Raw genomic sequence first — 121,896 nt, forward strand, 5'->3', positions numbered from 1 at the left:
TGTATTGCACAGTTCAATCAATATGTCGTGTGAAGAGATGATCGGTGTTCTTTCGAACGGACATCTGCAACCGGCACGAAAACCATTCTTTCACCTGATCGCTTGATAAGTGAGAAAGAGTGAGAGAGTAGACGAGTCAAATGGAACACTACTCGATTCATTCCTTATTCCGATTTCCAACTCACAACTCACAACTCCAATTCAGATTAGTGCAGAATGACACACGAGCAAATAGATGACTAACATGACCATAACGAGCCGACAATTAAGAAAATACAATTGTGTTCAAATCTGTAAATCGGGGTGGTAAAATACAGTAGTGAAGGTTGTGTTTAAATTACTATGTATTTGGAGCTGAATCGGTTATGGCAGTGAATCATGCATCAAACGAAAGCTTATGGTGTGTAGAATAAACTAGTTGAAAAACTAAATGTCAGTGTTCTTCAAGCTTTCAATTAAGTGAAGTGAAGTCACCAAAAATAGCTTCCTTTGTTGATTATGACTCATTTGTTTCTGTTTCTGTCCACACCAAACTTCATCTCCTAGTCACTACCATATTCCCACTTCAAAATTAGGTGTGTAATGATGAAAGCATCACAATTTGAGACATGATTTGATCAACAAACGAGTAAACAGCTGATCGAATGTTCCAATATCCCTAATTACTCACCTAAAAATCTCACTTGTCGAATACGTCGAACGATAAACGAAAATTACCCACTTAAGTAAATATTGCTATCGTTCTCAGATATTGTTTAATGGAAGAAGCATTTACCAACCTTGTCTCACATCATACCTATCAACAACTGGATCAAATAGTTCAATATGATTTATGAGTGTGATCAGCATCGACTTCTGAAAGGCACAATACTCAGATATAGTGAGAGAGTGTTGAAAGTGGAAGGGAGGTCAATTTATGAATTCAGTAGCATTGATCGATTAGAAAGGAGATGTATCATGGTGGACAGTAACATTATCAGATATTACTTAGAAAATATGATGTTCGCAATCACGATCACATAGATAATGTCAAATTATATAATCGCCTCTATTAACACTACTGTCCTCACAACAACAACAACAACAACAACAAGTGCCTATTGTTTTACGATGATGGTGATGATGATGTTGATTTCTGTAATCCGTTTCGTTGCTACCACCAACAGACAGACTGACAGACTGACTGACTGACTGAATGAATGAATGAATGAATGAGTGATTGAATGAGTGAATGAATGAGTGAATGAATGAATGAATGACTGTCACATGAACCGAACCGTCTTCATACCTTTCCTACTCTCTCGCAACATGCGTATATTCATGCATCGTGATCAAGCAGCATCCTGATGATAAGCAGCAAATAAATAACTGCCCATTTCACTAACACTTCACTGATCAACACACACACACACAAATTAGACCACACCACATCACACTTGCCAACTTAGAGAAAACGGATGGAGTGTTGTAGTAATTGATTAGGTTGTTTATTTATCAGAAATATCTTAACACAATGGCGTGTGGATTTTTATCGATAGATTATGTACACACATGTATGAACGATACGAGTTGGTATTGTTCAAATATTGTTTAAGTATTGTTCAAATATTGGAGCGTACAAAATCCAACATTCTAGCCACACTGGCATACTCGACAATGATATCGGGAAGGTTTGGCAATGTGACACCATGTGATACGACACCGAGTACTGGACCTTGAGGGGATGGAAGGAGAGGTCCACCACTGTCACCTGGAGCGGGTAACTGTCCGAAATTCTGTCCTGATTTCACACAAATAGGATCGCCATTGGTCGCGTGTCGGCATTCCATTATAGTCGCTCGACCTGTGTCAAACAAACAACAGAACAGAATACGACAGAATACAACAGAATGAAAACAACAGAACAGAACAAAATAGAAGAGACAAGTGAATTTACAAAACATCAACTGACACGAATTATCCACCTTCAAACTATGCACACAACAAACACTCCACATGCAATCCCACATGTGCACCACATTCAACAATCAAGTCACTGTCCATCTCACCACCATCCCTCCATATACATGAAACTGATTGACCATCTACTTCATGTACAACAACACACATCCATCGTTTGCACAGATATCTCATGATTCTTCTCTCATCCAAGTGGTCTCACTCACTCACTTAAACAATCAATAACTCACCCACTCACACACTCAATCAATCATTCAGTCAATTAATCAATATCACACATCCCATCCCATTCCATCGCATCACACCTCCACAATGACCGAGATGCAGATGGAGTCACTCTGCTAGTGAACTGTCACAGGCACATCCGAACACAGTTATTGAGGCTCTGACCAACACAACAACCGGATCAGACAGATAGATGTTGCTTGTTCACCACCACAATGAACAACAACTCACTCACCTTTCTTTAAAATTCCACCATTTCTGCGTGACGGATCACGGTCGTTATCATCCCTTCCATAACCAACAATGAAAACCGGAGTTCCAGGTCTCGGTATATCCGTTGGCTGTGGCAGACTGAGCACTCTGATTCCAGTCTGTAAGTTGACCAATTGAGCGAGCGATACAATTGCAATGTCGAATCCACTGAGTGTCTGTTGGATTGGTCTCCTCTGTCGTGCCGACATACAAGAGGGCATGTATCCTGGTGCTACCACCACTCCAGACGGTTGATGATGGATGCCTTGTTGGTCGCCATTCCTCAGTGTGAGAAATGAAACCTGAAATACACAACGTATGTTCACATTAGATCTATGCAAACCAACTGCACACACACACACACAGATACACACACAAACACTGACACACTGACACACACTGACACAGAAACACACTGTGAAATTAATCGATCACATCGAGCAACAATGTGTTTCAGTGTGATCTCTTACCCGAACGACTGGCAGCGGTGAGCAAACACAATGACCAGCTGTGAGCACTGCCCTTGTTGACACTAATGAGCCTGTACACATTGTTCTCTCTGTGGTCAAAAATGCGATGAACGGGAATTCAGTGCGTTGTTGCACAGGTTCACCACTACGTATCAACCATGTTGACACACGTTCAACTGTTAGACAGTAGGTGAACAGTGTCACCACCAGAAATCTCCATCGGTTCAACATGGCTATGTGATCGTTGCAATCAACCACCTACCTACAATCTTGCAACACATTCACCAATTTATATGCGTCAATATTCCCTGACTGTTGAGTACATGTGAGTGATTTTGCGTGTGTGTCAGTGTCAGTGACAGTGACAGTGTACTACAATTATGCACTAATAATAAAACCGACTTGCACTCCACTTCAATCATGCATTGTTGTTGTCGTTGTCACGGTTTCACTTTGTGATCGTGGTCATGACACGCCCCAATTATTAATGAGGAAGTGCACGAATCTCGTGTGTTTTGTCGCATATTTTGCTGTATGACAATCTTGCTCAACTGTTCACGAGAGTATGTAAGCATAAGGAGGAGCACAGCACTCTTCAAAAATCACATCATCATTATCATCATCATCATCATCATCATCATCATCATCGTTATCGTCATGTAAATCATATCATCACATGAGTGTGGTGAAATGATGCATGATCACTCTCAATTGCGATTCATTCACAATCTACAACGAATCAAATATGAATTGGTGGAATTTGTGCGAGTTGCACAAGTTGGACAAACAATGGTAAAGAAGATGCAAGCGATGCTTTGAAGTAATATGTGACCACATTGACGAATCGACTGGTAGACAGAAGCAAAGCATGAGTGTATGATAAATGGAATGTGAGAATGGAAACAAAGTGGATGAGGAGATCACAGTAGTTGTATATGACATCTGCACATGGTTTAATCAGACCAGTTGTGATTGGTATTTACTCATTGACCAGTTACTCAGTTGTTGTTTAGCATTGCTACAATCGAAATAATAATATTGGTGATTGTGGCATTGAGAGTGGAGTGAGATTTTAAGGAGTGAATAATGCCACTTAAATAGTAGTGTATGATATAAACACTGTAGAGATATTGTACTACGGTGTGTGGTGTGGGGCAATTGTTTTCGGTGGGTAACTGCCTCCCACCCGACACCGTAGTGAAATATCTCCATACTGTTTCTATCATTTAGTATAATTCAAGTGGTATTATTCATTTCTATAACGTATGCCTCCTCCCACTACCACAATGATGAGTATTATTATTTTACTGTAGTGATGCTAAAACTACGCCTGCATATGTACTGGTGTGCTGCCAATCACGTGGCCGGGTAAAAGACGAGGTTTGTCAAGTAGTCCGCAACGCCATCCCTTAGGAGACAATCTCGCTATAAAGCGCTAACGAAAATAAGCAAACTAAGCAACTTAAGCTCTGAACTGCGAAATGAAGTAAGAATTATGATCCGTTATAATGAAAGTCGAGGTACTTCCGAATTCACGAGACCGATGCCCTTCTAACAATCGCAGCAACAAGTTTTATATGTACACGGAACGTTCGGAAAATGTGGGAAACCGTGAGGATCAGTCAAGTAGTAAGAGAAATGAGGAGGTACAAGTTGACAGAGATCGGTACCACTGAAATCCATTGGATGCAAGCTGGACAGCAAAGGTTCGATACGGTGCTACTGTATGCTACTGTATTCTCTTCACAAAAAGAAAATGCTTCGCCTACTCAGGGATTTGCTCTGGTTGATGTATAGTGACGAGTTCTATTCAATTGACTGTTTAACGATGACCTCTGGTGTTGTTATTTGGTATATGCGCAACGCATGCTCACGGAATCCGGTCTGTTGATGTCGGAGTTGGGCGTCTACTGAGTCTTTCATCCGGTTCAGCAACACTCTGTTGTAAACCTTTCCTGGTACTGATGCATCTGTGGTTCTCACATTTGCTCAGATCACTTTTCTTTGGTATCTTGATGAGGTGTCCTTCTTCCCAGTCTGTCAATCGCACTTGTTCTTCTCCCCAAATCTTCCTCAATAGAACATGTAGCATGCTTGCAGTTACTTTGATATCTGAGTTGAGTAACTCGACCGGTACGTTGTCAGGTCCTTCTGCATTCTCACTCTCGATTCGTCTGATGGCCATAGTGATTTCTTCGATCGTTGGTGGAATGACATCTATACGAGTGTGTGTGTGTGTGTACTGCCTCGACATCCGGTGGATTCAATGGAGCCGGTCTATTCAACAGTTCGTCAAAATGTTCCACTCATCTGTTCCTCTGTCCTTGAATTTCAGAGATTGTCTTGTCGTCTTCGTCCGTGATCGGTCTCTCTCACTCAACATATTCCCCTACCAGTTTCTTCGCTGTGCCATATAGTTGTTTGTTATTTCAATCTGTTAAAGATTATGCCACTGTCGTTGCTAGCTCTTTCACAAATTTCTGCTAGTCGGCTCCAATGCTCCTCTCCACTTGCTTGTTTGCTTCAGTGTATTCAGCTCATGCCTTGACTTTCTCTGCTCTTGTTCCATTGTTCTTGATTGCTGTCTTCTTCTTCTTCTCCCCCACTCCTTCTTGTTCAATTGTTGATACCACAACAGTGTTTCCATAGAGTTGCATTCGTTATGACGATGCTTGTTACGACACAGAACCTCCTGACATGTTGAGGTTAGTGTTTGTTTGATCTCTATCTGATTGCGCTCTAGAGTAGTTTCATCATTTTTTAGAAGTTGTATGGCCACTGAATCGTGTAGAGTTTAATAAAAAAACTATAGAGATATTCAATACGGTATCGGGTGGGAGGCAGTTACCCACCGAAAACAATTGCCCCACACCACACACCGTAGTACAATATCTCTACAGTGTTTATATCATACACTACTATTTAAGTGGCATTATTCACTCCTTAAAATCTCACTCCACTCTCAATGCCACAATCACCAATATTATTATTTCGATTGTAGCAATGCTAAACAACAACTGAGTAACTGGTCAATGAGTAAATACCAATCACAACTGGTCTGATTAAACCATGTGCAGATGTCATATACAACTACTGTGATCTCCTCATCCACTTTGTTTCCATTCTCACATTCCATTTATCATACACTCATGCTTTGCTTCTGTCTACCAGTCGATTCGTCAATGTGGTCACATATTACTTCAAAGCATCGCTTGCATCTTCTTTACCATTGTTTGTCCAACTTGTGCAACTCGCACAAATTCCACCAATTCATATTTGATTCGTTGTAGATTGTGAATGAATCGCAATTGAGAGTGATCATGCATCATTTCACCACACTCATGTGATGATATGATTTACATGACGATAACGATGATGATGATGATGATGATGATGATGATGATGATAATGATGATGTGATTTTTGAAGAGTGCTGTGCTCCTCCTTATGCTTACATACTCTCGTGAACAGTTGAGCAAGATTGTCATACAGCAAAATATGCGACAAAACACACGAGATTCGTGCACTTCTCATTAATAATTGGGGCGTGTCATGACCACGATCACAAAGTGAAACCGTGACAACGACAACAACAATGCATGATTGAAGTGGAGTGCAAGTCGGTTTTATTATTAGTGCATAATTGTAGTACACTGTCACTGTCACTGACACTGACACACACGCAAAATCACTCACATGTACTCAACAGTCAGGGAATATTGACGCATATAAATTGGTGAATGTGTTGCAAGATTGTAGGTAGGTGGTTGATTGCAACGATCACATAGCCATGTTGAACCGATGGAGATTTCTGGTGGTGACACTGTTCACCTACTGTCTAACAGTTGAACGTGTGTCAACATGGTTGATACGTAGTGGTGAACCTGTGCAACAACGCACTGAATTCCCGTTCATCGCATTTTTGACCACAGAGAGAACAATGTGTACAGGCTCATTAGTGTCAACAAGGGCAGTGCTCACAGCTGGTCATTGTGTTTGCTCACCGCTGCCAGTCGTTCGGGTAAGAGATCACACTGAAACACATTGTTGCTCAATGTGATCGATTAATTTCACAGTGTGTTTCTGTGTGAGTGTGTGTCAGTGTGTCAGTGTTTGTGTGTGTATCTGTGTGTGTGTGTGTGCAGTTGGTTTGCATAGATCTAATGTGAACATACGTTGTGTATTTCAGGTTTCATTTCTCACACTGAGGAATGGCGACCAACAAGGCATCCATCATCAACCGTCTGGAGTGGTGGTAGCACCAGGATACATGCCCTCTTGTATGTCGGCACGACAGAGGAGACCAATCCAACAGACACTCAGTGGATTCGACATTGCAATTGTATCGCTCGCTCAATTGGTCAACTTACAGACTGGAATCAGAGTGCTCAGTCTGCCACAGCCAACGGATATACCGAGACCTGGAACTCCGGTTTTCATTGTTGGTTATGGAAGGGATGATAACGACCGTGATCCGTCACGCAGAAATGGTGGAATTTTAAAGAAAGGTGAGTGAGTTGTTGTTCATTGTGGTGGTGAACAAGCAACATCTATCTGTCTGATCCGGTTGTTGTGTTGGTCAGAGCCTCAATAACTGTGTTCGGATGTGCCTGTGACAGTTCACTAGCAGAGTGACTCCATCTGCATCTCGGTCATTGTGGAGATGTGATGCGATGGAATGGGATGGGATGTGTGGCCTATTGATTAATTGACTGAATGATTGATTGAGTGTGTGAGTGGGTGAGTTATTGATTGTTTAAGTGAGTGAGTGAGACCACTTAGATGAGAGAAGAATCATGAGATATCTGTGCAAACGATGGATGTGTGTTGTTGTACATGAAGCAGATGGTCAATCATTTTCATGTATATGGAGGGATGGTGGTGAGATGGACAGTGACTTGATTGTTGAATGTGGTGCACATGTGGGATTGCATGTGGAGTGTTTGTTGTGTGCATAGTTTGAAGGTGGATAATTAGTGTCAGTTGATGTTTTGTAAATTCACTTGTCTCTTCTATTTTGTTCTGTTCTGTTGTTTTTCATTCTGTTGTATTCTGTCGTATTCTGTTCTGTTGTTTGTTTGACACAGGTCGAGCGACTATAATGGAATGCCGACACGCGACCAATGGCGATCCTATTTGTGTGAAATCAGGACAGAATTTCGGACAGTTACCCGCTCCAGGTGACAGTGGTGGACCTCTCCTTCCATCCCCTCAAGGTCCAGTACTCGGTGTCGTATCACATGGTGTCACATTGCCAAACCTTCCCGATATCATTGTCGAGTATGCCAGTGTGGCTAGAATGTTGGATTTTGTACGCTCCAATATTTGAACAATACTTAAACAATATTTGAACAATACCAACTCGTATCGTTCATACATGTGTGTACATAATCTATCGATAAAAATCCACACGCCATTGTGTTAAGATATTTCTGATAAATAAACAACCTAATCAATTACTACAACACTCCATCCGTTTTCTCTAAGTTGGCAAGTGTGATGTGGTGTGGTCTAATTTGTGTGTGTGTGTGTTGATCAGTGAAGTGTTAGTGAAATGGGCAGTTATTTATTTACTGCTTATCATCAGGATGCTGCTTGATCACGATGCATGAATATACGCATGTTGCGAGAGAGTAGGAAAGGTATGAAGACGGTTCGGTTCATGTAACAGTCAGTCATTCATTCATTCATTCACTCATTCATTCACTCATTCAATCACTCATTCATTCATTCATTCATTCAGTCAGTCAGTCAGTCTGTCAGTCTGTCTGTTAGTGGTAGCAACGAAACGGATTACAGAAATCAACATCATCATCACCATCATCGTAAAACAATAGGCACTTGTTGTTGTTGTTGTTGTTGTTGTGAGGACAGTAGTGTTAATAGAGGCGATTATATAATTTGACATTATCTATGTGATCGTGATTGCGAACATCATATTTTCTAAGTAATATCTGATAATGTTACTGTCCACCATGATACATCTCCTTTCTAATCGATCAATGCTACTGAATTCATAAATTGACCTCCCTTCCACTTTCAACACTCTCTCACTATATCTGAGTATTGTGCCTTTCAGAAGTCGATGCTGATCACACTCATAAATCATATTGAACTATTTGATCCAGTTGTTGATAGGTATGATGTGAGACAAGGTTGGTAAATGCTTCTTCCATTAAACAATATCTGAGAACGATAGCAATATTTACTTAAGTGGGTAATTTTCGTTTATCGTTCGACGTATTCGACAAGTGAGATTTTTAGGTGAGTAATTAGGGATATTGGAACATTCGATCAGCTGTTTACTCGTTTGTTGATCAAATCATGTCTCAAATTGTGATGCTTTCATCATTACACACCTAATTTTGAAGTGGGAATATGGTAGTGACTAGGAGATGAAGTTTGGTGTGGACAGAAACAGAAACAAATGAGTCATAATCAACAAAGGAAGCTATTTTTGGTGACTTCACTTCACTTAATTGAAAGCTTGAAGAACACTGACATTTAGTTTTTCAACTAGTTTATTCTACACACCATAAGCTTTCGTTTGATGCATGATTCACTGCCATAACCGATTCAGCTCCAAATACATAGTAATTTAAACACAACCTTCACTACTGTATTTTACCACCCCGATTTACAGATTTGAACACAATTGTATTTTCTTAATTGTCGGCTCGTTATGGTCATGTTAGTCATCTATTTGCTCGTGTGTCATTCTGCACTAATCTGAATTGGAGTTGTGAGTTGTGAGTTGGAAATCGGAATAAGGAATGAATCGAGTAGTGTTCCATTTGACCCGTCTACTCTCTCACTCTTTCTCACTTATCAAGCGATCAGGTGAAAGAATGGTTTTCGTGCCGGTTGCAGATGTCCGTTCGAAAGAACACCGATCATCTCTTCACACGACATATTGATTGAACTGTGCAATACAGTTGATGTTCAACATGATCTAGTGGAGAATCAAGGGTTATGATTAGACAGTTGAGATCTGTTCGACTTTTTATATCTTACAGATGATATTCATTGTTGATCAGTTTCTTCATCTAACAACACTTGTCAATGCATCGACATTTGTAGAAATATATCGATGCGACCAAAATAATCATAATCATAATAATTATTGTTACTATTATTATTGTTATTATTACTACGATCATCTGTGAAGTGATTATCAGAAACACTCAGATTCGCAGGAAGTTAGTTATATGTGAATAATGTGTCACCGTGTCTGAACATGATTAAGCATCATAGGTGTTGTGGAGTTGATTGGAAGAAGAAGTGTAACATCGATGGTTTGATATTGTAGACGATAGGGTTGAATCTGGAATGTGGTGATGTAAACACATCCATGGATTCTTTGTATCGACAACTAGTGATTTACATTTTCACAATTGAATATTCGTGTTGCATCCACCATACTTGTTGTTTCTGTTTTCAGTCTGTTAATAAAGTGCCATTTCTAAGCGATCTCATTGGACAGTTCACATAGTATTAATAAATTTCACAAAATAACCAATGAACCGATGAATCTTAAAGGACTGGAGAAAATTCTATTTAGCTGAAGGGAGACTTGATGGAGTAATTTGGTGTAATTTGTTGATTATGTTCGTTATTAGTCAGCTGACTGAGGAGTCTTCTATTAGAATTGAAAAGTTATCCAGTGTTTTCCAGCATTCAATGATTATCCCAACTCAGATCAATCTATTACGACTTCAATCCACATATGAATCAGCGAACTATGAACTCAGCTTTATTATTCTCTCCTAATCAGTTGGTTTTCACAATTCAATTATATGTTAATGATTGATTGATTGATTGATTGATAAGCAGTATCTCTACACTACTCAGTCATGCTGATATGATCCAACTATACTAAACCAATTTAGTATGAATCAGTTTTCTTAATTGTGTATTCAAAATGTGATTGCATGAAGATATGGTGATCTAATGACAACTAATTTTCCACACAGCAAAGATGGATGATAGCTAGTGGTAGAATGCGGGACGAGCATTTCGCATATTTTGTGACGATGTTCGCAATCACGATCACATAGATAATGTCAAATTATATAATCGCCTCTATTAACACTACTGTCCTCACAACAACAACAACAACAAGTGCCTATTGTTTTACGATGATGGTGATGATGATGTTGATTTCTGTAATCCGTTTCGTTGCTACCACTTATGGTGTAATATATTCATTGATTTTTGTAACAACACAAATAGAAACGACAGTTTTTCTCTTATTTGTCACACTTTATTTGTAACCACATTTTTATTCAATATCTGTTGTTTTGATGTATCACTTGTTAGAAAGACGATGATAATTGTTTCGATGAATGATTTACACTACTACTACTACTACCGCGTTGTTTAAAATATAGAACACTATCTACGCCGTTTGTTCTTCTGTTTTATTGGCCACCGTTTTGATTGAAGACTATAATATATTATAACATCATTATAGGCCTTCCGACTCAACGTTGGACTTTTGGCGCGGTTTACTATTGTATAATACTATTGGACTCCGTCTTCCTCATAACGTCATTGGTGCAGTCACTTGCAGAGGAACACCTGTTTGTGGTCGTTGTTCTCACGAGGCAGTTCACAAGTAACATTCATTGTATAGTAACTGTTAGTGTCTGTTTGTTTAATATACCTTTTGTATTGCTAACGGTATTTTGGTACCTTTGGTTTTACTAACGGACAGACATCTAGGTTTCTTTACTATTAATTTTTTTTGGTATACCACTATTAACCTAGTGTATCAATATATTTTGTGTAAGCTCCTTTTGTTTGGGAACCACCACAAATTTGGTGAGCCCGTACATTTTTTTCTCTCTCGAAACTACTTTTGAGTTCACTTACAGGCATTACGGCGTTATTTTACCCTTGGTAGTATTTAATTTTTTCGTATATTTGTAATGTTCTCATCCGAAACCAAAGGCATTAGCCAGGATAACATTTCAGCAGAGCTACACGCTCTAAATTTGATAAATGTGCCCCCATTCAGCCGATTAAATACTCGCATTTGGTTTGCGCAAGTAGGAGTACAATTTCAGCGTCGCAGCATACGCTCACAGGCATCTAAATACTCTTTTGTGCTTGGATTACTACCCACTGAAGTTGCATCTGAGGTGTCAGATTTGATAGATAATATTCCTGCATCTAATCCATATGATCAATTGAAGCAGGCAATTATTCAACGTACCTCATTATCTGATGGAAAGAGATTACAGAAATTACTGCACGAATGTGAGCTAGGCGACAAATCACCGTCTCAATTATTACGACACATGAGACAATTAGCTGGCCCTTATAAACTTGATGACGCCTTCCTCAAGGAGATTTGGCTACAACGTTTGCCAACTGTAGTTAGGCAAATTCTTTGCGCTTCTAGCCAACCATTAGATTTAGAAAGCCTTGCTTGCATGGCCGATAAAATTTTAGAAGTTACACCCTGTACTACACCTTACGCACAGACAATATTAGAAACTTCGAACGATAAGCAAACTTCCACCATAGCATCGTTGACTGCTGAACTAGGCGAACTACGAGCACATCATGAACGAACTGTCGCCAGTCTTGAAAATAAACTGGATGCATTACAATTATTAATCTCCAATTTCACATCTACAAGACCTCGCTCTAGTTCTCGAGGGGGTAAGAATCGAAATAACTCAAAAGGAAATAAAAACGACGACAACATATGTTGGTACCATAAAAAATATGGTGACAGAGCCAGGAAATGTGTTACGTCTTGTAAATTTTTCAAGTCATTTTCCTCACCAGAACGTGTCAACCAAACCATGGTAGCGACAAATGTTTCTGGTCGTGCGCCTTCTCGTTTTTTCCATGTTCTTGATAAAACTTCAGGGTACAAATTCTTAGTAGATACTGGAGCTGAAGTTAGTGTCATCCCAGTTACCTTAGCCAATAAACCTATTGCTAAGAGTGGAAAATATACCCTAAGGGCAGCTAATGAAACCGAAATAAAGACATTTGGCGAACAATTTCTAACATTAGACTTGGGAATTAGACGTAATTTAACCTGGGTGTTCATTATTGCGGATGTCCGTCACCCTATACTAGGTGCAGATTTTCTAAGTTTCTACAACCTACTAGTTGACGTTAAGAGAAGAAAACTTATTGATTCCTGCACGAACCTTCAAATCCAGGGAATTCAGTCGGACTACCACATACATAGTATTAAAATTGACACACCAGGGAACGACATATTCGCCACCATTCTATCTAAATTTCCCAAAATAACGAAACCAGACTACAGTGAAAACACGGTCCAACATTCTGTAGTACACCGGATCATCACAAAAGGTCAACCAACTTCGGCACGTCCACGCCGATTGCCACCGGACAAACTGAATGTTGCAAAAGCTGAGTTTGATCATATGATGCAGCTAGGTATAATACGTCCGTCAAGTAGCCCCTGGGCATCCCCACTCCACATGATGCCCAAGCGAGACCAGGATTGGCGACCTTGCGGTGATTATAGATCATTAAACAGCCTAACATTACCGGATCGCTACCCAATCCCTCATTTACATGATTTTTCGCTCACTTTACATGGCAAGCAAATTTTTTCTAAGATCGATCTTGTGCGAGCGTACCATCAGATACCAGTAGCATCCGAGGACATTGCAAAAACAGCCATCATTACTCCATTTGGTTTGTTTGAATTCCTAAGAATGCCTTTTGGATTAAAGAACGCCGCACAAACATTTCAACGATTTATGGATGAGGTCACTAAAGGCCTAGATTTTGTTTTCGTGTATATTGATGATGTCTTAATAGCTAGCAGTTCGCTCCATGAACACGCTGATCACCTACATCAATTATTCGAAAGATTTCAGAAATATGGCATAGTGATTAACCCATCCAAATGTATTTTCGGAGTTGAGAGTTTAGAGTTTTTAGGTCACTTGATCGACAAACGTGAAATTAAACATTTGGATACAAAAATAGAAGCCATCAAGAATTTTCCAGAACCAGACTCATGGAATAAACTTCGACGTTTCTTAGGGATGATCAATTTTTATCGTCGCTTTATTCCACATTGCTCAGCCATCCTACAACCTTTGACGGAGGTGTTAAAAGGTAAAGTCAAAAAGTTCACATTACCCTCCCAAGCGAAAGATGCCTCTTCTGCAGCTAAAACAGCAATCGCTTCTACTACCATGCTGACCTACTTAAGCCCTGACCCGGAAGCAACACTATTCCTGTGTACAGATGCATCACAGGCAGCAGTAGGTGCAGTACTACAACAGCGAGTTAATAATGAGGTCAAACCACTTGCCTTCTTTTCAAAGAAGCTAGAACCAACCCAAACTCGATATAGCACTTTCGGTAGAGAACTATTGGCTATTTATCTAGCTGTTAAACATTTTAACCATTTACTGCAAGGCAGAGACTTTGTGATACTCACTGATCACAAACCTTTAACCTATGCCTTTAACGCGAAAAGTGACCGTTATTCCCCTAGAGAAATGCGACAATCGGATTATATTTCCCAATTTTCGACCAACACACAGTTTATAAAAAGTGAGTCAAATGTTGTTGCGGATACTTTGTCACGTTTCAACGTCGATGCAATTTTCTTCACCAAAGGAATCGATTTATTAGACATGGCACGTTTGCAGACAGATGATCCTGACCTTGATGCTTGTAAACAAAGTTCGAGCTTGTCCTTAAAAAGTGTTCCTATACCGCATTCTGACTCTGCTATCATTTGTGATACTTCTACTGGAACTCACAAACCTTTTGTGCCAATAGTGTACAGAAAAAGAGTTTTTGATTGTCTTCACTCACTATCCCATCCAGGGATTCGTGCTACTGTGAAACTGATTACCGAAAGATTTGTTTGGCCAAATATGAATGCAGCTATAAAAAATGGACCAGGACTTGTGTACAATGTCAGCGCAGTAAAATACATAGACATACGATTACAACACCGTCAGCATTTAGTCTACCCGACCATCGTTTTCAACATGTTCATGTTGATTTAGTTGGTCCTCTGCCTCCATCTAATGGATTCACTTACATTTTTACTGCAGTGGACCGTTTCACTAGATGGCCAATTGCATGCCCAATAAAAGATATCTCCGCGGAAAATGTTGCTGCTGTATTCCTCGACAGATGGGTCGCTAATTTTGGTGTACCTTTTACAGTTACTTCTGACAGAGGTTCACAGTTCCAATCTCACCGCTTCAATGAATTAACCCGCATTTTAGGAATCCATCACATCACTACAACAGCATACCATCCAGCAGCGAATGGACTAGTGGAACGATTCCACAGACAACTAAAAAGCTCATTGATGGTACAACCTGATGTTTCTAGATGGAGTGAGTCTCTACCTCTTATTTTACTAAGCATACGTTCCACAATTAAAGAAGACCTACAATGTACTCCGGCACAGCTCGTCTATGGAGCTAATTTAACCCTACCGGGGCAGCTAGTGACGCATAATGGCAAACCCGTATGTACGGATCCCACTTCTTTTTGCGAAAGACTAATGAGCCATATGAATAACATTAAGCCTGTTGCACCTCGGCCAGTTGTCTTAAAAGAGCAAGTTAGCAAGCATCTAAATACGTGTAAATTTGTATTTGTTCGTGTTGACTCCGTAAGACGCCCTCTACAACATCCTTATGAAGGACCATATGAAGTAGTTGAGAGGCAAACAAAATATTTCACAATCAATAAGAACGGAAAAAAAGAAACAGTTTCAATCGACAGTATAAAACTTGCTTTTATAGAGTCTGAAACACATGACAACCGAAAGCCGTCTAAAGACAGCAGAGATCACACAACGCAGCTCCCAGTGTTTCCAAATAATTCTTCACCAACTCCGACGAAATCAATACTTCGTAAAACAGATGGTTCTAAGGTTACAGTTCCCACAAATTTAAATCCTAGTTCCGACACTTTACCATCTACGAAAACAACTCGTTCAGGAAGACATGTAAATTTTCCTAAAAGTTATGTTGAATTAATTACTTAATCTTTATTCTGTCATTACCTGTAATGTGATTGAATATCCATATTAGCAGAGTTACTAATAACATTTTTTTTTGCAAGCATTTTTTCTAAATAAAAAATTTTTTTTTTCTTGTGTACTACTAATATTGATAAATTTTATTATGTTTTTCTCCACATGTGTATGTGATTCATATGATGTTTATTACTAATTGTGCAAAGATATTCAATTTCGAAGGAATCGTTCAGATTATCACTGATTGTTTACACAATTTATACATGTAATTAAACTTTTCGGTGAACACTCAATTTAATTACCGTTATTACTAATGATATTATTAATATTATTAATATTATCATTATTATACACTCCGCCATTGCAACACGAATGGTCAATTGTGAAAATGTAAATCACTAGTTGTCGATACAAAGAATCCATGGATGTGTTTGCATCATCACATTCCAGATTCAACCCTATCGTCTACAATATCAAACCATCGATGTTACACTTCTTCCAATCAACTCCACAACACCTATGATGCTTAATCATGTTCAGACACGGTGACACATTATTCACATATAACTAACTTCCTGCGAATCTGAGTGTTTCTGATAATCACTTCACAGATGATCGTAGTAATAATAACAATAATAATAGTAACAATAATTATTATGATTATGATTATTTTGGTCGCATCGATATATTTCTACAAATGTCGATGCATTGACAAGTGTTGTTAGATGAAGAAACTGATCAACAATGAATATCATCTGTAAGATATAAAAAGTCGAACAGATCTCAACTGTCTAATCATAACCCTTGATTCTCCACTAGATCATGTTGAACATCAACTGTATTGCACAGTTCAATCAATATGTCGTGTGAAGAGATGATCGGTGTTCTTTCGAACGGACATCTGCAACCGGCACGAAAACCATTCTTTCACCTGATCGCTTGATAAGTGAGAAAGAGTGAGAGAGTAGACGAGTCAAATGGAACACTACTCGATTCATTCCTTATTCCGATTTCCAACTCACAACTCACAACTCCAATTCAGATTAGTGCAGAATGACACACGAGCAAATAGATGACTAACATGACCATAACGAGCCGACAATTAAGAAAATACAATTGTGTTCAAATCTGTAAATCGGGGTGGTAAAATACAGTAGTGAAGGTTGTGTTTAAATTACTATGTATTTGGAGCTGAATCGGTTATGGCAGTGAATCATGCATCAAACGAAAGCTTATGGTGTGTAGAATAAACTAGTTGAAAAACTAAATGTCAGTGTTCTTCAAGCTTTCAATTAAGTGAAGTGAAGTCACCAAAAATAGTTTCCTTTGTTGATTATGACTCATTTGTTGCTGTTTCTGTCCACACCAAACTTCATCTCCTAGTCACTACCATATTCCCACTTCAAAATTAGGTGTGTAATGATGAAAGCATCACAATTTGAGACATGATTTGATCAACAAACGAGTAAACAGCTGATCGAATGTTCCAATATCCCTAATTACTCACCTAAAAATCTCACTTGTCGAATACGTCGAACGATAAACGAAAATTACCCACTTAAGTAAATATTGCTATCGTTCTCAGATATTGTTTAATGGAAGAAGCATTTACCAACCTTGTCTCACATCATACCTATCAACAACTGGATCAAATAGTTCAATATGATTTATGAGTGTGATCAGCATCGACTTCTGAAAGGCACAATACTCAGATATAGTGAGAGAGTGTTGAAAGTGGAAGGGAGGTCAATTTATGAATTCAGTAGCATTGATCGATTAGAAAGGAGATGTATCATGGTGGACAGTAACAATATCAGATATTACTTAGAAAATATGATGTTCGCAATCACGATCACATAGATAATGTCAAATTATATAATCGCCTCTATTAACACTACTGTCCTCACAACAACAAGAACAAAAAGTGCCTATTGTTTTACGATGATGGTGATGATGATGTTGATTTCTGTAATCCGTTTCGTTGCTACCACTAACAGACAGACTGACAGACTGACTGACTGACTGACTGACTGAATGAATGAATGAGTGATTGAATGAGTGAATGAATGAGTGAATGAATGAATGAATGAATGAATGACTGACTGTTACATGAACCGAACCGTCTTCATACCTTTCCTACTCTCTCGCAACATGCGTATATTCATGCATCGTGATCAAGCAGCATCCTGATGATAAGCAGCAAATAAATAACTGCCCATTTCACTAACACTTCACTGATCAACACACACACACACACAAATTAGACCACACCACATCACACTTGCCAACTTAGAGAAAACGGATGGAGTGTTGTAGTAATTGATTAGGTTGTTTATTTATCAGAAATATCTTAACACAATGGCGTGTGGATTTTTATCGATAGATTATGTACACACATGTATGAACGATACGAGTTGGTATTGTTCAAATATTGTTTAAGTATTGTTCAAATATTGGAGCGTACAAAATCCAACATTCTAGCCACACTGGCATACTCGACAATGATATCGGGAAGGTTTGGCAATGTGACACCATGTGATACGACACCGAGTACTGGACCTTGAGGGGATGGAAGGAGAGGTCCACCACTGTCACCTGGAGCGGGTAACTGTCCGAAATTAAAGATGTTGGTGACTTTCTGGTTAAGGAACTAACCGAGTTGTTTAGAAACATCTGGCAATTATAGGGTGTTCCTACATCATGGAATGAATCGATTGTTGTCCCTATCTTTGAAAAGGTTTCACATCTTTTCGGTTAGAATTATCGGGGATAAGTCTACTTTCGATTACCTCCAATCTTTTGGCCTCCGTCATTTTCGTAGATTGTTCAAAACACAAGAAAGACGGACTCGTGAAAAGTTGGTTGGTTTTCGTTCTGGCTGAGGATATATTGATCATATCTTCATCCTCCGCCAAATGTTAGACCACCTTCCTACTTATCACAAGCCAACAATCGTAGTGTTTCTTGAAATTAGGACCGTTTTCGATTTGTTGGACGGGAATGTCCTCTGGGATTGTCTATTGATGAAGGATGTGCCTGAGAAGTCTATTAACATTTTAATAGCCCTATATGCAAACACCTCTGGTAGAGTGAAGGCATACAACCACTTTTCTCAATTGTTCCTTTCAAGCAGTGGTATTAGACAGGGTTGCTCAACCTCACCATTCGTCCTCAACTTTGCCATCGATGACGTGTGTGGATCTGTTGCCTGGAGAAAAATGTCTCAATCTTGAGTATGAGGATGATATCTTACTGTGCTATGATACCCAAGCCATGCAATCCGCACTTAATCAGTTGACAATCATTGTTCGTAGGTATGATATTTGCCTTGCACGTTCTAAGTGCAGAGTACTTTTACAAGACTGGCAGGAATCTGATTCTGGTATCAAAAAGAATTCTGTAATATTCATTCACCATTTTTCCCTTTTAGTATGTAGTTTAGGTTTTAATTGAAATTTCTACTCTATTTCAGTGTATATGGAAACAGGAATAGTTGTTCTTTTAAAATTAGGTAACACTGATCCATGTTATATGCTGTATTGAACACATTGTTTTCGTTTTAGGTTCCTCTCAGCCAACGTTTTCGTAATGAATTTCAAATACACAGTATACCTCCTCTACACCGACCCAAGTGGATTCGTATACGTGAGAAAAGGGATACATCTCATATTGAAAACGATTTCGGTCTTACAAATTTATTTACTAATGCAACTAACTAAATAAGAGAAATTATGATTGTGTACATTTCTTATTAATGAAGTTTTTGTTTCCATTTCTTTTACACCTCTGACATCAATAATTGCTTTTGTTATAACTGAAATTTTATACCAAAGTTGACAAAACAGTCAGTAGTTGATATCGTTTAAGTTCAGCATAATAAATCCTGGCTTAAGTGTCAATCATAATCACCACTGTAACTCCGCCCTTCTAGGTTTAATGCCTTGCTAACAATTTGAACTCTGCCTTGAGAGTTGAAGGATCTTCATTTAGAAGAATTATAACGCCTCATGTTAAATGCCGAGATTATTCGGAAGTCACGAGACCGATGCCCCTTCTAACAACCAGAGGAACAATTAATATAGGTACATGGAATGTCCGGACAACGTGGGAGACAGTGAGGACTAATCAAATAGTTACGGAATTGAGGAGATACAACTTGGAGGTGCTCGGAATAAGTAAAACCCACTGGACCCAAGCTGGGCAGAAAAGATAAGGTTCAGTAGAAACGCTGTTTTACTCTAGTCATGAAGAATAAAATGCTTCGCACACACAAAATGTGAAGGCACGGATTGGCAAAGCAAGGGTAGTATCCTACCATTGAAGAACGTATGGAACTCAAAACAACTGTCAGCCAACATCAAAGTTAGAATCTCTTATGCGAACGTCAAGATAGTTCTATCGTACGGAACTGGAACTTGGAGAACTACTGGAAGCATCATCAGGAAGATACAAGTATTTATAGACAATTGTCTACGCAAGATACTGAATGTCCGCTGACTAGATACCATCAATTACAGCCTACTGTATGAGAGAACAAACCAACTTCCAACTGAAGAGAAAATTAGGAAAAAGCGCTGAAAGTGGATAGGACATACATTATGGAAATCACCAAACTGCATCACGAGGCAAGCGCTAACTTTCGATTCTGAAGGGAAACAGAAAATCGGAAGACCAAAGAACACGTTGCGCCGGGAAATAGAAACAGACATCGAAAGGATGAATAGCAACTGGAAAGGAGGGTTCAAGGGTTGGATGGAGAATGTTGGTGGGTGGCTTATGCTCTTACACAGGGTGTGACAGGCGTCCGTATGAAAAGTGTACCTCATCCTGAGAACTGTTGCGTAAGACACTTCCTATGATGGTTAATTTTTAAATAATGTAAGTACTGCATTTATTTTTATCCTTGCAGTGGATAGACAATTCCCATTTAAACATTAAAAACACGTCGTTTAGCGACCGGATCTCTTTCAACGAATTTATTATCAAGCTGTACAATGTTGTTAAAATCTTAAGAACAAAGGGATAATAACCCCAGACTTATATGATCACATTCATCCAACGGGTTCGACCACCCCGCTTACCGGAAGTACATAGACCTGTTTTGGATATGTCGAGTTCACCATGTTAATGAATCGGACAATGATTGATGAAAAAATTGGAACTAGTTAGAAGGCAAGTATCTAAATATTCTACTCAAGATACTTTTTAATTTACTGATCGTGTTAAGGACGTTAATACTTTGGAAAACACGTGTTCTTGTGTGGCGTTAATTCTTTGTTCACTAGTGTACCTTTAACTGAAACGATATGCCATATATGTGGTTTTAACAACATAGATCTAAGTCTGCCAACTGACCACTTCGATTCGTTGGACAGAACTGTTCTCTGGGATTGTCTATTGAAGAAGGGTGTGCCTGAGAAGTTTATTAACATCCTAAAAGCCCTATATACAAACACCTCAGGCAGAGTGAGGGCATACAACCACCTTTCTCCATTGTTCCATTCGAGCAGTGGGGTTACACAGGGTTGCCCAATCTCGCCATTTCTCTTCAACTTTGCCATCGATGACATTCTGGAAACAGCTCTGATGAATGTAAGTAATGGTGGTGTAGATCTGTTGCCTGGAGGAAAGACTTCTCGACTTTGAGTATGCGGACGATATTGTCTTACTGTGCGATAATGCCCAAGGCATGCAATCCGCACTTAATCAGTTGGCAATCAGTGTCCGTAGGTATGGTATGTGCTTTGCACCTTCGAAGTGCAAGGTACTTCTACAAGACTGGCAGGATTCCAATCCTGTACTCACCCTGGATGGTGAGCAGATAGACGTAGTCGAGAAGTTCGTGTATCTGAGTAGCTGCATAAGTGCTGGTGGGGGTGTGAGTGATGAGATCAATGCACGTATAGTGAAAGCCAGAGCGGCTTATGCCAATCTGGGCCACCTTTGGCGCCTTTGTGATGTTAGTCTGGCTGTAAAGGTCGGATCTACAACGCGTCGGTGAGAGCAGTTTTGCTCTATGCTTGTGAAACCTGGTCTCTCCGAGTTGAGGATGTTAGACGACTCTCTGTGTTTGATCATCGCTGTCTCCGAAGGATTGCTGGCATCCAGTGGCAACACCATGTCAGTAATGCAGAGGTTCGGCATCGTGTGTCCGGGCACAGAGATGATAATGCAATTGGTGTCACCATCTTCAAACACCGACTTCGTTGGCTTGGACATGTTCTCCGAATGTCGTCCCAGAGAATTCCACGTCGTGCATTATTTGCCGACTCTGGGACTGGTTGGAAGAAGCGGAGAGGTGGTCAGTGCATGACATGGTGTCGTGGCATGAAAGAAAGCTGCAAAGGACTGGCTTCTGTTGGTCCTTCACGACTCCTGGTTGGGGTCCGAGAGATGGTGCAACACAGTGGCTAGGGACGTTATCAGATATGGCTCAGAATAGAAGCCAGTGGCGATCCTGCTGTAACCTTCTTTTACTTTCTTCATAAAAAGTGGTTGTATCTTCCTTAACTGAAAGATTTCTTCTGATTGTACCTTAGTTTTTTTCTATTTATCTTCGAATTCTCACTGTTTTGTGTGGCGCATATATATTGGGGCTCTCTTGTACCAATATTCATGTGTTTAAATAAATAAATTTAATGTCCGATTCAGTTTCAACAGTGAAATATATAGACAAAGAGATGGGGTCCAATTTGAGCAGACTGTTTTATGGCAAAACTGCATAATTAAGTTCGATGATTAATAGATTCCATCTATACGTAAGATACATGGACGACACATTTGTGACGATAATATTGAGTTGGGAGATATCGTACACTCGTTTGACACATGCTAGTCTTCACGTTAGAAAGCGATGAGGAAGAGTAACAGTCCCTTAAAAGATCCATATTTTGACTACAAACATGGAATGGCCAGCCGACCAAATTCTACAGCTGAATTCCTTTAAGCAGAAAAACATTTTTACCGAATACACCGGATATGTTATACAGAATGCATTGAGGAAGAACTCGCATTCCTCAGGAAGACTCCAACGGAAAATCACTATCCAGACCGCTTCATAGATAAGAATATGAAGAGTAGTTTTGACGGAATCCGGTTGCTTCGTTTATAAAAAACCATATAAATTTGGAATTTAGAGGTGATCGAACATCTGATGTAATCAAAAATCGGTTAACGACAGTGACAAAAAGAACATTATGCGGCAAAAGAGAATAACGTTCACAAGTAGTAGCTTGTTTTCTGTATCCATAAACGATAAGCTTTCCCGTCTGGTTGCCTCCATGTGCAACATCTACCAGTTTACCTGCTCTTGTGGAGTAAGGTACATTGGCTGTAGCCAGAGCTCGCTTACAACTCTGACATGGGAACATTTCCCAGTGTGGTTCTACAGAGTTGAGAGGAAAGCAGTTACAAGTTTCATATTTGAACATATAATCGACTATAATCATTCTACTGATTCATAGTTTGATTTTAAGGTTGCATATACGATTCGTCTAAATCTATCTAGATTTCGAATCCAACTCCAAAAAATAGCCGAAGCTCTTACTATCCATGACCTCAAGCCAGAACTATACGTACAAAAAAGTACATCCTATCGTTATTATTATTTTTTATTATCGCATTTCTCCCTTTACTTATGCATCACATTCTCATTATTTTAATAATAATTGCTCATATCACTTTATCTATTTCCCACCTCTATTACCTTTAATTGCCTACAATTACTGTAACAAAAACATTCTAATCATCTTACTACATTCATGTAATAATTCGTTACCAACTCATTAAGTCTAATGTTATTATTCGTATCACGTAATCTAGTATTATAATCTTTCTACTACATCATCTTTTTATTCCTTGTTCACATTTCCTCACGGAACTAGTAATTTTCATATTTATATACGATTGTACCGCTTGATAATAAATTCGTTGGAAAGAAATCCCGTCGCTGAACTTCGTGTTTTTATCCTATTGGTGGACAAGTAGTAATCGACAATCTATCACTGAAACATTATCATCAGGACGAACAAATAACTACTGTATATTTTGATCCTTGTTAATTGCTAGTAAAGCATTACTCCGATAATTTACAAGCAAACGATTGTATGTATACGCAAATGAAATAATAACAGTCAGCCATTTATACGGAAATCCCATTACTTTCAGATTGAATTAACTCATTACATGGATGGCATCTAGCATACTTCTTTTGGTTTATTGATGGTAAACCCGCGTATGTAAAAATCAGATATGCATCACAATCTGTCCCTAGATTTTCTCAGACACCAGGCTTGATGAAAGCTCCAAGAAAAGTTGTTGTCATATGACCCTTCAAATGTCACGTGATCAAAGTAGTCAGAATACCGGCCTCCATGACTTTGTTTCTGTGCTAAACTAATAATGCGCTGACTGGCACGAGCGGCCTTCAGTCAACTCTGAATGGTAGCTAATCGCCTTATCCAGCTCTTTCAGTCCAGAACACAATTCAGTCTCCGCTGTATGAATCAAATACTTCAAACATACGGGGTTTACATACAAGCAGACCAGAACGCATCATATCACAAAATGAAAAATAATAATAATAATACAAGGTCAAGCCGAAAGTGGCTGTGAATATAGGAGACTGCAACTAATAGATTGGGAATAAATTAAGAATGGTATGTCGTATGGTCAAATGATAAAGGAAATATGAATGTACATACATAATCTAGTTAATTAATAATTATCTAATAAAAATATATGATAGTCCATAAATAATTCTTGGCAGTTGTTACTATTCCTTTGTTCTCCGTTCGGATATAACAAAAGTAGAGTTGTCAACTGCGGTGAATAACTAATACACCTACTGTATATTTAAATATTTTATGTTGTGTTTAAACCTATCATGATAATACAACACAATCTCATACTGCATACCTCGAATTTGAGTTTTTGATTGTTTTGTTAAACTTCTATTTCGTTATTTCAAATTCATACCAACGCACCCAACTAAATGACTCAATATGGTCACTCTGCGGTAATACGGACCTGGCCGTCTTGCATTTAGAGTGAAAGAAATACATCCCGGAAATTTCTGCATGCTCAAAATGTTTTTAGAACTGCATCATATCAAAGTTAATGCCATCTGGATATTTAAAATCGATAAGCGAGTCTCTGGGATGATTATTCTCTGAAAAGTTAGGCAAAGCGAGTAATCCTTACGGAGATATCTATGGCGAGTAGTGTGCATCTATGAGCACCACCTAAGTAAATTTGGAGAAACTGGACATTCAAACGTTTCTCCAGGCCTTGGAAGAATTCTATAACCTGAAATTTACGAATAATCATTTTCTCCCAACTCATTGAAATCATGAACCGATCAATGTTAGACCACCTTTGAAAACATGGAAACGCTGGACGGCTGTTTCATCTCAGCATGGAACTCCACAGCGGTTCAAATCCACAATCCCGTACACAGGATTCAAACCCAGGACCTTCGGCGTCGCGCGAACGCTTAACCTCTCGTCTACTGAGCCGGCATCCAAAGGTGTCTAATTCCAGTCAAAAGGTTTATTCTCTTTAAAATGCCTATTTCCCTCTAGCGATATCCATTACCCACTTGTATTTCTTCTACTACGTCTACTTCTCCCCACATATTTGGCCGCTATTGAACAATATGAGCTCAAACTTAAAAACCCGACCCTAAAGAGTTAAATACAGACGGGCTATCAACGAGTAGTTTCAAATGTGTGAACTCTACTTTTCAAGCAGTATTACTTGAGCAGGAAATTCGTTGGGCAAGGTGATATACGCTGTTTATATGGCAAATATTTGTTAACGCTTTCATTCCGTTGTGAGGGAGGAGCGTCGTGGGGGATGTCGGCTATTTGTCGAAAACGATTTGCTGGCATCATACCCCAGCACAGGTGGTAGCACAAATTCCTTCTCAAACTCTACATTTCCTGTCTCATCTTCAGTCATCCCTGTGTCGTAGAATTACAAGGAACAAGATAATTGTTGGGTCGTCACGACAGCCAAGCCTAATTGCCTTGTCAAGGTACCAGCTATGGTCTGGCCTGTAAGCTGATGCCCCGAATAAGCTTAGTACCTGCCTACTAAGGACATGAAGACAAAATAATGATGGTTAATTATACAATCAATTATCAACATAATTATGTGAATTTTTACAATCAAGATAAGGATTGAAAAGAAAAATAACCCCTGTGATAATTACATAATTAGAAAAATAGCTCATAAAAATCAGAAAATCTGTTTAAATATTTTCATAGCATGAATATAAACTGTTTTGGAATAATTACTTAGGTGGTTTTAATCAAACAAAATTGTTTTCATGTGCCGATCCACTTAAATGAGTAATGCGAAACGATGGGCATTTTGTTAAATATTTCAAAAGTTGAGTGTTAAGATGGAGATTCAACAACAGTAAAGAGAGATTATATAAAAGATGAAAATGGTATGATTAGCCCATTCACAGACACAAAGTTTTCGTTCAGTGATATTAGTAAAATAGGGAAGTATGTGTACTTTGTTTACTATCACAACTCTTTAGAGATGTACAATTCACTAGATGGCATTAAAGTATATCTGTACAACAACTGAAGTATTATGATGACTATGTTCTAAATTAAAAATAAGCAATTTAATATACAGTCATATTGGGATCTTGAGTCAAAAAGTTATCTCAAGAGATTCAAGAAAGTGTCTAGCCACAACGAGCTATTGCCGAATGTGGTTGTTCTAATTTTTCCAAATATTCAAAGTGCTTGCGTGCATTGCGAATATTCAGCAAAGTTGCAGAAGAGGCTGAGAAAAACGAGAAAAACATCAATTTAAAACAAATTGCGCAATATCCAACATTCGTAAAAGGAAAATGGTGTAAATCATTTAGTAAGTCACTTGGAACCTAGTGAACAATACGAAACATATCTCTGATCACTCATAACAGTATTTATAATGAAATTAGGAACGCTTGTAGAAATAAAAAACGACACAAGTTTTTCGCAATACCAACTGACAAAAGTGGTTACTGGATTTTATACACTCTAAAAGTACATCTGCATTTAGATACTTGAGTTTAATAAAGATAGCAATAATCAATATAATTCTGAGAAGTAAAGGACTGGCATCATTCCACAAAGATCCTAACCTTAGTATCCAGATTAATAACTATCTATATCTATACGAGACATCGCTGCTAAAATTCTGTTAGCCGGTGGATGTCGAACGAGTGGTCATCATCCCTGAGAGAAAGGCGAATAAATTTCAAAACTCGTTTTTACTACTTATTTTCCATCCAATTTTTCTGATGGCTGATTAGATAAACATTATTCACAGAATTGTGGTTTGTGAAAGTCAACTCTCTAAAGAGAAGAGTGAGATGTTTCACTTTTACAAATAATAAACTGGTTTATATGGTAAATGTTTTAGGTGTGAAACTTAGAAATAATGTCGCATACGATCCCAATTTTAACTAGCAACAATACGTGCTTACTTACACCTGTCACACCCTGTGTAAGAGCATAAGCCACCCACCAGCATTCTCCATCCAACCCTTGAACCCTCCTTTCCAGTTGCTATTCATCCTTTCGATGTCTGTTTCTATTTCCCGGCGCAACGTGTTCTTTGGTCTTCCGATTTTCTGTTTCCCTTCAGAATCGAAAGTTAGCGCTTGCCTCGTGATGCAGTTTGGTGATTTCCATAATGTATGTCCTATCCACTTTCAGCGCTTTTTCCTAATTTTCTCTTCAGTTGGAAGTTGGTTTGTTCTCTCATACAGTAGGCTGTAATTGATGGTATCTAGTCAGCGGACATTCAGTATCTTGCGTAGACAATTGTCTATAAATACTTGTATCTTCCTGATGATGCTTCCAGTAGTTCTCAAGTTCCAGTTCCGTACGATAGAACTATCTTGACGTTCGCATAAGAGATTCTAACTTTGATGTTGGCTGACAGTTGTTTTGAGTTCCATACGTTCTTCAATGGTAGGAATACTACCCTTGCTTTGCCAATCCGTGCCTTCACAACTGTATCACATCCTCTTTGCTCATCGATGATGCTGTCCAGGCACGTTCACGTTTCCACATCTACTAGAGCTTCTCCATCAAGTGTGATCAGGTTGGTGCTCCAAGTGTTGTGTTTCAGAACCTTGCTTCATCAGTATCGATTACCTCAAGTGGTGTTCGTCAGGGCTGCCCACTCTCTCCATTCTTGTCCAACTTTGTCGTCGACGTACTTTTAGAGATAACACTTTCCTCGTCTAAATTTCCAGGGTTGAACTTCTACCGGGAGATTCACTTTCTGACCTAGAATATGCCAACGACATAGTTCTATTTGGTGAAAACGCTGACAAAATGCAGTCTTCTGACCACTCTAAGCAACAATACAAGCATGTTCGGGATGCGATTCTCCCCCTACAAATGCAAAATGTTGCTTCAGGATTGGGTTGCATCGACACCCGAACTAATGATAGGGTGAAGTAGTTGAGCGTGTCGACCGCTTGACATATCTTGGAAGTCTCATCAGCCCTTGTGGTCTGGTGTGTGACGAAATCTCAGCACGGATACAGAGGGCTCGACTAGCTTTTGCCAACTTGCGTCATTTATGGCGTAGGCGAGATACCCGTCTACCAACTAAAGGACGGGTTTCCTGTGCAGCAGTTCGTTCCGTCCTTCTTTATGGCAGTGAAACATTGCGGTAAGAGTAAAGGATATTCGTAGGTTACTAGTATTCGATCATAGGTGTCTTCGAAACATAGCTCGTACATCCTGGGACCATCGAGTAAGTAATGCAGTTGTTAGGAAACGGGTACTAGGTAAGGATGGCAAATCAATTGATGAAGTGGTGTAACTTCATCAGTTGAGATGGCTGGGACATGTGCTACGTATGCCCAACCACCGACTGCCTCGACGTGCTATGTTTTACGGTGTAGGAGTAGGTTGGAAGAAAGCTAGGGGCGGTCAGACCAGAACATGGCACAAACCCATGAAGTCACTGACAAGTAGACTGAGTCATGTTGGTAGGTGAAGACTACCTGGATGGGGACCGCGAGATGATAGTGACCGATGGTTAGAGACCCTGAATGACATGGCTCAAAATCGTTTGCAATGGCGCAGGTGCATCCTCTCTGTGTTCTTCCAAATTCTAATCTTCTGAATTCTTCATGTTTTTCTTTCCTTCCAAATTTATTTCACTGAATTATACTCCTTGAATAACATCTTCAAACCTTAATCTTTCCGAGTACGGCTTATACTCTTACTACCTTTACCACTACGGGATTTGAATCGACAACTGCATCTCTGTGCTAATGTGGTATGGCAACTCGAACTGATGTAAGTACGTACGAAGTTCTAAGTTGTTACTGACTGACTGATCTCGCTTCTTCCATTGTGTATGTTTAGGCCCAACTGATGCAGAGACTGCTGCTACCCTGACTGTCTTAATCCGCATTTGTTGTTGTCTATGGGATGGAAGAGCTAGGTCGTCTGTAAGGTTTAAATCGTCTAGCTGCACCCAAGCTATCCATTGTATCCCATGTTCCCCTTCAGATATCTAGGTCTTTGTAATCCAGTCGATCACCAGAAAAAGGAGAAACTAAGTAGTCTTGGGGTTGGTGACTCTATGCCCAACCGTCCTCCTTTGGTCGGGCTTGAGATCGGTTTCGCGATTGAGCCTGTGATTGGACAGTTGAATATACATTTTAATTGTGAAATCCTCGACGTTTAGATGGAAAAGTTTGAAATCTTGAGCATTGCTAAAAAAGATGCTAAGGATAATGAAATTGTGACTCATTTTTTCTTAAATTCATCGGAAATGAGGTCTGCAACTTTGGAGATTTGGAATTTTCAGATATATCTCTTTCACTTCCCTGTATAACTCAAATAACAAGTACTAAATTATGTAAACTATACAAACTTTCAAGGCTGTGAAATGGCAAAGTTCCATGAAATTATTCTCTAGAATAACAAAAGTGTTAGAGTTTTTATGCTCGAATTGCAGAAATAAGCAGTCGAGTGGAACTTTAGTAGACAACTTCATGTCCAGCTGCGTGAGGGAATAATTGAAGAGATTGACACACCAAATGTGGAAAGAAAGCTTATACAAGTTCTGTAGTGTTACTTTAAATATGCTAGATTTGTATGCATTAACTATGAGGATTCGCATGAAACCTAATTCCAGGATATTAAGAATACTACTACAACAGTTAGTTGTTCTTATTCGATTCGATCTCAAGGTCATATGAACAGGCGTTTGACTAGCGACGATCCTCGGTCTCGCGAAAACATGAGAAACAACTTAGGATCTGCAAGGTATAAACGAGACCGAAGAATGTTTGTCATGTGGCGAAGTCCGCTCGTGTAACTCATATGACTTTCGTCGCAATATATAATTCAATTATGGTATTTAACAACACGGTAACTCTGAAGAATTACACTCAACATTTAACACATAGGAAAAATGGTAATAACACCAACCAAGGTCATTACCTAGGAAATGACCCATTTTATTTCACTCATTTTTATTTCCTGAGATCAACCGATATGATTTTCAAACAGAACCATATGATGATGGGACTGATGTTATACAACTTGATGGAATAACTAGATGGTATCTTAGTTTTAATCATTGGATTTAACTTTCTTCTCTGATAGTGTCTTTGAAATGAAAAGAAAAGTAATATTTTCCGTTAAGTAAACGATTTAATGTATAACTACATAGTTTCTGGGGCGATGGTGCATTACTGTTTGACCTTTTGGTTTCAAAGTTCAGATTTTCGGTAGTATTATTTTCTGATGTGTCACTACAAACGGCAGATATGACGTTCGTACCTGAGCATGATCAATCTCCACACAAAAGATTATCCACAAATAATTCTACCCCAATTGCCGCGCCAAGAACATCACGCGATTAACGATTAATTGTTTTAGGGAACGGGTAGGAGTTGGATTTTGCTTCTTGAACGTGCATGGACACTCACTTAAAATACTAAGATTTGTAGAGGTTTCGTTTACATGGATTACTATGGGATACTGTCACTTGACTCGGAATCCTAAAGTTCATTTTCCTTAATCAACAAACTCTAAGTGCATTTTTCAAACAAACTATTTGGGAGGACCAAAAAATAAATAACACGGAATATAAACTGAGTAAATCACTGAAGCTGCTCATATTTATCGCTGCACACTCATTAAGGAAAACTATTGGTTTGTTCTGACTAATAACAGTAGCTGTGAATGGGTGATTCTAACCCTTTCAAACAATGGTAGAAATAACTTCGATAGTTTGCTTCAAAATTTGAAAAAACCGAGCATAGATATTCATGTTAACTTAGATGTCCTATAACCCGGGCTTTTCAACAACATATGCATTAAAGGCTTTAAAAATAAAGTCCACACATGCATGCAGGGCGTATTTTTCGATAGGTCGCAGATGAGAAAATACGAGACGTATTTCTTTGCAGGATAGGAACTCACATGGGTAGCAGTGACACACTATCCGACAAACTATTTATTATGACATTATTGATTATAACAGTGAAAAGACATGGTCAATCATTGATCTCAAATTCAGTGAATTTTTTGCCGTATTCAGGCGAAATAATTGAGTTACTGCTTGCGAGCCTGTAGAATGCATTCCAAGACAGTATTAAAGTCTGAGGGGAATACTTGAGGTATCTTAATGACGTTTAGAGTAACAAATGCATCAAAAACATTAGCCCTGAATTAAAATGCATTGCACAATTTGATTTGTTTCGGCACCGCTGTGAATAATGAAAAACTATGCGCTAACCATAATGTAGACTTGTGTAGAGGAAGTAATACACTGACACATTCAGTCGTGGGCCATTTCAAAGCACTCTCCGGGGAACAATACAGTTTCATCTGCGGTCTATTATCGTACTGACTTTATTCTCAAAATCAATTGCATTGTTTATCATAATATTATATGTATATAGACTTAAGTTGGATATTAGACGCCTTTCTTTTCTGGGAAACTTGGATAGGACTAATCATTTACTGTTAGAGATTTGGTTCCTCGCATCTGTACACAAATAATGCTACCGATGAGAGGTACTGGCACAAGGACATCGTGCCACTTGTATTAATCTAGCCGTAGAAAAAGTCTGTCATATTATTGTTTGTGGTGAATCGTTTGCTACTTTTCATCGAAATTCCTAGACCAATGAAAATGAGGTATTGTTGGAATTCTTTTCGAAGATGTTGGCAACCCGACCAACTGATAAGTTTTCTCTACCTAATTGCTTGGCCGTTAGTGATGAGATTTTTCGTCATCATACCTTACCTCTGAGAAGGGTATTGTCCTCTCACTTCAATTTGAAAAGACATACACTGATAAGTCACTGGAACTACGTTTAAAGTTTGTAATTCTCTAAAATTACTGCGGTGAAAAGGATTGACCAGCCGCCTTGATAATTAAATGTGTTTCGGATCCTTTTCATTCATTAAAAGGATTGACTGGAAGAAGTAATTCAATGTACACTATTTTTCTAAATTTAGATTGCATATCGTATTGCATAGCGGAGTTTCAAACAGGTGATGTTCGGAGCTTTTAGGATCGTCTTGGCTTGTAGTTGGTTTTAAGTAGCCTATGTTGTTTAGTAGGTCGTTGAAACACTGTAATTGCATCACAAATTTTGTGGTCATTAATATTTTCATGTTTTACCTGAGATATAGAGCAACTAATGGTTCCTTCGCATGTGACAAACATTATGAAGTTAGTTGTATTGTTGCATACATACATTGCAAACATTATCTATATGAAACAACATAGGAGACTGTTCAATTTATACAGCACTTTATTTGCTATATAGTCAACGATTGCCATAATTTTGTATATATATATATATATATATATATATATATATATATATATATATATATATATATATATATATATATATATAGCCCTTACTCTAAAGGAAGTGTTTATGGTGATATCTGTAGTGACTGTGTACGCATGGCGATGTTGGAGCATTTTCAGAGGGAGAGCTGACTCACCACCCACGATCTTACCAGGGCATTTCGAGGACTCGTCTAAGTAAATCTGCATTTTGTCTACTGTTTTTATAGCAACATCACTGTTATGAATCTTTTTCCATGTTCAGATTCTTCAGTCAGTTTGCGTTATCAGGTTGTCTTAAAGAGTTATTTCGTTGGCACCACACTTGTAGGTGCGTATCATGTTATCCATTTTCCATGAACGAAATGGTTTGTGGTACAAATTAAACCAACAACTCATTAATTCGCTGTAGTCATCAGGGAAGTTTATGTGACTACTGTAGCGATAAAAAGTATTTCCTGGGATAAGGCAACATCCTCTTAAATCTAAATAAGGTGTGGAAGCGTTGACTTGTAATTATATGCCGTGAAAATAATTCATAAACCTTAGTTGATTCTCAGAATCATGTAACTTGCCTCTAGAAGTCGAAATCACTGCTACGGTTGCTTTCTACACTTAGCTTACTCTCTGTTAGTGAGGCAAATTACTTCTATAGACGGTCACTAAAGTCCTTCGCTAAAGCTTTTAAGCCAACATGCAATTCAAACACTCGCTTCTTTTTATCGATAATGGGAACTCGAATTTGCTTATACCAAAAAGGGGATTTATTTCATCTTGAGAAAATGCTATTCTGTTTACTGTATGTTAATTAGTAAATGTTGGGGAAATCTCATTCAATTAAGTGTGAGATTATTTAAATCTGTCTAAACATCTCCGTTCCGTCTCAATGCTTTGAGTATGACGTCTTAATTCCCTTATTATCTAACCTCTGTTACTTTGATATCAATGAAGGTTTAAATGTCAGATCCGAAGTTTTGAGATTTTGTGTTAAATTGAAACTTTCTATATATGGACTACAGGATTGGTAGAAAATTGTTTCCAAGTCTTCCCTTGTGTTAAACGTTTTGTAGTATGGGCTTTTGACTGTTACCCATATAATGTTTACCTCTTGATAAAACATCAAGTACTTTGCTCAGTTCATAATTATATACTGTGGCAGTGTAATTCGTAGCAACCTATTGCCAACAAATCGGGAGGTAAGACTATTTAGTTGGGCTTTCCTACTCGCTTTCAAACAACAGTATGTGTGACTGCTCTTTGTTTTCACAGTAACTAAAGCCACTATTTTGATGAATACAACTGTAGAAATATTGTGTATACATATTTTCTTGAAAGTCATTTCTAGTGAAATATGTATTATGCTTTCACATAAACCTGCCTTTGCATATTCATTATATTGAAGGTCTCTTAATGTTCATGTAGTAATAGTAGGATTCAAATCTTTCAAATATTCACAGCCAAGTAAAATTATAAACTTACATGCTAGATTATGAGCCGCCTGGTTGAGGTTTTATAAGAGTCAGGTTTGTTCGAGCTAGTATTTTAATTATTTTTCGTCTCCTTTAACAAGTAAATATTCGTGTATTTGACTTTGAACCACATTTTAGGTGTGAGGGGTAGTATTGTAACCAGGCCACCTAAACCGCAGTAGATATAGTGATGGAATGACTCAGTTATTTAGTCAAATACTTGAGAGCATGTAGAAAAAGCCAGTAATTTTTAGGTAAAACGTACGCATTCAAACCCGATTGACGGATTGTGAAATATTTAACGAAGAGACAGTTAATAAATCGAATGGTGACATTTTTGGGAGGATTATATTTTCAGGGTTAATTTACAGAAAGTATTACTGTAACATTTAGTACTAAATGTGAATGAATTTTAAAAGGTATGATTTATGTTCCACCCTTAAATTTTATATCACTATATTCTCGCTTAAAAACTGCAATGTGTTGGCTATCATAAATGATCAGATTTTATTTATTTAAACAATTACCTAGCATTTGAAATAAAATATTCTTTCTAACAGTGTGTAAAAATGTTACGACTGGCACTATTGCAAATGTTCGTGGGTGCAGATAAGACTGCCAATATAAAACGTGCTTCTGAATTAATTAGTCGAGCTGTATCTGAGCATTCACCTCACCTTGTATGCCTTCCGGAATGCTTTACCTCCCCTATTGGTGCAAAATATTTTGGACCCTATGCAGAAACTGTTCCAAACGGTCCGTCATGCCAAATGCTATCAGACGCTGCTAAGTAAGTTTAACTATGATTGCATTCTTCCACAATGAAGATTTCAGTTAAAGTTATTTCATTTTTTTTGGTTGGTTTTCAATGGCATGTGCGTTCTTTCACTGTTGTGCTTGCCATGTAGACTGCATAATTCTGTGCATTAACAGTGTTTCTGTAAGATCGAAATTATTTCAGTACTTAACTTTATATTTGTAAAAAACCATAAAATCGTAATTCATTTGTATGTGTTGTAAAGGTGTAAGTTAATCATACATTTGAATATCGTTGTCAAAAATGTCTGTAAGCTGGAGGCTACAAAACGTGACACCGTAAATAACACAGAGATACAATGACAGTTTACTGTTTGTCCTTAACATTTAATAACAAATAGGTTTTGAAATAAATACTTGTTCAATCATTTACAGATCTCATAAAATATGGCTTGTCGGTGGTTCTATCCCTGAACGTGGACCTGATGGCAAGTTATATAACTGTTGTGCAACATATAATCCAGATGGTGAACTAGTTGGCTTATATCGTAAATTACACTTGTTCGATATTGATATACCAGGTAATCTAAAGAAACTGTCGAGTTTTTTCCGATAAAATATAATTGTTCTCTAGTATTAAGTTTCCATTTTCTCTTCTAAACTAACAGTCGATACAAATCTAATAAATGACAAGTTTATCCAATGGTAAAATCACTAACTTATAGGTAAACGTAGTCATGTCAACCATGTAACAGTATGATTTGTAATAAGGTTAGACGCATAGTATTAGGCAATGATGGTAAATCATTTGATGGGGTTGTGAATCTTCATCGACTGAGATGCTTGAGCCACGTCCTACGTATAACTGAACACCAATTACAATGACGTGCAACGCTGTCTAGTGTTGGGGATGGTTGGAAGAAAGTTGGAGGCGGCCAAACCAAAATGTGGCATCAGTCCTTGAAGTCACTAACATCTAGTCTTAGCCATGTTGGTAGATGCAGATTACTTGGTTGGGGTCCATGCGACCATCATAACCAATAGTTGGAGACTCTGTGTGACATAGTTCAGAATCGATCACAATGGCTTAGGTGTATACACTCTCTGTCTTCCTTTAAACTATGAGATTAAAATCGCTTCATATTTTTCTTTCTACGAACTAATTCTTTCTTCCTGTACTATATTTTTATATGCAATCCTTATTTTATATATTACCACCATTGAAGTAATTACTTCTATAAATTTGGTGTTCACTTTATTGTGCTAATGAGGTGTGACAATTTGAACCGATGCATATATGTGCCTGGTCCTACGTCGTAGCTGACTGACTGTCTGATTGAGTCAATCAAAACTACAGACGTTATCCTAATGGTTTTAAATTATTATCTCATATTCAAATGATGAAATTATTTATTATCTGGGATTGCAGTCAGCATGACTTTCAAAATGTAATCAGTTTCATGTCACACTAACTTTCAGTTTTCAATGCTAGCATCTAGTATGAATTTAATGAGAATATGTGTTGTGTGTAATCTCGTGTTATGGTCACATAATTTTTATGTCATAATCTGTTAGATGTTGTATTTTAAGCTTTTGGATATAAGACTATGTGAAACCTGGAAGCACTGGACGGCTGTTTTGTCCTGTCATGGGACTTTTCAGCAGTGAGAAACAGCTATCCAGTACTTCCAGGTTTTCCATGGTGGTCTAGCTTCAATTGACTCATGATCTCAACTATTAAAATCACTATAATATCCACAACTCCCCTTCTGATAAAACTATGTATTTGACAAAAAGTCAGCAGAACTATTTTGTGTATGATCGTAAATGTGTTGCAGCAAATTGACTCTGTAGTTTATAGATCAAACTTTCAATCACTTTGTTCTATTTTAACTCTCGCATCCATTTGAAACCAGTATGTCTGTCGGAGGAGTGATTTCTTTGCCAATCACATAATAAATCCGGTCTAAAATAATAATTTATTGTTAGTAAGAGCCTATTTCTATTTTTTCAGCTTAGTTTAAATGACAACAGAGAAATATATTTTGTAAATTTTTATTGCGTTTACACATTGCTTTCAACCAGCTATGTTGTGAATTCGAATCCGCTTTGGACATGATTAAGTTTTTATTAGGAAAGAGATCTCATATATATGGGGGATCAGTAATCAGGATTTTGTTAGTTGTGATAAATCTTTTAATTTTACATACTAACTAATGAATTTTGCCTAGTTGAAAACTTCAGAATTTAAATCACGAACTTATCTTAGCTTGACCAACATTTGAAAAATCCTAGAAGCATTAAACGGCCGTTTTATCCTAGCATGGGACTCCCAAGCAATGCACATCCACGACCTGACCGAGGATTAAATACTTTGTTCTTGTACGTGAACTCTAAACCTCTAGACCACTGAGCCTGCATCCAATAGTGTAGTGGTCTAGTTTAGATTAATTCATGATTTAAACTATGAAAATCCTACAATCTCCACAATTCTACACCCATACTAATTGAAATTTATTAAAAGTTGGATTAGTCGATGTCAATGAATCAATGTGAAAAACTTGACTTGAAATATTGTTTTCGATAGTAAGTGAATTAACATCTCCCTTCTCACTTACATCAAGTTGTATCTAGTTACATATAGTCTGTTTATTGATAAATTGTTATAGTTAGATTTCATTACCGAGGTTTAATTGGGTAATCTAAATAAATTAAGCATTGGGTAGATTGTTACTAATAAAAAATAATATATTTGTAATATCCCAATAGGTAGAAAAGTTGGATTTTTAGATTTTCCGACGTTTCGTAACTCGTTGTAGGCCACTTCTTCAGAGGATAATTAAACACATCAAATTAACCCAAGTTTAAATAATACAAAAGAATTAAGCAAGAATATTTAGTGCGATGGATCAAAAAACAAGTTTGACCAAGTCAATGTCATGTCATTTCGGTTAATATGTTTTATGTGAAACATGTTTGTATGTGCGTGTGTTGATGGATGAAAAATGTGAAATGATGAGACAAGATTTGTATGAGAATAGAATCAGACGTGGTAGCTCAGATAAATGGTCCATGTCAGATGCATACTGATACCTTTTCTATTGAGGGCAGTTAAGCAATATATGGAGAGCTTTAGCTATCCATCTTTCTTTGTAGGTTGAAAAGACGTTTTGTATTATTTCGATATTTTTAATATCAACTTGATGACTCTAATGGTCTAAGAATTGTTCATTATTTCACAGACAGGAATCTAAGCAACCATGAAATCACAGAACACCACTTAGTACTCTTGAAATTGCTCCAATTATAAAACCAACTATCGGGAAATAGAGTCTCATTTAATACGTCAAAAAACATCTCATATTTTGACTAAAAAAAAACACTTTACACCTAACAGTCGAAAAGAAGAACTGAGAGCTCTACACTTTAACACAACAGTAGTCATGAATAAAAAGTATTATGATACTGAAGCTTTTGAACATCTTTCCACAGAACCATATCAAAAGATTGATCTAAAATATCTTCAAACGGTTAAAAATAAAGTCAAATCAGGGACAAGTCAACTTTTGAATGAACTAAAATCAATCTGTTTATGGTTTAATTTATACCCCAAATCATGCACTGTACCACGTTTTTATGGTTTACTTAAAATTCATAAATCAGACATCTCATTAAAATCTACAGTAGACTTTACAAACACGCCAACATATTCATTATCTAAGTAGTATGTTAAAGCCACTTCAACACAACTTACATAATTCTCGAAAAGAATGAAATTATGGTAAGCTATAAGGTGGATCATCATACACTAGTATTCCTATTCATAGATGCTTAGATTTTATTATTGGTTTCCTAGAGAGAGAGAGAGATAGAGAGTGATGATACTTTTTCTGACAGATATCCTTTAAGCATCAGTCCGATCATGAAATCCCTAAAACTGTGCTTAAATTCAACCTTGCTTACTGTTAAGGGGACATTACCCAACAAAAAAATGGAATAGCAATTGGGTCACCAGTTTCCTTGACTGTAGCCAAACTGTTTATGTCACATTTAGAATCAAATATTTTTGTTGATGACATTTATTCCTATTTATTTATTTATTTCAACACATAAATATTGGTACAAAAGGGCATTGAATAGATATGCGCCACACAAATCACTTGATTTGTGTGTAGGCTTTGATACCGCCCGGTTGCCCAGACCGAATCTAAACTACGAATTTGTCTCAGATATGTCGTCAGTCAGTCAGTCAGTAACAACGTAGAACTTCGTACGTACATACATCAGTTCGAGTTGCCACACCACATTAGCACAGAGATGCAGTGGTCGATTCAAATCCCGTAGTGCTAGATGTAGTAAAATTATAAGCTGTAATCAGAAACATTAGGGTTTGAAGATGTTATTCAAGGAGTATAATACAGTGAAATAAATTTGGAAAGAGAAAAAAGAAAGGGACATGAAGAAATCAGAAGATTAGAATTTGGGAGAACACAAAGAGTGGATGCACCTGCGTCATTGCAAACGATTTTGAGCCATGTCATTCAGGGTCTCTAACCATCGGTTGCTATCATCTTGCGGTCCCCAACCAGGTAGTCTACACCTACCAACATGACTCAATCCACTTGTCAGTGATTTCATGGACTTGTGCCATGTTTTGGTCTGGCCACCCCTAGCGTTCTTCCAACCTATTCCTATACCACTGAACATCGCACGTCGAGGCAGTCGGTCGTTGGGCATACGTAACACGTGTCCCAGTCATCTCAACTGATGAAGTTTCACTACTTCATCAATTGACTTGCCATCCTTACCTAGTACCCGTTTCCTAAGAACTGCATTACTTACTCGATGGTCCCAGGATATACGAGCAATATTTTGAAGACACCTATGATCAAATACTAGTAACCTACGAATATCTTCTACTCTTACCGGCCATGTTTCACTGCCATAAAGTAGGGCGGAACAAACTGCTGCGCAGTAAACACGTCCTTTGGTTGATAGACGGATATCTCGCCTACGCCATAAATGACGCAAGTTGGTAAAAGCTAGTCGAGCCTTCTGTATCTGTGCTGAGATTTCGTCACACACAAGACCACAAGGCTGATGAGACTTCCAAGATAAGTGAAGCGATCGACACGCTCAATTACTTCACTCCCTATCATTAGTTCGGGTGTCAATGCAACCCAATCCTGAAGCAACATTTTGCATTTCGAGGGGGAGAATCGCATGCCGAACATGTTTGCATTATTTTTTAGAGTGGTCAGAAGACTCTGCATTTTGTCAGCGTCTTCGCCAAATAAAACTATGTCATCAGCATATTCTAAGTCAACAAGTAAACCTCCTGTTAGGAGTTCAACCCCTGTAAATTTAGGTGAGGAGAGTGGTATCTCTAAAAGTACGTCAATGACAAAGTTGAACAAGAATGGAGAGAGTGGACAGCCCTGACGAACACCACTTGAGGTAATCAATTCTCATGACAGTTCGCCATAAGCTCTCACTCGACCAGTTGTGTTCGAGTAGAGAGCCTGTATAAAGTTAATGTACTTCTTTGGTACTCCTTTCAGTGACAAACACTGCCATAGAACCTTACGATCAACAGAGTCGAATGCTGCTTTAGTTCGAGAAATACTACCATTGTGGGGCGTCTGAATGTGTGTCTGTGTTCTAGAACCTGACGTAGTGTGAATATCTGATCTATACAACCACGTCCAGGTCGAAAACCAGCCTGATTTTCTCTAGTCTGCTGTTCATGAGCTTTCGTTAGGCGTCGAAGTATTATTGAGGCTAATATTTTAGACACTATATTAGTCAGATATGTAGTTGATACCTTTGTTGTCATGAAATAGACTCATATAAGATCTTTTTCAAAACTGATCAATACACAGCCACAAAACATCAAAAAAATTAAAAATCCAATTTTTCTACCCATTTGTTGATCAACATTGTTATAATTAGATTCAAGATAGCAATTCATATATACGTCATTCTAGAGATCTATGTTCCTCTTTACACGTTACTTCGTAGTTCGTTACCAGGCTATGAAACAAGATCCATTCAAAATCAAACATTAACCTACAGTCAAATCAGTTGGTGCCGTTAACGGAATTATCTGTAGTCTTCTTACATTATATTATGGCTAATAACCGAGTAAACCCATTTAGTCTCATTTGTAGATTAGTTTCGCTAACTTTACGTCACTATTTTCATCGATTCAATATGTATTTTATTCTCAGTTAACAGTTTTAACCGATTCAGAAATATCAGTATTTTCTTCATTATATTTTATCAACAATTCGCTTTTTAAAAGGCGCTCTTTTTATACATAAAAAAACTTTATAGTAAATTTACTTTCTTTTTCTTCTTGTACTATGGCTCTGTGGTTAGATTGTTGGAATTTTTTGCCAACAGCTCGTAGGTTCGAACTCTCGTCCATCTATTCCTTTTTAGGTAACAGCGTAATATCATTTACCCTGATACACGTAGAATCGGGCTCAAATCTGTACTTTACAGATGAATTAATAATGATATCAAGTCTAATAACACCGAATTTTCATTTTGTTCTGGCTGGTTACACCTGTTACTCCACGTGGAGGAACATAGGCCGCTCACCAGCACTCTCCATTCAGCTCTGTCCTGGGCAATCCTTTCCAGTTGTTATTCATCCTTTTCATATCTGCTTCTATTTCCCAATGTATTATGTTCTCTGGTCTTCCTCTTTTCCGCTTCCCTTGAGGATTCCAAGTTAGGGCGTACCTCGTGATGCAGTTTGGTGATTTCCGTAATGTATGTCCAATCCACTTCCAACGTCTTTTCCTGATTTCCTTCTCGGCTGGAAGCTGATTTGTTCTCTCTCACAGTAGGCTGTTACTGATGGTATCCGGCCAATGGATGTTGAGTATCTTGCGTAGACAACTATTTATAAATACTTGTACCTTCTTGATGATAGTACATTTTGTTCACTCATCTATTTTGTTTTATCTTCTCAGTTTCGATATCATTAAATTAAATTTCATTTATCCTTATTGCTTTTTTTGTTTAGGTCAGTTTACATTTAAAGAATCAGCTTCACTTAGTTCTGGTAAAGAGACATTCTCTTTTGAGATACCTTTAAAAAATGCCGAGAATAAAATTTCAGTAATACGAGTTGGAATTGGTATATGTTATGATATTCGTTTTCCGGAACTATCACTTCTTTATGCTAATCAATTAGGATGTCAATTACTTTTATTCCCTGCTGCATTCAATCCTAAAACTGGTAAGGTTATGATATATCTTTCTTTTTTTTGTGTTCTGTAGTAATATATATATATATATATATATATATATATATATATAATGGATCCAAGTGACTGACCGTCTTCAAGTGTCTAATTGTTTTCTAATCATATGTGTTTTTCTGCCCTGGTACGTCCGAGAGAGAGTCCAATCTCCCTCTCGAAATGCTCTCGCATGGCCACGCGTATATAACCTCTGTCAGGGAAGTCCTACTCACTTCCTTCTCGTGGCATTACTACTGTTTACGAAATTGAGAGGACGGAAAGCGAATGTCCCGTGCTTTAACCGGGTTGGTGGATAAAGTGGATCCACCTAGAGGGGTCGGAAAACCCCTGATCCTAAATCAGTGGTGCACATGAGCTCTAGGATTCCGAGGGAAAAACGACGTATGAACCAATTGTTGGTCACCGGCTACCATGGGACTGCTCCTTACGATGCTCCACTGCCTTGTGGATTAGACCTTTAGATCGAAGGCTCGGGGAGTGGCCCCCTAAGAAAACCACCTGCTTCGGTTTGGACACCCGGGCAGTATCACAGCCCTCACACATATCGAATGAGATTTGTGTGGCGCATATGTATCTGGTGCCCCCTTGTACCAGTATTTATCTGTTCAAATAAATAAATGTGGGCTGACAACTTACTTGTCAGATGAATTCCAGTCGATATTTTCTATTGGTACTCGAATGTGAAATACGAAATTCATTGTACGAATATTTAACAAGCATAAATATACATATCTACAATTATCTTGCCTTGTGTAGATACTACTACTACTACTACTACTAGAACAATTAGAAGATAGAAATTTATCTTTATAGCGTTTAGCTAAAATGAATTCTGTTCGAAAATGTAAATGAATGCAATAATATCATGCGATGTAATATAGAATAGATGGAGTGTGGATAGCCATACAATCAAGAATGTGCGTTTAGTCTTATTCAGGGCACATCAATCGAACTTACCTGTGTCCTAGAGTTTATATTCACTCTGGAACTCAAACCAAGTACCGTCCGCATCAAATATAATCGCTTTATCCATTTAACTTCTAATCTCACATAATCATGTACTTGTTCAACTTTTATATGGTTAATTCAACTTGAAATTTTCTAAATTATCATGTTGTTGAAATATCTTAACAGAAATTTGATCAATCTTGCGTATTGCATTGATATAACAACTATATCAAAACAATCTACACAGGATGCTGCTTATATACTAACCAAGATTTATCAAATTTCAGGCAAAAAAAAACTATCAACAATTGGATAAATCAAACTATTTCAAACTAAATTTATACTCTAGATGTTTGCTAGTTTAACATCTTACAATGTTCTACAAAAGTGATGATAACTAAGACTAACTAAAAAAGAAAAATAAGTTTTGAAGTTTTCAGATTATTATTATTATAAACAAATGAAATTTCTGTCAGGTTAACAATGTTTTTCTCTTGGTCTTTGTGTGCTATGTGCTACTAATATCGACATGAGTAGTATCTAATGATAGTCAAGATTAGAATGTCTGGCCGTAGTAGGTCAAGAAAGAAAGAATGGGAACAGAAAGTAATTGATATGAAAATGCAGGAATAGTCAAGTTTGAGATAATCGATTGACATTTTACAAATTAAGTACTCACTGTATGGTTCTCAGATTTTACTTTGATGTTTTATAATTTTGTCTTCAAATACATTCGATTAGTTGCTATGGCATTATCCACTTAGCTACTGAGTCCTGATAGCCACATTTGATTAGTCGCTATTTGTGTTCTCATTTAGTACATTGATAGTTCTAAACTTTAGTCAGACAATGTAGTTATTCAATATTATATGCGAAAGTAAAGAGTAATTCTATTCCATTTTTTTCTCATATAGTTGTTACCCTTGATTATCTTTTATCGTAAAGTAAAAACAAACACCATTATTGAATAAAATGGATTTATTTAATTTGGTGTATTGTAAATTTTACTCATTAATATAAGTATAATCTCTTTATTTATTATTTATTTATTTTAACACATAGATATTGGCACAAGGAGGCACCAAATACATATGCGCCACACAAATCTCATTCGATATGTGTGAGGGCTGTGATACTGCCCGGGTGCCGAAACCGAAGCAGGTGGTTTTCTTAGGGGGCCACTCCCCGAGCCTTCGATCTAAAGGTCTAATCCACAAGGCAGTGGAGCATCGTAAGGAGCAGTCCCATGGTAGCCGGTGACCAACAATTGGTTCATACGTCATTTTTTCCCTCGGAATCCTAGAGCCCATGTGCACCATTGATTTGGTTTGGAATCCGGTTAAATCGCCGGACATTCGCTTTTCGTCCTCTTATTTTCGTAAACAACACCCGTGGTGCGAGAAGGCATTGAGTAGGACTTCCCTGACAGAGGTTATATACGCGTGGTCATGTGAGAGCATTTGGAGAGGGAGAGCTGAACTCTCCCGACTCTCGGCCGTAACAGGGCATTTGGGGGCAAGTATAATCTCATCTATGAAATAAACTGTCTCAGCTTCATGAAACATGAATTTGAACAAAGTCTACACCCTCTTCATCCTCATCTGCCATGAATATCAGCTTAACTGTTAAATGCTATGACGGTGTAGCTTCGTTTATATCGATGGACACGTTCGATTGTAAAAACGTTGACATTTTTGAATAAGGGGTGTATAAATAGGTCAGAGAATTTTTTTGTTTTTAAGAAGCTTAGTATTCAAGTAAAACAATAAAAAAGAAAATCGTAATCGACTCAATTTATCAATCGATTAGCAAAATCACATACACAAATATAGAATCAAGAATCAGATCAATAAGAGAATTAATCAAAATAGATGTACCGACAATGATAGAAATAATGGTTAAGAATAACCAATTAAGATCATAGTTGACAGGACAGGTTGTCAGTTATATGTAGAGCAATTTTAATACCTCACTTCTAGCTGAAATTTGTGCTGATGATGTTGTTCAGAAGGAGAAGAACAAAAGCTTCACGGCCAAACTATTCAGTTCAGAGGACGAAACTTTACTCAAATTGGGTTCATTGATTATTAGTGACTAGGTAGCGTGACGTTAGTATGCTTACACAAATTAAACATTAAGGATTAATCAATCCCACTGGATTTCATTTCTCGATCCGAATAGTTCTGAATACACTACTAAGGAAACATCATCTCCCTAGATATTATATAGAAATATCTTGTTTAATGTCGATCAGAACAACTCTAACCATTTTAACGTTGAACAAATATGAATCGAGTTGTCCATGCACTAAATTATGACCATATATTACTTGATCGATAAAATCCGATCATCGCTAAGAAATAGATAGTACGATATTGATTACTACTTTAATCTAATTACCCAGTTTTATGATTGGTTATTATTATTATTACTATTATTTATTGTACCAATTTTCAGGATTGTAGATGCGCACTGCTGAGGAGTCCCGTACTAGGACGAAACAGCCTTCCAGTGCTTTCAGATTTTTAGTGGTAGTCTTACGTTGATCCATTCATGATATCAACCTAAACTCAACATTCTCCACAACTATATAGTGATAATTTTCATATTGATATTTACATTAATAGTGTCAAATTGACTTGGTATGATTTTTTAATACCTTAACTTAGACAAGGAAGTACAGTTTTTATTTGTGTTTATTTATCTACTACGTTTAGTAATAGTTTTGTGTGGAACTTGTGGTCTTTTTTCTGGGGAAAAAATGTTCTTGTAACTATGTATATTTTTCACTTCAATAATTAGAGAGTATACTTTATGTGTGATATCTCTTTTCTTTTTCAATTGTCACTTCTCTTTCCCCCTCCCTCTCCAAAAAAAACCCAGGATCTTTACATTGGGAATTATTGGGTAGAGCACGTGCTTTAGACACACAATGTTATGTTGGAATGTGTAGTCCAGCTTGTAATCTAGAATTAGATTACATAAGTCATGCTGAATCATTGATCACTTCACCATGGGGTATAGTTATAGCTAAAGGCGGTAAAGAGGTAAGTATTTGTCGAATAATACTGATAATAATTCATTGTATTTCACTATTCACTCGAATATTTCAGATCAATTTTATGGAGGTAAACTATTGATAGATTTATGTAACCTGGTGTTAGCATCAAGTTTTGTGGAGTCAGCCACACATAATCAACGTAGAACTTGTGCATCGATTCAAGTTGTCATATCATATTGTATTATCCCAACAAGATGAGATAATCGGGGAGAAAAATGTCAGATTCATTAAAAATATTCAGCGTAGACGTTATGATTCAGAAATAAAAGAGTATAAGATAGTTTTAAAACTCAAAATTCAAGATGGAAGACAGAGACTGAATTCATTTGTGTGATTGCGATCTATTCTCAGTCATATTATTCGACGTCTCTAACTACTGGTCACAATTATCGTATGGGACTCAACTAGGTGGTCTACATCAATCAACAAGATTTTAGTTAGTGTTCTTCTAGTCTTCTTCCAACCTAATCATACACAGGCAAATATTGCATGTCATAGTTGGCGGTGGTGGTTGGAAGAAAGAACAAAGCCATTATCAGGCAGGAAAAAAAACGGATGAATGTTATATATCTGTAATTAAATACACAACCTGAGTAATTATCAGTTTAGTTGATACAGTTTTTTTCCAATAAAGGTAAACAATTGTATACGCTAAACATTTCTTTACTTACCATTACTGTGTAGTACACTAAAGTTGTTGTTAAATATAAGCACATAAAATACACGGTATTAATAGAGATGATCTAATTATAAAGTTATTTAAGTTTTAATGGTTGAGATCATAAATCAATTGAAGCTAGACCACCATTGATAACCTGGAAACACTAGACAGCCGTTTCATCCCTTTGTGGGACTCCTCAGCAGTACGCATCTACGATCCCGCCTCGCGAGATTCTAACCCAGGACATACAACATTCAACTGGCTATGATTCTCTAGAGTCTTGCAGAGCATAATCTTACATGTAATTGTTAGAGACTAGATATTTCAATCATCAATACACTTGAAATTCTAAGCAGTTTAACTATTTGAAATCTAGTTCCCCTGATGAATTCAATTTGAAATGTAGAAGTGTTTAAATGATAATGTAGTAAGAAGACGCAAATATATTAGCTCAATACATTTTGAATAATCTAATCACTCGTATACTTGTCATTGAATAGTTATGTGTGGAAAACAAAAGGAAATAATGACAATAAAGAAAATAATATGAAAAACAGTCAGTAACTCACTATTCTAGGTTATAAATCAATATTATCAGGGTAGGTTTGCAATGTTGAAAACATACTGTTTCTGTATATATAAGGGGGGAGGGTGAATGTTAGTATGACCAAGGCCTCGATGAACTCTAGACAACTTTTGTACAAAACTACAAAGTCTAAGTTAACACATTAGTCTGATGACCTGTTACTCCTTTATGTTTGAATTTATTTATTTCTGTAACCATTTTGATACATATCCAGAGACCCTAACTCACAAGTCACGGTTGCTCCTCATGTATGTGTGTGGTCGCACACATGTAAATTATTTTTAAAAAAACCGTTTGATGTGATGTAATCGTTTACATGCCGTTTAGGTTTCCGATGAAACATGGACCTTGTTTTTCCAATGATAATAACCTTTTCTGCACAGTACATTTTATTAACAACTGACTTGAGCCTATTTAACTCATCTTCGTATGGTGGGATGACGTAAAAAAGCTTTTGTGTGTTACTTTCTCATAATTTACTTTATATAAATATACAAAGATGAATAGTGGCTGGCAGTGGGATCCAGTTTGACGCGAGTTTCGTCCTATTCGGAACTCGTCAGCTGGATGTACCTGTATCTCACAGTTGGTGTTCACTCTGGGACTCGAACTCAGTATCATTCGCTTCAAACGCTATCGCGTTATCTACGTAGGTTCTGAGTTCTGATAGTTACTTACTTGTAGCTATCACAGTCCTAAACATCAATGGGACGATTCAAACAAACAATGCCAAGTGAATTTATCATTTTAAAAAAGTTTAATTTTTATCGCTCAGTAATCTCACATCATGTTCTTCGTTTTTATACTGCCTTCCATGGCACAGTCTCCTTATCTCGGTTCACTTAATTTCAGAGTAACTGTTTGTCATCCTTTAATAGATCTGGTAAAATTCTCAGTCAATAATTTGTTTTTTATCTCTAATAATTTTGGTCTGAGATTAGAGAGTAAAAATTTCTCTTGTTTATTCCCCGTAGAGTAGTTGATACTCTGTAAGTATTCACAATTTGTTATTACTGTATTTTACTAGATCAACTGGATCCCGCTAGTTTACTTAAACGGTATAATATACTGTAAATGAACCCAATAATTCACTAAAGATGGTGTTGTTTTGCCTAGGAAAACCTATAGATTGTGTTGTCTGGTACCTAAATCTTGTTCATTTTTATTCACCAGTGTGTTTGTTTCGTAGCTCATGACACTTTTGGCATCATAGATCACAACTTGTAACTCTAATTGGACAATTGAAATGTATTGGTCATTTGTCAGATACAAGCCAAATTCAAATTCACTCCATCGCACAAGCAAGTGGCTATCAGGACTCAGTAGCTGAGTGAATAACGCGATGGCTTTTGAAGCGAATGACACTGGGTTCGAGTCTCAGAGTGAACATCAACTCAGATGCAGTTACATCCAGTTGACGAGTCCCAAATAAGACGAAACGCGCGTCTTGGATTCCACTGTTAGCCACTATCCAATATTGTTCGTTTGTTTCTAAGGTATCCTGTAATTTTGTTATTATCATTAAATTTGTAAAAGTGTTTGTAATCATTGAAAATCTTCAATTTTTTCTTATTGTAGGAGGAAATCATAACAGCTGATTTAGACTTTTCTGAATTGAAATGTGTTCGTGAAAGTATTCCAATTGGTCGACAACGGCGTTTAGATATTTATACTACACCGAAATTAGTTAAAAAACAATCATAAACATATTTGTCTCTTATTTATCGATTACATTCTTTGTGATATATTATTTGACTGTTGATCATTATACACTTTATAAACTTGATTAAATTCTGTATTACACATTACTTTTGTCTATTAACAAAGAATATTCTCGAGTGATATTTTGACTTCAGTTGTTTATCCTATTCTGTATAATCCATTGATCAGTCATGATAACCTGATAATGATATAGTCGATTATGAGTCACCGGGTCTTTTATTATTTAAACATGAGGTTTTTGATAAGACTCTGTAAGATCAATGACAATCTAAGGAAGTAAGTGTAATCTGAATCTATTAGTGATGGCTGTTTCCAGTGGGTTTGATTGTAATCCCGTTGTGATGTGAATGTTTCACACTAACAAACAGTCGGATAGATGATGTTTTGGGTATGCAATAATAATTGTGGAACATAAAGAAAAACAGTACGAAATAAAATGTATTTTGTTAACGAAGGTTGGTATGGCTAAAGTGAAACTGACCTAGTTTAAGGTTACGTGAAACGCTGGGGGTGTGCAGCTTAGTCCGGAAAGCTACCAACGAGAAGATGGTTATGGTCTAAATCTTCCTACTCCATTGAAATATGCCTATCCAATTTTCTGACCCACACAGTTGAATCGATCAAATAAGCCTGTTACTGGGGTACAAAATTCTGATCTCGATAGTAAGTGGAAGCCCTGGATTCTGATAGGACGAACAACTATGATAAGTAGTTGTTGAATTGAATGTAATGTCAAACATATTTGTCCGATAAGCACTCGAGTGACCAGGGATTTCCCAGAACACAAGTCAGAGAAGAAAGTGACAGATTACAAAGGTATTATTTGGTAATTCAAATAATATGTACAATATGGCGGAAGAAACCAGTTTTACATCGACAGTTTAATAGCATACCACGACGTGAAAAGTCCAATACATTAATATGACTCAAGCCAGTTGACCACTTAGAGCCGAATGTTCATATTGCCGAAATTGAAAGCAAGCGAAAAGTAATTGATCCAACCAACGACTTTCGAAGTCTCGAAATATTATGACTACCAATATTCTGATCAGAAAGGTTGACCAAAAAATCAACCGTACCAAGGATGTTGACGACCCCGAAATAATACTTCTCTAAATTATGCCATTTAAATCAAAAGGAATTTCCCAATGAGAGATAGTTGTGCGAGATATCTGATGTTAAGGACAGTTTACAGTACCTTCCCCTCTCTATACGTACATGTTATGTCAGAACCAAGATTAGTTTGGACGACTCAGCCCTCTACAATCTCAAACTATATTATGACTGTCACAAATTAGTAATCAGAGCTCAAGTTTTGCTCTGTTTGATGCTGAAACTAAAGATGACATAGGTATTCGGATTTTGACAATGCCTTCACATACAACACCTTTATAACCGGAGTATCCTAACCTAGTCAAATCAGAAGTCAAACACTAAGTGGTTCAAGGATACATCTGAAAGTCTATATATCACGAGGCATCTGATATAAGCTGATTAGGTGTTGCAAACGATGTTTAGCACAACATGTCCATTCGTGACCAGTTGCAGATGTGTGACCGAGCACCTTCGGATGGACGTGTCCAGTAAAACTAATGAGGTTACAATCACGGAACTTATTATTCAAGGATTTTTTCCTCGTCACCACAAGACTTTTCGCGAATTTTTCATCTATTTTATTCAAAACATCTCATAAGACGAAAATATAATATTTTCCTCTTGGATTCGTTTTACATAAAACGGATGAGAAAATCGGTTTAAAGTCTTAAGTTATAATCCTCATTCTCTAGTATAAAACATTCGGTGACGACCATACGACACGCAACAACATAAAGTATTTTGGTGATCCTTTTGACCAGTTGAAAAAGTTAATTACATACAGAACTTAAGGAGATAACATTCGTAAACTAGCAATGTTATGTGGCCACTCAATGCATATTTATATCAACTGGGAACGTAAGAAGACTGCCTGATATACGGTATTCTGAGCACACTTTCATCCAGAACATCTTAAAGAATCGCGCGATATGTTTTTCCGCGGAAGAAATATCATATTGCAAGATGAACCACAGAACACGTACCCTGACCACATTAGCAATATTCGGGAATGTAAATTCATCAAGCAGTCCATGAAGCTCAAAAACATGTTGACCCAAAAAGTGATGAGACTTGTAGTGGCATTGGACAATAGCCACACAATCCACAAAGCTGTGAACACGAGACTACTCAGAAAATAGATATTCAACATTTAACGCGGAGAAATACCCAACAATGGAGAAGGCGCGAACAATGAATTGAATGGACTGGGTTTGATCGGATGGCATGGCTCGTCCATGCAGGCGTGGTCCATCTCAATGTTACTTTATATCTTCTATTCATATTAAATATATTGTTCTTTCTCTAGCCTAACCTTGTTCTACATAATGTATTGGTAATTGATACGATACAGTGAGTTGGTGTAGTCGATGGTGTGACTTCCACGTAAGATCTTATAGATTAGGCAGTTATATCATGACAAATCTACAAATTTAGGATTAGGTCTATTATTAGAGCAGTACTAATATCATAGTAGACCGTAATTCTACATTGGTGAGCCCAACTAAAGAAACGCGACCTATTATTGTTAATCCTTATTTTACATTAACTTTCTCAATCGGTTTTTATTTTTGTACATCCAGTATTCTAATAATCCTTTGAATAATGGTCACATATATTATCGTAATGTTATATCTATTAGTTCACATAACTTACTAGCTCAATCGATAATAAAAGTTGATCATCTATATCAACTAATTAGCTTTGATGGTTCGTTAACAAGCTTTAATAGCATTAACTGCTTCAGCGACATAGACTTGTTTAAACATCAAGCTCTAGCAAATATGACCTGTAAATAGCGTAAATATGCATTGACTAACAATGCAATCAAGGATTGAATAGTTATCTGGATCTAATTCTTAGTGTTCCTTCGCCTAACACCTCATCCTGTTTTAAACTATGCACTATCCTGTAATATCTTTTCTTCCGACCACTGCCTGCCTAATTTCATATTCTCGAGTTCCATTGCCAAACAACAAGGATGACACTTCTCCAAAAAAATACGGTGAGTTCCAGCTATAAGTTTTCTGCAATCATAAGTTCATTTTAGATGGCTCATTCAGTGGCACACACAATTATCTGGATTCATTCAGTTGTTCTGATCAGAGCGAGTCCCAAAAACCTCAACAACATCAAGCACCCTGGAAGTGATTGCCATACTGCATGTTTTATTCTGGATACTTTTGGATCATTACTACTCCTCACGAATGGCGTTATATATGTCGTCCACTGAATAATCTAATTTTCAAAAACAACCCAGGCGAGTTCAACTATTTTACTTGATGATTTTTTTTTACTTAACATGTATATGTTTTCCGGTTCCTTTCGCTATATATTTGTAAGTGTCCCTAGGCTAAATGCAGTAACTTCTTATGGAATGTCTATAACGCATATTCCTGCTTGAAGTTTCATAAGCAGTCTTGACTTTAAAGTTACTTTCCCTGGTCATGTTCATTATTTTTAAATTGTCATATACGTCAACAACCTGCATGTTAACCTGGCCCATACATACGTTACACTATATCTCCATGTCTTGTAAATTTAGAAATCATCTGGATCGCCTTTAACATTTATCAATAAACCCATCATAGTAGCAGCCTAAAATGCGGACATAGTTTAGATAATTAGATTACAAATTTAGGTACTATCAACGGCACTAGTCAAATAACTAAATCCCCAGATAGCTGTTGACTAAACAAACGTTTAAAACCAAAACTGCGTAGCCTACTTAAATTACCACTAAACGAATATTTCTGAATTGAAAATTATAATATAATTAGGCGTCTCGGATTCTTTAACGTTACAAATTTCTGATAATTTCGAATCACCTAAAGCAACAATACCTATTTTTCCACTGACTAATCCTCAATCAACACTATAACTAGTTAAATTTAATAGTTTCAGGATATCGTCATAAAGCATTGTCATGACTTGACAATCACGTAATATGACTGATAAAATTAATGAAACTATTAACGAAATCGGTCAACAAATTGACTTATAATTACCGTTAAATGGTGTTGTTTTCTTGGTATCTTCATCCATCACAGATGATTACAGTATGTTTCTCTCTCAGTTGCTCATTCAGTAAATATCTCAAAACCTTGTCAGTTTAATTAATGGTTTAGCGACACAATCATGCATGCAAATAATCAGTATAAGCAGTCGAGCAAATCTCCTGCAAACTGAAAACATCAATGTCGAATTTACCCCAACACTGACTAAGGTTCAAGCCATTATCATAGACATGAGTTGGGAGTGTACTCCCCCTGGTTACAACTTATGTTCTCCCTGATAATCACATGAGCATCACTCACTATTAATCATCTTGTAAAAACTTAGCTAAATACATCTTGCAGCACCACATCACTTCGTCATATGACACAGGCCTAACTGATTTTAATAACTTATAACCACTATATCTCAATTAAATCGTGTTCCGCCTTATGATAAACTGCATACTTGCAACTGACTTGTATGCCCAATCAGCCGGCAAGTATAAATATAAATAAATAGTCTGCCACAGATCAGAACATTGAGTCTAGAGCATGTCTCTTACGAATACACTCATGTTTAACGATTTGTTCCCAGCTATCTGTCCAAAATTCATATAATTATCACTCATGTATTTAAATTTTGTTTTGATAACCATTCATGTGTATTAGTAGTATTACTAAATTTTATCACGGTCAAGTAAAAATGAGGTTGAGAAAATCTCCACGTAACTAAATAAACCGTATCAAACTAACTGGAACACTAGTTGGAATTCTTCTCCACGTTAATACTTTTGTTCTTTCAGTTAGCCTACTAATACAGATGCAATTGGAATTCAACACATGGACAACTTACCGGCATAATCGTTATCTGACTTCATAATTTAAACCAAAACTAATACCAATATTAACATTTCTAAAAATATTGATTATTTTAATATTTCTAAACACAAAATAATTACTACCTATAAGTTAAGTTATTAACACGCATCGTTTTATTATAATTATTGTAACCCCATTTTTTTTATAGCTCAAATAATCACCCAAATTTTCATTTCAAGCGTTTTAAGCATGAAGGCAGATATTTTAAAATTATTACATGTATTTCCCGACCAGGTGCTGCCGCCTTCTTTTTGATTTATCTTTCAGCTTACCAATACCCGGAGGATTCTTATTATGCTTGGTAACCTCCGGCGCGCGACGATCCCATCCAATTTGGTATCGAACCAACATCATGTTGATTCTGGTGGGAGAGTAGTGTAGTGGCATTGGACAATAGCCACACAATCCACAAAGCTGTGAACACGAGACTACTCAGAAAATAGATATTCAACATTTAACGCGGAGAAATACCCAACAATGGAGAAGGCGCGAACAATGAATTGAATGGACTGGGTTTGATCGGATGGCATGGCTCGTCCATGCAGGCGTGGTCCATCTCAATGTTACTTTATATCTTCTATTCATATTAAATATATTGTTCTTTCTCTAGCCTAACCTTGTTCTACATAATGTATTGGTAATTGATACGATACAGTGAGTTGGTGTAGTCGATGGTGTGACTTCCACGTAAGATCTTATAGATTAGGCAGTTATATCATGACAAATCTACAAATTTAGGATTAGGTCTATTATTAGAGCAGTACTAATATAATAGTATACCATAATTCTACAGACTAACCAAGAAAAACAGATCCTAAACTTCGGCTGATGAAGAAAATCTTCCCATCCTCCTATATGGCGGCTGCAACTATGGAAACATTTCATTTTCACAGACGCCGGTTGCCAACTGGAATCCATGTGCATCGGGATAGGCCACATGACGCTGGGATCGAGAACAAAGGCAAGTTGGAGCTGACAATTCCATCTGTGAACTGTCTAGGTTATTAAATAACACGTGGAAATGACAGGGGCTACTAGCTTGAAAAACCTTGTAAAGTTAGGCTACCTGTCTATCCACGTAAGGCTCATACAGGCAAACAGAAAGAAGCTTACGCTTTTCAAATTGAAAGCATAGACTCCTTATACATGAACGCCGCGTGTTTACTGAATAAAATGGTTGAGTTACGTGAACTCAGCAATGCTAACAAAGCTCATCTGATAGGAATATCTGAAATTTGGATGTCTTCCCAGTTTATGGACCTGGAGCTGGCAATACCCGGGATGTATTTGTTTCGCAACGACAGGAAATCAGGAATTGTGGTTGGAGTAGCCTTATACTTACGATCCTGCCTGGAGGTACATCAAGTGCACAAACAGGAGTTCATCTTGGTGAATCTGTTTGGTGGTGTCTAGTAGGAGTCATCTACAGGAAGCCCATTGATGACAATGTGCACGACAATTGTATCCTGGAAGGATTATACCGCTCCATGCGTCTCGGATTCTGTCATATCCTGATTCATGTGGACTTCAATCTCCCTAAAGTCAGTTTCGCGGAACACACGTACATTCGAGGCGAAAACTCCATTGAAGCTCGGTTCTTCGAACTCATTGCGGATCTGGGATTAGTTGAAGATGTGAAGTCGGTAACTCCCTGAAGCAAGTCAGACGCCGTCGCTCTTAGACTGTGTACTTACAAATGAAGAATTTCCGATTGACAGTCTCTTGATCCTGGCTCCCCTGGGGAAAAGCGATAACGTCGTCCTAGCCTTCAGTCTTATTAGCAAAACAGAACAAAGTTATCCTACAAGCAACAGGCACTGAGATTTCAAACGGTTGAGTGCATCAGCTCTACAGGACTATCTACAACAGGTGGAATGAGATGTTTACCCTCAACTTGATTTGGATGGTCACTGGGTTTTAATACTGAACACGCTCATATGTGCTACAAAGCACTCAGTTCTTCAAACGGTCCCCAAAAGCTACAAGCAACCTACAGTCATTAGGAACCGCACTCTTTGTTTGCTAAGCTGCAAAAGACACTGTTGTGTAGAATACAAACGAACCAATATCAACGACGCGTGCAGGCAATACAAACATATAAGGAACATATACACGAAGGCAATAAGTGAAGACAGGCTTCAGTACCCGATAAAGTGTATGGATATGTTTGTCTCCAATCCGTAAAGTTTATTCGACTATACATCCTCTCTTCGACGCCGCTGACCTTCCGGCTGAACAATACTCTTGCACATTTCAACCGACTTACATTAACTATATTGATGGAAGCTTCATCCGCAACTGCACAGGACTTCTCTAGGTGAACTTGAGCGCCGATTTGGTGTATCGGAAACTGCAAAATCCAAGAAAAGACACTTCTCCTGGTCCGGTTATGGTTTATTCTGTTATACTGATGGAAACACCTTCAATCCTAGCGACACCGCTTAGCGTGATGTTCTCACACTCACTAAGCCAAGGCAAACTACCGGAGATTTAAAAGCTGGCTCACATCACACCAATTTTCAAAGGAGATCGACGCAGCGAACCTTCAAGTTATCGATTGGTGGCCCTGTTCTCTATGCCATATAAAATTATGGGGTACTTGATATACGGCGGTATACACGACTATTCATTATCCGTAAACTTCTTTCCACCCCAACAGCACGGTTTAGGAAGGGACATTCTTGAAAAACCGACCTGCTGACTGCGGTGAGCAGATGGACAACTACCTTTGATCGCAAGGAGGAGGGTTGACGTCGTTTACTTTGAGTTCACAAAAGCCAATGATAGGGTCAACCATATATGTCTTATCAGTAAGCTCAAACGAATAGGTGTCACCTTTAATCGATCGGCTTGCTTCGTATCTAAAAAATCGACGTTTTGAGGTTAGTATTGACTTCAAATTCTCTCAGACTATGGAATATCGTAGAGGGGTCCCCCAGGCTTCAGTACTAGGACCTCTTCTTTTCTTGGTCTTTATAAACGATCTTCTAAAACAGGTATCGTTGGACTTTCTACTTTTGACCAATTTGACGGAAGAACTTTCCACATAATCTTCAACAGTTTTATTCGTTCCCAATTTATAGTACCGAAACATGGTATTTCCTCCCTCACTCCAAAGGGATAAGGACACTCTGGAACTCTATCATTTCGGTGACTCAAATTCAAGCATTATGAGGAGCGTCTTCAATCACTGAACCTTTACCCAACAGAGCATAGGCGTCTGAGAGGTGACCTTCTAATGGCTTACAGTATCCTTAACACTTCTGAACATTCCCTTAAACACCTACTTAAGTTTAGCTCCAACACAAATCTAAGGGGTAACACCAAGAAACTACAGACACAACACAGCAGAACGGACTGTGGAATCAATTACTACTCCTTAAGAGTTGCCAAGTGCTTGCATTTGCTACCGGCTGAGCTAGTCTAAACGACTTCCCAGGAGTCCTGTATTCGTTACTGTTCTTTTGTTGTTGCGTAAGCAACTTGTTGAAATAACCTGTGCTGAGAATTCTATATTGTACCAAACTATAATATTGAATAAAGCCATTAATAATAATAATAATTATTATTATAAAACTCGACATATTCTTAAGGACTAATGATGACACAGGTATTCAGTGTTTGACAACGGTTTTACCAGCAAAACCTTCTAATATAATTTGTACCCATCAAGAGAAATCAAAAGACAGAGTCGAGGAGATCGGAAGAGTGTATTTGGCGATTACCAATATATCGGAATTCTCTGATCTAATCTGGGTAGCGATTGCGGTAGATGTTGAGCACAGCGTTACCACACGTGATCTGGTGCGGATGCATGACCGAGCGCCTTCAGCTAGATGAATCCACTAAAACACATGGTCAGCATCCAATGTTGAAAACTTACAGAGCTATTTATTTTGGGGATTTATTTACCGCTACAGGACTAAAGACAGTATGTTACTATAATTTGCCGGTTTCCTTTTCCATTTTTATCGTTAATATACCTAGGTTCCTACCTGAGGGTATTGGCCCACCGCTGCTACTAGCCACGGAATCCTGTTAAACGAAAGCTTCTATCCTGTTCACAAACATTTGAACCATTTGAACTTTTAGAATTCAATATCAATTTATGGCTGTTTAAAACTTTTCTGGAATTCTTCTACTGGATCATGAAGCAACAGGATTATATTTAAAATGGTTCATAATTATCCAAAAGCACTCAAAATTCTGGGACACCTAAACTAACACTTTCCTAAAGATTGAGAATTGAAGATTTCGTCGTGTTTTCAAGATATTTCGGTACCGAGTAGTAAAAGGTGTGGTGTAAGTGAATAGATTCACCATAAATAAAAATCAATTTCCATTTGAATAGGTGTAAATTCTTTCACTTTTTTGTGGCTAAGTGGATTTAAAATCTTGGTTATTTGGCACGATCATTTAGTCTAGCACTCCGCAACATGTCGCAGTATACTTATAAGTAAAATCGCAAGAGTTGAAGCCACGCCTGGGAGTTTACTTCAGGTCAGTCTAGGAAAAAGACATACAACGACTTCAGGACAATCATCTTCAGCGTAATCAGCGGCGAATCGCACATCATTGAGAAAATGCCGAGCTAAAGCCATTGTTAATATAGGTCGACCTTACTTGCAGTCCTCTATCAGATGGCGTGACGATAATCACTCTACTAGATAGTTCTTTTAGAGGGCTTGATAGCAACGTCTGGATCGTGTGTACTTGATACTTGTCTCGTGCCTTAATCCTATCCTGTTTTCGCGCCATGTTGCCCCTTGTCATTCTTGCTAGTTTTTCTCACAGTTCTTTATGTTGATCACCCAGTCGGTTCATTTGTTTCTGCTGACCGTTGTTTTCCCACACGTCTGCATTTTAACTCCATAACTTTTTATGATGTGATCAACCGTTTTCCTTCCTCAGTATGAGAATATAATCTATGGACGACTTGTGAGCGACGCCAGGGTGAGCTTAAGAATGTCCATCTACTTACTAAGGCTAAATGAGGTTCATAAACCAATGTGAGAATTAGGATTATAATTTTCTGTTGATGGTTAGCGTTAGGAATTAGATTTTGGTTTTTTATCACAAACTGACATCAGCTGAAATAGAAAGAACGATATTTAGCCGAATGGATGGGTGATTTTCGCGCCGAAATCCGAGACCTGTTATCTTATACCTAATCGGTTCGTCCACAAATTATAATTTTGATACCGCCAACTTTACCATATCGGACGATACCGAAAACGTGGAACTGTACAGTAACATCAAGAAGAGACTACTAAAAAGTCAGTAACTTCACACTGACTCATCACAGGGATACTGAATACAAATGGAAATTAAAACTCAATTGTTATTATCATACGGCCTCCCAAGAAAACCACCTGTTTTGATGAGGGCATCAGGACAGTATCTCAGCACAAACAAATAAAATGGTTTTTACTTCATGTGACTTATATGTTTTCAGTCAGTCAGTCAGTCAGCTACAACGTAGGACCAGGCACATATGTGCATCGGTCCAGGTTGCCATACCGCATCAGCACAACAAGATGAACACCGGATTCACAGCAGTGGTTAGGTCAAAGGTGGTAATATATAAGAGAAAGATTGCATATTTGTTTAAATAATTCTACATTAAAACTGCCCCTACTTTTCAAGTGTTACCATTATCAACATGAGTTAATGTTCGTTTGCAACTGGATATGATGTTAAGTAACGTTGGAAAAAAATCACTTTGTTATTTACCTAACAAGTTTCAGTTTAGCTTTTCAATCTTTACTTATCTGGGTGCCGAACTCAAGGTAGTTTTCCCGTCTTTCTTCTTTCATGGGAATAAGTAAAAGGGTTGTAAGCATGTACTTCCAATGAGTTTCGAGGTTTCTAAAATCCCGTTCTGTTGGTAATAATACTAATATAGTGAGTTTCGGGTCTACCACCAAACCGATAGTATTTCTTTTATAACATGATCGCTTTTTTAATTTCTCTATTCTATGTAGTCATAAAAACAAATGTTATTAAAGCAGTTCTGCAGTTAGTAACCACCAATTCAAAATCTAAAACTGGCTGTTTGTTCCAGTTTAAATAATCTGTTTGTTACCCATTTATATGAATCTTAACACTTTCAAATACCTGATGTTTCTGTTTGATAATCAATTATTCTTGTTTATTAATTTTCAGATTTTATGCACTCATATAGTACAAACTTTCATACCTGCTAATGGATATTGAAGATTTATCTGCCGAACACGATAGACCAGAGGCAGAATCTTCTGTACTAGTAAAGACAAGATTTAGAAATAAAAAGCAAAATATTTCTGAAGATTTGTGTCTTAGTAGTAACTTACCTGGTTAGTAGTTTTCTTTGTATCTTTAAAAAAAATTTCTTTGCCATGTATGATTTTTATTTACGTAGTAATTTCTTAAACCTTCACCTTTTTGAGCTGATTCACTGACGTATAGTTGAAGATTCATATAACTCCACTTAGTTTGGTGTAGTGAGCCATATTATGTAAAGTTTGAAAATATATGTGCATCTTTACCCTGTTAGATGCGAGTTAAAACACAAACCACATTGATTGAAGGATGGCTTAGTCAGTGAGCTTCAACTTCTCGGACGCTTCGAAATTTAGTGACACTACTCTGTGAACTGAAAATGTTGACTGTTATCAGATGATTACAGGCAACCTACAGAAAATCTTCGTCATAGTTTTTTTCTGCTTGTTGACATCGTTTCAGTTCCATCAAAATTGTAGTTAGATATTGGTAATGATTGTTGGCTAGGTTGAAATCACTACCAAGAGTTTATTCTCGAGCATTCCAACCGTCTTTGATCAAATACATCACTTTGTCGAATTAAAATCCAGTCATTTAAACAGTTGTCTGCTTTCTTTTCGCCTTTCCTTAAATCTTCACCTTGACTGTACATTTTATTCTCGTTTTACTTGTTTATAGTGAACTTTTCTTTCTTTTGGTATTTTCTCACTCGCCATTATAAATCGAGATGCTTTTGTATTCCGTCCTATATTCCTTATAAGTTTCTGATTCAGTCACGAGCTATCAGCTCATTACAACGATATTCTTAATAATGTAGTGTGTTATAATAACAATACCTAAGGAACAAATACATATTTCGACGTTAGTATTTGAGAGAATTACAAACTAGTTTGTATTTCAATTGTTCGTGCTATATTCAAGTGTTTTTAACATTTTCTAGAAAAGTTTCATGTTTTTGTACAAACATGGGGTTGTGCACATAATACTAGTGACAGTGAATATATGACCGGACTACTAGCCAAATATGGTTATCAAGTTACACTGGATGGTTCACAGTTTACAAATGGTTGTGAGTCGGCGGGAGATATCACTTCTACATCAGATTTAGCTTGTGGATGCCAAGACAACGGTGATCAATGCTGTTCAAAAGAAAAAAGCTCGGATAAAAGCAAAACTGTACTTTCAAATTGCGATGCGAAAAAGAATGCAGATGTTTGGGTTTTGAACAGCTGTACAGTTAAAGGTCCAGCCGAAGATCATTTTCGAAATGCTGTTTTAGAGGGAATAAAACTTGGCAAACGTGTTGTTGCCTCTGGTTGTGTACCACAAAGTCGACCAGGTGCAGATTACTTAAAGGTTCGTAGCACTGTGTGATGTTTTAGTTATATGTTCCATGTTTGTTCTCTTCTCAGTCATCCATATTTTCCAGATTTAGTAATATTTACGGTTTTCCACTATCTTTATATGAGAATATTTTAGATCATTTTACTTAATGTTTTCTGGCTCCTGCTTTCCATCTGTCTTCTTTGTGAGGATGTATCTCATTGTATACAGTAGCCCCCTCATTGTTTTCAACTGCTATGCCAAACTAATGATATGGATTTAATGAAAACGGAACAATATGTCAAGAGCAATCTGTAAGCTTTAGGGAACATGGGTCAAAAGATCGGTACTGTAGTATGGATCCTACCAATAGTTTCATTGTTTTTGCTTTGGAGTTATTAATCATTTTATGAATTCACGGACTAACATTAAAATGATGAATATTGGTTAGGGCTATTATAAATTATGTCGGTACGTTAAACAGAAACATCAGCTGGGAAAAAAGCTAGTTAAATAAAGTTAAAAACGACCTAAATGAGTTACTCTTTTACTTCTGTTTTAGGAATATTGACGATTGTTGCTCTCTAAAATGGTTCATCTACCTCTGTCGGCACCTTCTATGTATCTCTAGTTCTTACACCATAAATGTGACTCAGAGTCGGGTACACAATTCTATATTCGTTAAATGACTTATGAGAAATTTGTGATGGATCAAATATATATCGGTTCCAAAACAATGATAAAGTTATGACCGAAAAACGTTGGAGATAATTGACAATAGACCTGTTTACTGCATTTTAAATTTCTCACTTAACAATTATTTACCCAACATCATCCATTTCACTCTAGAAATGCTCTCACATGGCCACGTGCATACAACCACTATCAGGGAAGTTCTACTCACTGCTTTTTCGCGGCGGTGTTGTTTATGAAATTGAGAGAACGAAAAGCGAATGCCAGGCGCTTTAATCAGGTTGGTGGATATGAAACATCCATGTAGGGGAGTTGGAAAACCCTGATTTCAAACCAATGGTGCACATGGGTTCCAGTATGTTGATGGAACAAATGGTGTATGAACCAATTGTTGTTCACCGGCTGCAATGGGACTGCATGTGCTTACATTGCTCCACTGCCTTGTGGATTAGACCTTTAGGTCAAGGGCTTCGGGTGTGGCCTCCTAAGAAAACCACCTGCTTCGGTCTGGGCACACGGTCAGTATCCTCGCCCTCGCACAAATCAAATGAGATTCGTGTGGCGCATATGTATTTGGTGCTTCCTTGTACCAATATCTATGTGTTAAAATAAATAATAAAGTCAATAACTAGTAGTAGTTAGAGTATTTAGTGTGTTAACTGATGTTGTTATTTGTTGTCAAATATTTTTGTAGATGTACAAAGCACTTTTCAATTTACAGTTGAGATTCTAGTAATAAGTCAGTATCTTATATTTGGTTTTAAAAGACTTTGCTTTCGAACAATTGTGTCATGGGCTTTGTATTATATTTCACATTTGTTTAAATCTTGTGTCGAATCAAACAGCATATTTTACTACCTTAAGCTTTATCTGTTAAACCCATATACTGGACCCAGGTATGTTCATTTACTCGATCTCATCGAGCCAATATGAAAGAGCTAGCCTAGTTCACCTATTGATATTCAGTGACCCGGCTATAATTCTTCTTAGTCTAGTGGATTCAGATATAACATCATGCTCAAAGTAGATCAAATATTTGCCGATTGGGTTGATTCTGTGAGATTGGATGAAATTGTAAGAACTCAGTGGAATAAAGGTACACACCATTGCTTGTTCCCATTCTCTTTTCAAATTGACTGTGCTAATGTAAATCGGGATAAGTTAAATCTATGCCCATTTTTTTTTTATGTCCCGACCGTTGTTGCTACCTTGACGTGGTGGTCGGGCTTGCCTATCGTGATGAAGCAACCGAGCTATATTGGCTGGAACATATGTTCCCGTAGGTTCTACCATGCCAGGCAGGTCGATTGGAGAACAGTAAGACTAAAAGCAGCAACTCAAGGTCTGAGGGCGAAGTCGTACTGCTGACTGTAGAGAGGTGTGACAGCAGTAAGGTGTTTCCTTTAGACAACCAGCATGACAGCGATGCTGCCTTCCCACAAGGGGGGGTGGGGTAAGAAAAGGTCGACCCTAAAAATGCGCACCTCACCTTACCTCACGGATTTCCGTCTCCGGCGGTAAAGCCCTTTGAAGAACGGAGCTAACACGTCAAAAACCTCCCACGAAAAGGCCGTGCGCGACCGGCCTCAAGCAGTTGTCCCTTGGGCACTGCGGTCACGCTCTCAGGTCACTGAGACCGCCTCTAATCCAATTTCCTTTTCAGGTACCTCCAGAAGAACCCTTCCACGGTGTGGGCAACCGGGAAGTGATAACCGCCCTCATACCTCTAACAGCACCCAAGACCACTGTATTCATAATCAACCTTCCTCTCCAATTCCTATTATTCCTCCTACATCGACTTTCAACCCTAAACTTCCTCCTTCGGATTCCTCCTCACGTGTCACCATAGCCAACGATTCTAGTGCTCAAAACTCTGTCCCAGGTCTACTGAAACCTCGCTCCAAACTACACATTGGAGCTTTCAACGTATGCACTCTATGTCAAATCGGTCAACAGGCTTCCTTGGCTAAAACCCTAGAGTCTCTTTCCATTGATGTATGCTGTGTCTCCGAAACACGCATACAGGATTCCAGTGTGGTCATTCACTTGACCTCACCTCGGCAAAACGGAGAGCCAACGAGATACACCCTACGTGTATCTGGTGACCCGATAGCCAGTTCTCGTGGACTGGCAGGTGTAGGCATAGCACTAAGCATGAGGGCGGAACAAGCACTGCTAGAGTGGGTCCCCGTCAACAGTCGTCTATGTGCTGTTCGGCTAAACGGCTCCGTAAGAACTCGGAAGGATAGGGACACACGTTGTTGCCTTTTCGTCGTTTCTGCCTACGCTCCCACTGACTGCAGCTCAGATGATGTGAAAGATGAATTTTACAGAAAGCTATCTGAACTTCTTCAGAAAGCTAAACATTCAGACATAGTACTCGTAGCAGGTGACTTTAATGCCCAGATAGGCAGTTTAAACCGAACAGAAAGGCATTTAGGTGGATATTTTAGCATTCCGGCACAGCGAACAGATAATGGTGACCGTCTGCTGCAACTGTGCTCAGACAATCGCTTATTTTTAGCAAACACAAATTTTAAGCATAAGGAGAGACATCGTCTAACGTGGCGACCGCCTGCACCAAACCAACGATGGACTCAAATAGACCATATTGCCATCAGTCATCGTTGGAGAGGGTCGGTACAAGATTGTCGCTCATTCTGGAGTACCTGCTTGGACTCCGACCACGCCCTAATACGGGCACGCATCTGCTTGCGCCTCACTGGACGCAAAAAAGCCACATTAAAAAGACCCATTAGAACCGAACTGAGTAGTGAGGAAACCAAAAGTAGGTTCCAGGAACAACTGAGGTCACGATTAGGTAGTTCTGAAGACGAGGCTGACCCAGATGTTGCTTGGAATGAAATACAGGCAGCTGTGGAAACAGCAGCGACATCTATTAGCGACTTAAACCACAGAGTTTCAAAGAACCAGTGGATTTCTTCAAAGTCTATCACACTGATGGATTCTCGCAAACTCGTCCCATCAGGTTCTGAACATGATGAAGAGCGACAACAAATCAGATCTAGGTTAAGAAAAAGTCTAAGAAACGACCGTGAGCAGTGGTGGGCAACGAAAGCAAAAGAGACGGAAAAGGCGGCGACTATAGGGAACACAAGACAGCTTTACAGACTAATAAAAGAAACTGGAATTAGTAAGTCAAGTGTAAGTGAGATTATTTCGGAAAAAGACGACACCCTCATCTGCTCCCAGTCCAGGCGTTTAGAACGATGGGCGTAACATTTCAGAGAACAGTTCAGCTGGCCTTCAGCTACTCTACAACTACCCTCCATTCCCAGACAGTGTGAATGGAACATTGAAGTAGGTCCCCCAACTCTTGTTGAAGTTCAAAAGGCTATAGTTAATCTGAAACGAGGAAGGGCAGCTGGTCCAGATGGATTGACTCCAGAGGTCTTTAAGGATGGTGGTCCAATTTTAGCGATTAGGTTGACTAATATTTTAGCTAAAATCTGGAAGTTAGACGTTATTCCATCTAACTGGTCACAATCACTTATCGTCCCAATATATAAGAAAGGGTCAAAATCATCCTGTGACAACCACAGAGGGATTAGTTTAACTAATATAATATCTAAAATACTAGCCTCGATAATTATCAGACGCCTAACTAAGACTCGTGAACTGCAAACACGAGAGAACCAAGCTGGCTTTAGACCTGGTCGTGACTGCATCGACCACATATTCACCATTCGTCAGATTCTAGAACACAGGCATACTTATCGGCGTCCGACAATGGTGGTCTTTCTCGACTTAAAAGCAGCATTTGACTCGGTAGACCGCGAGATTCTGTGGCAGTGTCTGTCATTGAAAGGCGTACCCCAGAAGTACATAGACCTTGTGAAGGCTCTTTACTCGAACACTGCTAGTCGAGTCAGAGCTTATGGCGAACTGTCATCTACTTTTGCAACCTCAAGTGGTGTCCGTCAAGGCTGTCCACTTTCCCCATTTTTGTTTAACTTCATCATAGATCTACTGATGGAAATAACTTTCTCGTCGACTGAGTTCTCGGGTAGTGATCTCCATCCAGGAGGTCCACTTATCGACTTAGAATACGCAGATGACATAGTCCTGTTTAGTTAAGACGCTGACAAAATGCAGAGTCTTTTGGTAGCACTGAGCAACAATGCTAGGATGTTTGGAATGCGCTTCTCTCCCTCTAAATGCAAGTTGTTGCTTCAGGACTGGTCTGCGTTAACACCTGAACTAAGGATAGGGAGTGAAGTAGTCGAACGCGTTGACAACTTCACTTATCTTGGAAGTCTGATCAGCCCTAATGGGTTGGTATCGGACGAAATCTCAGCACGGATTTGAAAAGCTCGATTGGCTTTTGCCAACTTGCGTCACCTATGGCGAAGGCGAGATATCCGTCTATCTATAAAAGGACGAGTACACTGCGCGGCAGTTCGTTCTGTTTTAATTTACGGCAGCGAAACATGGCCATTAAGAGTAGAAGACACTCGTAAGCTATTAGTATTTGACCACAGATGCCTTAGAAATATTGCTGGGATCACCGGGTAAGTAATAGTGAGGTTAGACGCAGGGTATTAGGGAATGATGGTAAATCAGTTGATGAGGTTATGAATCTTCATCGACTGAGATGGTTGGGCCACGTGTTACGTATGCCTGAACACCGATTACCACGACGTGCAATGCTATCCGGTATTGGAAATGGTTGGAAGAAAGTTAGGGGCGGCCAAACCAAAACGTGGCACCAGTGCTTGAAGTCACTAACTTCTAGTCTGAGCCATGTTGGTAGATGCAGACTACTTGGTTGGGGTCCGCGTGACTATCGTAACCAATGGTTGGAGACTGTGTGTGACATGGCTCAGAATCGATCACAATGGCGTCGGTGTATACACTCTTTGTCTTCCCTTAAACTAAGAGATTAAAATCGCTTCATATCCTTCTTTCTACGAACCAATTCTTTCTTCTTGTACTATATCTCTATATGCAATCTTTCTCTTATATATTACTACCTTTGACCTAACCACTGCTATGAATCCGGTGTTCATCTTGTTGTGCTGATGCGGTATGGCAACCTGGACCGATGCACATATGTGCCTGGTCCTACGTTGTAGCTGACTGACTGACCATTTTTTATGTCAAAACCTATGCTGCTTATGATTGACTGGTAGATTATCTGTTAACTATCTGCAATGTGTTATTTTTATTAACGTACCTAATTCTTCTTCTGCTCAGGGTGTTAGTGTTATTGGTGTGCATCAAATTGATCGTATTGTTGAAGTTGTTGAAGAAACATTACAAGGTTAGTTATTGTGTACGTGTGTTTGTCCCAATTTTCAGTGTATCACTATGCCGTCACTATAATAAGCTTTGTAGTTCAATAGAAACTAATAACCTAAACTCTGAGTATTAGCGCTCATAAATACCATATCTATTGAACAAGTTTTGATCATTGTTATAACATGGTGACATGATGGATGATAACATTTTGACTTTTGAAACAATAAGGATACGGACACATATCTAACTGAAGTCTCTCAACTAAGAATTAATATAAATCCTGAATCCTATTGCTAGGATCTATCCAAAATAACATTTACCTACAATAGCATTTACTCTAGTGCTTATGCATTTTATGCGCTTTTTATTCCGTAATCAATGGGCAGTTAAATATATGCAGTTTGGACAATAGCATTGATTGTATTTTGATAAGACTGTGCGAATATTGTGGTATACAAAGTTGGGCTCTATTCAATGTATTTAACTTGATCAGAAGCGTATCCAGTTTCATCTAGTTCTAAGTCTTCAATGATGCTAACTGATTCTCTCTTGTTAAGTTAGTAGCTTTTATATTGGTAATATCATGTTTGTTCACAAAATTCTCAATTGAAGTCTTCTTTTGTCTGGTTAGTTAGTATGAAAACAGTTTAAATTTTTGGATAGAATCTATTTCATTTTCTACTGAATTCCGTGACAGTAGTTTACTCTTTTTTATCACATGTGTAAAATCTTTGTAACCATATTGACATAGCCCCCAAATGCCCTGGTACGGCTGGGAGTGGGGAGAGTTCGCTCTCCCTCTCCAAATGCTCTCACATGGCTACGCATATATAGCCTCTGCCAGGGAAGTCCTACTCACTGCTTTCTCGTGGCATCATTGTTGTTTACGAAATTGAGAGGACGAAAAGCGAATGTCCGGCGCTTTAACCGGATCCCAAATCAATGGTGCACATGGGCTCCAGTATCCTGTGGGAACAAATGGCGTATGAACCAATTTCTTGGTCACCGGCTACCATAGGAGTGCATTTCCTCACGATGCTCCACTGCCTTGTAGATCAGACCTTTAGATCGAAGGCTCGGTGTGTGGCCCCCTAAAAAAACCACCTGCTTCGGTCTGGGCACCCGGGCAGTATCCAGCCCTCACACATATCTGTGCGGCGCATATTTATTTGGCGCCTCCTTGCACCATTATCTATGTGTTACAATAAAATAAAATAAATAATATATTGACATGAATGTTTAATATGTGCTTTATGCATATCATCTACACTAGTTTCACTGTATATCATCACCGAATTATATGCGTTTTTAAATTTAAGTTTCCTGCAGTCATAGACCTTATGTTTATTTGTTCATTTACTGCTTTTTTAATATGCTGTTTTTGACCTACTTCCAAACACATTGCAGATATATTTATAGAATATTTCTTGACACATTTCAGTGTTTTTCGGTGTTATTAATAAGTAATCTACCTAAAATTTAACTTCCGAGTTTCCTGACGGCTGAACAATAGAATACAAAGTTGTTTATATTCATTGTTCAACTATGAGATCAATGATCTCCTGGGTTTGATTCCCAGTTCCAAAGCCATGAGCGTGGACTACTGAAGAATCTTATACTAGAGCGAAACAACCTTCCAGTGCTTAGATCAGTTTGTGCTCTCAGTAAAACAGTAAACTATTGATCCATATTTTAAAAATGTCTAGATAATTTCCTGAAATTTTTATTCTTTCTAAACTCAATGAAACTGTTCATTTTATATAAAATATTCAAATAAGCAAAATATAAATGTTCATCTTTGTCACTGTCTAATAATCAGTAATTTTGAAATTATAATAATTCACTTCTTAATAAACTAATTACACATCAATCCTTGTTGTTCAGTGTATTCAACAGTCTGTACTGTTTATCTATGCAACCCTAAATGCTGTAGTACGGTCGAGAGTGGGGAAAATCAACTCTCCCTCTCGAAATGCTCTCACATGGCCATGTGCATGCAACCACTGCCAGGGAATTCCTACTCACTGCCTTTTCGCGGCGGGGGTGTTATTTACTTGATTGAGGGGACGAAAAGTGAATGTCTGGCGCTTTAATCAGGTTGGTGGATATGAAATATCCATGTAGGGGAGTTGGAAAACCCTGATTTCAAACCATTGGTGCCCATGGGCTCCAGTATGTTGATGGAACAAATGGCTTATGAACCAATTGTTGTTCACCGGCTGCGATGGGACTGCATGTCCTTACGTTGCTCTACTGCCTTGTGAATTAGACCCTTAGGTCAAAATCTTGTGTTATGACCACTTAAAAAATCTATTTACTTCGGTTTGGACACCAGGGCAGTATCCAGGTCCTCACACATATCGATTGATTTATGTGGTACATATCTATTTTATGCCTTCTTTTACCGATATTTATGTGTCTAAATAAAATAAAGTAAAAGTTTATCCGTGTATGTTTCTTAAAAACATTGAGAAAACTATACAACCCCGTGTCCATCGCAAGTACTGTTGATTTTTGTGTTATTCTGATTAAATACTTTACACAGTGTGTCTGTTACCAGTGAAAATTTTGACATCTATAGATGTGTAAGTGAATATGATTGTTTTCAAATAGTTGTCAGTCATTTGCCCTCTTTTATCACTTTGGTGTTTAATCTCTTTTACTAGATTGGGGCAAACGTTTAACCTGTATTTTCTGTTTCATAGAAACTAGTTTTATTGTAAGTTTTCATTGAATTATTAGGTTTGGCGTGATTTCCTCTAAATGTTCAACATGTAGTCAGTTTATGATATAGGTCCATAGTATTGGAGAAAGCTGTTCAAGACTAAATTCCTTGGGATGGTATAGCTGCTGTAGCTTAAAACGTTTTTAAACATGACTCAGAATAGAAGCCAATGCCAATCATGTTATAGTTTTCTTGTATATCATTTATCAAAAAGTGAGGAACTCCTTTAACTGAAAGTTTTCCTGATTTTATTTTTAACCGAAGTGTATCTTCTATCATACCCTATTCTCCGTTCCCCTAGTTTTATTCATTTATTGTTAAATCCTACTCTCTCTTCCTCTCGTGTTTCTTCATAATTTCATCTCCTTATAGTTGTGTGGCTCATATCTATTTCGGTGCTCATTTATACCAGTATTTATGTGAATGGAATAAAATTCAACAGGGCATATTTGGAATGGAACTTGTATCTGATAAATCCATTTAGATATTACTGACTGTGGGTAATAATAAGTAGTGTATAGATTGATTCTACTATTTTCGATATGACCAAACAGACTATGGTACAATAATCGGAGCGGATTTTTATTGATAATTTTAAATCAACTGTGCTATTTGATTGTTAACTCCTAGAATATTATATTCCCACTCTGTCATGGAATATTAGAAGATAACATCTGAGCTGTCACTGCGAATCATTCATATTATTTACCTGTGGTGTATGTTACTTATGTTGACAGATCTAAGTAGTATATAACACAAATCAGAAATGGAATGTCTGGCAGCAGAAGATTGAGAAAATCGAATTAAAGAGAACAGGAATCTAAACAAAAAAGTAATTGTAATAATAACAGGAACAAAGGAACGATAAAGTCTTTGAGAGACAACTAATGGAAGATGGGTAAATGAACTATTTAATGTATGATTTTCATACATTCTGTCATTTTGCATGAAACAATAAATTGGTTATCCTTACCTAAGTTCTCGTTCACTATACACCTTTTTTAAACTATATGAAATGAAATTTAGTTAGTTCCAGTCGATTATCTCAGGCAGTCAGCTACAACATAGGACCAGGCACATATATGCATCGGTTCAAGTTTAACTAAACGTCTCCGTCATCGATTATCTAATGAGATCTTTTCCATTTTCTATCATTTTTTGTTGTTGTTGTTGTCGTTGTTACAGTTGATTCCCCCACCTTCATTGTTTATGTATATTTATATATAAATAATTTAGGAAATGTGGTACGATTTTTGGATAAAAAGTATACATCATCAGATACATCTAATTCAATGATAAATTCATCATCATCACCAGCTGGTGTAGCATTAGATTTACCGAAAATTCGACGTAATCCATTAATTGAAATATTGGCTATAAGTACAGGTTGTTTAAATGCATGTACATATTGTAAAACAAAACAAGCACGTGGTATATTAGCTAGTTATCCTATTGAACAATTATTAGATCGTGCTAAACAAGCATTTAAAGGTTAGTTTGTGTTTATCATGCATTTATTTATTTTAAATTTTGATAATGTATCCAACATCGTACTTTTTCAATTTTAACTTGTATTATACTTTCTATAGTCTGTCAGTTAGTCAGTCAGCTACAACGTAGGATCAGGTACATATATGCATCCGTTCAAGTTGCTATACCTCATTAACACAACAAGATGAACACCGGATTCATAGAATTAGTTAATTCAATGGTTATAATATATAAAACAAAGATTGTGTATAAGGATATGATACAGGTAGAAAGAAGTGGTTCGTAGAAAGAAAGATATGAAACAATTTGAATCTCACAGTTTAATGGAAGACTAGGTGTGTATACATTGTGACATCATTGTGATCGATTCTAAGCCATATCACCTAGAGTCTCTATAACTTTTGAATTAACCGCCAAACTATTAATAAGAGAAAATGAATTGATGTTTTCATTCCTTATCCCAACTGATGATGGTACATGAAACTAAAATGTGTAGATATGTATATTTATTGATGTATCTCAGGGAATAAGTCATTCATTATGATACAAGTTTTGGGATGTATTCTGTTCGACATTTAAAGTGAAGGATAATTAATAGAAAATTCTTTTGTTTTAAGAATCTCTCTAATTAAATCTTTTCTCAACCTTTCCACCTCTACAAATTATATTAGTTTAAGTCCATATATAAAAACATCCTTGTAGATATCATATAAGATTAAGGTATTGGTCAATCATTTAACTTAACCTATCTAGTGTGATAATTCTGTACAATTCACTCTCCAGTTTGTCTCATATCTCTTATATCAGTTTTTTCTTTATTATTAGTATGATGATAATCTTGCCCCCAAATGCCCTGGTACGGCTGAGAGTGAGGAGAGTCCGCTCTCCCTCTCGAAATGCTCTCACATGGCCACGCGTATATAGCCTCTGCCAGAAAAGTCTTACTTACTGCCTTCTCGTAGCGGGGGTGTTGTTTACGAAAGTGAGAGAACGAAAAGCGAATGTCCGACGCTTTAACCGGATCCCAAATCAATGGTGCACATGGGCTCCAGTATCCTGTGGGAACAAATGGCGTATGAACCAATTTCTTGGTCACCGGCTTCCATGGGACTGCATCTCCTCACGATGCTCAACTGCCTTGTGGATCAGATCTTTAGGTCGAAGGCTCCGGGTGTAGCTCCCTAAGAAAACTATGTGCTCCTGTTTGGGTACCTGGGCAGTATCACAGCCCTCACACATGCCGAATGAGATTTGTGTGGCGCATATGTATTTGGTGCCCCCTTGTACCATTATCTATGTGTTGAAATGAACAAATAAATAATTGATGATAATCTAGGTTTTGTGCATATAGAAACTACGTTCCTGTTAAGTTTTCTATGGTAATTCAATGGATTAAACAAGAAATAGATTTGTATTTCATTGCTTTTCGTTAGTTTTCTCCCTATTTTAATCATAAACTAAGAATAAGATTAACTATTAAGCTTTTTTAGAATATGCGTTTAGAGAATGGATAATAATTTATCAACCAGTGAGCTGTTCGAAGCAGACAACGTAAGATGATTACATGATATCGCGAATTGATTTATGTTAGGCCTGTACACCGTTGGGTACCGATTCATTTAGACGTTTGGGGCGGGACCCATCGTCCTGAGTTCGACTGCTGGTTGCATGGTCATGAATGTCCATTACTGAGATTTTAAAATGTTTATTCAATGATCATATAGTAAGGCTGTGTCTTATTACTCAATGACAATTAGACTTGGTTCTCTCAAAGTGATCTTTGTCAGGAAGAATGGGTATAAAAATAAATGAGGATAAAATATACTTTTCCAAGTCTTTTTTTGACCAAAATTATCAATGGTTTAAAAAAGAGTATTTTATTCAAAATTTTAGAAGGTGTTAAGGAACTATGGCTTACTTCAGAAGATCTTGGTGCTTACGGCCGTGATTTAGACAGGACTACATCATCTCTTATTTGTCCTGGATTATCTGAAAAATGGCCTCATCACATTACACTTGCTGATCTATTGGCTGGTCTTGTCCCAATTATTCCTGCTGGATGTATGTTACGTTTGGGTATGACAAATCCGCCATATATATTAGATCAATTAGTTGAAATCGCGGAAGTATTGTCACATCCTAGAGTGTATTCATTTCTTCATATTCCTGTTCAATCTGGTAAGTTTTTAAAAAAATTATTTTCATGTTCTGCTTATCATGGAATCTTTATATCAATATATAGGGTATTTCAGTTTTCTTTAATCAAAGTTAAATAGTGGCTAGTAGTGGCATCCTTGGCAGGTAGTAGTCTACTAGATGTGCCATTTTCTTCTTGTTATATAATCCTTTAGTTCTGAAAACTTTCCCGGAGAACATTATGTAAATGTGACATGTAATGTCAGTAATAAGAATAGCTCTGATAATAGTTTCTACGTCTATACTTCTTAGCTAGTTGCTCTGTATATATAGTCAAGGTATACTATACTGACGGTGTTGAATGAGCCAATCAGAATTAAGATAGAGCCTCATGGTATATTCGTTAAAAATTGAAAGTCCAGTGAATGATAGCTTGTATGCTATTATTAACTAGGCAAAAATTGACACTGTTTGGTTCCTAAAATATTTGAAATGGATAGAAAAAATATCTAAGCAAGCAAACAATGAATATAACACGATTTATTATTTATTATTTATTTTAGCACGTAGATATTGGTACAAGAAGGCACCAAATACATATGCGTCACACAGATTTCATTTGATATGTGTGAGGGCTGTGATACTGCCCGGGTGCCCAAACCGAAGCAGGTGGTTTTCTTAGGGGGCCACACCCCGAGCCTTTCACCTAAAGGTCTGATCCACAAGGCAATGGAGCATCGTAAGGAGATGCATTCCCATGGTAGCCGGTGAGCAACGATTGGTTCATACGCCATTTGTGTCTTCACGATACTGGAACCATTGATTTGGGATCTGGTTAAGGCGCCGGACATTCGCTTTTCGTCCTCCCATTTTCGTAAACAACAATGATGCCACGAGAAAGCAGTGAGTAGGACTTCCCTGGCAGAGGCTATATACGCGTGGCCATGTGAGAGCATTTGGAGAGGGAGAGCGAACTCTCCTCACTCTCGGCCATACCCGGGCCGATTTTGTGTTGAAATTCTTCATGGAATTCGCTGCATAGTCAAAGTTGTTTTTGTAGCTACGTAGTTTTCTCTCACTTTAAATTCTGACTAAAAAATATCAACCGCTAAGTAAATCAAATGATAGGCAAGCATCATTGCATTATAGTTGATGTCAATTAGTGACAAAAATCCTATAGGTTTTTGACTAAAACTCACAGGGCTAACTTGAATAGTTCAATGTGTTTACGTGAATTCATTAAATCCAAATCATTGTTTCACTGTAAGTTTACTTCTTTTTATTACTAATTATTTTGTAACTAAGCATTATTTTCTTATTAATATCGATAAGTTATTTAAGGTCCTGCTTCGATTTGAGCACCCGGGCAATATCACAGCACTCACACAAATCAAATGGGATTTGTGTGGCGCATATATATCTGGTGCCCCCTTGTACCAATACTTATGTGTTCAAATCATTAATAATTAATTAAGGTCTTCAGCATTTTATCACATTTATCTTCGTATTTTGAAAGTTAGAATTATATATTGTCTGGATTAATTAGGGTGAAGATATCCAAGACTACTTTACATTGATGGTGGAAGTTATAGCTTGAAGGAAATCAATTTTCTTGTATTTTGTTTTGTTTTGTCACAGGTTCAGATGCTGTATTAGACGCAATGAAAAGGGAGTATACTATAGAAGAATTCTCAAATGTTGTAGATTATCTTATGCAAAATGTGAAACCGCCAAATTTGTAAGTTATCATTTGCTTATTGATTATATTTAAAAATGCAAGCAAATAAAGCTTTTGTAGTCCCTTGTTAGTCGTCATGTTTTTACTAGTCTCTTCGCTTAATGGTACCGATTTTAATCGATATGTATTAAGATTTGTCCGTTTATAGACCCCCAAATCCCCTGGTATGGCCAAGAGTGGGAAAAGTTAGCTCTCCCTCTCGAAATGCTCTCACATAGCAATGTGCATACAACCACTGCTAGGGAAGTCCTACTCACTGCCTTCTCGTGGCATTACTATTGTTTACGAAATCGAGAGGACGAAAAGCGAATGTTCGGCACTTTAACAGGGTTGGTGGACACGAAAAGTCCATTTAGGCGAGTTGGTAAACCGTGTTCCCAAACCAATGGTGCACATGGGCTCCAGTATCCTTTGAGAACAAATTGCGTATTACTTGTAATTGTATTGAACAATGTATTATCTAATGTTAATCGTGTTCTTTATTCTGGGTCGTCCATCCTGGTTTGGATATAACGTGACTAGTCTTGTGGTGCGTGCTACTTATATTGATATAAGTAGTATATAACGTGAGTCAAAAGAACGTAACGTCTGGCAGCAGAAGATGGAGAAGATCAAGAAAAGAAGAGCGAGAAAACAATGGAATTTGTAAGAAATCGCATGAACAATGAAATGCGAGACAATGGATTGAGGTTTGCAAAAGCAACAGTCCGGTTTGATATGATAGAATAATATTTTGCAAATTAACGATTTACTATATGGTTTTTCTATTTTACCAAGTAATTCTGTAATTTGTCCTAAATACAATTTGGTTGTCCTCACCCGTGTTCTCCTTCACTACATTTGGTGTCGCTGCCTCCACTAAGGATGGAGATTCCATGGCCGAAGGAGTTTGAGGACGGAGATGTGCTGAGCTTCCTGAAGGAGTTTGAGGCCGTGGCGGAGCTGGTGGGAGTGAAGGAGCCGAAGGCGAAACTGGTGGTGCTGGGGACGCTTCTGAGAGGCAGGGCGAAGGCTGTGTATGACAGCTTGGACGGTGCTGGCGGGAAGACGACATGGGAGACAGTCACGGAGCGGTTGGCGGCGGAGTTTGACAGCCCAGTGGACAGGGAGGACGCGCTGCAGAAGTTCCGGCTGGCGAGGTTGCCGGTCGATGGTGACCCACTGGTGCTGGCTGTGGAGCTTACCAGGTTGTTACGCCGTGCGCTGCCGAGTCTGGATGAGGAGTCGGAGGCACAGTTGTTGGCGTCACAGTTTATCGAGAGTGTGCCTGCCACCGTCTCCCAACAGCTGAAACTGGTGGACGCAGCGCAACCGATGGATATCAGTGAACTGGCGAAGGTGACTCGTCAGCTGATGACGCGAACAGTAGCTCCGGTCGGGTGCGAAAAGCAGGAGATGAGTAATGTCGAGAAGAAGATTGAGGAGCTGGAGCGTGAGATTGCAGCAATACGAGTGAACAATAAAAGGAACGATAAATGTTACGCTTGTGGAGGGACAGGACATTGGAAGATAAACTGTCCAACAAGACGAAGACGCAGATATGTTAGACGTTACAACGAGTGTTCTTTCTATCCTAGGAATCTGGGGATTGTTGCGTTAGTAGACAGAGGGGCAGTATATACGAGAGTGAACATAAATGGGCGAGATTTAGTTTGTCTGATCGATACAGGTGCAGCAGTATCGTTAATAGGCAAAGAGCAATGTAAGAGAATCAAGCCGTGTACATTAGCTGTCCACACGATAGGGGGCCATATGTTAGAGGTGTTTGGCGTATCTAACAGTATCGTAAAATTGGGGGATGCTGAGATAAATTTTCCGTTCGTCGTAACCACAAGCTTATCGAGACCGATATTAGGAGCAGATTTCCTAAGAGAAGTAAAAGCGATAGTTGACTTAAGAAGCGGTAAGGTGGTCACGAAATATGGTTCATTGACAATACACGAAAGTAGCGAAGTGGCTGAAATAAGAGTTGCAGCGGATGTCTCGTCAAAGAAACCAAACATTCACGAGTTATGCAAAAAGTATGCGAAACTATTCACTGGAGATGGGGAGCCGTATGGATTTTGTGACAGAGTAAAGCACGAAATACCGATAAAGAACAGTCGAGTAAATATATTTGCAACACGTCGTGTCCCGGTGCATTTAGAGGCCGAGGTAAATCGTCAGGTCCAGGAAATGTTAAAAGAAGGTATAATTGAGGAAGCGGACAGCCCATATAGCTCGCCGGTACTCTTGGTAAAGAAACCAAATGGAAAGTATAGATTTTGTGTCGACTTCAGAGAATTGAATAATATAACAGACCTGAAGCCTTGTGCAATGCCAACAGTGGTGGAAACATTAGATCGGCTACAGAATGCCACGGTGTTTACAGTGCTGGATTTACGGTCAGGTTATTGGCAACTGCCTATAAAACAGAGTGATCGAAGCAAGACAGCGTTTACTGTACGTGATAAACAGTATCAATTTAAACGAATGCCGTTCGGGTTGGCGGGTGCACCGTTCACGTTCAGAAGATTAATGACACTACTGCTCAAGAATCTAGATAATGTCGAGGTATATGGCGACGATGTAGTTGTGTACAGTCAAACAGAAACAGATCACATCAAGCATGTGGAAGCGGTCTTAAAGCGAATTGACGAATTTGGACTTCGGATTAATAAGGACAAGTCGCAGATAGCGAAAAGTAGCGTCACATTGTTGGGACATAAAGTGGGAAATGGAGAAATAAAACCATTGCCGAAGAAAATTCTTACCATAAAAAATATTGCAGTACCTAATTCGAAAAGGAAGTTGAGACAGTTCCTGGGAAGAGCGGCGTTCTACAGTCGGTTTGTCAAGAATTTCAACGAAATAGCAGCACCCTTATATAAGTTATTGAGCAGCACCAAGTTTACGTGGACTGAGACTGCCGAACAAACGTTCAACCGAATCAAAAACATGCTAGACGATCGCCAGATGACGCTCAGACTGCCTGAACCGGGAAGACTGTTTACAGTGGCCACAGACGCGAGTGATCATGGTATAGGTGCTGTGTTGAGTCAGGCTGATAGAGTGGTGGAATACGCGAGTCGCGTCCTCACACCCGCTGAACAGAAGTATTCAACCATCGAAAAGGAGTGTTTAGCGATCGTGTGGGCAGTGGAAAAATGGAGACCATACCTCTTAGGCAGACGATTTCACATTGAGACCGACCATAAACCCCTGCAGTGGTTGAAAACAGCAAGAGACCCCCGAGGGAAGTTGGCGCGATGGATGATACGCCTGCAAGAATACGATTTCAGTATCGGCCATGTTCCAGGAAAAGAAAACGTAATGGCGGATTACTTGTCAAGACCAGACATGGAAGCCGACCTGCCATTAACAGCATACGCGGTGAATAGTTTAGAGGGAGACCCATTAGAACTCGTCCGGCAGCAGAAAGCTGACCCTAACCTTCGAGAGGTAATCAGAGTGATAAAAGAGGGAGCAGACGTAGATAAACGAACAATGGACAAGGAGGTAATAACGCTGCTTCGGCAAAAGGAACGACTGAGAGTGAACTCATATGGAGTGCTGACCTGGCAGGACGATGATGAGAATTGGGTGGCGGTGATCCCGAAAGGCTGGCGGCGTAAAGTGACACACGAGTGTCACCAGGTAGCACATACAGGCATCGCAAGAACGACGGACTTACTACGACAAAGTGCATACTGGCCGAGCATGAGAGACGATGTGGCTGAATACGTGTTAACCTGCCAGCAGTGTCAGCTAATGAAAAGCGATCGATACAGACAACCGCCATTACAGTCAATCCCAGTAACCGCAGTCGGTGATCTATGGTCGGTGGATGTGATGGAACCGTTTCCACAGACGGCGAGCGGTAACCAGTACCTGTTAGTGATGACGGAACATGCTACACGTTGGGTAGATGCCGTACCCATTGCAGACCAGCGGGCAAGGACAGTGACCGAGGTGGTAATCGGCATATTGTAGCGTGTCACGGAATACCGAAGATGATATTAACTGACCAGGGTCCCTGTTTTGAAAGTGACGAGTTTAAAGCCCGTTTAAAGCAGTTTGGCATCAAGAGAATACGAACTACACCGTATCATCCTCAGACAAACGGGCTTACAGAGAGAAACAATCGAACGTTAAAGGAATGGTTAGCATCAAAAGGAGGAAATTGGGAGAAAGAGTTACCATTGATTTTGCTGGCACATCGTTCCTCCACACAAGGAACGACCAAGAAGTCACCTTTCTTGCTCATGTATGGCAGACAACCACGACTTCCAATGCATAATAAGACCTGGCCACAACAACAGAAGTGGACGACAACAAGGTTAAGAAAAGAGAGGAGAGAGGCAATAAAGAACGTGGAAAAGAAACAAATATCAGACACAAAGAAGGCAGAACAACAGAGGAGAACGTGGAAACCCTTTGCAGTGGGGGACCTAGTAAAGTGTAGAGAACGAAAAAGTAACATAGCAGGGGGAGCAGGGTCGGGGAAGCTGGCCCCAAAATGGGAAGGACCGTATGTTATCACGGAGAGACGCGGCTCGGTCTATACGATCCGGAGAGAAGACAAGCAGAAGCGCGTAAATGCTAGTCAACTACAGAGTTGGTTTCAAGATCATCATGGGTGTGAATCACGAAAAGCACCAAAGAACACAGCGGTACGGAGATCAGAAAGACTACGACAGTAACTTGTTAAAAGGGGGGACGAGTGTGGTGCGTGCTACTTATATTGATATAAGTAGTATATAACATGAGTCAAAAGAACGTAACGTCTGGCAGCAGAAGATGGAGAAGATCAAGAAAAGAAGAGCGAGAAAACAATGGAATTTGTAAGAAATCGCATGAACAATGAAATGCGAGACAATGGATTGAGGTTTGCAAAAGCAGCAGTCCGGTTTGATATGATAGAATAATATTTTGCAAATTAACGATTTACTATATGGTTTTTCTATTTTACCAAGTAATTCTGTAATTTGTCCTAAATACAATTTGGTTGTCCTCACCCGTGTTCTCCTTCACTACAGTCTCATCGTAATATTGATGAGAAAGAGAAAAAAAATAATAATCAACAATGAGATAATTCAAATCATTCCAAATTGGATTATCAGGTTGAAATTTTGTTGCATTTTGTGAGGACGGTAGCTTCCCGATTGGACAGTGCTAATAACCCCCTATGTGTGGATTGGATAGCTACAATGATGATTTCGTTTTTACTAAGAAAAACTATAAATACCTGACAGTTTTGTATTATAATTTGACACTGTCTGGAATAACATTTCTTTCACTTGTCTTCTGTCTTCTTATTTGCGAATTGGAAGGGTTCTAGCGTTCAAGTGCTCAAGTTATACGCGGTATATCAAGAATATAAGCTCTAGATATAATACATTTATAGTACGCTTTTGTTTTACTGGTTTCGGATTTTCTCTTTCGTTGATTTGGACGATGTAACACGTTTACTGGTTTGAATCAATTGATGGTTGATCGTATTAAGCTAATAAAATTCAACGTATTTCATATATGGATGGACTACATCGAAAACACTGATCAATGTAACATTTTATATTCAGATTTTGCCAAGTTGTTTTAAACATTGTTCATATGTACACTTTAACGAGGTTGTAAGCCCTAATAACTCATCTTATTTATAGTTATCAGTATAAGGTTGTCGATAGAGAATGCTAGTGAGCGGCCTATGCTCCTCCACGAGAGTTAACACGGTAAGTATAGGGTTGTAGAGATTGTCAAGTCATAATCAAGATCATGAACCGATTTAAAAAAACAAACGATTTACTTACACTCTACTAATTATTTGTCCATCGATTTTCCCCATTATCTTTAAACTTTATTATTAGACCTCCTGGTGCAGCACATGATTCTGTAAATGGATCTGGGGCGCTTACAATTGCCACTGATGTGATATGCGGTTTCCCAACTGAAACGGATAACGATTTTAATGAAACTGTTGAATTAATTGAAAAGTATCAATTTCCTGTATTACATATAAATCAGTTCTTTCCACGTCCCGGTACACCTGCTGCTAATATGCCAAGGTATTTTCTAAAATTAGGAATTTTTTTCTGTTAATTGTTTATATTTCATAAATATTATTATTATCAGCATGGGGTTGTGGAGATTATTATGTTTTTGATTGAGATCATGAACCGTATGACGTTGGAACACCATTCAAAACCTGGAAGCTGTGACGACGGACCACGGGTGAACTCGAGGAAGCTGTAAAAGGCTCAGAAGGAGCCGAAAACGTTCCATCCAATCATCTTTCGGAAGAATATTCTAGAATTTCTACATGTAGCTTACCGATTGGATACTGCTAATAGCCCCCTGTATGCGGATTGGAGAACTGTAATGATGATTTCGTTCTCACTAAAAACTATAAATACCTGATAATTTTGTGCTATGATTGACACTGTTTGGAATAATATTCCTTTCATCAGTCTTCTGTCTTATTATTGCGACTTCGAAGGGTTTTGGTGTTCTAGTGCTCTGTTATACGCGGTATATCAAGAAATCAACTTTCAAGATATAACAGAAGCACAGCCGTTTCGCGCGCGAGACCGAAGGACCTGGGTTTGAATCCCGCAAGTGGGATCATGAATGCGCACTGTTGAGGAGTCCCACAATAGAACAAAACGGTCTTCCAGTGCTTTCAATGGTGGTCCAACATCAATTGGTCCATGATCTCAATCATAAATATTATTGCTTGGAAACATTTCTAAGTGTTCCTTTGAGATTTTTAGGCTTCCAGTTCATAACCAGAAAATGTGTGATCCTGTAAATTGTCACACTCAAATTTCAGTTATTTAGTAATGACTAAATTTTGCATCAGGAATTTACATTTCAGTAGCATTGTAAAATATGACAATCATATACTGAATACTTCGTTTGCAAACTTCCATCATTTGTCCTTTACACTCTATATGATTCTTCCAGTTCACAATTCATTTTTATTTCTCTTTCTATTCTCTTTAAGTACATCTTAGCCTTCTGCTGCCAGCTATTCAACTTTTGATTAATGTTACATACTACTTATGTCGACAGACATAAGTAGTATACAACACAGTATATGTAATCTTCACAGAGCGGGTTTAATTCAAAGTTTGCTGTTCAGTGAATTGTATAACAGTTTATTATTTGAAGAATATATATATTCTCTAACTTATCATGCCATCTAATCTACGGTGTTGATTGAGTTCAATGTGAATTATGTATATCTATCATTCAACTGAATATCACGTCATTGAATTTCAATCAGGATTGAATAGCTCGTTACTACTCTCGTTGAGATTTCAGCTTTGATCAGTTCTAAGTTTCCTTCGAATTATCTATGTAATTTGTCGACGTTTTTATACCTCTGATCACTTAGCTAAACAGCGTTTTTTCTGGTGAGGCTTCATTTATTATTTATTTGAACACATAAATATTGATACAAAAGGGCACCAAATACATATGCTCCACACAAGTCCCATTGTTTGTGTGTGGGCTGTAATACTGCCTGAGTGCCCAGACCAAAGCAGGTGGTTTCTTAGGGGGCTAAACTTGGAGCCTTCGACCTAAACGTCTAATCCACAAGGCAGTGAAACAACGTCAGGAGATGCACTCCCATGGTAGCCGGTGACCGACAATTGGTTCATACGCCGTTCGTTCCCTCAGAATCCTGGAGTCCATGTACACCATTGGTTTGGAACGAGGGTTTCTAACTCCTCTAGGTAGATGTTGCATATCCACCAACCCGGTTAGAGCGCCGTACATTCACTTTTCGTCCTCTCAATTTTGTTAACAACACCCCATCGTCGCGAAAAGGCATTGAGTAGGACTTCCGTGGCTGTGAATGTATACGTTTGGCCATGTGGGAGTATTTCTAGGGGGAGCTGGCTCTCCCCAGTCTTGACCGTACCAGGACATTTGGGGGTACTAAGGTATATTGCACATTCCTATCTATTTTTCATTTGAATTACCGCTATGAAGTAACGAAATAGGATAATGACATTTTCATCCCCCTTTTATTTATTCAATATTAGCCTACAGAAAATAATTGTTTATTGAAAGATTATTCTCAACTATATCATTTTCATTGGAACAGTTTTATTGATCTGGAAAACACGATCCATTTGATTGACCTAACTCGGTTGGGACATAGCTTCCAACAATTACGAAAAACAATAAATCTAGTCAGCTAACACTACCGATTTTCTGTGCATCATAAAAAAGAATAAAAAATAACAGTGGTAAAAACAACAAAAGGTGTTTTTGTTAGAATGATAATCATTAAGTTTTGAATGTTACCCCAACAATCGTAATATCGACTCTATTCCGCGATCATTACTAGATAACCAAAGAGAATTTTGTACATACCACTTAATACCATACGAATGCTGGTGCTATTCCGCAGATTGAGCTCACTCTTGATACCATTAAATGCCTAGGAGTACTGTAGAACTGTTTCGTCATAATATGCCCATCTACAACCTTTCAACCGGGAATCGGACTCAGGGCATTCAGTCTTGTGCTCGAGTGCTCAACCTCTAAACCACCGAGCAGGTATCTAATGGTTTATATATATAGCTTCAGTCAGTTGACAACATTGCGTGAGCGTCTCGCGATTGTAGAATTTTCATAGTTTGGTTACCTGTGTCCGAGTCGTTGGTTCGCACTGTTCAAGAGTCCTATACCAGGATGGAACAATTGTCCAGTGCGCGCGGAATGCTATTCCTGGTCTCCTGAAATCACGCTCTAAACTACACGTAGGAGCTTTTAACGTACGAACACTGTGACAAATATGACAGCAGGCTTCCTTAGCTAGGACTTTAGAATCCCGCGCCATCGATGTGTGCTGCGTCTCCGAAACGCGCATACAGGATCCGAGTAGCGTCATACATTTGACCTCACCATGCCAAAATAAAGAACCGACTCGATTCACACTTCGTGTATCTGGAAGCCCTGATTCTGCTTCCCGTGGCAGCGCCGGCGTAGGTATAGCATTGAGTCCTAGGGCAGAACTAGCTCTCTTAGAGTGGATCCCAGTAGATAGTCGTTTGTACGTTGTCCGACTGAACGGAACAGTAAAGATCCGAAAAGATAGGGACACTCGTCGTTGCCTCTTCGTCGTCTCTGCCTATTCTCCTACTGACTGCAGCTCAGATGATGTAAAAGATGAGTTTTACAGAAAGCTCTCCGACCTTCTCCGAAAAGCTAGGCGCTCGGATGTAGTAATAGTGGCCAGTGACTTTAATGCTCAAGTAGGTAAACTAAGCGAAAGGGAAAGACACCTAGGTGGATCTTATGGTGTCGTGGCTCAAAGAACAGATAATGGCGACCGTCTGTTGCAGCTATGCTCAGATAACCGCCTGTTTCTTGCAAATACTAACTTTAAGCATAAGGAAAAACATCTTTTAACATGGCGACCCCCTAATTCGTCCCAACGTTGGACCCAAATAGATCACATCGCTATCAGCCACCGATGGAATGGCTCGATAGAAGATCGTCGCTCATTCTGGAGCACATGCCTAGATTCAGATCATGCTCTAGTACGAGCGCGTATCTGTCTGCGTCTTACTGGACGTAGGAAAGACGCTGCAAGGAAGCCTCTTAGGGCCCTACTTAATGATAGTCAAGCTAAGAGTATATTTCAGGAACAACTAGGAAAACAGTTAGGCAGCCATGTATGTGATGCCCACCCTGAGGCAGCATGGAATGATATCCGAAAAGCTGTGGAAACAGTAGTGATATCTGCCAGTAAGGTAACCCGTAAGGTTAGGGAGCAACACTGGATCTCAGCAGCATCTATCGCACTGATAGATGCTCGGAAACTCATTCCACCTGGCTCTGAACATAATGAAGAGCGGAGTCAGCTTAAGCGCAAGCTGACAAGAAGTCTACGCAATGATCGCGAACAGTGGTGGGTAGCGAAAGCAAGAGAGATGGAAAAGGCAGCGGCAATAGGTAATAGCAGACAATTGTTCAGACTTGTTAGGGAAACCGGTATTAGGAAACCGACTGTTAGCGAAACAATCTCAGAGAAAGATGGACATATTATACATTCTCAATCCAGGAGATTGGATCGATGGGCAGAACACTTTAGGGATCAGTTCAACTGGCCTTCAGCCACACTTCGGTTTCCCACGATCTCCAGTCAACCTGAATGGCAAGTTAATGTAGGTCCTCCGTCTCTTTACGAAGTTGAAAAAGCCATTCTTGTTCAACTTTGTCATTGACGTACTTTTAGAGATACCACTCTCCTCATCTAAATTTCCAAGGGTTGAACTTCTACCAGGAGGTCCACTTGTTGACTTAGAATATGCTGATGACATAGTTTTATTTGGCGAAGACGCTGACAAAATGCAGAGTCTTCTGACCACTCTAAAAAATAATGCAAACATGTTCGGCATGCGATTCTCCCCCTCGAAATGCAAAATGTTGCTTCAGGATTGGGTTACATTGACACCCGAACTAATGATAGGGAGTGAAGTAATTGAGCGTGTCGATCGCTTCACTTATCTTGGAAGTCTCATCAGCCTTGTGGTCTTGTGTGTGACGAAATCTCAGCACAGATACAGAAGGCTCGACTAGCTTTTACCAACTTGCGTCATTTATGGCGTAGGCGAGATATCCGTCTATCAACCAAAGGACGTGTTTACTGCGCAGCAGTTTGTTCCGTCCTACTTTATGGCAGTGAAACATGGCCGGTAAGAGTAGAAGATATTCGTAGGTTACTAGTATTTGATCATAGGTGTCTTCAAAATATTGCTCGTATATCCTGGGACCATCGAGTAAGTAATGCAGTTCTTAGGAAACGGGTACTAGGTAAGGATGGCAAGTCAATTGATGAAGTAGTGAAACTTCATCAGTTGAGATGACTGGGACACGTGTTACGTATGCCCAACGACCGACTGCCTCGACGTGCGATGTTCAGTGGTATAGGAGTAGGTTGGAAGAACGCTAGGGGTGGCCAGACCAAAACATGGCACAAGTCCATGAAATCACTGACAAGTGGATTGAGTCATGTTGGTAGGTGTAGACTACCTGGTTGGGGACCGCAAGATGATAGCAACCGATGGTTAGAGACCCTGAATGACATGGCTCAAAATCGTTTGCAATGACGCAGGTGCATCCACTCTTTGTGTTCTCTCAAATTCTAATCTTCTGATTTCTTCATGTCCCTTTCTTTTTTCTCTTTCCAAATTTATTTCACTGTATTATACTCCTTGAATAACATCTTCAAACCCTAATGTTTCTGATTACAGCTTATAATTTTACTACATCTAGCACTACGGGATTTGAATCGACCACTGCATCTCTGTGCTAATGTGGTGTGGCAACTCGAACTGATGTATGTACGTACGAAGTTCTACGTTGTTACTGACTGACTGACTGACCAGTGCTTCGTGGTTTTCAATAGTTATTTTGCTTAGTTTGTTTCGTAATTTGAACTATGATCAATTCTACAACTTTCACAAAATCCTATACTGAAAAAAATCTTTTTGCTTCCAATGTCTTCTGTATAAATGACGCTCAACGTCTGTGACACCTCGTTCATACAGTGACCAAAATCAATACAGAATGTATTATATGTTTATTTTTAAGTAAGAACATAGTTGATTGTAATGTTAGTGAAGATAGTCAAACACTTTATAAGATTCGAATATTGTTTTTACGATATTCTATTATTGTTTTTCTTTATTTATAGAAAAGCTAGTTCTTCCGAAGTAAAATCTCGTACACGTAGATTACACGATCTTTTCAGAAGTTATCGAACTTATGATGGTCGTATCGGTTGTGAAGTTCGTGTTCTTATTACTGAACCGAGTTTTGATGGTAAATTTTGGGTTGGTCATACAAAAGCTTATGAACAAGTATGTGTAAATTATTAATGCAAATTATCAACATACCTATATTGCTTGTTGCTTTTTGTATGGATGTTTTTTTGTCATTTTATCATCAAGAAAGATCAATATGTTCCATGAGGTTTTCATGGTTCTTGATGTATCAGGTCAACTCATTTTAAAACTATTTTTTATTAATACTGAATATTTTCAAAGTTGAATTCACGAGTCATTCTAAGATAGACCACCATTAAAAACCTGAAAGAACAAGACGATCGTTTCGTCCTAGTATCAACCTCCTCAGCAATGCGCATCCACGATCCCGTACGCGGGACTCGAATCCAAAGTGTCTGTTTGATTTCATTGCCTATATTCGTCTGACTCGTGAGGACAAAGAATAGGCTTAAAGTTCTCTTTCCATTCAGCGGTACTGAATTGTGCTCAACCCTTCATCTATTGTCTGAGGTGGATAACTGTCTCACACCCGACACAGATTGGAACCCACGTTCGCGTGCGGGATCGTGGATGCGCACTGCTGAGAATTCCGTTACTGGGACGAAACAACCGTCTAGTGCTTTCACGTGTTTAATGTTGTTCTAGCTTAGATTGATTCGTATATGAAAATTAGGTGAATTATCATTATTACATGATGCTTCAGCATATTGGTTATCAGTTATCTCAGTATGTATGATTAGTAATGAAATTGCACTTATCGCGATGAGCGCGTTATTTAGAAAATTGAGAGAGCGAACATCGTATGTCCGACGCTTTAACCGGGTTAATGGATACGGAGGATCCATCTAGGGGAGTTTGAAAACCCTCATTCCAAACCATTTGTGCTCAAGGGTTCTAGGATCCTCAGGGAACAAATGGCTTATGAATCAATTATGGGTCACCGGTTACCATGGGACTCCCTCTCCAAACGTCACTCCACTGTCTTGTGGATTAGACCGTTAGGTCGAAGGCTCGGGAAGTAGCTCCCTATGAAAACCACCTGTTTCAGTTTGGGCACACAGATTGTATCGCAGCGCACACACAAATGAAGTGACTTATGGGGCACATATGTATTCGGTTCCCCTTTGTACCACTATTTATGTGTTCAAATAAATAAATAAGTAAAAATGTGATCAAACGAAATATTCTGTACACTGTCCCTCTATACTGTTCAAATGTGCGTTGATCTAATTCGGTTATTCATTTATTTACTTTGAAGAATTGACTTATACTAAAGGATAAGACATCAGAAATACAGATTTCTACTCATCGCTGAGATATCACAATTATATCAATGTTTTATTGCTCCAATATGTAAAATGTCTTAGTCTATAACATTTAGCTCTAGGAGCATATTATATAACAAACTGTTTGTGTTCGATTACTGAAGAAATTGATTTCAACTTCGTTATTTTGTTCAAGTTGGATTTTTGTCACTGATTCTCTAGATATTTATTTTAACACATAGATATTGGTACAAGGAGGCACGAAATACATATGCGCCACACCGATCTCATTTGATATGCATGAGGGCTGTGAAACTGTCCGGGTGCTCTAACCGAAGCAGGTGGTTTTCTTAAGGGGTCACACACGGAGCCTTCGACCTGAAGGTCTAATCCACAAGGCAGTGGAGCATCGTAAGGAGATTCAGTCCCATGTTAACCGGTGACCAACGATTGGTTCGAACGCCATTTGTTCCTTCAGGATACTGGAGCCCATGTGCACCATTGATTTGGAATGAGGGTTTTCCAACTCCCTTATGTGGACTCTCCATATCCACTAACCCGGGTAAAACGTCGTACGTTCACTTTTCGTCCTCTCAATTTCGTAAACAATAGTAACGCCACGAGAAGGATGTGAGTGGAACTTCCCTAGCAGAGGCTATATACGCGTGGCCATGTGAGAGCATTTGCAGAGGGAGAGCTGACTCTCCCCACTCTCGGTTGTACCAGGGCATGTGGGGGCTAAAGCCGGCGACACCCGATATTAGTATGGTCATTCTATCCTTGCAGTCTTTGCAGTGGTTGATTTACTTAATGAGGTTTATTATCTTCAATGTGTTATTTTTGTAAACAACACGAAATAAATTGTTATTCATTTCTTAGGTTTTTTTTTCTTCACTAACCTTAATAGCTTAATTCGTATTATTTAGGGATTTAACAAAGGAATGTGTTTTATGTGATGTTTTCTTCCACAGTCTCGTGCGCGAGACTGATAAGTCCTGGGTTCGCATATCTCGAGGCGAGGTCGTGGATGCATACTGTTGAGGAGTCCTGCAATAGAACGAAATGGCCGTTCAGTGCTACCAGGTTTTCCATGGTGGTCTAGCATCAATTGACTCGTGATCTCAACCATTAAAATTACTATAATATCCACAAAACCTTTCTGATACAAATAATGTCGTTGAATTAGGATTGACATTGTTATAACAGTTGAGCTTCCCACGTTTACACGTATGACACGTTAATTTACCTTAAACAAATATCTACACTAGATTTTCAACCACCCACCTCCCAATCCCAGTGTGTCTATTCGATAGGACTTCAATACAACTCAAATAGATGATCAAGAACACGTAATTAGCCTGACTAGAATGTCAATATATTTCTACAAAAAAAACCCGATACAATCCAACAGTAATCAATAACCAATCAATCAATAATAATAAGGATAGGGGTAATATATAACTCATCTGACACCTGTCAGACTGCTATGTTTGAAGCTATCACGAGTTCACTTAATCTGCGAACGAGAACAAGACTCGGTGACCAAAGACCAGTAAGCTATTGATGCGTCTCAGCCCCGCTAACTAGAGGGAGAAGTCAGAGCTTGGAATGGGAAGTATATTCTACAAAACAGCCAGAAACGAGTGATAACAACAAACACAATTCAAAATGTATATATACAGTGCAGAACCGTCCTTGGGGAAAGTTACCGAATAGCATACTAAAAGATGAAACGGACCAATAGCATTTAAGACATTTCTCAGTGGGAAATACGACATGAAGGTGACAAGAGCGCCTTTGGCGCGGAAACAAAGAAATTCAAATTTTCTAAATAAAATTACAAAACTAGGTCCTTTCCCAAGTGAGTTCTGAGGAACTGACGTCTCCAACACAGACTATCTACATTGTCTGACTAGAAAGACAACTAATCATTATCATTCTCGTCCATACATCATATATTTTGTTTCTTTTTTTCTTTGAGGAGGAGGAGGAGGGACGTACCTGTAAAGGAAATTGGATTAGAGGTGGTCCTAGTGACCTTGGAGCGTGACCGCAGTGCCCAAGGGACAACTGCTTGAGGTCAGTCACACACCATCTTTGTGTGAGTAATTTTCGTGTTAGCTCAGTACTTGTTGAGACCTTACCTACCGCCGGAGACGGATATCCGTGGGATAAGGCGAATTGTACATTTTTAGGGTCGAACTTTTCTAACCCCACCCTCCTTGTGGGAAGGCAGCATCGCTGTCATGCTGGTTGTCTGAAGGAAATACCTTACTGCTGTCATACCTCTGTACAGTCAGCAGTACGACTTCGCCTTCGGACCTTGGGTTTGTTGCTTTAAGTCTTACTGCTCTTCAACCGACCTGTCTGACATGGTAAGACCTTGAGGAACGGTTGTTCCAGCCAATATAGCTCGGTTGCTTCATCACGATAGGCAAGCCCAACCACCACGTCAAGGTAGCAACAACGGTTGGGTTTTTCTTTGGGGTGGGGTGGTGTGAAATAACTATTCCAAAATTATAACTTTCCTAATAATACTTACATTTGTTTAATTATTATTCCAATTTCTATGTTTATTTTCATAGATTTTATTACCAAAAGATCCGGATGTTTATGGTCGTATAGTACTTGTACGTATTATAGAATGTGATAAATTTTTTATGCGTGGTATCATTATTGATTCTGGACCATTGGATTCTATTGTTTTCCCAGATAATAATTTCAATTTATCATCTTTACCTTTATTAATACAAAATTCAATTCAATTATCTAAAATAAATTATACTACTATGGTAAAGCCAAATCAATTTAGTATATATACGTTGATTAATTCATTACGAAGTGATAAAACATTGGTTAGTAAATTTGTTTTGAATATCAATATAATATATGTATACTTTATTTTATAATGTGAGTGCAAGAAGGCATCAAATACCTATGCAATACACAAGTCACTTGATGATATGTGTGAGGGTTGAAATATTGCCTGGGTGTCCAAACCGGAACATGTGGGTCACTCCTCGAGACTTTGACCTAGAGGTATAATTCACAAGGTAGTAGAGCAACGTAAGGAGATGCAGTTCCATGGCAGCTGGTGACCAACAATTTGTTCATACACCATTTTTTCTCTGAGGATTCAGGAGCCGATGTACACCATTGATTTGGAATGAGAGTTTTCAACTCCCTTCGGTGAACTCTCTGTATCCACTAACCCGGTTAAAAGCATCGGACATTCACTTTTCGTCCTCTCGATTTCGTAAAAAATCCATCTGTCGCGATAAGACAGTCAGTAGGACTTCCCTGACAGTGGCTGTATACGCATGGTCATGTGAGAGTATTTGGAGAGGGAGAGCTCTCTCGACCCTCGGCTGTACTAGGACATTTGGGGGCATAGTATTTGTAACTCATACAATGTATATTGCTTGATAGATGCGAATGAATTCATGAGCCGTTCTATTCTAGTGTGGGATTCCTCAGTGGCTGTGGTATGTGTCCGAAATCCCACACGCGGGAATCGGATGCAGGACTTTCAGTCTTGAAAGAGGGAAGACTATAACCAACTGCATATTGTTCACCATTTCACAAAGATTCACGTTCATTTGTTACTACAGAAATCTATGTATTACAAAAAGCGCATAGGAAACTGGGTTCAGTTTATTATATATACCTTATGCCTAAAGAAATCATACAAGAATGTTTGGGATGAGTTTCTCATCCTTTAAATACAAAATGTTGTTTCAGATCTAGTCTGTGTCAGCGCGTTGACTACCTCACTTGTAGTTGAAGCCTCAACTTATCTATTGAGTCCGTACTTAACAAAACATTAACATATATACAGAAAACTTGATGTACCCTTCCAAAATTGTGCTACCTGTAGTACAGATGGAATGTCCGTCTGCCAATCAATGGGTGAGTGCACTTGGGAACTGTTTTTTCTTCATCAGTATATGGCTATTAAGCATGGCTTATAAAATTGGCCACTGTTTATCCTGGCTTACAGATCGCGATACTACGTATCATTGTTGAACCATTTATTGAGTGGAACTCATCACTGTATATCAACCTCCTTGATTATGAGTAGGCGTTTGACAGTGTGGATATATGAACCTCTTTCGATACTATGGTGTATCTAAGAAGATCGTCAATATCACACTGACTTCTTACGATGAACTACACTGCCAAGTGGTGTATGGAGGACAGCTGACAGATGCATTCCAAGTGGGGTCTGGTGTCAGACAAAGCCGCTTACTTCGATTCTTCGTTCTTCTACTGGTCGACTGGATTATGAAGACCTCCACAACTGAAGGGGAGCACTTAATGCAATGGATAGCTTGCATGCAGCTAGACGATTCGGACTTCGCAAATGATCTAGCTCTTCTATTCTATACACAGGTAAAGACAGCGAATGTAACAACAGTCTCTACAACAGTAGGCCTCAACATACACACCAGAAAAACCAAGTTCCTTAAATACAACACGGAGAACACCAACCCAATCACCCTCGATAGAGAAACTCTGGAAGATGTGGAAACTTTCACGCGCCTGGTTAGCATCATCGATGAACAATGAGGATCTGATGCAGACGTGAAAGCAAATCAAAGGCAGCATTCTTACAGTTGAAGAACATATGGAACTCAAAACAAATTTTAACCAATATCAAAATCAGAATCTTTAATATTAACGTCAAGTACAAAAGTCAAGTATTTATAAACAATTGTCGACGCAAGATACTCAATGTTTGTTAACTGGTTATCACTAGCAACATCCTATACTGTGGGGGAGAACAAACCGGCTTCCAGCTGAAGAGAAAATTAGGAAGAAACGCTGAAGGCGGGTAGGAAATACATGAAACTTCACGGTGCACGCCCTAACATGAAAAATGCAGACCGAAGAAGACGTTGGGCTTGGAGTAGGATACAGATATTAAAACAATGAATAACACTTGGCAACAACTGGGAAGGAGATTGGAGTATAGAGTTGGTTGGAGAATTCTACTTGGCGGCCTATGCTCCACGAGGATTAACAGGCGTAATGAAAAAAGGTAGTGGCAACTGATCTGAAACAAGGGATTTCGACGAATGATATAATCTTCATCTCTATATTCATATATACATATATATAAACATGTTTTCATTTTATTATCAATCTTATTTTTCTTACTATTATAGGCATTTTACATGGGTTATATGATACTTATAATAGCTGGAATCTGTTCCGCATGGAAATTTACAGATTTGGATCTATACAAGAAGTTTTCTCTTACTTGATTCTATATGTCAATGAAATATTGTGATAAATTGACTATGTATATACATTTGATTTTTGTTCTATTTCGAATAATACATCTATTCAGAAGTAATTGTTTGATTCTTTTGTTTGACTACTTATTCAATAATGACGTGTGTATGTCTGTGAATTTAGGATCGCATAGTTGTTGTTTTCGAGATGGTGGAGAAGATTTGTAGCTCAGGTGGATGATTTTGGTGGAATTTTCTTTTTGAAAGAAAAGGCGATTGCATGTGATAAAGTGCTCTTCATTTCATTTGATCCGTTCCACTTGTGAATTTTTCTTATGATACCCCCCAGAAGTATAAGAGAACAAAACTTTTGCCTGAGATACTGTCAATTAATAGATTTTGGCAAATATTATTGTTAAACAAAAGTAAACGATCTCACAGTATCGAACATCTTGACAAATTCCAGTAATAGTGTTTGGACAAGAGCTTTTTGATCCCATCACTCCTGAGCTGATGAGGCGTTTGTGGAGTGCAAGATCTGAGATTAGGGAGTGGAGTGTTGAAGAAAAAGCATGAAAGACATATCCAATTAAATCGTCTGGTATGTGTTTGATGTTACAAGCAAATGAAGAGGATTAAGCGTCTACTACAAACAACTGGCTTTTACCTCGCAATCTTCGTGACCATCTTTACAGTCTGTTATTGTGTCAACTTTGTTAATTTCTGGTATAAAATAATCTCTGTAACATATCGACTCTGTCATTTGTTATCGTGTTACAGACTTGGGTAGTCGTTTGTTTTTTATTTATTTATTTTTAAACACATAAACATTGGTACAAGGAGGCACCAACTAGTTATGCGCCACATAAACCATTCGATTCATGTGAGGGCTGGGATACTGCCCGGGCGCCCGAACCGAAGCAGATGGTTTCTTTAGGGGGTCACACCCGAAGCCTTAGACCTAAAGGTCTAATCCACAAGGCAGTGCGGCAACGTAAAGAGATGTTGTTATATGGTAAAAGGTGACCAACGATTTGTTCTTACGCCATTTGTCCCTTCAGGTTCATGGAGCCTATGTACACCATTAATTTGAAATGATGGTTTTCCGACTCCCCTAGGTGAACCCTTCATGTCTACCAAGCTGGTTAGAGTGTCGGACATTCGCTTTCCACCCTCTCAATTTCGTAAACAATAGTAATGCCGCGAGAAGACAGTGAATAAGACTTCCCTGGCAATGGTTGTTGTACATAATTGCTCTGTATCTATCGATTTTTTCCATGTTGTTTTTTAGATTTGTCAATATGAACTATGGTAATCCAAAAAACTCTGCTGCAATTTTAGAAAAAAGTCTGACTAAACTACGTGGTGATGTAAGTTGTAATTTTCTTATACTATATAAATTTCCTTAGGTTAATATAGCATCTTTTGCTTATTTATTTGTGGAGTTAGTCAAATATTCAATGCGTAATGTATCCAGTATGGATCTTGTTCAGAAAAGGTAAGTTTTTCTTGTGTAACGTGAATAATTTATACTAAAGCCATGAAAAATTCCAATTATAATGAGATTATCTATTGGTATTTGGAGGTTAAGTATAATTTGTTTATGGTTAGTGAGTTAATTTCCTACGGGATGGGGTCGCTAACCCCATGACTGACTCTCCAACTTTATCCGGGCTTGGGATCGGCGGTAGCCCCAGAGGGGCTCTGTGTGAAGTTAAGTATAATTTGTGGTAGCCGCCTAACCCCTAAATGCCAGAACACTTTCAGATACATGTTATCCAACTTATTATACAGTTGTTGTGAACGAGGTCACAGGTAGGGACAACCATTACAGACTATCTTGGTAAAATCTGAGAAACATACAGTGATCCTTCATTTTCAAAATATCCGTCAATTGTCTTAGACTTTGTTGCTCCTTCGTTTTCATACCAATCACTCTCTGTTCTCGTTCTCTTTGATTTTTTCAACCTTCTGTCGCTAGCCTTTCCATTTTCAATTGATGATACATACCACTTATTTCTGTCAACATCACTAGCACTCATCATACAGTCTCTTACTAAACGTATTTATTTATTTAGGCACATAAACATTGGTGGAAAGGGGCACCAAGATTTCTATGCACCGCATAAATAGTTATTATTCAATATCTATGGGCTGAAATACCTCCCGTGTGTCCAAGCCGAAATAGATGGTTTTCTTAGGGAGACACGCTGTGGGCCTTTGACCTAGAGGTCAGTAGAGCAACGCTATGAAATGCAATCCAATGTTAGCCGGTGACCAACAATAAGTTCATACCCCGTTTGTTCGCTCAAGATCCTATAACCCATGTGCATCATTAGTTTGAAATCATGGTTTCCCAATACCTTTAGGTGAATTTTCTTTACGAAAGTGAGAGGACGAAAAGCGAATACCAGGCGCTTTAACCGGGTTGGTGGACATGGAGAGTCCATCTAGGGGAGTTGGACAATCCTCATTCCAAATCAATGGTGAACATAGGCTGCAGGATCTTGAGGGAAGAAACGGCGTACAAACCAATCGTTGCTCACCGGCTACCATGGGACTGCATCTACTCACGATGCTCCATTGCCTTGTGGACCAGACCTTTATGTCGAAGGCTCCGGGTGTGGGCCCCTAAGAAAACCACCTGCTTCGGTCTGGGCATCCGGGCAGTATCACAGCCTTCACACATATCGAATGAGATTTGTGTGGCGCATATGTATTTGGTGCCTCCTTGTACCAATATCTATGTGTTCAAATAAATAAATAAATAAACCACTAACCCATATGAGAACATTTCGATTAGTTTCTCTCCATTATCGACTGTAACACCAGATCATTGACAATTTCTATAGTCCTATTTTTTTAAAATTATAACTCCACCTGTTTAACTCCGATGCCGAGCCCGGGTAAAGGAGGAGGGTTGGGCATAAGGTTTGCACTCCATCCCGCAGAAAACAACCTTATTAAAAGACAAACACCAACCAGTATTCCTATTTTTTTCCTATTTATAATTCTTCTTATGTAGCTCTTCTAGAATTAGTGCCCTAATTCGTAACTCGGGTCAAAGAGGTGGGTTGGGGTATGAGATCGCCGACCTCCCATCCCATAGAAAATAAACACTAACCAGTAGTCCTAATTCTTTTTTCTTTTTCTTTCAATAGATTATCAGATTTTGGTAAATTCATTGGTGAACGTATGATTGATGTAGTTTATCTACGTGATAAATCAACTAAACGTGATATACGTTTATATAATGCCTTAATTTTTTTAAAATCAAATTTTTGGAAAAATTTATTCAATAAAGAAGCTGATGAATTAGAACGTGATGGAATTGATGAAAATATTTGTAAAATTGAAATAAAATAAAACTCATTTTTTTTTTTAGTTTATATGATTGAACATGAACCAATAGTGAATCGATTTACTCGATTTACTTATGAAGAAAAAGATGAAAAACGTAAAACATGTAAGTTTCTCTTTCTTGTTCTTGTTCTTCTTTTTCTCTAGTTTATGATAATAATCGGTTTTTTGATTACGTCTAATGTTATTATTTACAGTTAAGGCTTTATTATTTTGATGGAATTTTGTTCTTTGAGCTGGATGGTTTTGTCGTGGAGTTTTCATCGTTCTCCTGAACGACATCATCATTAGCGAAAACTTCAGATAGAAGTGCAGTCTTTACACGTTTATCTTAGATGTATATCTACACTAGATTTTCAACCACCCACCTCCCAATCCCAGTGTATTTATTCTACAAGACTTCAATACACCTCAGATAGATGATCAAGAACACATGATTAGCCTGACTAAAATGTCAATATATTTCCACATCAAAAACCCGATACAATCCAACAGCAATCAATAACCAATCAATCAATAATAATAAGGATAGGGGTAATATATAACTCATCTGACACTTGTCAGACTATCTACATTGTCTGACTAAGCAAACAATCAATCATTATCATTCTCACCCACACAACACTTTTCCTTTTTAATTAATTAATTAATTATATTTTATTCAATAAATTTTAGCTGCTCCATTGAATATTGCAGCGTTCAATGCTGGAATTGTTGAAGCATTCTTATCAACTATTGGTTTTGTAAGTTATTTATGTTGTAAACTGTTTCTTTTTCTGTTTTGGTTTTCTAGAATTTATTATTTATTTGAACACATAGATATTGGTACAAGGAGGCACCAAATACATATGCGCCACATAAATCATTAGATTTGTGGAAGGGCTGTGATACTGCCCGGGTGCTCTAACCGAAGCAGGTGGTTTTCTTAAGGGGTCACACACGGAGCCTTCGACCTGAAGGTCTAATCCACAAGGCAGTGGAGCATCGTAAGGAGATGCAGTCCCATGTTAACCGGTGACCAACGATTGGTTCGAACGCCATTTGTTCCTTCAGGATACTGGAGCCCATGTGCACCATTGATTTGGAATGAGGGTTTTCCAACTCCCTTATGTGGACTCTCCATATCCACTAACCCGGTTAAAGCACCGGACATTGGCTTTTCGTCCTCTCAATTTCGTAAGCAATAGTAATGTCAGGAGAAAGAAGTGAGTAGGACTTGCCTGACAGAGGTTATTTACGCGTGGTCATGTGAGAGCATTTCGAGAGGGAGAGCGAACTCTCCCCACTCTCGGCCGTACCACGGCATTTGGGGTTTTTCTAGAATTAATGGTTATATAATTGTTTTTAATATGGAAGGTAACTTGTATTATAGTGAACAAAAACACAAGTGGGAACAATCGATTGTACTTCAACACACAATTACAGAATATCTTGGTAAAATCTGAAAACGTTATAGTTAAGAACTCACTGACCGAGATCGGCTACCCCAGTGCGTTCATTAAGAAGTACATGTATAACATAAAAAATAAGTCGGAGATTCCTACTGTTCGAAAGAAGTCTTTATACATGAAACTACAATTCAACGGAGATGTGGCTAGTGATACTCTCGAATATAGGGTAAAACTTATGATTTGTAAAGTCGATTCACTAAAGAAAAACAGCCTTAGTCAATATTAATCAAGAAGTTTGCGTTGATGATGTTGTTCACAAGGACGATGAGAACTCCATAATCAAATCATCCAGCGTAGAGAACGAGACTCCATCAAAAAGAAAAAGAGTTTAGTAAGTGTTTATTATGAATACAGATTATATGTTCTATAATACATGAAAACTTCATTGGATATTTCACCTTAAGAAGTAAATTGCCTTTCTTTATTTTTTCTATAGCCTTGTACAGTTACAGCAACCTGGTACAAGGGAACTGCTTATGTGATTAAATTTGACGAGTCCGTGAATATTCGTGAAAGACAATTGGATAATCGATGAATATAATTCGTATTAGGCTAAGTTGCATAAAAACTTTATCAAGATCTGATGAATGACCTAACTTTCCTGTGATTCTCCATTTACTAAATACATTGATTTTTACATCAGTTTTCTACAAATATTTTATTTGTTACCGAAAGCATTTGAATACTAGGGATTTCAAGGTTTATAGTATGTTAATACAAATGTCAGTTCGAAAAGGAATGGTATCGATTTATGTCATAATTACTTAGCCCTAGAAAACACAGAATCGGTGATAGTCATCGTAAAGTCATGGGATGTTAACATTTCCGGTAGTACATTGTACACTTGTGTATTCAAACCGCTCATATACAATAAATGTATGTCAACATTGAAAAAGTTAGTTTTTGGTTGAGGCAACGGATACAGTTAGTGTAGCTTTCATTTAAAACATGTTGATCCGCATAAACTACCTCTACTACTACTCTACGCTTGTTCTCTTAAAATTGGCCATTTAGAAAGGTGATTTCAATTAGCGAAATATTATCACCGATCTCTTTTAGGCTGTTATTTTATATATAATGCTGTCGATAGAAAGCCTTAATCAGTAATAACGCGGAAACACTCTTCCGAATCAATCAACTAACATATTTGCTAAGTTTATTTATGATGATTTTAGACGCAGGGTATTAGGGAATGACGGTAAATCACTTGATGAGGTTGTTAATCTTCACCAACTGAGATGGTTGGGCCACGTGTTGCGTATGCCTGAACACCGATTACCATGACGCGCAATGCTGACCAGTGTTGGAGACGGTCGGAAGGAAGTTTGGGGTGACCAAACCAGAACGTGGCATCAGACTATAAAGTCACTAACTTCTGGTCTGAGCCATGTTGGTAGATGCAGACTATCGTAGCCAATAATTGGATACTTTGAGTGACATGGGCCAGCAGTGGAATCCAGGACGCGCATTTCGTCCTATTCGGGATGTACCTGCATCCTAGAGTTGATGTTGTTTGCTTATAATGCTAGTTACTCAAGGCAATAATCGAGGTAGTCTGCACAGGATGCACGTATGACAATAAGAGATTGGTCAATTGCAGTCCTAAACACCCAATAGGGAAATTCGAACAAACAATACAAAATGGATTTATACTTTATACCTTTCTTCCTACGGACTAATTCTTTCTCCCTGTATCACATCCTTAGATGCAATCTTTTCTCTATACATTACCACCACCGAATTGACTATTTCTATGAATTTGGTGTTCATCTCGTTGTGCTCATAAGGTACGGCAACTTGGACCGACGCATATATGTGCCTGGTCCTACACTCGAAGATGACTAACTGTCTCAAGAACAAAAGATACTGATTTAACATAAATAGGTTATTATTATTGTTTACAAAACTTTTTAAGAAATGTGTACACAAACACTGAAAACATTGTAGGAGACAAAATGTCTACCAATTGGGTTGTGCATTGGCCAAACGACGCATTCGTCTAGGGAAAGGAAAGAAAAATGCATGGTGAAAATGAGGATACGATAGGTATATAAACTGTTAAACATGAAAAATGTGTGGTTGACGAAATAATCCAAATACAGTTTAGATCAAGTAATCTGCTAGGAGTTTAGATTATTTGAAGTAACTTTTTCGTATGAACTGAGAAAACTTTCATATCAGACCCATACATAGGAGAATCAGTCAGTCAGCAACAACGTAGAACTTCCTACATACGTACATCAGTTCGAGTTGCCACACCACATTAGCACAGAGATACAATTATCAATTCAAATCCCGTATTGGTAGAAGTAGTAAAAGTATAAGCAGTAATCGGGAAGATTAGTGTTTGGAGATGTTACTTAAAGAGTATAATCCAGTGAAATAAATTTGGGAAGAGAAAAAAAAGAGACAAGGAGGAATAAGGAGATCAAAATTTGGGAGAACACAAAGAGTGTATGCACCTGCGTCATTGCAAACGATTTTGAGCCATGTCATTCAAGGTCTCTAACCATCGGTTGCTATCGTCTCATAGATCCCAACCAGTTAGTCTATACCTACCAACATGGCTCAATCCACTTGTCAATGACTTCATGGATTTGTGCCATGTTATTAAGTCAGCTGATCGCAATTTTGTTCTACGTATAGTTGTTTAAAATAGGTAGTGTGCATGATTATTTATGATCATAAATGATTAATAAATCTGAATGGGCCTTTCTTCATTGACAGTACAACATTTTCACTAGTAGTAATAGATGCCATATCACAATCTAAACGAGTATTTATGGTATGTTTAGGATATATAATAGGAACTAACAACAAAACATGCCCAAAATAAATTTGAAACTCATCAATAAAAGTGAATCTAGTTGACTTTACTTCTCATTCGACATAAATTCGAAAGATAAAAATGAGAACAATGTGCTTGTTTGTTTGTCTGAACCGATGATAAGTGAAAACAAAGGACTAAATTTTATAATTAACAGTATAGGGTTGTGGATATTATTAAGTTTTTGATTGAGATCATGAATCGATTGATGTTAGACCACTATTGAAAACCTAGAAGTACTGGACAGTCGTTTCGTCCTATCGTGGGACTCCTCAGCGGTGCACATCCACGATCCCGCCCGCGGGATTCGAACCCAGGGCTCTTAGTCCCGCGCGCGAACGCCTAACCTCTAGACCATTGAGTCAGCGTCAAATAGTGTTAATGTCTAACCTCAACCAATCCACGAAACTGCGCAACCATCTCCCATTGTACTGAGGTAGATACCTATCCCTACCCGACACAGATTAGCTCTACTGGTCACGGTTTCTCACTACAACTTCGGGAATCCCCTCACGAAGATAGTCACACAAATGTAATCAATCTGAGCTGTTTTTTCCGTCCATTAAAATTCATTCAGTTGTGTACATAAAATGTAGAAAGGAAAAATTAACAATGATATGTCTATCAAACTTCTATGCTTGACGAGATTGCAAATTCACCTAATCTGTGAACAGAACAAAGACTCAGTGATACAATGACCAATAAGCTAGCTATTCCGATGTGTCCCAACCCTGCTAACTAGAAAGAGGAGTCCACGTGCAGAAGAGGGAAATATATTCCACAGGCAGCCAGAAGCACGAACAACAACAAGCACAACTCAAGTATATATATCCAGCATAAAGATGTCCTTGGGGAACGTTACAAAATAGCATAGTGAAAGAGACAACGAAGCAATAGCATTTAAGGTCCTCCCAAGTGGGAAATATGACATGAAGGTGAAAATGGGTGCTTATGGCGCGAAAACAAGAAATTCAAAATAGAATTACAAAAATAAGGCATTTACCAAGTGGGTTCTGGGGATCTAACATCCTCAACAGCTACTAAACATAGTATATTCAAATTAACCAGTATTGATCATTTTCTGTACCGCATGGTGTATAGTGAGGAATGTGAAAATATCACAATTTCAACGGCAAGACTATTATTTATGGAAGAACCAATCAGATTTAGGTTATCAGGTCTTGGACTATGGCGCGAAATTCATTCACTTATTTGGTTAAATACTACTTTGACATTATAGCTGATGTCATTTCGTGATAAAAACCATAAGTCTAATTCCTAACCTTAATCATCAACTGTAAATCATAATTCTAATCCCCCATACTGGTTTATAACTCTCATTTAGACCTAGCTATTACGTGGACATCACCTTAGAGTCGGTCAAAGGTTGCCCGTATATTATAGTCCCATGTCAAATTTGCTGGATTCACAAGACTATTAAACTTAAAGATAGATCATGAATTCAACATATGTTGATTTGTCAAACTCAAAGGACTTCCTTTTACTATGCATTAATGATTTATTTGATTGTAACTTTCTATGGTTGGGGCTATAGTGATGCTTACCTGGTATTACGATCTTGATCGCGTATCTTTTTCTCCATTTCTGCATCCGTAAGAACTTCAACAACTGGACTCCATTGATCAGCTTCATTTGAATTACGGAAAACTACATCGACTGTCGGTAAAGGAGATTCACTGGAAGAGTAAAAATGAAACTTAAAAAAGTGTTATAACATATAGTTATGTAAGCAGTTTATTGTATCATTTGGGAAAAGCCGAGAGTTATGTAATTGCTTGTCAAGTTGTACATTCTACACACTTCATGTGTCAATGAGTGTTATAGTATTAAGCCGATGATTCAATCATGAAGTTTTTACCATCGTTTTAGACAAAATGATCAGCACAAATGTAAATCACTACACATGTACTAGAATGATAATAACATAACAGTATCATAGATGCTTTAAACAGAGATGGATGGTCGTCCAGCGTTTCGTCTTACTTGGAACTCGTCAGCTGAATGTACCTACGATTCCTAAATAGAGCGAAATCTGGATCCTGGATACCACTGTTTACCACAATCTATCTCTGGTTTAAAGGCTTGTGACTTAGTGGCAATATCGAGGCAATCCGCAAAGGATGCAAATATGCCAATAAGATACTGATCATTTGTAGTTCAGTTAATCTGTGAACAGGTTATTTTATATTTTTTGAACAGATATGATCTGAGGAATCTTAGCGCTTTATATAATTCTCGGTAATGATAAACAGACCCTGTACTTAGACAGATTCTGTGTATGTAAAGTGGGGTACCAGACTATCTAAATCAAAGTAGTAACTAGACTATTTGTTTTACACAGTGAAATACCATAGTAACTATTAGTGTGTCTTGTCGATAATTTATGACATTCTGTATAAAGTAGCAATGTAATGTACCATATCATAGTACTGATCAATATAAGATTATCTTGAATACATCTACAAACAGTGTATGATATTGTACAACAGTGAACCAATTGAAATCTTAACAGTTATGGTAGAGGAAATTGTTAAAAACAATAGAATGGTATTACTATTATGACTGATGAAAGAACACACACAAACTATACTTAGGCTGTTGAAAAATACAAAATATGCTATGCATGTGTGAGTGCCCCCGAATGCCCTGGTACGGCCGAGAGTGGGGAGAGTCCGCTCTCCCTCTCGAAATACTCTCACACGGCCGCGCGTATACAGCCTCTGTCAGGGAAGTCCTACTCACTGCCTTCACGTGACCGGCGTGTTATTTACGAAAATGAGAGGACGAAAAGCGAATGTCCGGCGCTTTAATCAGACCCCAAACCAATGGTGCACATGGGCTCCAGTATCCTGAAGGAACAAATGGCGTTCGAACCAATCGTTGGTCACCGGCTACCATGGGATTGCATCTCCTTACGATGCTCCACTGCCTTGTGGGCTAGACCTTTAGGTCAAAGGCTAGGGGAGTGGCCCCCTAAGATAACCCCCTGCTTCGGTTTGGGCACCCGAGGAGTATCACAGCCCACACACAAATGATGAACTCTCTATGTCTATGGAAATTACTTTTCTCGCTTCTAAAAACAATCAATTGATTCAAATTATTATCATTACAATTATTGTCATTATTAATACTATTATTACTACTATTATTGTCACTAATATTATTATTATTATTACTATTATTACTATTTTCCACATTATTCACCCTCTTTTATACTTATACAGCAGCTCGTCTTTGGTGGAAATTCGACTGTATCTAAACGTTCTCGTGTCACTGTCCGGCTGAAAATTGTATGTTACCACCGAATATGAGTACTGAAGCAGTTTTTCTGAAACCACGTGCGCCATCCAAACTGGCTGCCTTCAACGTTCGCACACTTATGCAGGTTGGACAACAGATAGGGCTGGCTATGTCTTTGGAAAGTCTTCATATCGATGTCTGCTGTCTATCCGAGACCCGTATTCAAGACTCTGGTGAAGTACTACAAATTCGCTCTACATCTGTCACTTCAAAAAGTTTGTCTTACGTGCGCTTATCCGGGGACCCTGTGGCATCTTCGTCTGGTCTTGCTGGCGTTGGTGTCGCGCTAAGCGCTCGAGCTGAGGCAGCACTAATCGATTGGATCCCTATTAACAGTCGGTTATGTGCTGTTAGATTAGAAAGTTCCATCAAAGTGAGAAGAAATCGGCGTGAGAAACGATGTCTTTTCGTCATCTCCGCCTATGCCCCGACAAATTGCAGCCCGGATGCAATCAAGGATGAGTTTTACCACCAGTTATCTGTTCTTCTCCAGAAAGTGCGTTCGACAGATATTGTAGTACTAGCCGGAGACTTGAATGCTCAGGTCGGGCGTCTAGGAACAGAAGAGAGTCGTTTAGGTGGCCGATGGGGACTCGTTGGTCGCAGGTCAGATAACGGGGACCGTCTACTGCAACTTTGCACAGGCCACAACCTGTTTCTGGCTAGCACTAACTTTCGGCACAGTCATCGCCGATGTGCCACCTGGCGTCCTCCCTCTGCATCTCAAGCCTGGACTCAGATTGATCACATCGCGATCAGCTACCGCTGGCGTGGTTGTGTACAAGACTGACACTCCTTTTGGAGTACCTATCTGGACTCTGACCATGCCTTGGTCTGCGCCAATCTTGCCTTACTTTTCAGTGGACAACGAAGTGACCGCCATCAACGGATTGATATTAGCAAGCTGGTTGCAACTTCTGTTGCAAGTAAATATCGAACCGAGCTAGCCTCTAGGCTAGCTACCACTCCACCGAAAAGTATAGATGAGCATTGGTTGCAATTGCATGACGCCATCAAAATGGCGGGTACAGTCAGTTGTGGGTTCGCGAAACGTCCCGCTTGTAACCACTGGGTTTTTTCTGGTTCCTTACAACTCATTGAAGCCCGTCGGTCTACTCCGGGTGACCATGAGTTTGACCATAAACGAAGGATGTTACGTAAGGAAATTGGGCAAAGCTTGCGTAGGGACCGAGAAGCCTGGTGGTCGAAGCGTGCTAATGAGCTGGAAGCAGCAGCTGCATCTGGTAACTACCGGAAGCTCTTCCAACTCATCCGAGCCACTGGCAGCAAGAAGTCTGGTGTGAGTGAAACAATCTGCGAGGATGATGGGATGCCAATCACTAACATCCATCGACGTCTTGGACGGTGGGCAGAATTTTTCGAAGGGCAGTTCAACTGGCCTGCTGCTCCGGCAACATCGGTCAGACTGTCCTGCCCTCCATGGCCGGTGACGACTGATCCACCAAATGAGGAGGAAGTCCGCAAGGAACTCCAACTCTTGAAGCGTTACAAATCACCTGGCCCAGATGACTTACCTCCGGCTCTTTTTAAAGATGGTGGTGACTTTTTGACTAAGGAATTGACGACGTTGTTTACAAAGGTTTGGGAACTAGAGAGTGTACCAACGTCATGGAATGAGTCGATAGTTGTCCCTATCTTTAAAAAGGGTTCACGTCGTTCCTGCAACAACTATCGGGGGATAAGTCTACTTCCGATTGCGTCCAAGCTATTGGCTTCCGTCATTCTTCGTAGGTTGTTCAAAACCCGAGAAAGATTGACTCGCGAGGAGCAGGCTGGGTTTCGTTCTGGTCGAGGATGTATTGATCATATCTTCACCCTCCGCCAAATGTTAGAACACCTTCATACTTATCAAAGGCCAACAATCGTAGTGTTTCTTGATATCAGGGCTGCCTTTGATTCGTTGGACAGGACTGTTCTCTAGGATCGTCTATTGAAGAAGGGTGTGCCTGAAAAGTTTATTAACATCCTAAAAGCCCTATATACAAACACCTCAGGCAGAGTGAGGGCATACAACCACCTCTCTCCATTGTTCCATTCGTGCAGTGGGGTTAGGCAGGGTTGCCCAATCTCACCATTCCTCTCCAACTTTGCCATCGATGACATTCTGGAAACAGCTCTGATGAATGTAAGTAATGGTGGTGTGGATCTGTTGCCTGGAGAAAGACTTCTCGACCTTGAGTATGCGGATGATATTGTTTTACTGTGCGATAATGCCCACGCCATGCAATCCGCACTTAATCAGTTGGCAGTCTGTGTCCGTAGGTATGGTATGTGCTTTACACCTTCGAAGTGCAAAGTACTTCTACAAAACTGGCAGGATTCTAATCCTGTACTCACCCTGGATGCTAAGCAGATAGAAGTAGTCGAGAAGTTTGTGTATCTGGGTAGCTGTATAAGTGCTGGTGGGGGTGTGAGTGATGAGATCAATGCACGTATAGTGAAAGCCAGAGCGGCTTATGCCAATCTGGACCACCTTTGGCGCCTTCGTGATGTTAGTCTGGCTGTAAAAGGTCGGATCTACAACGCGTCGGTGAGAGCAGTTTTGCTCGATGCTTGTGAAACCTGGCCTCTCCGAGTTGAGGACGTTAGACGACTCTCTGCGTTTGATCATCGCTGTCTCCGAAGGATTGCTGACATTCAGTGGCAACACCATGTCAGTAATGCAGAGGTTCGGCATCGTGTGTTCGGGCACGCAGGCGATAATTCAATTGGTGTCACCATCTTGAAACACCGACTTCGGTGGCTTGGACATGTTCTCCGAATGTCGTCTCAGAGAATTCCACGTCGTGCATTATTTGCCGACTCTGGGACTGGTTGGAAGAAGCGGGGAGGTGGTCAGTGCATGACATGGTGTCGTGGTATGAAATAAAGCTGCAAAGGACTGGCTTCTGTTGGTCCTTCACGACTCCCTGGTTGGGGTCTGAGAGATGGTGGTACACAGTGGATAGAGACGTTATCAGATATGGCTCAGAATAGAAGCCAGTGGCGATCCTGCTGTAACCTTCTTTTACTTTCTTTATAAAAAGTGGTTGTGTCTCCCTTACCTGAAAGATTTCTTCTGATTGTACCTTTCCGTTCCCTCGTTACTACCACACTACCTTACACCAATCTCTTCGTTATTTTTCTCTTTTTTTGCGCTCCTTAGCTTTTTTTTCTATTTCTCTTCGAATTCTCATCGTTTTGTGTGGCGCATATATATTGGCGCTCTCTTGTACCAATATTCATGTGTTCAAATAAATAAATAAATGTGTGAGTGAGTGAAAAGGTAGCCAGAATATCATTCATATTATAAAATCAAACAAAGTAATTACCTGAAAGCATAAATTTTCTGATGCCAAGCAAGTTGTCCACGAATACTATAAGCAACAGCTGTAACAAATTCTCCACCTAAACCTAATTCAGCACAAAGTCTTGAAGCAAATTGTTCTGGTGAATTATTTGGTTCAGAAAGATCCCATTCAAATTGATCCACTAAAGAAATATTGCCTACATGTATATTTAAACGAATAATAACTCGTGTATCAGTTTGTCCAACTAGAAAATCATTCATGGGATGAGCATCAATCTGAGGGGGGTTTCAAAAAGGAAGGAAGAATTTACCGAAGACAATATAAAGAAGTTTTTGTGGAGATTTAACGGACAAAGATAGTTATATTAATGGGGCAAGAGAACCACTGGAAATACAAGATACATTAAGCAGTCGTGTGTTTTTGTTCAAAAATCGGGATATTGACCACATTAAACGATTAAGTTCAGATCTAATGATGAGTGTGTTACCATTAAAGATGACTTATTTTATAAAAATAAACTGAGTGTATATCATGGTGTATGCTACTTATGTCTGTCGACATCAGTAGTATGTAAAACCGATCGGAAGTAGGAAACCCTGGCAGCAGAAGACTAAGAAGATCAAGTTCAAGAGAATAGAAAAGAATTACGAATAGGAGGAATCATACAAAATGTAAAGGACGAATGATGGAAGTATTCAATGTATGATTTTCATATTTTACCAAGATATTCTGTAATTTCGTATTGAATTACATTGGTTATCCCCACATGTGCTCTTGATCACAACGTATCTACAAAATGAAGTTTGATATCACTCACTAGCATGATAAGAGAATATAAATATTTTGTGCTTGTCACGTTATAACTACTACTACTACTCTATGATTTTATGACCGGTAGCTGAGATTATATTATCACTTGACTCGATAATCGATCGACACAGATTGGATCACTGTATACCAGATACACAATTCACAACCAAATATAGAGAAGTAGAGCATAGATTAGACAATACTTTATCTAACTCAATTACAACCAGTCTACAATCTATGAATTCAGAATATAAGTCGATGATAAGAAAGGAAATTACAAATCAAAATAGACAGTAATCCGTATTTGTCTGTCTATGCTCAGTAGCTGATCACATCTTGCTTTCATTAACCACATATCACTTATTTAGTAAGTACAGTTGCTTTATTCATCCAATATACAGAAGAAGGTATCTGTATATCCTGACTATGTATATATGACCTGAGAACTTCAAATAGTCTAAACATTCGAATTAAATTTCACTGAGGATTTCAAGAATTTAATCATCAATCCAATATTCCCTATATAAGGCATTTTATTATACTATCAAACGTATGATATAACCATTGAGAACAAGTTATAATATTATATTAATACGATGAGATGAAATTAGCAAGATAAATAGTGAATGAGTCAAAATAATGCCACCAAATGCCCTGGTACGGCTGAGGGTAGGGAAAGTCCGTTCCCCCTGTCCAAATGCCCTCACATGGTCAGGGAAGTCCTACTCACTGCCTTCTCGTGGCGGGGGTGTTATTTACGAAATCGACAACAACACGTACAGATAAATAATATACTCTCTACTAGTAAGTCTGACTATGATACCTAGACTTGCACAGACAAACTGTATGAACTTGGTTGGCATGTAAAACCTTTCTCCTGCGAAGCTTTACTGTTTACGTTCACCTGTCAGTTGGTATAATGATATATTATAATTATAATATCTTTAGCTGTGTAATTCAGGACAGGTTCCGCCTTCAGACGATTATATCTAATCTCTACCTTCATGATAGAGAGATATAGTCGAAAATATAGAGAAATAGATTTGCAAATCAGCGACGATGAGTACCTCGGATGAAAGTGGAGTAAATGATTGAAGTAAAATTAACAGCAGCTGACCGTCACGAAACAAGCACGATTCAAATCCTAATGGATATATAAGACTACGTTCGAATACTGAATTATATTTATGATACTATTTAGCCTTTATGATTGCGGCTTACACTCAAAGCAGTGGAGTTATGGATGCGCACTGCTGAGGAATTCCACAATAGGCTTAAATAACTTTCCAGTGCTTTCTACCTGTCTAACTAAGGTTACACTATGATGTAAACTATAAGATTTAGAGATCTCTCACAAACATTTATACCAATCAAAACCATATTATTTGATTACAGTAAGAAACTCTTAGCACAAAATATTCCACTGTAATAAGTTTCCTTATGACTGTATAAAATACCACACTTTTTTTTACCTGTTGTCTCATAGCATTCACAATAGCTGGAACAAAATTTATTGGATTCAAATCTAAATCATCACAAAGTACTTCAGCCATTTGTTCCAATGTGATTAATTGTTCATTACGATTCCATGTAAAACAATCACGTAGTTTAACACCATCACATTCTATATCTAAACGAATCGGTACTAAACATTCCGGTTGACGTGCATTCTCATGAAATGCAATTGGATCAGAATCATCCAAACAAAAAGGAAACGTAAATGATTTACTTGTCTGTCTGGCTACAACATGAAAATGGAAATAAAGAAAGAAACAAGGTGTATTGTTAAGATTTTTAAAAGTCACAGACAGGTAAGTATAATCATAGAGAATCTTACGTAGTATCCCTGCACTGAATGAATGGGATAACCGGGTGTCGCCGGCTTTTAATTCTGCCCTCAAATACCCCGTTAAGGTCAAGGATAGAGAGAGTTCGCTCTTCCTTTCGAAATACTCTCAAATGGTCACGCATATAGAGACACTAACAGAGAAGTCTTACTCATCGCTTTCCCGCGGCAGCGTTGTTGTTTACGAAATTGAAAGGACGAAAAACAAATTTCCGGCGCGTTAACTGGGTTGGTGGGTAAGGATCTACCTAAAGGATTTGGAGAACCCTCATTCCAAACCAATGGAGCATACGGGCTCCAGGATCCTCAGGGAGCAAATGGCGTATGAACTTATTTACAATTGATTGATCAGAATGTGTTTTGTGGAGATTTTTAGAAATTTTCACAGATTGAACTCATGAGTCAGTTGAAGCTAGACCACCATTGAAAACCTGGAAGCACTGGACGGCCGTTTCGTCCTAGTATGGGACTCCTCAGCAGTGCGCATCCACGACCCCGCACCACCCGGGGCTCGAACCCACATTCTGATAATAATAATCACCTGCTCACTAGTGACTGACTTCAGGAGACACTTCTGGAGTTCTAGTGAGAAGTCGTTACCAGTGGAGTTCAACCAGGTCTGTTGTGAGATAGGAACTCACTAAAGACAATGGTGTACGGTAGCGCAACTTCGTGGATTGGTTGAAGTTAGACATTAACACCGTTGGATGCCGGCTCAGTGGTTTAATGGTTAAGTGCTCGCGCGCGAAGCCAGTAGGTCCTGGGTTCGAGCCCCGGGTGGTGAGGGGTCGTGGATGCGCACTGCTGAGGAGTCCCATACTAGGACGAAACGGCCGTTCAGTGCTTCCAGGTTTTCAATGGTGGTCTAGCTTCAACTGACTCATGAGTTCAATCTGTGAAAATTGATTGATCATTAGGTGGTAATCAATGTCACGTATGTCAGGTCCTTCTTCGTGCAGATCGAATCCTGTCGACCAAGTTGCAATGGTAACATCTCTAACTGTGAAGCTGGGTGACACGGAATCGAATCTGTCAGGGAGCATCAGTTCCCTGAAGATTACAGGTACACCTTGCTGACGAGTATCAAGTAGCACGAAACCTAGGTCCAGGGTTTCCTGTTGACTACCTCTAACCACCATCGTATGAACCTATTGTTGGTCACCGGCTACCATGGGCATGCATCTCCTAACACTGCCACACTGCCTTGTGGATTATACCTCTAAGTCAAAGGCTCGGGGGATGGCTCCCTAATAAAGCCAGTTGTTTCGGTTTGGGGACCCGGGCATTATCTCAGTCCTTACAAATTTTGTGTGACACATACATATTTTGGTGCCCTTTTGTATCTATGTTTACGTTGACATAAATAAAATCAGACTTCATGTATTGGTTTAATAACTTACTAATCAACTACTTGTTAGTATGTAAACTGAAAATAGGGAATTTAGATTTTTGAACTCAAACTGTTGGGGATGGTAGATCCCTGGAAATCACTTGGTAGACATTTTATTTGTATAATTTTATCTTGGAAATTTGAGTTTCTCGTTTTTGTGCCAAAAGCGCCCATCTTCATCTTCAGATTGTATTTCACACTTAAAGGGACCCTAAATGTCATTGGTTCGTTCCCTCTTTTAGTATGCTATTTTATGACGCTTCTTAAGGACATTTTTGGGCCGTATATATACGCTTGAGTTATGTGCCTGTTGTTATTCGTGCTTTTGGCTGTTTTTGGAATATACATTTCCCTCATCTGAACCAGGTCTTCTCCCTCTAGTTAGCGGGGCTGGGACGCATCGGAATAGTTTAGCTTGTCTTGTTATTGAGTCGCTGACTTTTCGTTTTGTTTGCCTATGTAAGTGAATTCGTAATCTTTCCAAACATGGCATAAACAATACTAATAATCAAGAAAACATGACTTACCAGTTCTCAATCGACTGATAGGGGTTGGACAAGGAACTGAGTCCAAATGAAATGATGTGTTTGGAGTTGAACCAACACCAAGCCACCTGCTATCTCTTCTTGACTTAAAATTCCCACTTGCAGTTGTATGATCAATGACACCGGAAGTGTTCATAACACCTGGTAGCGTTGCTGACGTCGCTGAATTAGCACTTGAACCAAGACTTGTTCGACCGACAGATGCGAAACCAACATTCGATTTAGGAGTTGCATTCGAGTTGAAATTTCGTAAACTACTGGAGCTCATATTTAAATTATTAGAGATTGATGAACAGTCTTTTGCAGTAAGCTCCCCACTTTTTAAATCTGCTAACCGATCTTGATCACAAATAATTTCATTAACCTCATATGTGCGTAAAAGCATAGCATTGGTAGCAGTTATAGGAGTTGCCAACCCTATTTTGTGTTAAATAAGTTAAAATAAGTAAAAAAATTCAAGAAAACTATATTTTACATTAATTAATGCAAAACAATTATTGAGTACTTGAATTTGAGTCACAACTTTAAACATGAAGATTAAATTGATGTTTAGTCTCCCAAGTTCAAGTTTATGGGACTTTGTTGATCATATAACTCACTACTTAGGAAATAAGCATTTCAACTGAATGGTAACAATTCAAATGTCTCTACAGTTTTTGAGCAACTAGCCTCATTTATTTGAAGCTCTACAATGTTGAATGGTATATTTCATTTGAATGATTTAGAGTATATCGAAACCGCGATAAAAACTATCACCACATAATAGAGAATTAGTATCAACCATCATCTATACAATATACTCTAAGTAAAACGTATACCACTCTTCCTTTATCAGCATTCAAGAAAACTTGAATCACAGAGGAGAACACATAGATATTGGTACAAGGAGGCACCAAATACATATGCGCCACATAAATCATTCGATTTGTGCAAGGGCTGTGATACTGCCCAGGTGCCCAAACCGAAACAGGTGGTTTTCTTAGGGGACCACTCCCCGAGCCTTCGACTTAAAGGTCTGATCCACAAGACAGTGGAGCATCGTGAGGAGATGCACTCCTATGGTAGCCGGTGACCAAGAAATTGGTTCACACGCCATTTGTTCCTTCAGGATGCTGGAGCCCATGTGCACCATTGGTTTGGGGTCCGGTTAAAGCGCCGGACATTCGCTTTTCGTTCTCTCATTTTCGTAAACAACACGCCGGTCACGTGAAGGCAGTGAGTAGGACTTCCCTGGCAGAGGCTATATACGCGTGGCCATGTGAGAGCATTTGGAGAGGAAGAGCGGACTCTCCTCATTCTCGGCCGTACAAGGGCATTCGGGGGTTTTACTTACAAATTCAATCACTTACTATAACATTCCTAATTCCACACTTAAAACTGAATCCTGAAAAGAAGAAAAACATGTAGTAAGCTTTTTTAATCAAAATAATTAAAGTTTAGTGAATATTTCACCCATTAACATGATAGTGAGGAATTGCCAATACCTTTAAAACGATCATCGAGCTGGGTTTTTATGTAAACATTATCAAGTTCTTACAGCGTTGCACATTTTGGACCGGGAAATCAAGGTCTGGATTTGATTATACGGACAATCAAATATTGAGATACTTAAACAAGAACTCAGATGTGTTGAGAAAGGAAGTGTTTGATTCCATTCGTTATAGACTGCCTCTCTCTTAAACGTTTCAACTTAAATTGGATCGACGAAGATTGTCGGAACATGAACGTAACATCTCATTAACAGAATACTCGTCGCACAAATTATCTGATGACGAACTTGAAAAATTTAAGCAATATGTTGATACTGTTGTGAGATGTTCTTATGACATGACTTTGAAGTTAGTAAACAGTCCTTTCTCAACACATTTGAGTTCTTGTTCAACTATCCAAGTATTTCATTATCTATATATCAAATACAGACCTTGATTCCCCGGTCTAAAATTTACAACGCTAGAATAAGCTGATGAAATTCATTTACTAACCGAATCCGAAAAACTCATCAGGCAAATTTCAAAAGAAATCATATTTACTCACCCATTTGAATTAGTTTCTCTTTTTCTTCAGGAGTAACTAACCGTTTCCATAAATTTGGATATTTTTTAAATAATTCTTTACGAAATAAGCGCAGATATCGACCCACCTAATAAATAAAATAACCAATAGTGATACTATGAATTCGTGAAACTACCACTACAGTAGTTTATTAAATCCTAGTGTCAATTAGAAGTGAAGCAGTTTTAGGAAGAAAACATACAGTAGCATATTAGTTCAATTTGGATAACAAGAGAGTAAAGATTACCACACGTTATACTAACACGGCGGGTTGATCAATTCTGTTCACCAAAATCAACAACAGGAAATTATGAAATGTATTCACTAATAATAGTTAACGCATGATTTGACAGCTTGATGAAGGAATAACGTTGTAAAGTTTGGAATGATAAAGTGGATTCAAATTTTAATGAGAACATCAAGATTTATTAAAATATTGATATATTTAGGCAACGAGTTTCACATAAGTACCCACCACTAGCTATCAATATAGAAATATCCCGAAACAGATATAAAAGTCGTTCAGGTTTACATGTTTCAAAGTTAACCATAAAAATGTCACGGTTTTATAATTTCATAATAAAATCTGACGATAAATGGATTATCAGTTTAGGGGTTGTGGAGATTGTTAAGTTTTTGATTGAAATCATGAATCAAAATTCTTGGAGTTCTGGTGAGAGGCCGTGACCAGTGGAGCTAATCCGTGTCGGGTAGAAACAGATGTCTACCTCAGTACAATGGAAGATGGTCGCGCAATTTCGTGGATTGGTTGAGGTCAAACATTAACACCATTGGATGCCGGCTCAGTGGTCTAGTTGGTTAAGCGCCTGACGCGAGACTGATAGGTACTGGGTTCGAATCTCGCGGGGTGCGGGATCGTGGATGCGCACTGCTGAGGAGTCCCATACTAAGACGAAGTGGCCGTCCAGTGCTTTTAGGTTTTCTATGGTGGTCTAGCTTCAATTGACTCATGATTTCAATCAATAAATGGATTGTAAAATTAGTTTTTAATAAGGAGTAGCATCACCGAAAAATACATGTGATCTTCCTTGTACTAGTGATTTTATTATTGTTATTGCTACAATTCTTAGGTTTGAGATGCTTTATTAAATGAACTAGCAATATAAAGCTGACTATGTGTAAGTTCTACTATTATTACACTCAGATAACCCTTAACTGATAACACAGTGATGTACCACTTGTATTTTAACTGCAAAGAAGGATTGAGATGAATTCACAATATAATTTAACGGTAAATTCCTTCTCTCTGCAGGTATACTTTTTATAATACAACGCCTTGATTCAGTGATCTATGTATTCGGCTTTCGACGGTGAATGTAGCAGAAATCTGCTTAATCTATCAACGGTAGAGGAGCCAGATAAAGGTGTTAATCCAGAAGGAATATGTACGACTCAAGGGTAAACACACGACCGTGCACATGGTTGCTGAATTTCAACACACCTACATCGTGTTTGTTAATTAAGTCTGCAGTCAAGATGCCCAGATACGGATTCTAGTCGGTAAGAAAGTGATAAATTTGTCAGTGAAGTTATTTCTATTCGAGAGAGGGATAGTGCTGAAAAAGTAAGTTGTATTTATTAATTATAGTACCATTTTTTAACTAAGCAAAAATTTATGTCCCTTCCTCAAAAATGGGGCTTCTCAGTCGTTTGTTTTTCTTTAAGTCAAGAGATGGATGAAACTGGTGGGTTTTGCCGATAGAGAAGATTATTCCAACCAACATAAATCTCCATCTTGAGGGATGAAGTCGGATATTTCATGAATTACTGTCAAGTATTTAACTATACAGTGAATTATCTTGAACTATTCTCCCAACTCGCCTGGCGTTACTCTCGGAAGCAGACAGATAACACACAAAACGTCAACTATGTAAATTATTAGCTGACTACTTCATTTGACGGTTTGTTGCTATTAACATTAAATGCCTTTATCCTACTTAGTAATAAGATAGACGAGTAAGTAGTATTTTCATTGGCATCTAATCTATGATGACAAGAAATATTATACAATTTCCAAACAATAGTAGTTAATGGGGACTCGAGTAGGTAACATGGTGGTTGAGACTGAGGTGCTTAAAATACATTTCCATCACTTACGCATTATTCTAAGCGTTATCCTGACATTCTTCGCTACATGGTTTCAAAAGACGAAGTTGTCAAACCAAAAGGATTGGTACTCAAGCAACATAAACTTCTTGTAGTATGGGACATTTGAAGATAAATGTACAGACAAACATAAACCATATGAGATACAGAAGTGTTATTTAATTTGTTAGTAATTTCGCTGAGGTTCTGTAATAACGAGTCATTGGTTTCTGTACGTTACGTATAATTGTCGACAAATTTCCCCCAAATACACGACGTAAGGGGGAAAAGCGACATTTCCCCTTTATTTACGCTGTCGTCCGCTTTATTTCCCCTTTCTTTGCCTTTATTTTCCTTTTATTGGTTGCTTGGGCCCTATTACAGTTACTGCTGTTCTAGAATAATCGACTGAGACGGGGAACTGTTGTCACGCATCTTCCACATTACTTTCGAAGAGTACATAAGCACGAGCACTCAACTAACTTTACACTTACGACAACCCAGAATTAAAAACATGACTCACTTCTGATGCTAAGTAAAAGTATTCACCGTCAGACTCCAGCTGAAACTCGATCGGCTTTTCTCCGTAGCGGAAGACTGTTTCCATCTCAACTCTGAAGAAAAATTTAAAAGAAAGGAAGCAAAAGGTGACGAGTTGAATTTGACAATCGTGATGTTCAACTGTCTCAGTACGTAAACAACATTTTCATATCATTAGTTTTTTTACTGTGATGAGGCTATAATTTATTGACGACGTTTGAGCGACGCTAAAGTGACCTTGAGAATGTTTACCCACTTACTAGTGCAAAAATGAAGGTTATAAAGCAATGTGATGAATTAAAATTATGATTTTCAGTTGATGGTTAGAGTTAGGAATTAGATTTAGAGCTTTCATCACGAACTGACATCAGCTAAAATGCCAAAACGCTCTTTAACCAAATGGAAGAATGGATTTCGCACCAAACCCAAGACCCAGACATTCAACAAGTACGTGGTGTCATTTACTATGTTAAGCCCACATAATTTATTCTAGCTTCTGGACAGTCAAATTTACCAATTCTTCTTGAGTCACGTTTTGGCATTGTTAATTATTCACTTATCAACCTTGACTGTTTTTATATGAGCGTATGTGTGCATATCTTATCCTACTCATCACATGTCTGTAGTTTATTTTTGTGTGACTATAAACATTGATTAACGCTCGACTAAATGTTGTCTCACATGTCTCCACTGCGAGCCGTCTCGTTTCATTCTCTCTTCTTCGCTTCCTTCTCTACGTCTTATTATCTGTTCCCACCAACTATTGTACAAAACATATGTATTCGAAAATCCATTCTGGCATTCGACTTACGTAATTTCGTTATTCACTAACGCGATACAAGTCGATAATTATATACGAGAATAATCAGAATGTATATTTCCATAACAATCAATCATACGATATTACTGCAGTCAGAAACGGGCCACAAAAAGTTAGGTGCCGCCATATCCACTGCAGTATACACAACCTTAATGAGAACTAAGCTTGAAAACTACATTCAGGCTGCAAGCCTCTGTTTAAAACGCGACTCAGATATCCTGGAAAAAGTAAAGAGGGTAGCTGTCAGCGAATACCAGAAAAGCTAGACCTCTTTACTTTGTTCTATCGCAGACTAAGGTGATCCGAATTCGATATATAGAATATTAGGAAATGATTTTGGACCTACTATATCCTCTCTTCTTCCCACTAGATCAGAACATCTCAGAGGATACAGAAGGCCAGCAGAAAAGTCGAGAATGAATAAGATGCTATCTTACGATCCCTTTGACAAGCAAAATAGACAAGGTAAAACATATAGCCGTACTGACCAGATTTCGTTATTAAATCTAACTTTGTGTTAGAGCTGATGTCAGTTCGTGATCAAAACTCTAACAGTTCATGAATAAACGTTCTTCATCTGTTAAATTGTTGACCAACAATAGTTAAACTGGTTTTATCCTATGAATTATTTCACAACCAAATGATTCTTTCGTTGTCTGAAAGGTATGACAAGACAGGCCGCATACTATATAGTGTACCAAGCTTACGTATAATATTTAAGAAATCGAGACTAGAACTGGCATGTTGAAAAGCGAGGAAGGAAAAATCGAAACTTACTATGTGAAGTAGAAGTGCTATTTACAATCAGGACAACGAAGAGATATGCAAGTCAGAGGGAACTCAAGACCGTGTTACATCTCCTGTAGCGCGTTAGTTAAACTCTCTCCCTTTTTTCCTCATATTCTTTGTCCAATATACAATAAATAACGTTGTTTAGAACTAGAGCAAACCGGTTTATATTTATGTGCAAGTCTTATGACGTTAAGGAAATGATTGAGGTATCGGATGATTTCCCATGTAAAAGTTGTGCAAACTAGTGCAATAAATCCCGGTAAATTTGATTAGTATCTGAAGGCTGATATTTCGAAATTTATTGGTTAGAACTAAAGAATCAATTGTCCCCTTAGGTCTGTATCTTAGAAGAGGTAGGTTATACTTAGACACAGAGAGGTATGGTTTGTGTAGTTTTCTTTCAGTCCTAAAGGGACTGAAAAATGAGATAAGTGGAAATAGGTTTAACTGAATGCATGGCGTTTGTTCGGTGGCTAATTTAGGAGTTCAGATTTATATTCGTTGAAAAAGATGAGGGGTTCACAGATTTGCCTGGGAATTGAGGTGTCGTTCCGCGAATGAGTTGTGCCGTAGTGTATCAAACGTCGGTTTTTACTGTATTGTGTATTCCGAGAAACACGTGTGAAATAATGTCAATTCATTGTGACACATTTGCAGTAAAAACTAAGGCCTTCAAATGCCAACGGAATCAGTCTACCAACGCGTTAGCTTGTAAATAATAGACGTCATCTTAAAAGTGGGATTCCTGGTAGTGTAGTAAGACAACGGAAAAGTCTAGATTCCAACTGACGTCCACCTTCTGTAGTGATAGTAGAAGGACAGCCGAGGTTCGACGAAGGCGTGAGCCACAGTTTCAGTAATGGAGTCCTTGATAGGTACTGCTTCTGGCCATCATACGAAACGGTCTACACATACTAAGACGTAAGAATATTAATTTGAATCTTGTATAGGTCCTACCAAATCAAGATGAACATGGTCGAAGCAAGCGTCGGGAGTTACAAAAGGGCCAAGCGACATTTGTTTTGTCTGATTACTCAAGGCTTTTGACAGCGCATGCAGAAACGTGTCTGCTCACTCATGTCTTTATTCGAATTTGGTTAACAAAATAGTTCTGCTACGAGCTTGATGGTTGCTCAACATTTGGTATGGAGAGAAGGCAAATTAGACCCAATTAAACTATAATACAACATTGCTGAGGCCGACTAAAGAAATGCGACTTGTTATTATTCCTCATTTTCACCTAAACTCTGTCGACTAATTTTCACCTATGTTAACCCATCTTCCTAATAGCCTGTATTGTGTTATGATATTTATTAGTGCTCAAACCTTACTAGCTCAGTCGATACTAATAACTGACCACTTTTATTTATGATTAGCTATGATGATGCATTTGTATAATAGTGTTATTTTTTGTACTGCTCTAATAGTAGGCCTAATCCTAAAATTATAGTTTTATCATGATGCAACTGCCTAGTTCATATAATCTTACATGGAAGTCACATCGTTGTCTACAATGACTCACCATAAATAACAATCACCAACATGTGATAGAAAACACATTTGGGTTGGGGATAGGACAATATGTTTAACATGAACAAAAATGATGTTTAACCCTATTCTAAACTGCGAGAGATCCCCTAATATCTTTTCTTTCAAACACTGCCTGTCTAATTCCCAATTTTCGAGTTCCATTGCCAAAGAACGAAGACAATATTCCAGAAACCTTTGTTGGGTTTAAGCTATAAGGCTTCTGCAAACTCAAGCTCATTTCAGATTGTTCGTATGGTGAGGACCAAGCATTGATCTGAACTCTCAGATTTGTACTGAATAAACCGAAAAACAATGTCAACAGCATCATACACATCCCTGAATTAGTCGCAATATTGCGTATTCAGTCTGGTTACTTTCGGGTCCTCGCTATATGTCACAGTTAGCATTCTATACATCAGATTTATTGGATCATATAAATTTCCGAAATAATGCGGGCGGATTTTACTATTTCCACAGACGATTCGCCACACTCTCGATACTTCTTAACATGTACATATTTTTGTTTGGTCTATTCATATATATTTCATATAAACCACCTTAAAAACGGATTACTACATAAAAATATTCAATGGCTTTATACGACAGTATACTGCCATGGAAAAGTGTTTTCAGGCAAATCATACTAGATTCAACATCAATCTGACATTTCTTAGTACTACTTACCATTGACACATATTTATGAATGTCACTGGGCTAATTACAGTAACTGCTTATGAAAAGTTTATATTTTCTCCATCAAGTTCCTAAATGTAGTGACATACGTCATGAATAAACTTTTAAATTCTATTGTTGGGTTTCACAAATTTTATGTTCCACATCAACTTACACGTCAACCTAACTTGCACATACATTATATTATCTCTGCGCCGTTTAAATTTAGTGATTATTAGAATCACCTTTAACATTTTTCACTGAACCCATCGTGGCACATAAGTTTATTTGATTTCAGAAACTTATACTCACTCAATTTCATACGAACCGATCTATATATTATCTCAAACTTGATGCTTGAAACTGACTCGTATGCAG

The 121,896-nt window shown here is 38.4% G+C and overlaps 4 protein-coding genes across 6 annotated transcripts in view; 2 read left to right on the top strand and 2 right to left on the bottom strand.

The window, feature by feature from the left end:
- The window catches only part of MS3_00011147 (uncharacterized protein), a gene marked incomplete at both ends in the record, with an annotated part of 3,369 nt that extends 232 nt beyond the window's left edge, over nucleotides 1-3,137 (bottom strand). The window contains 3 exons of the mRNA XM_051219560.1: nucleotides 1,620-1,843; nucleotides 2,420-2,738; nucleotides 2,907-3,137. Coding sequence (XP_051065082.1) covers nucleotides 1,620-1,843; nucleotides 2,420-2,738; nucleotides 2,907-3,137 — 774 coding nt within the window. The remainder of the gene's footprint in view (nucleotides 1-1,619; nucleotides 1,844-2,419; nucleotides 2,739-2,906) is intronic.
- Nucleotides 3,138-32,468: 29,331 nt separating this feature from the next.
- Nucleotides 32,469-49,468, top strand: NIT2_1 (Carbon-nitrogen hydrolase). 3 transcript variants are annotated; one of them, XM_051217664.1, is made up of 6 exons: nucleotides 32,469-32,655; nucleotides 34,811-35,040; nucleotides 35,442-35,587; nucleotides 42,043-42,258; nucleotides 46,115-46,278; nucleotides 49,118-49,468. In XM_051217664.1, the coding sequence occupies exons 1-6, from the start codon at nucleotides 32,530-32,532 to the stop codon at nucleotides 49,241-49,243; spliced, it is 1,008 nt and encodes a 335-aa protein (XP_051065083.1). In that variant the 5' UTR covers nucleotides 32,469-32,529; the 3' UTR covers nucleotides 49,244-49,468. The 3 variants fall into 3 exon arrangements, with proteins under 3 accessions (XP_051065083.1, XP_051065084.1, XP_051065085.1); XM_051217663.1 differs by having other exon boundaries at nucleotides 32,472-32,557; XM_051217665.1 differs by lacking the exons at nucleotides 32,469-32,655; nucleotides 35,442-35,587 and having other exon boundaries at nucleotides 34,801-35,040.
- Nucleotides 49,469-58,266: 8,798 nt separating this feature from the next.
- Nucleotides 58,267-99,586, top strand: CDKAL1 (Threonylcarbamoyladenosine tRNA methylthiotransferase). Its single transcript, XM_051217666.1, has 16 exons — nucleotides 58,267-58,530; nucleotides 60,394-60,563; nucleotides 61,430-61,845; nucleotides 67,723-67,789; nucleotides 71,729-71,983; nucleotides 73,877-74,161; nucleotides 75,758-75,857; nucleotides 81,704-81,901; nucleotides 87,553-87,718; nucleotides 91,494-91,763; nucleotides 94,077-95,515; nucleotides 95,555-95,643; nucleotides 97,307-97,491; nucleotides 97,531-97,611; nucleotides 98,181-98,248; nucleotides 99,393-99,586. Exons 2-11 carry the CDS (start codon nucleotides 60,434-60,436, stop codon nucleotides 94,173-94,175), a joined length of 1,986 nt encoding a protein of 661 aa, XP_051065086.1. The 5' UTR covers nucleotides 58,267-58,530; nucleotides 60,394-60,433; the 3' UTR covers nucleotides 94,176-95,515; nucleotides 95,555-95,643; nucleotides 97,307-97,491; nucleotides 97,531-97,611; nucleotides 98,181-98,248; nucleotides 99,393-99,586.
- A 1,146-nt stretch (nucleotides 99,587-100,732) lies between these two features.
- SMARCB1 (SWI SNF, matrix associated, actin dependent regulator of chromatin, sub b, member 1) lies at nucleotides 100,733-119,565 on the bottom strand. Its single transcript, XM_051217667.1, has 8 exons — nucleotides 119,302-119,565; nucleotides 117,688-117,778; nucleotides 115,041-115,146; nucleotides 112,989-113,423; nucleotides 110,698-110,966; nucleotides 108,437-108,690; nucleotides 103,349-103,480; nucleotides 100,733-100,955 (listed from the first exon to the last, which is right to left on the bottom strand). The coding sequence occupies exons 2-8, from the start codon at nucleotides 117,769-117,771 to the stop codon at nucleotides 100,916-100,918; spliced, it is 1,320 nt and encodes a 439-aa protein (XP_051065087.1). The 5' UTR covers nucleotides 117,772-117,778; nucleotides 119,302-119,565; the 3' UTR covers nucleotides 100,733-100,915.
- Nucleotides 119,566-121,896: the final 2,331 nt, after the last annotated feature.

This window comes from Schistosoma haematobium, chromosome 5, assembly GCF_000699445.3.
Source record: "Schistosoma haematobium chromosome 5, whole genome shotgun sequence".
NCBI lineage: Eukaryota > Metazoa > Platyhelminthes > Trematoda > Strigeidida > Schistosomatidae > Schistosoma > Schistosoma haematobium.

What these genes read in the sequence shown, in the direction of transcription:
- CDKAL1 (XM_051217666.1), top strand. Translation starts at nt 60,434, where the DNA reads ATGGATATTGAAGATTTATCTGCCGAACACGATAGACCAGAGGCAGAA. An exon ending in TCATATTCCTGTTCAATCTG is followed by an intron (nt 74,162 to 75,757) that starts GTAAGTTTTTAA and finishes GTTTTGTCACAG; the next exon opens with GTTCAGATGCTGTATTAGAC. An exon ending in ATACAAAAGCTTATGAACAA is followed by an intron (nt 87,719 to 91,493) that starts GTATGTGTAAAT and finishes TTATTTTCATAG; the next exon opens with ATTTTATTACCAAAAGATCC.
- SMARCB1 (XM_051217667.1), bottom strand. Translation starts at nt 117,771, where the DNA reads ATGGAAACAGTCTTCCGCTACGGAGAAAAGCCGATCGAGTTTCAGCTG. An exon ending in ACTTTTACTTAGCATCAGAA is followed by an intron (nt 115,147 to 117,687) that starts GTGAGTCATGTT and finishes TTTATTTATTAG; the next exon opens with GTGGGTCGATATCTGCGCTT. An exon ending in CAGAAAATTTATGCTTTCAG is followed by an intron (nt 103,481 to 108,436) that starts GTAATTACTTTG and finishes TTACTCTTCCAG; the next exon opens with TGAATCTCCTTTACCGACAG.
- NIT2_1 (XM_051217664.1), top strand. Translation starts at nt 32,530, where the DNA reads ATGTTGTTTAGTAGGTCGTTGAAACACTGTAATTGCATCACAAATTTT. An exon ending in GTTCGATATTGATATACCAG is followed by an intron (nt 35,588 to 42,042) that starts GTAATCTAAAGA and finishes TTTTTTGTTTAG; the next exon opens with GTCAGTTTACATTTAAAGAA. An exon ending in TGCATTCAATCCTAAAACTG is followed by an intron (nt 42,259 to 46,114) that starts GTAAGGTTATGA and finishes AAAAAAACCCAG; the next exon opens with GATCTTTACATTGGGAATTA.